The 144179-nt window shown below is 38.2% G+C and overlaps 1 protein-coding gene, 1 long non-coding RNA gene and 1 pseudogene across 12 annotated transcripts; 2 read left to right on the top strand and 1 right to left on the bottom strand.

The window, feature by feature from the left end:
• Window positions 1-44534: 44534 nt before the first annotated feature.
• On the top strand, window positions 44535-44878 carry LOC110212748 (large ribosomal subunit protein eL38 pseudogene; annotated as a pseudogene).
• Window positions 44879-46800: 1922 nt separating this feature from the next.
• LOC110212746 (colony stimulating factor 2 receptor subunit alpha) lies at window positions 46801-117162 on the top strand. Of its 11 annotated transcripts, none has more exons than XM_020992765.2 (14): window positions 46801-47273; window positions 48388-48465; window positions 55269-55333; window positions 89520-89626; window positions 92467-92603; window positions 93245-93374; window positions 93484-93610; window positions 93697-93875; window positions 96271-96404; window positions 99955-99981; window positions 102152-102284; window positions 107073-107172; window positions 109713-109794; window positions 113653-113909. In XM_020992765.2, the coding sequence occupies exons 4-14, from the start codon at window positions 89539-89541 to the stop codon at window positions 113743-113745; spliced, it is 1230 nt and encodes a 409-aa protein (XP_020848424.2). In that variant the 5' UTR covers window positions 46801-47273; window positions 48388-48465; window positions 55269-55333; window positions 89520-89538; the 3' UTR covers window positions 113746-113909. The 11 variants fall into 11 exon arrangements, with proteins under 11 accessions (XP_020848424.2, XP_020848423.2, XP_020848425.2 ...); XM_020992764.2 differs by having other exon boundaries at window positions 48388-48559; XM_020992766.2 differs by lacking the exon at window positions 48388-48465.
• On the bottom strand, window positions 99853-135613 carry LOC144454423 (uncharacterized). The gene is made up of 4 exons (XR_013482756.1): window positions 135405-135613; window positions 119598-119717; window positions 101160-101283; window positions 99853-100431 (listed from the first exon to the last, which is right to left on the bottom strand). It is a non-coding gene; the product is annotated as an uncharacterized LOC144454423 (long non-coding RNA).
• Window positions 135614-144179: the final 8566 nt, after the last annotated feature.

Here is a 144179-nt window from a genome sequence, read left to right as displayed (position 1 = left end):
TTATCATCTTGCCCTATTTCCCTGTTGGATAAGGTAGGTTTCTGCATGAGTATGTGTGTGTGTGTGTGTGTATGTGTGTGTGTGTGTGTGTGTATGTGTGTGTGTGTGTGTGTGTTGTATGTGTGTATTTTTCCCTTTTGAACTAATTCTGATGAGAGTGAGGTTTATGCATTGTCTGCAACACTCCGCCATTTCCCCCTCCACTATAAGTTCTTCTTTGTACGCTTCTTTTATGTGAGAAATTTTTTTCCCATTCTACCCTTCCTTTACTCCTTCTCCCAGTACATCCCTCTTTCTCACCTCTTCATTTTTTTTTAAATCATCCAAACCTAATTGACTCACACACATGGTTTCTATGTAGACTCCTTCTAACTGTCCTAATAATAACAAAGATCTTAGGAGTTACAAGTGTCATTCTCCCATATGGGAATATTAACAGTTTAACCTTATTGAGTCCCTTATGATTTCTCCTTCATGTTTATCTCTTTATGCTTCTCTTAAGTCTTATGTTTGAATGGCAAATTTTCTATTCAGCCCTGATCTTTTCATCAGATGCACTTAAAAGTCTTCTATTTCTTTAAACATCCTATTTTTCCCCTGAAGAATTATACTCCATTTTTCTGGGTAGGTTATTCTTGGCTAGGATTATTTATTTCAAAATGGCAGGGACCTCAGAGATCATTCAGTTCAACCCCCTTATTTAACAAATGAGGAAACTGAGGCCCAGAGAGGCTGAAAGCCCTGTCTACGGTCACATAGCTAATAAGGATATGAAGCAGGATTTGGACTTAAGTCACATTGACTGAGAGTCCAGCGCTCTTTCTGATATATCACACTGTCTCTAAGTTAACCACCAAAAACTGAGTAAGATTCTAGCTATCAGTCAAATATAGTCATTTCTAGAAACAGACTATATGACATTCCTTTCCTACAACTTCTAGTAGTCTGCTCACCATGACTCTCCTCAACCATCTCCACCCCACCAGAAACTTAGACTTCATCCCCAAGATCCCTCAGCTCTGACTGATAGGTGAGTTTTTTGCCTCATATTTTCCAGACCTCCACCCAGTAGTCTCCTCTCTATTCTCCCATCTCCACTATGCCTCCATCCCTGCTTTCAAACTTTTCAACACATCTTATGAGTTGGTTTCCCCATTCAAATGTAAGCCTATTGAGGACAGGGGCTGTTGTATTTGCTTATATTTGGTTCTCCAGAATTTACTTAGCACAGTACCTGGCACATAGTAAGTACTATACATATATATGTATGTATGTATATAGATATAGGTATATATGTATGAATGTGTATATATAGATATAGATATAGGTATATATGTATGTATATGTATGTATATATATATATAGGTATAGATATCTAAATATATATATATACACACATACATATAGGTATAGGCGTAGTTATATATGTGAATATATACATATATATGTATGTATACACACACAGTATAGGTATCATATAGATGTATCCTAAGTATAATTTCAATATAGAGCATCAAACTTCACAACTTCGCAAAATGAGACAACTATATATAGTAATGTAAAAATTAAAAGGAGAGAGAAAAAAAAAGAAGCACACGCACAAAAAAGATATTTCACTTTCCTTGCCCCATTTCATTTGTGTTCTTTCTACTTCAGTAATTAAGAATCTTTATCTACACTGACCTGACCTCCTGAAGTTCTCTTATGTAAGGTATTCATTAGGAAAAGACCATTTAACCTAAGCATTGCAATGAAAATACTCCAGAGGAAGTCATAGGAAATCAATATCTCATTTACTTAGGAGAATCTAAGTATTATGTTTCCACTTAAGTTGCGACACAGTCTGCTAACTGAGAGAGATTTAATGGAATATTGTTACAATCACAATTTCATGACAAACCTAAATAACAGTTTTTGTACATAAATAAATGTCTGACTTAATGAACCCAGTTTCCCTTTGGACTGCCTTGATGGAAGAATTTGAAGATGTCAGCTACAAGTAGGGACATCTGATCTCTTAGGGACTTTACCAAAAATATTGCCTATTAATGTAATGGAAATTTGAAAAATGGTGTCTGAAGAGTTAACAAAACTTTGTCAAAATTGGAATATTAAAACATTAGTCAAATCCCATAAATTTCACAAGAGCAAATTGGCTGGATTTAACTTATTTTACACCTTAAAATTTTACACCTAAAATATCCTTAAAATATCCTAAAAAAATTATTTACTCAAAAATATTATTTTTAATATATTATACATTTTCCTGAAATATGAATAGCACATAGCAGAAAAGATTAGGCTTTTATAGTTCAAGCTCCTCTTGATTAGTTTTTGTAAGATGTAGACCAGTAATAACAAATTCAGCTAGAAATGGCAACCAGTAAACTATATAAGGAACTACAAAAGTCAGTAGTAGCATACTGACTTAGAAAAACACATGTTAACATTATCTATGTTCCATTGTATTTGTATTTATTTTGTTTTGTTTTTTGTTTTCTTTTTTTTGGGGGGTAGGCAATGGGGTTAAGTGACTTGCCCAGGGTCACACAGCTAGTAAGTATTATGTGTCTGAGGCTGGATTAGAACTCAGGTCCTCCTGAATGCAGGGCCAGTGCTCTATCCATTGCACCACCTAGCTGCCCCTATTTGTATTTATTTTGTTAAATATTTCCCAGCTACATTTTATCTTGTCCCCAGTCAGCAATGGGTAGTATTGTGAACTATTGGCCACATGTTTGACATCTCTGATGCAAACCATTGTTTGAAGTGGGCAACTCCCACAGAGTCAGATATGTATTTTAATCCTCTTCTGAGAGAACACAGGAAAAATCCTCTGATTTGATTCCCAGTGACTGAGCTACATCAAATTTGATTGAAAGCTAAAATTGAAAGGGGGACAAATTCTTGCTGGAGGAACCTCTGCCCTCTGTTGTCAGTTGTGAAGAAGAGTGAGCTATGATAAAAGAATTTCAACCCTGAGACCCTTTTCTCCTGCTCTCTCCCTTGAACTTTGAGACTGGAGTCTATTAAGGGAAGAATTAATGAAATTTCAGGGATGCCCATCAATTGGGGAATAGCTGAACAAGTTGTGGTGTATGATTGTGATGGAAAAGCATAGGAAGACTTCCAAGAAATAATGAAGAGCAAAATGAGCAGAACCAAGAAATGGTAACAGCAATATTGTTTTAAGAATGACTGAGTGACTAAGTCAGCTTAGCAATTAAATCCTAAAAGTATTTGTTCTGTGAAGTTCGGATTCAGTCAAAGGACTGTACCTGAGGACCTAGAGGGTCACATGTGGCCTCCAAGCCACAGGTTCCCCACCCCTGGACTAAGTCATTTTGATTATTATAAGTATACACATTAAAAATAAAGGATATATAAAGATGCTATCTGTATCCAGAGAAAGTACTGATAAATAGAAGTATGTATAGAATAACTTTACCCATATATATCTATTTGTGTCTAATGGTAGCCATTTTTAGGGCAGGAGAGGGGAGGGAAGAAAAAGAGGGAAGAAAAGAAATGTATATGATAACTTTGTTGTATATTTGGAGGGAATGGCAAGTTGTACATGGTAGATTTGCAGTTTCACATGCAATCATTTACTGGAAATACTTACTTTGTTCCCTGAATTGAAAATAAAATCTTTTTTTTTTAGTTTTTAAAGGTGAAGGAAGGACATGATTTCTCTCCCCTCCTTTTGTACCTATCACATCAGCAGCAATAGTAACTTACAGCAGAAACACATGTAAATGAGATACATGTGCTTGTCCCAGTGATCTGGAAGCTAGAGTTTCTGCAGCTTCCAAATTCCTAGGTACCCTTTCTGCCTTTCTGTTTTCTCTTCTAAACAAGGGTCATCAACTGGTAATCCTGAGAAACTGATATTATAGCCTTGGAGATTACCTCATGGATATTACTGAATTTGAGATATCCTGAGTTAGAGTGTTTGATACCAAATTTTCAGAAAGAGATTTCCCTAACTTCATGAGGTTCTTATAGACGAAGGATAAAGGCAATGCCATGGATAAGCAGATTTAGACTTTGGCAACCTACTATGGTAATAATTGCTGTCAATTGCTTTGGTACTACAAGTCGCAGGTGAAGAGGAAATATGTGTTCAATATCACTTAAGAGACTGTCTAGAATGTGGGGCCTGATTTTCAATGAACCAGAAGCATTAATCCTTTTTTGAGAGCCTCACATATATTTGGGATTCATCTGAGTTTTGGGATTCACCTCTTTGTGCTACTGTGGAGTGGATCTGGACCTCCATTTGGAATTATCTATTTTACAGAGATGCACTGAAGAAAATTTAGGAGCCCTTGGGACCCGCCCTGGAGATTTTCATCCCATCTCCATTTGGAGCTTTACTCTTGCAGAAATACATGTTAGATGGGGCAGCTAGGTGGCGCTGTGGATAGAGCACCGGCCCTGAAGTCAGGAGGACCTGAGTTCAAATCCAGCCTCAGACCAAACACTTGACACTTACTAGCTGTGTTACTCTGGGCAAGTTACTTAACCCCAATTGCCTAAAATCAAAAACAAACAAACAAACAAAAAGAAATAATTTAGAAATTTACGTGATCCAATGTACTATAGGAATGAAATGGAGTAATTTTCAAATGAATAGTTTGGTTTCTCACCTAACTTCTAGTCAGTACTAAATCCCTATTAGAAATCCCCACTTGTCTTGGTTATTCATCTGAAACTAGACTTTCCCTATGAGATTAGAGCAGCTTTTTTTTGCCCTTTCTTTTTCTTCATCTTTTTTTAAATATTTGATCTATTTTAATTTTGTCCCCTGCAAAGAACTTCGAGCTCACACAGATCCTGGTCTGTCCTGGGGCCCCAGACTTTACAGGGGGTCAGTTTATTTTTCTGATTTTTGTCCCCAAAAACAGAACAAAACTTCAGTGAAATCCTTAAAATAAAGCCTAGATATGGCTTCTGTCCAATTACATAGGTAACTGAGTCTCTATCCAAACACAAAAGTTATTCAATGTACAATTTCACTATCTGTTATAAGGAAGTTTTCTATTTCTCCATCATAGAAAATAACAAAGATATAAAAGATGCATAAGAATTCATGAATATTTGCAGATGCATAAAATGTTCAAATAACCCATTATAGTCACAGAATGTAAAGACTCTTTGTGAGACACCTTTAAAAAAATTTTTTTTTATTCCTCTTAGTCCTGCACTTCCCATAGAGGGTCAGCAAGAACCACATTTTCTGCCCAGTCATATCTTTAGTCTTTCCATTATAAGACTCCACTTTGGGTGATCCTCTTCTCCTCTGTTATGTAAATTTTCTCTCTGAGCAGATAATACTTGTCTCTTTACTCTGGAGCTTCAAACTAGGGATTATTCATAAAGGGAGAAATGTCCATTTCTTGGGATCACTAATTGTTGATCTGTGCTCAGAAGAAGAAACAGAAAGACAGAAACAAATGGTATCCAAAAATTAGGAAGTCCCAGAAACTCCAGTCTCCAGATCACCTAGACAAGCCATCTCCCCACTGACATGTGTTTCTTCTATAAGTCATCACTGCTTCTGGAGGAAAGAGGGGAAAAGTAAAGGGAAATCCCCTTCTCCTCTCACCTTGATTTATTCCAGATGCAAGGAAAAATCTAAGTAAAAGTGTCCCAAGGTTGAAGCACTTTCTTCATAGCTCTGCACAAAACCACAGGTGAGTGAGATTCCTCTAGCAAGAGTTGTTTATTTATTATTGGTTTTTTTTCTCCTCTCTCAGTTGCCAATCATCTTTGAGGCCATCCAGTCACTTAGGACCAATCAGCAAGGGGGATAAAGTGTGTTTCTAGCTCTTTGGGGCAATACCCCCTTCAAAAACCCTACAAAAACATCAGATTGATCAGGGGACTCATAAGACTAAGGAGGGGTTCTTCTTATTGCCACTGCTAGAAGGTATGTTGGGGAGAAAATATGTGCTTGGAAAAGGAAGTTGGTCAATCATGCTAAAAAGGGAGTGAGGTATAACAGATGGACAGCTCAAAAGTTCCACTGGAACAATTGAATTTTTTTTTAAAAGATAAAGAAAAAAACCTCTATCATACCAGGCAGATCCTATATGAAAGACAAGGACAACAATCTTCGAAGGTGGGAAGACAGAGTTAAATTTTGATGTATACCTTCAGAGGAAACTCTTACAGAGATGAGATCACAGGTTCATTAAAGTTCAAGTTTAAAGTGGGTATTATGTTTAGTTTGGTTTGTTTTTCCCAGAGAATGTGGGGAGGGGGTTACAGGGAGGAGAGGAAGGACAGGATAGCTCTGTCTTTGGAAAGGGAAAAGCACTGAACAAAAACAAACATAAAGAATATATTTATGTAACTAATACCTTTGTTCCAATAAACTTGAGATATTAAAGCATGAAAATGTAAATGTCTATTCCCAAAAAAACAATATTCTCTTCACTGATACATTGGTGACCACAGTCAGCATTTGATTTCTAGGTACCAGCCCTCAGTATTTCTGTCAGTGCTGTTCAGAGCACTTAACAGTGTTATTAGAAGTAACAAAGACCTTTTGGCTTTCTATCTCAGTGTCTGCTGTACTGACATTTTAAGTAGAAAAAAATAGGCTATTCAACCATTCTTCCAAAAGATCATGGGACACATTTTAAAATACCTCCTAATTCTTATGTGCTATTGAAATTACAACTCAAGATTCAGGAATTGTAAAATAAGTGGTCATTATGAGTCAGTCTCCTGACATTTGAATTTTTTACCTTGAAAATTGATATTATATCCAAGGAAATTTCTCTCCTGGGAATCATCATAAATGCTAGCTTACAGAAACTTAGTTTCATAACCTTCAGAACCACATGTCGAGCTTAATCTGTTGGCTCAGAAATGGCTTTTTGAAATCCCCAAGTGCTCTTTTGAACTTTTCTTTTCCTCATTTAGAAACTGTGTGAGGTAGTGGGGTGAGCCAGGTAGTCAATGATGCCCATATCTTGTGAGCTGTACTGCTCTAAAGGAACCAGAGATGGGGGCCAGGAGGGATTCAGGGATCATGAAGGTTGCTGGACCATCACTAACTATATCCAACTCAACATACCACTAGTAGTATCTAACTTACTACCAGTTGCAAAAAGAGGATAAAATCATTCCTGTAATACCTGGACTTGGAACACTTCATAGCTGATATTATCTCAAAAATGACTTTACTCTTTGCAAAATTTAGGAAAATCACAGGCTTCCCTTTGAGGCGGGGGGGTTAACAAGTCAGGGGGAAAGTATCTTGATTGTACTTCAAGGTCATAGCTACACATTTAAAGAGAAGTGGAAAATTAGAGCAATCATCCCAGTAATTCATGCCAAAGTAATATTGCCTGAACTACTTTTAAACAAAAATAACTGTGTTTGTGCTTACATTGCTTCATTACCTAGATTATTGTCTCAATTCTCTACATTGCATGCATAGATTCTACCTAAAAAAAAATCTGAACTCTGTATAGTTAGGATGAACCAGATGAAATATATGAATCTATGTGTATTTTATAAAGTGGGATACTTAATTTTCTTTTTTTGTTTGTTTTTGTTTTTAGGCAATTGGGGTTAAGTAACTTGCCCAGGGTCACACAGATAGTAAGTGTCAAGTGTTTGGTCTGAGGCTGGATTTGAACTCAGGTCCTCCTGGCTTCAGGGCCAGTGCTCTATCCACTGTGCCATCTAGCTGCCCCACAGGATACTTAATTTTCAATCAAGTTTTCAATATCAATATTTGGAATTCCTGACACATTAACTTCCCAAATGACATGCCATTCCACAAAAGCATATTCTAATGAGAATATTCAAGGGGAATCAACTCCATGTGACTAAATAAAACCTTCCTCTCCCAGACAGCTTTCAATAATGAATAGACTCATGGAGATCTGAAAAAAAAAAGCAACAACCAAAATCCCTATATCCAAGAGACAGATATGTAGTCTGTATTTTGTCATCAGAGTATTAGACTGACTACCAAACTGAAGGTCTACAGAACCATTGTGGTGACCTCATTGCTGTATGCTTGTGAAATCTGGACAGTATACCAACGCCACGCCAGGAAAGTGTATCACTTTCATTTGGATTATCTTAGGAAGATTCTGAAGATCATATGGCATGATAAGATACCAGATGCTGAGGTCCTTTTTCAAACTAAACTGCCAAGCATTCAAACTCTACGGCATAGAGCACAACTGCAATGGGCTAGCCATGTTTTTCAAAAGCCAAATGAACACTTGCCTGAAAGACTGTTTTATGGAGAGCTCACATAGGATAAGCACTCACGTGGTGGTCAGAAGAAGAGATATAAGGACACTCTAAGGTCTCTTTTAAGAACTCTGGAATCAGTTGTGAGACATGGGGGACAATGGCATAGAACTGCCCAGCATGATGTGCCCTCATCAAAGAGCACAAGTAGCTGTGCTCTATGAGCAAAGCAGAATTGAATTAGCTCAAAAGAAACATGAGATGTTCACATTTAGAGAATCCACCCAAATGTACATATGGGCTATTGGTGCCTGATCTGTGATAGAACATTCCAAGACAGTATTGGTCTGATCAGCCATAGTCGGATGTACTATAACTTGACTCCAACATAGTGATGTCATTTTGGTCCTTTTGGAGAATCAAGGATAATAACCAACCAATCAACCAATAAGACTTAAAAGATGGTCATTACATTTTTTCTCTCTCTCCTAGGATAAGGAACAAGAGAAGGGAAGCTTTAGAGAGTAGAGATGAGTCCTAAAGGAAAGACTAGAAAGCTAAGGGTAGAAAAAAAACAAGTCACAGGAATTAAGCTCCCCCTTGCATTCCAGAATGTCCTAAGCTTTCTTCCAATTAGCTCAAGAATCACACTCCACGAAGCTGCCAATCACCATTTGTTCAATCATTTTCAGTCTGGTCTGACTCTTTGTGACCCCATTTGGAGTTTTCTTAGCAAAGGTACTTTCTCCAGCTCATTTTACAGATGAGGAAACTGAGGTAAGCATGGTTAAGTTACTTATCCGTGGTCACACAGCTAGTAAATGTCTGAGACCAGATTTGAACTCAGGAAGATGATTCTTCCTGACTCCAGGCCTGGTACTCTATCTATTGTAACACATAGCTGCCCAGTGAAATTCAGTGAGTCTAGTCCAAAGTCACCAGGAGATCAATTTTTTTCTTTTTAATCCCATCTGTCATTTGGGGCTACAATACATTTTAGTTACCAGTGATTCAAATAAGTCTTTGAAACCTGTGTATTAAGCATTTGGATAGCGACAACCTTTTCGTTATAAAAATCTAATTGTTAAAGACATCATGAGATGTGGTAGCAAGAATGCTAAATTCAGCATAGGAGGACCTGCTTTTGAATTCCTGGTCTTTGCGATTTCCTATCTCTGTGTACAAGTCTTTCCCCTTCCTGGATCTCAGTTTCCTAAAAAGGAAGGAGTTGGAAAAGATAACCTCTAAAGTTCCTTCAAGCTCTAAATCCACAATCTGTGTGTGTGTTAACAAACCATGGCTTCCAATTTCACAGTATGTCACCTGCCAAAAATTTGCTTATGGTCTTATATAGTCTCATTGATCTCACTGTTTACAATGAACTTCATGGACCAGTCCATTGATCCTGCCATTAATAGATACATCCACACAAGCTCCTTGAGGGAGCCATTTTTATCCTTGTATTACCAGTGTCTAGCACAATGCCTTGTAGATACTATGCAGTTCATATATGCTTTGTGATTTGGATTGGATTTGGAAAGTTTTGCTTTGATGGGTTAAAGTGGAAAGCTCAATCTGAGTTGCACAGTCATAGCATGACATGACAAACCACCATGTCACTGATCATGTGTGTGAATTTAGCTGCTCCAAAGCCTGAGATGTAGCCAATGAAATAGAGTTAATGTGGGGTTCAATGTATTCATAATTGTTTCCTTGAGACTTTATGTTCACTCAGTGAAAATTCAGGTAGCCTGCTAGCTAACCTGTAGATAACTATATCATTTGAATTCTAGACCTAAAGGAATTGGAGCTTTTCCATTGAAGCAACTTGGCTAAGCTCTATTGATATGTGTCTATGTCTGTTTATCTGTGATCTTGGGCAAATTAATGACAGGTGAGTAGCAACAAAATCACACACTGATGGGGGAGGGGGATATGGGCAGAAAGGCTTCATAGGAAATAAACTTTGTCTCCTATCCCATTCTGTCTTAAGGATGCCCCTGGGCCTAAAGTTTCAGAGCTGTTCCTTTTTCTTACTAGACTATTTGTTCCTGCTAGATTGCAATTATTAGCTCCTTACAGATAGGGGCTGTGTCTTATCTCAAGTTCCTATTACCCCAAGTGCCCAGGCAAGTGTTCTGTGCATAGCAGATGCTCTCTGGGAATGTCACTTAACCTCTCTTGCACTATTTTATTTTTAATTTATTGAATAAAATAAGCATTTCCATAACAGTACAATAAAAAATTATGCTTGTGCATGACACTGCAAATCTACTGTGCACAACTTGCTATTCCTTTCAAATATACAACAAAATTATCATGTAAATTTCTTGTTTTTTCTTTTTTCTTCTTCCCTCCCCCTCCTATTTCTTTACCTTTGAAGTGAAGGTAATATGTTATAGGGTCATTTTCAGCATCAGCTGAGATAATTTATATTAAGTGCTTTGAAATTCTTAAAGGATTATAGAAATGTCAGTTGATTTGCAAAGTATTGTACTATCTCCTTCACAGGGTGGATATGAAGATAATGCTTGGTAAACTTTTAAAGAAAGATAGGGACTGAAGTTGAGTTTCATTGAGATTTCATAGGGAACCTCAGGATAAGAAAATTCCCTCCCAATGCAGGTTGGCACCTTCTCTGAAACCTATAGTCTTGGAGAGTTAACTAAAGCGTTGAGGGGTTCTATGCCTTGCCCAGGGTTACACAACAGGTATGGGTCAGGAGTGGGTCTTGAATTCAGGTCTTCTGGACTCTGAGGCCAATGTTTTATCCACTATGCCATGCTACTCCTCAAGACACTATATAAATGAGAGTATCTGGAGAGTTGGGGAGGTTTTTGTGTAAGTTTTGCTTTGTTTTCCAATATGAAAATAACCTAGCAACCATAGCTGAGTAATTACTGAAGAGTGTGTGGTACAGCCAGAAACACTCCTTGGGGGTGGGAGAGTGAACTTACATAACAAGTGAAACTCTAAACTGATCCCAAATACCCCAGCATGTATAGGCATACCTGAGTTTGGTTCCAGACCACTACAATAAAGCAAATATTGCAATAAAGCACACATTTTTTGATTTCCCACTGCATATAAAAGTTATGTTTATACTATACTGTAGTCTATTGTGTGCAACAGTGTTATGTCTTTAAAAAAAAAACTATGTACATACCTTAATTTAAAAACACTTTATTGCTAAAAAAAAAAATTAACCACCATCTGAGCTTTCAGCAAGATGTAATCATTTTGCTGGTAGAGGGTTTTGTCTCAATTGTTGATGGCTGCTGACTGATCGGAATGATGGTTGATGAAGGGTGGAGAGGCTATGACAATTTCTTAAAATAAAACAACAATAAAGTATTCTGCATTGATTAATTCTTCTTTTCACTCGAATATTTAGAGGCCATTGCAGGGTTATTAACTGGCCTAATTTCAATATTGTTGTGTCTTACAGAAGCCTGAGGAGAGGGAGAGAGATAGGGGAACAACCAGTCAGTGGAGCAGTCAGAACACACACATTTTTCAATTAAGTTCTCAGTCTTGTGTGGGCACAGTTCTTGGCACCACAAAACAATTAACAATAGTAACATTAAATATCACTGGTCACAGATCATTGTTAACAGATATAATAATGATGAAAAATTCTGAAACATTGTGAGAATTACCAAAATGTGACATAGAGACATGATGTGAGCACGTGCTGTTAGAAGAATGGTGCTGATAGACCTGCTCAATGGAGGGTTGACACAAACCTTCAATTTGTAAAAAAATGCAGTATCTGTGAAGTGCAATAGAGCAAAGTGCAATAAAATGAGGTGTGCCTTACTGAATCAAGAAAATTCATATGCATAACAAGGGTGGGAAAAATTCAAGCAAATAAATGCAAATATCTTGAATTTTAATCTGTCTAGTTTTTAATCATGAATGAGTAACAATCCTACTTCAGGTTGTGATGAGTTACAGATTAGATATTGCAAGTGTCTCAAACTTTTCAAAGAAAATCATTTCGAGAATCATAACACTTTTAAACCTTTTCTCCTCTAAATAACCAAAAATTTATTCTTTGGTTATAAAGAAAGAATTTTTAGAACCAAAGATTTCTCATGGAACATATCACAAAACTGATGCACACTGTGAAAGTTTCTACTATTTCACCGATGAAGATAAACTGGAAGATAAGTACTCTGATCTCTTCTAGAAGAGAATATGGTATCCCTTAAGCCAGTTTTGAATGCCAAGATAATAAATATTCAAACAATCCAATCCAAACAAATCAGAGAGGCACCATGGCAGTCCTAGTCTTGGTTGGGTATGCCTGGTAAGAGTTTCTTTGTCAGTCCTTAAGGAATATGAGATTCATATCAGATTCTTTCATTGGAGAAATGTTATTATAAAGTAATTCTAGTACCTTCTTAAACTAATGCATGTTTGCGCAACTTTTTTTTTCCATTTTAAAAACCTGAAATAAAAACAACAACAAAGTAACTACTATGGGCAAGGTACTGGGCAAGGTAGTGGTGATACAGGCAAAAATGGAAGATAGTCCCTGTGCTCAAGAGGCATATATTCTACCTCTCCTTCACCTTCAATCCATCATAATGTGTAATGCATATAGGCTCTGACTTACTCTCTCAACCTCAACTTGCACTGGCAGGTTGGGTGCTCAGACAGTGGCTACTATGTCTGCCCACCCCCTCCCCAGAGTTCTAGAGGTCTACTTCAGAAAATGAGGGTATTATTCTAATGCTATAGTATCATGTGCCCTACTTCTATGCTCCCATTATTATAGGTTGATATTGATTAATCAAGTAGATTTAATTAGGTTTTAGAAAGAAGTAGTTACCATGGTGGGACTGTTGGTATATAACATTACCCACCAAAAGTCTACAACACACCCTCCTACCAGTCCAAAGAAAAGTGGTCACAAGCTTAGAAACTACATGTGGCAAAGGAACAACTCAATTCCTGGTTGCTACCCATCTTTTTCTGCCATTTGGGGATACTCATTGAAATTTCCTTTCTGCATGCTAAAGCTTTCAACTAAATTCCTTATGGAGTCTTGGAGCTACCTTTCCTTAGCTTCCAATTCAGACACTGCCTCAATATATTACCCTGGAGATGTTGAGAGAAGGCCAATAAAAAGCCCAAACTCTCAAATCTTAAGTCACAAAAATCTTCCTCTGGCCAAAAGGAAGTAGGTGACCAGTGCCAATGCCAGGATCTCCCCTATCCGCTACAAGTGATTCCTTCTCAAGGGCTTCGCTTCCACCAAAGACTGAAAGTCTTCCACCCTATGCTTCCAGATACTCAAACGCTCCTCTTGGTTCTAATTTAGTCAGCTATCTTACAAAGAACCTATAGGGCATAATGACCAAGTTTCCCCAACCAGTCTGTGCAACAACACTCCAGTTCATCCAACTGATTTCAAGGACATCAATATAACTAAGGATCTTTTCCATAATCAGTCTAAAGATTATGATTGATTAAACTGAGAAGGGTTCTCATCCAATTAAAATATTAAGACATAGCATCCTGCTAATATCATTAGTTACTTTAGGATGAGTAATTAATTAACTCTCATCTTTACAGTCATATAACTCTTTCCAAAATATATTTATCTTTTCCTTATAGCAGGTATTGTAATTCTCATTTTATAAGTGTGACAATGGGAGTGAAGTGGCTTGTGTATGGTCATAGGATCCTAAAATTTAGAGCTGAAAAGATGCCTAAAAAATTTATCTAGGGGGAATCTAGGTGGCTCCCTGGATAGAACACTGGTCCTGGAGTCAGGAGGAGTTGAGTTCAAATCCAGCCTCAGACACATAATATTTCCTAGCTGTGCGACTTTGGGCAAGTCACTTAACCTAAATTGCCTCACCCCCCCAAAAAAAATTATCTAGTCTAATCCTCTAACTTCACAGACAAGGAGTCTAAGGATCCAAGAGGTTGTGATAAGCCTAATGTCACAATGGCAGTGAGTCTCATAAGCAAGATTCAAGCCTAAATCATCTTAGCCTTCTCACAGTCAGTAAATAGTAGAGCTGAAACTAGAACCCAGAACTTCTGGTTCCTAATCCAGTACTTTTCTACTTCAGCACTGCATTGGAAGGGCAACAGAATGTTTGACATAAGATTATTTTTTAAAGATTTGGGTTTTTTTTTCCAGAGGCTTGCATCTTCTATCTGAAATATTATCTTTTTTCTATATGCTCAGAAAATGAGACTTTGTGACCAATTTAAACTTTTACCACTGATTAGGTTTTTTTAATTACAACACAGTGTTGGTTCTCTAATAGAAATGGAAAGCACTATCAGAGAACATCTGGTCCAAACTATCAGAGAACATCTGGTCCAAACATCTCATTTTAACACAAGAAGAAATTGAGACTAAAAGAGGTTAAGTGAGTTGTCTGAGATCACACAACTAATTAGCAGCAAAGTCATATCTGGAAATCAACGTGTCTAACATCTAGTCCAGAGTACTTTTTAAAACATCACACTGCCTCTGTTTTCTGAAACCATTCCTGGATTTTAAACCTATAGGTTAATAAATGTTTAAAGGGAAATTCTCTTTCTCTGAGAATCTCCTCTGTCTATAGTACCTTGAGAATGTGGCTGATTTCATTCTTAGTTAATAAAATCAAGGTATTGAAAACAGCGACACAGAGAATTTTCACATTTCAAATTATGTTTATGCCCAGATGTTTTCAGGAGACACATCGAAAAGATTCTTAATTCTGGAGTCAGAGAAGTGAATTCAAATCCTACCTCTGATGATGCCTACCATCTGTGTGATTTTGGGCAAATCACACTAGATGTGTTTCCTCGACTGTCAAATGAGGGGATTTGACTGGGCCACCTCTGGGGCCCTTTCTGACTGTAGAGCTAGGATCCTACGAGGTGATATACCATACACCTATTGCCTAAGTGGCAGCTCTTTATTTCCTGCTAGGATTCACTGAATGCTAGCTCACTGAATCCAAAAGGCATCAGACCTATAAAACAGACAGTATCTAGATGATTTGTTGTTATTGTTGTGTCTCCAGTGGTCAAGGATGGTCCTTCAAGGTGGCAGGTTACAAAAGAAAGTGCACTGTGAAGGGTTGTTCATGTTTTAAAGAGTGCTTACTGACACCTAGCGTCTAAAAAGAATAGTACTTGAAAGGATAGTGTTGACAATAGCTTTCTACTCATAACTCTCATACCCTGAGCCTGGGTTTATCACCTTCTCCCTAGGACTTTTCCTTTGCCACTTAGAACTGTCCAAAACAAGATACAAATTCTGTAAATGCTTTGTCATCATAATTCCCAATATCATTCCAGGATCTAGGACTCTTAATCAGTCAACAAACATCTATTAAACACTTTCTATATGCTAAACACTGTGCTAAGCACTGGAGATTCAAAGAAATGCAAAAACATGGTTTCTGCCACAGTGTACATTCTAATGAGGAAGGCGACATATAGATAACTAGATGAATATGAAACACATATCCACATATCTATGTCTATCTATCTATACATATATATAAAAGAAAGAGTAGGAGAGAGTGGGGAGAGGAAGAGAGAAGAAAGAAGGAGGAAAGGGGGAAAGGGAAAGGGGGAGAGAGAGAGAGAGAGAGAGAGAGAGAGAGAGAGAGAGAGAGAGAGAGAGAGAGAGAGAAGAAACTTGTTGAAGGTAATGTGAAAGAGGAAGGCATTACTGAAAGCACAGATAGGGCCTCCTTGTCTGAAACCCTTCTCACCCTTTCTTCACCCAATATTTATCTACATACTGCCAAAGAGTCATCCACAGGCACCAGCCATAGGCTCAGGAGTTACTCCTGTCTCACCACAAACACACACACACACACACACACACACACACACACACACACACACACATGTTTGTCAACTCTGGAGTGGAGGGCAAGGCAAACATTCCCATATACTTTACCAGAGATCTATATCTAAGCAACTTCCCACAAATATGTGCACTGACTTCTAACCCTCACACTGATAGATAATTCACACTAATTCAATACCTAGTACTGGCAATCACATTCCTGAACAGGTCACATGAAGACATATTTATTGCATGAACTCCATACTTATGAAATGACACTTTTAACACTACCAACTCTCAACACTGCTCCCTTGAGGGCCACCTAAACCAAGCAATGAAGTGCCAGGGAAAGATCCTGCTTCTCATCTAACCAGAGAGAAAGTAATCACTATGCCGCATATGCAGTACAGGTCTACTTCAACTTGCCCACTTGCATCTATCTCTAGCTACAGCTGTGTGGGAAAGGAACAGCTGCTGAATGTACTCCTGACGTAAACATCCATTGTTTTCTACTTAGCCTGCTCTCTAGATGGAGACCTTTTAAAAATAAGATTGCGCTGGTAATTTCCCTTTCTATAACCCAATTGATAAACCCAATCAGCACATCTTTCCTTCTCATAAAGGTACTAGAGCTTGTATGTTAGATAAAATTGTAAACGTGGAAGTGAATAGAGTATTGGGCTGAATTTATCTTTTTGAATGATAAGGAAAATGTTATTATGCTTCATAGGGTGGAATTTTTAACTTTTCCACCAGTTGGGGGAGGAGAGATTGGTGATTTTGGTCAGTGAAAATTCAGATCACATGGTTAGATGTGGATAAAGGGTCTGTAACCAGATGGGTATCTATAGACGCTGCTAATTAGCTGTTTTATAATTTTTTTAAACTTTTCAACATGATAAACGTAGAAATGCAAAGTTAGGGGATTCTAGTCCCACATAGAAGTGATCCTGGGATGAAGACACAAAATTTGATAGGAAGTGTGGAGGAAGAAAAGGCTCGTTAATGGCTCTCCTCATCCAAGATGTCAGATGCCCTGTGTGGTGCAGGGACTGACCCCAAACTGATATTGGGAAGGAACTAGGCAATTAAACTGACTTGGCAAGTTTGCAAGCTATCTGTAATAGCATAGACAGATTCTATGTTACAAACTTTTGATTAGGATCGGAGATCTAAAAGGGACCTTGTAGACCAATTCCCTCATTTTACAGATGAGGAAACTGGGATGTTAAATGGTTTGCCCAATGTCATACATATATACCCATTTAGAGAACATCAAAAGTGGAGTTTGAGGTCTTCTAACTCCAGAGCCATTGCTCTTTCTACTGTGCTACCCTGATGAATTAATTCTTCCCTTGTGAATAAATAAATCCCTGGACAAGGTAGGATAGGGGTGGGGGTAGGAGATTGGAATATGCTTGGACACAATAATGTACTGGTAGAAGAAAAAAGAGTAAAGGAGGGTAGATGCTAGAGTGGTGGCAGCAGTTTGCAATTGGACCACTTACTGGGCATTGTAAATTTGTAGATTCAGGGATTCTTAATTTGGGGTCTTTTATTTAAAAAATTATTTTTGATAGCTAATTTAATATAATTGGTTATCTTTGTAATCCTATTCATTTTATGCATTTATAAACATGATTTTGAGGTGTCCATAGGCTTTACCAGACTGCCAAAGGAGTCCACACAAAAAAAAAAGTTGAGGCTGTAGAGTAGAAGAATACTAATATCAGTTGTTCTGAATGATGAAACTGGAGTTTCAGATGTTTAGAAACATACAGAAGAAACCAGTAACTGAAACTGGACTTTCCCACTGGAGACAGATCTGGTTCTTGAGCTGTGCTGTGGGAAACTCAGATGCAAGTTTAGGGAGCCTACATCAGTCATAAGCAATCATAAATCTGTGCTTTTAAGGCCTTTCTCTGGTTTGCTGTTACCTGTACTCCAAAAGGCTCTGCTCCTCTAGGCAATTAGGCTTAGCTGTTGCTGAATCAAAGTAAATCCCCAGTGGGTGGCAGCAGTCTCCCAGAAACAAGCACAAAGTATAGTAGAATTAAATACTGGGATATAGTTAATAGTTAGAAAGCCAGAGAAGGGCCAACAAGGTGCTGGACCAATCTTATGACTCTTGCTAAACATACTGAATTCAAAATAATGATAGGCAATATTCTAACCTGCCTGAGCACTGAGACCTCTGTATCAAATAGGGGAAATTGTTAGATACAGATAACAAATGATTATAAAACCATAATAAGCATGAGAAATTCAATACTAGCTCAAACCCCTGGTCCAAGCAGTCTATGAAGCTATTTCTGACAGCAGCATCAAAGAACATGTCCTCCTGGATGTTACATGGGCATCTTAAATTCAACATGTCCAAAATAATACTCATCATCTCTCCTACCAAATATGGTTTAGTTCCAAATTTCCCTGTTTCTGTTGAGGGTACCACCATTCTAGTAACCTGGGTTCATAGATAGTCATGAAATCATCCTAAACTCTTCCCTGTCTCTCATATCCTATGTATAATCACTCAGCACATATTGTTTATTCTACCCGTATAACCTGTATAAACTGTAAGAGCATCTGTCCCCTTTTCTTCACTCCCATGGCCCTGATGATGTCTCATATGAAGTACTTCAATAGCTGCTTAAATGACACTTCTGCTTCCAGGATCTCTACTGTCCCAATCCTCCATTCACCATAAAGTTTTCAAAATAACCTTTGGAATGCACAGGTCTGACAATGTTACACTCCTGCTCAAAAATCTTAAGTAGCTCCCCATTGCCTCTAGGAAAAAAATACAATCTTCTTTGCCTGACATTTAAGATCTTCCACAATTTGGCTCCAGACTACCTTTCCTGTATTACTCCATCCAGTAGTAGTTCCCCTGTGCATTCTTTTTTTTTTGGGGGGGGAAGCTAGGCAATGAGGTTAAGTGAATTGCCCAGGGTCACACAGCTAGTAAGTGCTATGTGTCTGAGGCCAGATTTGAACTCAGATCCTCTGAATCCAGGGCCGGTGCTCTATCCACTGTGCCACCTAGCTGCCTCTCCCTTTGTGCATTCTATGTTCTAGCCACATTGGACTACTAGTTACAATTTTCTGCATTTGGCATTCTACCTCCTATTCTGTACATTGGAGAAAGCTGTTTTCTGTGCCTGGAATGTATGCCCTCTTCATCCTTGCCTTTCAGAATCCTTCCAGTCCTTGAAGAAAACTTCAGGGTTCAACCCAGGTGTCTCCTCCATGAAGATGGGAGGTTTTTCTTCCATTCATCTCTAGATTTCAATGGGTATTTAATTTGAGGACTCTGTGTGTATATGTGTGTGTGTGTATACACATACATGTTTTTTTTCAAGAAAGAAATGAGAGAGAAAAAGAAAAGAGAAAGAAACAGAAAGACAGAGAACATCTTTATATAAACTATGCTCATAAATAGATACGATAGATTGATTGATTTAAGCAAGTAGTTGAAATATAACTCCTGCACCCTATCTACTTCCCAGAGCTATTTATTTTTATTTAATTAATTAATTTTTTGTTGGGGGGGTGAGCAATTGGGGTTAAGTGACGTGCCCAGAGTCACACAGCTAGTGAGTGTTATGTGTCTGAGGCCAAATTTGAACTCAGGTCCTCCTGACTCCAAGGCTCATGCTCTATCCACTGTGCCACCAGCTGCTCCCCATCAAGAGCTATTTAAATACGCCACTGTATACTCCTGGAGTGGGAATGGGAACAGCTACAAAAAAACAGCAATTCCTTAAAATAAAAAAAAAAACTATAGAAAATCAGACAGTGAAAGCAGTATATTCTACTGTTTTCTAGCTTTAGGTATTATTGTTTTAAACCACAAGGGAATCTAAGCTTGCAAAATCCTCTCAGATCCACCCAATTGTTAGTATTCTCCCATTTCAAATTAACTTTGAAATATTAATTTGTATACATGTTATATCTGTCATCCCAGTACTAGTAGAATGTAACCTCCTTGAAGACAAGGACTCTTGTTTTTTGCTTTTGTATTCCATGATGCCTAGAAGGATGACTCCCTCAGACTTAAGTGCTTGAGATTTGTTTATTTGAATTAAACATCAATTCAAAAGGTCAGGAAGTGCTACAAATGCTCCTAACTTCTCCTTATAAGTTCCTTATAGATCTCTCATCCACAAAATTAAACTTTTCATGAAACCATGTTTATATGATTATTATGGTTGTTCTGCTGCTAAATGCCTCAGCTTGGGATTGATGGAGGTAACCCTGTTTTCTCGATAGCTCAAAAAGTATTTTGAAAATCAAGTGGGAGTAGAGGAAAAATTCCCAATCTTAGTGAAATGGATGAATATTAACAAAAATATAAATTGCCCAGATTAAGAGAAGAGGAAATAAAATACTTAACCCCATTTCAGAAAAAGAAATTGAACAAACCATCAATGAAAAATCTAGTAAAAAAATCTCCAGAGCCAGATGGATTTACAAGTGAATTCTATCAAACATTCAAAGAACAATTAATTCCAGTATTATATAAACTATTTGGAAAAATAGGCAAAGAAGGAGTCCTACCAAATTCTTTTTATGATACAAATATGGTACTGATACCTAAACCAGGAAAAGCCAAGACAGAGAAAGAAAATTACAGACCAATTTCCCTAATGAATATAGATGCAAAAAAAATTAAATGAAATATTAGCAAAGAGATTACAGCAACTAATCTCAAGGATAATACACAATTTATACTAGGAATGCAGGGCTGGTTCAACAATAGGAAAACTATCAGCATTGACCATATCAACAGCAAAACTAACAGAAACCACATGATTATCTCAATAGATGCAGAAGAAGCTTTTAACAAAATACAACACCCATTCGTATTAAAAACACTAGAGAACATAGGAATAAATGGAGTTTTCCTTAAAATGATAAGTAGCATCTCCCTAAAAGCATCAAGAAGCATTATATGAATGGGGATAAGCTAGGAAGATTTCGTATAAGATCAGAGGTGAAACAAGGATGTCCATTATCACTAGGGTTATTCAGTATTGTGCTAGAAATATTAGCTTTAGCAAAGAGAAGAAAAGGAAATTGAAGGAGTTAGAATAGGCAAAGAAGAAACAAAGTTATCACTCTTTGCAGATGATATGATGATATACTTAAAGAATCCTAGAGAATCAAGTGAAAAACTACCTGAAATAATAAACAACTCTGGCAAAGTTGCAGGATATAAAATAAACCCACATAAATCATCAGCATTGGGGCAGCTAGGAGGCACAGTGGATAAAGCACTGGGCTTGGAGCCAGGAGGGCCTGAGTGCAAACCTGGCTTCAGACCTGACACTTGACACTTACTAGCTGTCACACTTATCAGATTGGCTAAAATGACAAAACAGGAAAATGATAAATGTTGTAGAATATGTATGAAAATTGTGCAAAATAAATAAAATATGTTTGAAAACTAATGCATTGTTGATGGAGTTGTGAACTGATCCAACCATTCTGGAGAGCAATTTGGAACTATGCCCAAAGGGCTATAAAACTGTGCATACCCTTTGACCCAGCAATACCATTTTTAGGTCTGTATCCCAAAGCATAAAAATGAGAAAAGTACCCACATATACAAAAATATTTATAGCAGTTCTTTCTGTGGTGGCCAAGAATTAGAAATTCAGGGGATGCCTATCAGTTGGGGAATGGCTGAACAAGCTGTGGTATATGAATGCAATGGAATACTATTGTGCTATAATAAATGATGAGCAAGTGGACTTCAGAAAAACCTGGAAAGACTTATATGAACTGATGTTGAGTGAAGTGAACAGAACCAGGAGAACATCCACATTGTGTGATGACTAACTTTGATAGACTTATTTCTGCTCAGCAATGTGAGGATTTAAGACAACTCCAAGAGACTCATGATGGAAAATGCTATCTACATACAGAAAAAGAACTGTGGAGTCTGAATGCAGATCAAAGCATATTATTTGTTCTTTTCTCTCTCTCTCACTCTCTCTCTCTCCTCCTCTTCCTCTTTCTTCTTCTTCTTCTTCTTCTTCTTCTTCTTCTTCTTCTTCTTCTTCTTCTTCTTCTTTCTTCTTCTTTCTCATGGTTCCTCCCATTGGTTCTAATTCTTCTTCACAACTTGGCTAATGTGAAAATAGGTTTAATATGAATGTATATGCAGAGCCTATATCAAATTGCACACCATCTTGGGGTAGGGGAAGGAGGGAGATGGGGAGAAAATTTGGAACTTAAAATCTTATGGAAGTGAATGTTGAAAACTAAAAATAATTAATTTTTTAAAAATAAAATAAAATAAATCACAACTGGCAGAGTCAGGATTTAAATTAACGTCCTTAAGCTTACAATGGCCAGCGAAAACTAGCATATGGAAGATGCAGTGTGAAAGCAGTGAATTGCTTGAGCTCTCCCCCAAACCCCTCCAAATACCTGTAAAAAATGGCTCTGAACAAATTCTAAAGCAGCAGAACCCACAAAAAGACAGAGTAAAACAAATTTCTATCCCAAGACAGCCTGGATGGTTGATCGGAAAGGCATATCACGCCAGGCAGGGCAGAGGAGCACAGTTCAGCCTGGGTGCCCAGGCTGCAGCAAACCTGGAGCAGGCCTCAGAGGAATGAATCACAGGCAGCTGTGGCAGTTTCCAGACTCCTCAATCCACGCCTAAGACAACTTAGAAGGTCAGTGGGAAAAGTCTGTTTCTGCGGTTCTGAGAGAGGAGCTAGGTCAGAGCCAGCTCCAGAGCGCAGAGCTGCGTTCTGAGCTTCAGGCCCACAGACTGAGTGATCAGTGGCTGATCAGAGAGTGATTGGAGAGATCTCTTTGCTGGTGCTGAGGCAGGAATCTCTTGCTTTGCCCGTGCTTGGATCTGGGTCACAATTCTGGGTGGCAGTCCTGGGGTGAGGAGGAGTGCTGGCACAGTGGAACTTACAGTGGTGGTGGAGAGGGAACCCTCCTCACAGTTCCAAAAGAGAAAAGACTGCTTGTGGCTGGTCACTGAAAGACAAGAGCACAGGCCAGGAAAAGAGTACATACCTCGACCCTTATCATATCACCTTGGAAGAACTGAAAATTTACAGGTCTCTACAAGTATCTCTGAAAACAGCTATACAAACCGCTGAAGCTTGGGACAGTACATTCCCCACATTGGAAACAGACTCTTACCTTAACAAAGAGTCTAAAACTCAAGTAGTTGGCTGGGATCATGAGCAAACCTCACAAAAAGAGTCAGACCATAGAATCTTACTTAGGTGACAAAGAAGATCAAAACATACAACCAGAAAAAGACAACAAAGTCAAGCTCCAAAGCTCCCGAATCCAAAATATGAATGCATTCCAGGCCTTGGAAGAGCTTAAAAGGGAAGTTGAGAGGCAAGCTAGAGAAGTAGAGGGAAAACTGGGAAGAGAAATGAAAGTGATGCAAGAAAATCATGAAAAACAAGTCAACAGCTTGCTAAAGGAGACCCAAAAAAAAATACTGAAGAAAATAACACCTTAAAAATAGCCTAACCCAAATGGCAAAAGAGATCCAAAAAGCCAATGAGGAGAAGAATGCCCTAAAAAGAAAAATTGGCCAAATGGAAAAGGAAGTCCAAAAGATTACTGAAGAAAATACTTCCTTAAAAATTAGAATAAAGCAATTAGAAGATAGTGACTTTATAGACACAGTAGAACAAATCCAAAAGAATGAAAAATTAGAAAACAATGTGAAATATCTCATTGGAAAAACAACTGACCTGGAAAATAGATCCAGGAGAGAGAATTTAAAAATTATTGGACTATCTTAAAGCCATGATCAAAAAAAGAGCCTAGACATCATCTTTCAAGAAATTATCAAGGAAAATTGTGCTGATATTGTAGAACCAGAGGGTGAACTAGAAATGGAAAGAATCCACTGATCTCCCCCTGAAAGAGATCCCCAAAGGAAAATTTCTAGGAATATTGTAGCCAAATTCCAGAGTTTCCAGGTCAAGGAGAAAATATTGCAAGCAGCCAAAAATTCAAGCTGTGGAAACACAATCAGGATAACACAGATTCTACATTAAGGGACTGCAGGTCATGGAATATGATATTCCGGAGGGCAAAGGAGATAGGATTACAACCAAGAATCACCTACCCAGCAAAACCGAGTATAATCCTTCAGGGGAGAAAATGGTCATTCAGTGAAATAGAGGACTTTCAAGCGTTCTTGATGAAAAGACCAGAGCTGAATAGAAAATTTGACTTTCAAATACAAGACTCAAGTGGAATATGAAGAGGTAAACAGGAAAGAGAAATCATAAGAGACTTATTAAGGCTGAACTGTTTACATTCCTGCATGGAAAGATGATATTTATAACTCATGAGACCTTTGTCAGTATTAGGGTAGTGGGAGGGGAAAAAATTATATGTATGGATAGATAGATAGATAGATAGATAGATAGATAGATAGATAGATAGGGGGGTGAGTTGAAGATGAAGGGGTGATATCTGGAGAATAAAATTAAGGGTGAGAGAGGATTATGCTAGGAGAAGGAGAAAGAGAGAGGTAGAATGGGGTACATTATCTCACATAAAACAGACAAGAAAAGGTTCTTACAGTGGAGGGGAAACAGGGGAAGGTGAGAGGAAATGAGGGAATCTTATTCTCATAGGATTTGGCTTAAGGAGGGAATAACATACACACTCAATTGGATATGGAAATCTGTCTTACTTCTACAGGAAAATAGGGGAGAAAGGGGACAAGAGAGCAGGGGGATGATAAAGAGAAGGGCAGGTTGGGAAAGAGGTAGTCAGAGGGAAGTACTTCTGAGGAGGGACAGACTCAAAAGAAAGAATGGAATAAATGGGGGCAGGATAGGATTAAGGGAAATAGAGTTAGTTTTTCACAACATGTCTACTATGGAAGTGTTTTGCATAAGTGCACATGTATGGTCTGTATTGAGTTGCTTGCCTTTTCAATGAGAGTGGGTGGGATGGGAGGAAGGGAGAAAATTTGGAACCCAAACTTTTAAAAAAACACGTTTTTAAAAAAAGTGTTTCCACATACAGCTAGGAAATAAGAAATACAGGAAATGAGATACAGAAATCTATCCTGCCCTACAGGAAAATAGAAGGGGAAGGGGATAAGAGAAGAGGGTGGGGGAGAGATAGAAGGGAGGGCAGACTAGGAGAAGGGGTATTCAGAATGCATGCCATCTTGGGGTGGGAGGAGGGGGGAGATGGAGTGAAAATTTGGAGCTCAAAAATTTGTGGAAGTGAATGTTGAAAACTAAAAATAAATAAATTTATATTTAAAAAAAGCTAGCATATGTATAGTACTTTAGAGTTTCCCAAGTGCTTTACAAATATTATCTCATTTTATATGCACAACAACTCTAGAAGGTAGCTACTATTATCATCCCCATTTTACGGATGAGGCAAAATGGAATCAGTTAAACGGCTTCCAAGGGAGACAGAGTCTCTCTTCTTCCCTGATCATTCTAGAATAAAATTACTTCAAAAGAGAAACATGTAAGTTGGTGATAGACAGGAATGGAACTCTCAGTGGAAAGTGAGGAGCAGTATTAAGGTTCCAGAATGTCATAGGCTTATATATTTAGGACTTGAAGGGACCCTAATGGTCATCTAGTCCAAACCCCCAATTTTATAGATTAGAAGATTGAAGGTGAGAGGTTAAAAGATTCACTCAAATTTGAACAGTTATTAAATGTCAGAAGTGGAGCTCGAATCTAGGTCTTTTGGTTTCAAAATCTGATGTTCTTCTATTACGCAATTGATAAATGGTCAAAGAAAGTGAATAAGTAATTTTCAGAAGAGGAAGAAATCCAAGCTATCAATAACCATATAAAAAGGGGCTTTAAATCACTAATAATTAAAGAAATGTAAATTAAAATAATTCTGACCCACCACCTTACACCCATCAAATTGGCAAAATTGACTCCAAAAAATGGAAAGTGACAGACACTACAGAGGCTGTGTGAAAAGTTACTTTAATGCAATGTTGGTAGAACAAGAAACTGGTACAGCCATGCTAGAAAATAATTTGGAACTATGCCCAAAAAGCTATTAAACTATGCATACTCTGTGACTGGGTGATGCTACCACTAGGTCTATACCCTTAAAAAAATATATTAAAAAAAGAGGAAATTGACCCATATACGCAAAAATAATTATACCAGCTTTTTTGTGGTAGCAAATAATCGGAAACTGAGGAGATACCCATCAATTGGGAAATGGCTAGACAAATTACAGTATAGTATATAATGGTGTAACAGCTATATGAATGTGATGGAATACTCTTGTGATATAAGAAATGATGAAGAATGGTTTCAGAAAGACCTATCAAAGTTTGTGTGAAACGATACAGAGAAAATGAGGAGGAGAATTTATACTATAACAACAATATCATAAAGACAAACAACTTTGAAAGATTAGGGAACTGATCAACACAATGACCAGCCAGCCACAATTCCAGAAGACTCATGATGAACTAGACTACCCACTTCCAGAGAGAGAGATGATGTACTCAGAATGTAGAATAAGGGGTGTGTGTGTGCGTGTGTGTGTGTGTGTGTGTGTGTGTGTAATCTACACACATATACAGCATATATGTTACATATATTGTATGTGCATATATACATATTATATAGGATATGGACAATGAAGAAATGTCTTTCATTTGACTGTATATGTTTGTGAAGGGTTTTAGTTTTCTTGCTTTATAAATGTGGGGAGGGTGCAGGGGGAAAGAATTTGGTACTTAAAGTAAAATTGAATTTAAAAAAAATTTTTGTTGATTAGTCGTGTTGGGCTATTCAGCAAGCTTCTGCCTAGTCTCTCACTTTCACTTCCAGTTTTTAACCAGGAGTCAAAAGCCCCAGGAGAAAGAGATACTGGATTCTCACCTTCAGCTCAAGGTTGTGGGTAAAAACTAGGTCCTAGGTAAGAGCATTTAGCAGGTGGTGATCAACACCCATTACAACAAAGGAGTTTCATGAGTATGCCATTACAAGCATTTGTTTTGTATTGTTTTGTTTTATTTTTCTATGTAGGACTACCTGGGTTGCATTGTAGAAAGGCATGGGGTTACATACCACAGTTTCAGAAGTGCTGACTTGGCCTGAAGTATAAAAGGTAAATTTGACTAAAATAATAAGAAGAATGCCTTCCTTGGTATAACAATTTATCATTTCAAAATGCTTTCATATACATTTTATCATTTGATAATCATAATAACTCTGCCAAGAACTAAGGGTCTCTTTAGCACAATCAACCTAATTGTGTTCCCTCCTAGAGCTCCTCTAGGGACCCCGTCATGCCACAAAGACACCTTTGTCCCTGCTCTAGGGAATTCAGAAATTTACCTTGGCTGATCCAGCATTCTTATCATGGGCACACTATAAGGAAAGGTGTAAGAGTTTCTATAGCTCAGGCACAATGGTATTAAACTCAAATAGAAACAGCACAATTTATCTGTACATAAGAATCCCTGCAGACCACATATGGACTTAGTTTTTAAATGTGATATTATCTATGTTTTATAATATTTTATTTATGATGTAGAATGGGAGAGAAGGAACTCAAGATGGCTGTCTTCTGTTATCTCAATAAAGTCCAATATTTGTTAAATATTTCCCTGTTACATTTTAATCAGCTTTCAGTGTACTGCAGAGTGTCACAATCTGCATGCAGCTGGCAAGCTACACATTTGATAATTCTGGCCTACAGTACAGCTCAAACCCTAATCCTTCCCTCTCCTAAAAACACAAAGGTACATATAAGAAACCAAACACATACACTGGGGAATGGGAGGAGATAATATGTTACAATTGAAGAAGTCTTAATTCTGGAGTCCAAGGTCCTGGGTTCAAATTCTCCCTCTGAATCCTACCTTTGTGAATTCAGGCACATCCCTTAACCTAGCTGGACCTCAGTTTCCTCATCTGTAGGAGGAAGGGCTGAGGACTGGATGGCTTCTGAGGTCCCTTCCAGATCTATGAGCCTATGACCTCAGCCTTAATTGAATCTCTTCTTCTGACTTACACCATGAACCATCTCAACTCACTTCCTCCTCTCTCTTCCATTCACAAACACCTTTCTCCCACTCCATGCCTACACACACATTACAAGGGCTCCTAAGTCAGCTCTCCCTCGTATATAGCAAACTGATTGATTCACGATACTATTCTTTCTCTTCCTCTCATACTACTGCTCACCACACCTACTCAATCACTCTAAACGTAAGTTCTTGGTTGGCAAGCCTTCATCATACCCAAGCGTCAATTGCTGCCACTTCAACCTCTTGCAAACACTAACATAAGGGTTATGTCTGACTACAAGTGACGACTATAAACAGCTGCAGGAAGTAGTAAGGGTTACTGAGACAGCTGGATACAGCTGACTTCTCCCCAGAAAATGTTTCCTGTTCATGTCTCTTTAGTGCCAAGCTCCTTGACATTTTTTTGTGTCATGGACCTCTTTGGAATTGTGGCAAAACCTATGGAATAGGCTTCATGATAATGTTCTTAAATGCATAAAATAAAATACATAGTATTACAAAGGAAACCAATTATATTAAAATACAATTATCAAAATATTTTTAAAAATAGATAATGAACCCACATGTACAAAAATATTTATAGCGGCTCTTTCTGTGGTGGCAAAGAATTGGAAATTGAGGCGATGTCCCTCAATTGGGGAATGGCTGAACAAGTTGTAGTACATGAACATAATAGAATACTATTGTGCAGGTGATGAGGAGGTAGATTTCAGGAAAACCTAGAAAGATTTATATGAACTGATGCTGAATGAAATTAGCAGAACCAGGAGAACATTGTACACAGTAACAGCCACACCATGTGATGACTGACTTTGATATTCTTGGCTCTTCTCAGCAATGCAAGGTTCTAAGACAACTCTGAAAGACTTATGATGGAAAATGCTATCCACATCCAGAGAAAGAACTATGGAGTCTGGATTGCAGATGGAAGCATACTATTTGCTCTCTTTTTCCTTTGTTGACTTGTTTTATTGCTTCATTCTCATGGTTCCTGCCGTTAGTTCTAATTGTTCTTTATATCATGACTAATGGGAAACTATACTTAATCAGAAAAAGCTATATCATATTGCATGCCATCTTAGGCAGGGGGAAGAGAGGGGGAGAAAATTTAAAATTTGCTTATAGAAGTGAATGTTGAAAACTAAAAATAAACAAATTAATATTTTTAATTAGATAATGAGAAGAGAATCTAGTTGCCATTGATTAAATCAAGTCGTCTGGTCCTGATGAATAACATTAGTATACCCTGAAAGAATTAGAAGATAAACTAGAAAATAATAACAAAATTCATTTGGAAAAACAAAAAGTCAAGATTACAAAGGAAATAATGAAAAAAAGTGTAAAGGAAAGATGTTTAGCAGTACCAGATCTCAAGCTGTATAATAAGGCAGTAATTATCAAAACTACCTGGTTCCAGCTAAGAAATAAAGAGGCAGAACAATGGAATAGAGTAGACATACAATTTACAGAAGCAAATAGACATAATAACCATACTTTCAACAAGTGTAAAGACTTAAGTTTGAGGATAAGAATTCATTATTTGGTAAAAATTGTTGGGGAAACTACAGTGCAGTGTGGCAGGGCATAGACCAATATCTCAACCATTTACCAAGATAAGGTCAAAATGAATACATGACCTAGATAAAAAGAGAGATTTTATAAGAAAATTAGAAGAACATGGAACATACTAGTTTTCAGAATACTATTTATGAATAATTTATGAATAAAAAAGAAATAGAGAGCAAAATTAGGTGTAAAATGGATAATTTTGATTATATTAAATTAAAAAGTTTTGTAGAAATAAAACAAATATAGACAGGATTAGAAGAAAGCAGAAAATTGAGAAAAATTTATACAGTTTATCAGATAGATAAAAGTCTCATATCTAAAATACACAAAGGATTTTGTCAAATCTATAAGAGTATGAATCATTCCCCAATTGCCAAATGGTCAAAGAATATGAATAGGCAGTTTTCCAATGAAGAAATCAAAACAATTTATATTCATATTAAAAATGCTCAATCATTATTGATTAGAGAAATGCAGATTAAAACAACCTTGAAATATCATTTCATACCTACCAGGTTAGCTAAAATGATAGAAGTAGAAAATGACAAATATTGGAAAGGATGTAGAAAGATTGGGACAATAACTCATTGTTGGTGGAATTGTGAACTGATCTAACCATTTTGGAAAGCAATCTGGAATTATGCCCAAATAGTTACTAAATTACCTTTGACCCAGCAATAGCACTACTTGGTCTAATTCCAAAGATAATTAGGGGAAAAGGAAAAGAACCTATGTGTTCTAGGATGTTTAAAGCAGCCCTGTTCATGGTGGCTAAGAACTGGAAATTTCAGGGATGCCCGTCAATTGGGGAATGGCTGAAAAAGTTGTGGTAGATGATTGTGATGGAATACTACTGTACTATAAGAAATAATAAGCTCAATGATTTTAGCAAAACACGGAAAGACTTGGGTGAAATAATGAAGAATGAAATGAACAGAACCAAGAGAACATTATGTATAGTAACAGCAATGTCATCTTAAGAACAATTTTGAGTGAATGAGTTATTTTGTCTATTATAAATACCCAAATTAACTATAAAGGATATATGAAGAAAAGCGCTATCTGTATCCAGAGAAAGAACTCACATACACACACACGCGCACACACACATGCCTATTTGTGTCTAATGGTAACAATCTCTAGGGTGGGGGAAGGAAAGAAAAAAAGAAATTTACATGATAATTTTGTTGTATATTTGAAAGGAATAGCAAGCTGTTTATAGTAGATTTGCAGTTTCATGTAAAATCACCTTTTTATTGTAGTATGTTATGAAAATGCTTGTTTTATTCCATAAATTAAAGACAAAATTTTTTAAAAGAGTTAGAGGATATGATTTCTGAGCCACCATTAATGATATTTGTAAGATCATGCCACAAAGTTGCATAAAGGCAAATACCTCAATTTTCAAAAAGGGATGAGAACATCCAGCAAACTATAGGTCAGTGAACTTGATTTTGATTGCTGGAAAGCTTCTACAACAGATCATTAAAGAGATTGGAGAGATTGTGGGGCCCTCAGTATAGATAGGGAAGTTAGGAAGAGGGATATATTTTGGTGAAAAGATGATATTTCATCTCTGGGTTTCTTAAGTTTGAGATGCCTTTAGTACATCCAGGTAGAAATGTCCAATAAGCAGTTGGTGGTGTGAGACTGGAGCTGAAGAGAGAGATTAGGGCTGGGAATCATCTACATAGGGGTGATGACTGAATCTGTTATAGTTAATGAAATCACCAAGAAAGAGAATATACAGAGAGGAGAGAAAAGAGACCAGTACAGAAAGTGGGGAACACTGGTGCATAGGGTATGAAATACACACACACACACACACACACACACACACACACACACACATGCACACACACATACACACATACGTATATATACATATATATATATATATATATGTATATATATATATATATATATATATATATATATATATTCCAGCAAAGGATGCTAGAAGGATTATCATTATTAATTATTTTAGCCAGATAGGTAAATGAAGAAACAAGAGATCAGTGTCATAGAAATCAAGGGAGGAGAATATAACCTGCAGAAAAGGGTGATCAACAGTGTGAAATACTACAATGAAGTCAATTCCAATGTGGACCAAGAAAATACTATGATTTTAGTAGTTAAGGGATCATTAGTAAACTTAAAGAGAAGTTTCACTCAATTGGTCAGGTGGAAAGCTAAATTGCAGAGAACTAAGAAATGAATGGGAGAAGAGGAAGTGAGAGAAAAGAGGATAGTTAAGCTTTGAAAATAGGTCATATGAAGATCTTCTTTTAGTGATAAGGAAGGCATGGTCATGTTGTTAAGAGCAGAGAAATGAATCACTGAATAAAAATTAAAGATAAGAGGAAGGAAGGGAATAATCAAAGTTTAATCAACCTCCTGGAGGATGTAGAAAGGAATAAAGTCAAGCTCACAATTAGAGGGGTTATCCTTGGCAAGGAAAAGGCCTAGCTCCTTTTGCAAGTGTAGAGCAGAGGTGGAGGAGAGGCAACATGCCCCGGGTCTTGAAAAGCAGAATGGGAAAAAAAAAAAAAAAGAAGGATGGGTGGCTTCTTTTCTCTCAACAAACTCTCAAGCAATGATCTCTTGAAGTCGGGGTGGGAGGTGAGAAGGAGAAGGTGATTTAGGAGGTCTGAGGGAAAAGAAGTTATTGTGGCGAGATCAAGAAAGAGTTATGGTGGAGGGTTGCCAGGGCAAGGGGAGGAACAATTACCATACAATAATGAAGGCCAAAGAAAAAATCAGATAGCTACATTGGTAGTAAAGCTCATTAGTTCTATTACTTTCTCCAGGAATCTTCATTAGCACCATGACCACTGGAGTAGGAGGGCAGGTGATGGTGTTCACTAGGGTTTGTCACTTGATATGGTAAGAGTGGCAATAGGACAATGATTTCAAGGATCGCTAATAATGGATGGTTGAGATGGTCTCAACCACAGAGTCAAGACTGCAAAGGGTTGGAAGGGAGACTTGAGTAGGGGTGATGGAATGGGATGAAAGGGAGAAGTGGGGGGAGGGAAGACTGGAGGTTAAGGTGAGGACAAAGAATAGTTTTAGGAGGAGAAAATCACAAGAAGAAATGGAAAGATATGTCAAAGAGGAATTTTAGAATCTCATTTTTTTTTCTGATTTATTGCCTCCACTCAGATGATCTAGGAATCTGTTTCTTTCTCTGTGTCTCACAGCATACACACACACACACACACACACACACACACACACACACATGCACACATACACACCCCGGCTGCCATGTTGTGATCACAAACTCCCCTTACAAGCACAGAGGCTTACAAGATTGAAAGCATGGATAGTTTTATTTAGGGATTGAGGGAAACCAGCGAGACACATCAAAAGCCCATCAATGAGTAGCATATCCCTGGGAACTGTTCACTCTTGGTTACTTATAGTACTGCACAGGATAGGAATCTAACAGGGGTAAATGAGGAGTTACTCTTCCCCATAGATGTACTTCCTCTGATACTCCTGGTGGGGTTGTTTTTTTCTCAAAGCTCTTGCCTCCAGATTCAGCAAATGGCCCTTGTCTCTGCTCCATATTACAAGCCCCTTTTGTCATCCTATTTCTTGCAGTTTTTCTCAGCACCTAGCAGATGCTGTTCATTTGCTGTTATCCATAACGATCCTGTTTTGTTCCCCTCATAGTTCTCTGTAGACCCCAACAGATGGATACCAGAAGATTCTTCTGTGTGGGATCATGTCTTGCCCATTTCTCCACCTGTAATTTTCCTTATATCCCAGCAGATGGCCTTCATTTCTTTACTCAAAGAACAAGGTTTCAGGGGTTTTTTTGTTTTGTTTTACTTATCATGGCATGTAAGGGAAGAACATCTCAGCATGTCTATCTCATGAGAGTGACTTAACAGCTCAAAAAGCATCTCTAGGAGGGCAGCGAGGTGGCACAGTAGATAGAGCACCGGCCCTGGAGTCAGGAGGACCTGAGTTCAAATCCAGCCTCAGAAATATAATACTAGCTATGTGACCCTGGGCAAGTCATTTAACCCCCCCAAAAAAAAATCTTTAAAAAATGCATCTCTAGATCAAAGTAGACCCATTCCTGAAGCTTTTCTTTTATATCATGATTCCCACAGCCTCAGCCTTCACACAGCCCTGGTTTCCCAGGGGTTAGTGAAACTGTCCTCCCTTGAATCTCTCAAACAGGTCTCTCTCATTGGCTTATGGGGATTTATCAGTGTATGTCTTCTCTCCTATAGAACTCTGGCAATGTGCCACCCACTTACCTCAGCACTCCTCTAACATCTAAAAGCTCAGGGACGAGTATTATTTCATTTTCTCCCCAATTGTCTCTCTGTGTGCCTTCCAATTACCTCTGTAACTACAACTATATGCTGTGTCCTTGATTTAGAATCAGACCTTGATTTGAATTCCACCTCCAGCACTTTGCAGTAGCTATGTAACCATAATCAAGTCATTTAATCTTTCTGAGCGTCATTTTCTCATCTGTAAAACAAGGATAATGATAATTGTAGTATTTATTCAAAGAAGTGAATAAAAGTGGGATAAAATGACCTATGTAAAACACTTTGAAAAGGCCAAACAATGTAATCTGTATAAAGCACTTTAAAAATCTTAAAGTTACACAAATTTTAGATATCATTATTATTGAAATTATCCAGAGTTACTTCTCCAAACATCTAAGAGAGGGAAGGAGGAGGAGTCATGTACATCCCCAGGCATTTCTGTACACTAAAGAAAGAAAATATGTACAATACTCAGCACAAGACAGTGGTAAAAATAAATAATTTCCTTTAAAAGTAAGTCAAGGGTCATCTTCTCATACCAGGAACTAGACATCCTACATTATAGGCTAAGTATAGAAGAAAGTGAAACAAGAATGAGGAAGACAGGGAGAACATTTTGAGTCAAAGAGCCTGGATTTGAATTTCAGCTTTGAACCTACTTCTTTTGTGATTTGAGGTAGGTTATTGGACATGTGTGGGAATCAGTTTCCTTATCTTTAAAAGGAAAGATTAGAATAGATAACCTCTGAGATCTTTCTAACTCTAAATCTATATGATCTCATGATTTTGTGAATAATCTCTTAGTCATTAAGAGGCTATTTTCCTATTTTCTAGCCCACAACAGATTTAAATAGTTATGAATTAGCAAGGAAAAGGCAACAAGTTTTGAAAAATAATTTTCAAATGCCTATATTCTATCTGGGCTTTAAAACGATGAAATTCGCATAAGCAGCAAGATGGAGAAGTAGACATTTTCTTTGATCCCCATAACCTTTTAAATTTCTCCAAAACATAAATTAAAGCGTTTTCTAGGTCTAAGACACCCAGAGTCCAGAAAAAGGTTAAAAACTACCCACAGGAACTAACACTCATTGACTCTGAGCTTACTGTGCCACTTTCCCACTCCCACACTACCCATTTCACAGCAGCATGAACAGACCCAAGGACAAAACACAGATTTTTATCAAAACTTACTCTGCATATGGTCACCCCTCCTTCTTTCCAGTTCCATGGAGACTAAGCTCCAGAGTATGGAAGTTTATTTAGACCTCAACAGCCAACTTGGCCACAGCCCTTCAAGATCAAAAACTTGGTGGGGATGGCAACCCAAAAGCACTGGTGCTGCAAAGTACTTAATTGCCAGTGCCAAGGAAAACAGGTTCTGAACCACTGGTGCCAGGCCAGAGAACTGATGAACAGAGGGAGTGGGACAGAGCACCAAGACAAAACATCCTGTCGGGGGGAGGGAGAAGCTGCACAGCATTCCGAAACAACACAGTGTCTAACTGGGACCCAGGTGAATAATGAATTGCCCAGTGTGGGAGAGGACTGAGAACCTTTTAGATCTAACCCACAAGGAAACCACCATTAGTGGAAGGAAGTCAAAAAGTGAATAATAAGGAAAATAAGGAGGTAAGGGGAAGATTGAAAGTATCAAAGATTTGGAGAAAAAAAAAGTTCAAAGACCTTAACATAAACAGATAAATTAACAAGAAAAAGAATAACAACAGAAGGAAATACAGCCTCTATAGCTAGCAAACAAGTTCAAGCATTTATGAATAAACACTGGGGAAAAAAGAGGAAAATAACTCAACACTTGATAAGAAAGAAGACCTTATGGAAGTTGAGGAGAACATGAAATCACAGCATATTATCCCTGTGTGGGTTTTTTTTTAAGTGGACAAGTTATAAAGTAACTTATTTTTTGGTGAGGCAGTCAGGGTTAAGTGACATGCCCAGGGTCACACAGCTGGTAAGTGTCAAGTGTCTAAGGCTGGATTTGAACTCAGGCCCTTCTGATTCCAGGGCCTGGGCTCTATCCACTGCATCACCTAGCTGCCCCCCTATTTGTTTATTTTTAAATAGTATTTTTCCAATTACATGTGAAAGCAATTTCTAAAATTCATTTTTTTAAATTTTGCATTCCAGATTCTCTCTCTCCTTCCAATCCTCCTTTCCTTAGATAGCAAGCAATTTGATATTAGTTACATATGTCCAGTTCTGCAAAACATATTTCCATATTAGTCACATTCTGAAAGAAAAGAAAAGAAAAAAAAGACTGATTCAGTCTGAATTTAGACTCCATATTTTTTTTCCTCTGGAGCTGGACAACATTTTCATCATGAGTCCTGTGGAATTATCTTCAATTCTTGCATTGCTGAGAATAGCTAAGTCATTCATAGTTGATTATCTTACAATATTGCTGTTACTATGTACAATGTTCTCCTGGTTCTGCTCACTTCACTCAACATTGGTTCGTGTAAGTCTTTCCATGTTTTTCTGAAAACATTCTGATCATTATCTATTATTGCACAGTAGTATTCCATCACAATCATATACCACAACTTGTTCAGCCATTTCCCAATCAATGGGCAGCCCCTCAATTTCCAATTCTTTGCCACCACAAAAGGAGCTGCTATAAACACTTCTGTACCAAGAGGTATTTTACCCTTTTCAAATCTCTTTAAGATACAGACCTAGTAGTGGTATTACTGGATCAAAGGGTATGCACAGATTTATAGCCCTTTGGGCATAGTTTCAAATTGCTCTCCAAAACGATTAGATCAGTTCACAGTTCCACCAACAATGCATTAGTGTCCCAATTTTCCCACATCCTCTCCAACATTTATCATTTTCTGCCACTTTATCCAATCTGATGGGTGTGCAGTAGTAACTTAGAGTTGTTTTAATTAGCATTTCTCTAATCAATAGTGATTTAAAGCATTTTTATATGACTAGAGATAGCTTTGATTTCTTCTTCTGGAAACTGCCTGTTCATATCATTTGATCATTTACCATTTGGGGAATGAATTACATTCTTATAAATTTGACTCAGTTCTCTATATATCTGAGAAACGAGGCTTCTATCAGAGACACTTGCCGTAAAATTTTCCCCCCAGTTTTCTGCTTTCCCTTTAATTTTGGCTGCAATAGTTTTGTTTGTGCATTAGTTTTGTTTCTTCTGCAATAAGTTTAGTGCTTGGCTCATAGTATTTCTCTTCTCCCTAGCTCCTACCTTTATACTAGGGGACTTCAACATATGTATTGATAATCCCTCAAATGACCTAACTTCCCAGTCTCTTAACTTATTTCTTTCCCATTAACTATTTTTCCACTTGAATTTAGCTACACAAAGAGGAATTCATAATTATAATTTATATATTATGGAACACTTATGCCATTCCCATCTTCTTGAACTCTAAAATTCTTTTATCTGATAATAATGTATTGTCATCCTGTATCTCCCTCTGCTTATGACCCCTAACTTTGTTCATCGTTATCACCTTGACCTCCAATCCTACCACCCCTGAGTTCTTTCCCAAGCTATCACTTCTCCACTGGCTACACTCTCCTGCCCTTCTATCCTGAACCAATTCAACACTACACTATCCTCTTCTCTTAATTCATTTCTCCCTTATTCTATTGTCAGTGTTGCTCTGCCAAGCATCATCCTTGGAAAACCCCCAATATCCTCTGCCTTTCCATCTATTCAGATGCTCCTGAATGATGCTTGAGAAAATCATTAAACTATGCCAACTAGTCTACTGCAATTTTTTTGTTGCATAATCTCAACTGGATCGCTACCCTGTCAAGGCAATTATTTTAAGCCTCCCTAATTGATTCAGTATCACCCTCACCACAGTAACTTTTCCGGGCCTTCCCAAATCTCTCATGGTTTCCCTTCCCCGACCCTCTCATTTGAGAACCTTACATCATACTTCACCAAAATTTGAGGCCATTTGGCAAGAATTCTCCCTTTCCTCCTCTTCCTTATCTCATATCACTCAGATTTCTTCCCCTACTATCTCCACCTTCACCCTTATCTCACTTGAAGAGGTAGTTTTTCTCCTTGCCAAGGCAAACCCCTCTACAGGCACATATGATCACATTCTATCTGATCTCCAGAAAATTGCCCTCTCCATCTTCCCACCCTCTTATTAACCTTCAGTCTCTCTCCTCTACTGGCTGCATTCCTCTTACTACAAACAGGTCCATGTCTCCTCCCACTCTCTAAAAGATCCATCCATGCCTGCTAACTATCATCCCATATCTCTCCTCCCTTTTGTAGCTAAATACCTTGAGAATGTTATCTACAATTAGTGACTCCACTTCCTTTCTTTTCACTTGCTTCTTAACTGTCTGCGGTCTGGCCTCATCAGACTCCATGTGAGACAGGAATGAAGATGGAGATAGTACAGGAAGAAATTAGTTCCCCTTAATTCAAGTGCCTTCTCTTCAGAGATTACATTCAAACTATCCTGTCTCCACATTGTTGTTTGCACAAAGTATATTCCCTTTTAGATTGTATGCATCTTTTTTTTTAGATTGTATGCTTCTTAAGGGCAAAAACTTTTTTTGCCTTTATTTGCATCCTCAGAACTTAGCACAGTGACTATTACATAGTAGGCACTTAATAAATGACTATTGACTTGACATGCTTTTTTGTCCCAGAGATCTTGGTATCTGAAACTGAGAAAGCCTTACCATGAAAAGTCTAAGTTTGTAGCAGCTCTCTTTACTGTGCAAAAAAACTGGAAATTGCAGGAACGCCAATCAATGGGGGAATGGCTGAACAAGTTGCAGTATATAATTGTGATGGAATGCTATTGCTATAAGAAATGATGAGTTCAATGATCTTAGAAAAACGTGGAAAGACTTGTATGAAATAATGAAGAGTGAAATGAGCAAAACCAAGAGAAACTGTATATGGTAACAACAATATTGCTTTAAGAATGACTTTGAGTGAATACGTCATTTTAACTATTATAAATACCCAAATTAACTATAAAGGACATATGAAGAAAGATGCCGTCTGCATCCAGAGAAAGAACTGTTAAATGGATGTATAGGGTAATTTTACATATGTAAGTATATGTAGATTTGTGTCTGATGGTGGCCATCTTTAAGATGGGGGAGGGAAGAAAAAAGGGTAAAAAAGGAAAAAAAAGAAATTCACATGATAACTTTATTATATATTTAAAAAGAAGAGCAAGTTGTACATAACAGATTTGCAGTTTCATGTATAATCATCTTTTTTATTATACTATAAAATGGAAATGCTTGTTTTATTTCATAAAGTTAAAAAAAAATAAAAGAAAAAGTCTATGTAGCCAAGATTCTGAGGAACAAATTAAAAAAAAACTGAGAGGAAAATATGAAACTAGCAGAAACAACATGCAGATATCACTGGCAGACCCTATTGCATCTAAAGTGTGAGCTGTCCCTCAACAAGGATACTTTGAAACATCAGTGGAATTTCCCTTTGCCATGCCTGTTCCCTGTCTACGTGCCCCTCCACATATGTGCCCTAGCCACAAGTGTTTCTTATGTGCCTCTCCACTTATAAACCCTAACCATATGCATTCCTTCCTTCCATATTTGTGCTCTGGACACATTATTTCCCCTACATACATGCCTTTCCAAGTGTGTTCTTTAAACACGCACACTCTTCCCACGATGCTGTCTGTGTTTGTAGGAGAATGTGCATCAAGTTTATGGAGGAAACTTTTCACTGCTGTTTTTCTTATTATGTCATTACATTCATGTCTTTGAATCAAATGTGACCTCTGGCTGGTTATTTAAGTTAAACATATTGGTGGGAGATTGTGAACTATGGTTGAGGAGATATGGAGCCACACAGTACCTTGATTGTGAGGTGGCCATCTCCTGGGGCATCCACTCTTCAGATTGAGAGGTGGCCCCAAGTGCTACATGTACATAAGGAAGATTTTCTAGTACTGGTCCAAAGGAAAATTAAAAAGTTTGGAGACTGAAAGACTAGTTAGGAGACTTAATGTAGTGTAGTAGAGGTGGGTGATAACAAGCAAATGTTCTAGGCTGTAACATAGCAACTAAGCTTAATGCTATCTTTGACTTTGAAATTTTAGATTTTCTTCACCTGAAATAAATGTTCATAGACTTGCCAGTACTATCATTTCTTTTTATTTCCCACCAGTACCTTCTTGGCAAGAACAGAGAAATATATATATATATATATATATACATATATATATATATATATATATGTAAAGTGGGACTTTTTTTTACTGGATTTTCCATAACACTGTAAACATATTGTAAGAAATTGAGCATTATTTCCAGTATGCTTTAACTGGAAGAAGGTATAATTATGCTTCTGAAAGAGGAACTCAAGTCCTTGAACTTTCTTTTGGTGTGTGCTTGAGATGGGGGAAGGGAAAGTCTAACAAATCCATCTATTCTGAGCATGTTCCCATCATTTCAGTAGCTGGGTAATGGAAACAACTTATGTAATATGTGTAATCTACAGCTACATGCCAAAAGCAATTGTTCACCTCCATTTCCCTGTTACTATTTCCTACCATGAGTGAAACGCCCAAATGAAGTTTCAGAACAAATTTGTCTTTCATTTGAAAGTGGACTGCAATCAAGACTTTCTCATAAGTCATGTGATTTTAAAAAGAAAGATCAAGTTGAGAATAGCAGTCTTTCCACAGACTCTTACACAGGGAACAAGAAATAGTTCTTAACTGCCATAATCTGCTGTGGTGCAAGCATTTCCTGAAATAGAGTGTGTTTATTTCACTCACTCCTTTCTTCCTGCATATATGTCTAGAATCTCAGAATCCCATCCTTATCTGAGAGCTCAGATACCATATAGTCCCACCCACACATGACCAAGAATCCCTATACTACATGCCAGCAACTAAGCAACACAATGTCTAGAGAGCTGGACCTGAGGTCAGTGCTTACTGATTGTGTGATCCAAGGCAAGTTGCTTAACTTCTGTCTGCCTCATTTTCCTCATCTGTAAAATGGGATAATAATAGATCCTACCTTTCAGAATCGCTAGGAGAGTAAAATTAGATATTTATATAGTGCTTTACAAACCTTAATGCACCAGAAAAATAGTAGCAACTATTTTTTTTATTCTAACAAGCAACTAGTTCTTAACAGAGTGCCTGGCACATTGTGGATACTTAACAAATGCTTGTTAACTTGACATGACTATCTAGTCTGCTTGAAGAGACTCCAGTGATGAGGAGCCACTTACTTCCCATTAGTCCATTCAACTTTTGGATAGTTCTAATTATTATGAAGATCCTTTTTCCCCTTTCAACAATCAAAATTATATCTCAACAATTTCTATCCCTTACTCCTAATTCTGCCCTCTGCAGCAAATTCCCATTTTCCTTCCCTTAATAATCATTTCACCCCCCTAGTCACTGTTCTTTTGTCAATACCCTTTCTAAATTGTGGCATCCAGAAAAGAGTATAATTGCTTCCCCTATGTTCTGACTAGCACAGAGAACAGCACCCTGGACACTATGCTTCTATTAATAGTATCTTAGATTATGTAGTTATTTGTTGAAGCAAGTACAATAATTAAAATTGATCCTTGTTGGATTTAAAATTAATTTCATTCAAGAAACATCTGTTAAGCACTTACTATGTGCCAGGCACTGAGCTAGATGCTACTAAAAGAAAAGTCCTTACCCTCAAAAATCTTATATTCTATTGCATGAGGGACTACTTTTATCTCATTTGATTTGACCCATCCTTCTAATCTGTCAAGTTTTTAGTGGATCCTCATTTTGCAATCCAACATCTTAGACAAGCCGCCCAACTTTGAATCATATGCATCTTTTTTAAAGCTTAGATCTCCCCATCTCATCCAGGCTGGATGGGTTTTATCCCACTACTGACTGGCACAAAAACTTTGATCTGCTCCAATTCCACCCTGGATTGGTTTATTCCTCCTTAGGCAATCTAAGGGTCCCCCACTCCCAGGTGCTCATCGTGTTGATGCTAAATGTAGTGTGGACACACAATCATCATAGCTCAGTGCAGTTCAGAACTACCAAGCTCAAGAGGACCACCAGCCTCAGCCTCTCCAGCAAATGTGATTACAGGTATACAGCAACATGCCCAGGCATATCCAAATCTGATCAATATCTATAACTACATCTACATCACTGATACAAAATGTTGAGTACCCAAGTACCAAGGACAGCACCATAGAGGCCTTCACACAGTTCTCTCTAGTTTAACATTGATCTATTATTAATCTCTACTCTTTAGGTCCTTTTATTTATCAGCTGACTTGATTCTAGTATCACGGAAACCATATCTCTGCATCAACAACTTTATAAAAATGACTTACTGAAATCCAGGTATTGTTGACATTCCCCTAATCTACTTGACCAAAAATATAAGTGATTTTTGTCTAGCACACCTTACTATGTTCTAGGCACTGCACTAGAAGCTTTACAAATATTATCTGATTTGATCCTCCCAATGACCCTGGAAGGTAGGTGCTATTATTATTCTCATTTTACAGTTAAGGAAACTGAGGCAGGTAGAAGTGAAATTCCTTACCCAAGGTGATATAGTTAGGTTACAGTCAGTAGTGTTTAATGATCACCACTTCCCTTTCTAACTAATCAGCTTAATAAACGCATTTTGGAATTTTGTCAGAAAATGAAGTCAAGCTCAATGATCTATTGCTTGAACAATCTACAGCCTTCCTCTCTTTGAAAATCTTGCAACACTTCTGTTCTCTGTGACTTTTCAAAGAATAGTAACAGAAGCTCTGTAATCACATCTTTAAGTTATTTTGATATCTTGGCATATGTCTTATCAAAACCTGAGGACTGGGAGCTTGAATTCCTTGAAGTGTGTGTGTGTGTGTGTGTGTGTGTGTGTGTGTGTGTGTGTGTATTTTAGGATTATAGGATCACAAAATCTCAGATTTAGAGTTAGAAGGGGTCTTGGAGGCTATCAAGTCTAATCATCTCATTTTACAGATGAAGAAATTAAGGAATATATTAAGTGATTTGCCTAGGGTCACATAGCTAATACACATCCAAGGTAGGATTTGAGCCTAGGTCTTCCTAACTCCAAGTGTAGTACCCTCTCTATTATGACATGTGTATGTGTATATAGGCCTATGTGACAATATACCTGTAGTTTTTTGGTCAAAATGGCTTCCTGAACAGATGCAGGCTGCTCAGCTACCTTATACCCACTCTGGCAAAAACTTAAAATTTGCAATAGACCAAATCATGATCAAGAAATCCAATGAGAAACTATGAGATACAGTAAGTAGTTTTTTCCATCCGATTGCTGCCCAGAATGTCAACCTGAAGCTTCCAGCAATAGGAAAAGAGAACACAACCGAAAGTTGTTTTGTTGTTATTATTATTATTAAAAAGCCCTTATACTCCCAAAGAGACCAGAAAAGGGCCTGCAGGTCTCTTATCAAAGGGCAATGAGACAGGAGGGCTCCCTGAGAAATCCCCTGGGTGATTATAAACACAAAATTGGTCCCTTGGAAGTTCTAAGGAGCAACAGCATCTCGTGAGGGCACAATAGCATAATAGAACACCCCTGTGCTCCCTACCACCTTGTCATGAGATGCTATAGAAAGTCCTGAAGATTGAGTACTCTTCACCTCAAAGATCAAGAGGGCTTAATCCAATGAGGAGGGCATTGTGTGACCCCATTGCAGGAATTCTAGGGTGAGATCAACATAATCAACCACTTACCCAAGCAAGGGAATGGAACCGGGCCTTGGCAAAAAAGCCCCAATTCAGGAACTAAAACTGGAGATACAAATATTCCAAGGAAGACATTTATCAGTACTAAAAATTATTACAAATTTGAGACCCCCCATTTTAGGGGATGCCCTTCTTTTGAAAAAGTTACGATGTAACAACTATAAGCAGAAACTCAAAGGAAGAAATGCACTTTCACTACCTAGAAGACATGAAGCAAACAAAGTTAAATGAAAGCAATAGAAGAAAGAATTTGAAAGGGAATAAGCATATTAGAGGAAAAAGTGATAAATCTTACCCAAAGAATGGAGTCCTAGAAAATTAGAATAGACAAAATGGAAGTCAATGGCTCCATAAGGTTCCAGAAATATTAGAACACAATAAAAAAAATTAAAAGAAAATGTAAGATATTTTGGTGTCAAAACACAACTGATTTGAAAAATAAGTCAAGGAGGTAATTTAAGAATCAATAAACTACCTGAAAACCATGACTTTTAAAAATCTGTATACTATATTTCAAGAAATTATAAGTGAAAACTGCCCAAATTTATTAGAACCAAAGGGCAATGTGAAAATAGGAAGAATCCACTGATCACTCCTGAAAGAAACCCCAAAATGAAAAGTCCCAGAAATATCATAACCAAAATCCAAATATCTCACATCAAAGGAAAAAAATAATGTAAGAATACAATATAAGTACAATCAAGACTACACAAGACCTGGAAGCTTTCAACAAAAACTAGAGGAGATCTTGGTGTACAACATTCTAAAAGACAAATAATAATAATAATAATAATAGCTTACTCTAAGAATAACTTATGCTTTTCCGTCTTCCTTGGCAGCTGCGCGACCTGTCAGGCCACACGCTGCTCCTCATCCTGCCATCGCCGTCGCCGCCATGCCCCCAAAATATTGAGGAAATAAAAGATTTCCTGCTGATAGCCAGGTGAAAAGATGCCAAATCTGTCAAGATCATGAAAAACAAGGACAATGTGAAGTTTAAGGTTCACTGCAGCAGGTACCTGTACACACTGGTCATCACAGACAAATAGAAGGCAGAGAAAGTTAAACAGTCCCTGCCTCCTGGTTTGGCTGTGAAGGAGCTGAAGTGAAAGAATCATTCAATGTTCCACCTGTATTAAAATGTAAGGGAAAAAAAAGGAAAAAATAGAATAACTTACCTGCAAAACATTATATAATCTTGGGAGGATAGGGAGAGAGAGTAAGGTACCTCAAATTGATAGAAATCTTTCAAGCATTTCTACTAAAAAGACCATAAGTGTGGAGGAACTTTGAAATGCAAATATAAGAGTCAAGAGAAACGTAAAAGAGTAAATTTATTTAATCAATTTGAAGAGGACACATGACGATGTCTTGCTAACGCTAACTCTACGTCTTATACACTCAAACTAGTTGTACTTACTGAACTGCTATCAGTGATCCTTGATAAGAAAGGTAGTATAGGACTGGAGAACAAATATCTAGATTTTCATAAAATACAAAAGAATTGCACCTACAAGCTATAGGCCAATGGCTTTTATTTCAGTTCCTAGTAAAATTTTAGAACATTTCCTTAAAGGAATGGTTATGGAAATATAGAAAAGGAATTGGGGATTACAGAGGTATAGTGTTGCTTTATCAAATACAGATCATACTATCCTAACATTTTTTTAACAGGATTATCAAAATGGTAGAACAGAGAGATTTTGTGGCTATAGTTTACCTAAATTTACTAAAATGTTTCATAAAGTTACTGTCACTGATCTTGTAGAAAAGATGTGAACTAGACAGTAATACTATAAAATTAGTTAGATTTGGAACCTATTAAATGACCCAAAAAATAATCTCTAATATGAAATGTCCATTTGGAAGGAGGTTTTCAGTGAAGCATCCCAGGAGTTTATGAAAGGCACTGTGCTTTTTTCATATGTTCTATCAGTGACTTGAATAAAGGCTTAAAAAACATGCTTTCTAATTTACATGAACAGAGGCAAGAGGAATAGCTAAAATGCTGAATCACTGAGTCAGTATTTCATAAGGTTTGGACAGATTGAAATTCTGGTCCAATTTGAATAAGATAAAATTCAATGGGGGTAAATTTAAAATGTTACAGCCTAATGGGAAGATAGAGGAATGACCCAAGAATCAGAATGACCTAAAGGCTTACTTCTGACACATAGTAGCAGTGTGCTTATGGGGTAGTCATTTAAACTCTGAGTGCCCCTACACAACTCTCTAAGACAATAAGTTACCGAGGGCTAATATTGGTGGAGAGAATTTCCATACAAAGAGTTTCCTACACTAATGAAATTACAAGCTGAGGGAGAAAAACCAAATAAAACCACAATCTGAATTCAAAGAAAAATAACCTTTTATTTTACTACGTTATGGAAATGCTTGTTTCATGTCATAAATAAAAAATAAATAATTATCAAAAAATAAAAAGAATCAAGTCAGCCAACACATTCATAAGGCAACACCTCCAAGAGGCATAAGGGAGACATAAAGACCAGACTTTAAATAATTAATCATTGAAATGGAAGGATAAACAGAATAATCATTCCTTAGTTTGCTCATTGTTTTCCACTGGTACTGATTATAACAAGATCTGGCATTTAACTTGCAATTCACATATATAAATTTTATTTGATCCTTCTGCCTCCTGTGAGGCAGAAAATAGAGATGTTATTACCTCCGTTTGACAGATGAGGAAACTGAAGCCTAGAGAAATGAAGTGACTTGGCCAAAATCAGATTGCCAATAAGGACCAGAGAGGGAATTTAAACCCAAGTCCTCTGCGTCTACTTTTCTCTAGACCACTGCTGCCTCTTTCTTATCTGTAAGAAACATAAATAATACTATTTCCTTTTCCACGAAAAGAGATCCTTGGAGGAAATATAATCCTGCTTATCATTAAAAGCAAGTCATTTCCTTCAAGACTTTTTTGATGTCATTAACACCAAACGATAATAAGAATTTCCTCAAGCACAAAACCAAATGTACACGTAGGCACGCCCACAATCTAGACACAGAAAGAGGAACTTTTCCCCGAAGAGTATCTATTGGTCTTTCCTGACCCTACATTTTCTCAGTGACTAAATGACTACCTAAGAAATAGAACCTTGTGGTACCAGTGACTACTTACAGGAGTGACAGATAGGCAGAGAGAGGGAAAGGGAGAGAGACAGAGACAGAGAGATAGAAAGAGAAACAGAGACAGACAAAGAGACAGAGACAAACAGACAGACTGAGAGAGAGAGAGAGAAAGAGAAAGAGAGAGAGGACACCATCAATGTTATACAGTATAAGGAAGAGGAAATTGAATCATTTTAAGTCCTGTTATTTTGAAACTTTTCACTCAGCATGCTTCTGTTTTAGAGAAAACAGTTAAACATCAGCCTGACATTTCTCGAGCCACCCACCCTCAATCAAAGATTTCACTTTCTTTAGCCTTGAAGCACTGCAGTTGGGCTTATCTTCCACCTCTGGAGAGCACTGGAGGAAAAGGGCTTTCTACACTTTTCTTCTCCTGGCAGAAAGATAACCTAAAGAAATGGGTAAGTCTGAATGACTCCAGGGGGAAAGCATTTTATGTTGTCAGCTTCTTGGCAAAAGGGGTAGGTCAAAAGGTCATCCTATAAGTACAGGGTACTTTAATGGAACAACACAGAAAATTAAACAATACAGGAAATTCTTATTGGAAAGATCTAAATAGGATCAATGAAGCAGGTTAGTTCTATAGAAAGAATGCATTTTCAATAATGAAAGCATCATTACCTGGGGTTTGATCCTGATTTTTTCACTTCTTGCCTGTGTGACCTTAGACAACATGCCTTAATTTCCAGATCTGTAAAACGAGACAGACTAGATCTCTGGAATTCTCAGGTCTGTTCCACCTCCTAATCCATGATCCTATGATCCTATAGTTATGATGAGGCAGAATAACACAATGGAATAAGCACTGGACTTGGAGTTAGAGGGCCTGGATTCAAATCCAGATTTTGCTACTTATTCTATATGTATCAGGGGCTTGGATTTGTTGTTTACTCATTCAGTCCTGTCTAACTCTTTATGACCCCACAGACCACATTGTCCATGGGTCTTTCTTAGAAAAGATATTGGAATGGTTTGCCATTTCCTTCTCCAGTAGATGAAGACAAATAGAGGTTGAGTGACCTGCTCCTGGCCACACAGCTAGTGAGCATCTGAGGCTGCATTTGAACTCAGCTCTTTCTGACTTCAGGCCCAGTGCTCTATCCCTTGAACCACCTAGTCACCTCCGATATATGACTCTATGATTATTGTATATTCACTCCTCTTGCTACTGATGACAACATTGCTAACTGTGCTTGCAGGTGGGGTTATGCCTTTTATATTGAGAAATCCATTGGAAGAACTTGGCTATTCCTAGAAAGAGCTGGGAATATCATAGATTGATAGATCTACAGCTGGAAGGAATCTCAGAGACACAGAAAATGTCTTTTTGTGCAGAAAGTGTAGTATTTCCTGATGAGACCTCATCCAGTGCCTAAAACTTTGGCAGAACTTTGCACGGTGCCTTGCTCCTACCAGTGCCAGAGAATTAATGACAGTCTCTAAAAAGACTGAAAACTTTCTCTTGAGCTCCTGAAGGAAGACTTCCAACACTAAGAGATGTTTATCCTCCGTCAGTATTTTAGAGCAAGCAGCCTGCTCCAGTAGATGGATTACAATACGTGGCTGAGGTCTGAGGAGTCGCCAGGACTGGAGGTGCGTGAACATTTTGTAATGTCAGGAGCTGAGATCCTCTGTCTGACTGGTGAAATAATCTAGGAGAGTCACTACATGCTGCCAATAAGCTAAGGTACTGAACATGTTTACTGACCACAGGATTACAAATGCTGCAAATTCTCCTTAGAGTTTTGTGCCAATTGTTGTGATGCTGAGGTCTCTAGGAACCATGCTGTGCGGTTTGCAAGACATCAAGTGGCCTGACAACTCACACTATCTGGGCTTCAGGCATAGAAAAAGGAGATTGAAGTGCTGTCAGATAACCTGAAGGAGGCCCACGTATAACAATAATTATGGTAATTGGTAGACCTGAGGGGAAGGAAGGAAGGAAGGAAGGAAGGAAGGAAGGAAGGAAGGAAGGAAGGAAGGAAGGAAGGAAGGAAGGAAGGAAAGGAGAGAGGGAGGGAGGAAGAAAGAAAGCCTGCAATGAAAATGAAAGTGAGAGTATAAACCAGACAGACCAGGTCAAGACCCAGAATTTTTCAGAAGGAACAAATTCTAAAGAGCTCTGACAGAGGAGGAAGCCATGAACAATGCAGAGATTTCAAGCTGGGGAAGTCTTAAAAGAGATGGCATGCTCGTACTACAATGAACGTCACCAAAATTATAATTTTGTACATGCAATCTTTCTTCTGGATGGAAATGATTGTTCCCAGCCTTCCTTTGAGGCCCTGGTGTAATCAGCAGCAGTCCAGTGATGTCATAATATCAGAGAGTAGGAGGAAGGAAGTCTCAAGAAGGGGAAACTGGGGGCAGTGAGGTTTGTGGGTTTGCAGTAGCAGGCCAGTACGAGACATCTGACCAGGGCTGTGCCAGAGATTCTAAAGCGGAGGAAGGACCAAGGAAGAGGCAGAGGGAGATCTGGTGTCATAATTTTGCATAGGCCAGCTGCCTATCTGGTCTTATCAAAGGGTCTCAAAGTACTGAATAGGGGCCTCAGCTCCCTTAAGACTAATGTAACAATGACTACCTTGGTCCCCCCTACCTGAAGGCAAAGTAGGTTACATTTTATCCCTTCCACACGGTTCTCCAACATGCTTAAAAGAGATTGGGGGAGTCCATTCTTTCTGCCATTGGCTGCAGCCCCAACTGAGGGTGTTCTCCGAATTATAGGGGCCCCCTGCACCCAGTTTCATTTAACCACTTAACAGATTAGCTTCTACAAAAGAATATTTATTTAAAGTTATAGCAAGAAGAAACATGTGAATATCCTTCCCAATATAAGGCAGGGTGGGGGGAATGAATAATTTCCCCCTATATCACTTCAGTCTCTGGGAAGGGGTCCTCAGCTTAGTTCAGTTCCTATATAGCAGTCCCACTAAATTCTAAGTCCAAAACCTCCTTGGGCTCAAGTCCCAGGTACTCTGGCTTCTCCGGGCTTACTTAACGGCCTGCAACAACATCTGCCTAGAACCTGGCCTCCAAGGTCACCATGTCTTGATCCTGGTTCCAGGGATTCCCCTACCTGTGCCTAAAACTGAAAATGACAAACAAAGCAGGAGGGAAAGAAAAACCTCTAAGTCTGTTTCTCAGAGCCTGAAAAGGAGAGGAAGGAAGGCAGCCCTTCTCTTTGCAACCAGGTCAGTACATGGAGCCTACTTGTATTGTAGTTGAATTGGGTCTTTACCCTTTCTGATTTCAAAGGACAAAGAGAGCTACTCTGCCAATATCATCATTTTAAAAATGCAGCTGTGCAGTCAATAGAAAGAAGCTACTTCCACCCACATTGTAGGAGAATGCAGAATGTATTCCAGAAGCAGGTATGTAACTGCCTCCATGTCAGATGATCTGGGCATGCTCCAAAAACCTGTTATGCTAATATTAGATATAAAACTCCTAATTGTGCTGGAGGCACCACCCTGAAAACAACTACAGCTTCTGTACCAAATTTTGCTGCGAAAAATAAATAGAAAAATTTAACCAGGACTGCTGAGCAGGTTACGTATACATTTAGTGACTGTCCCAGGTACTAAAGTTGCAATAGCTCCCTAGTCTGACTGGTATTCTCTCTTCAGCAAGTCTACAGAAAAGGAAACAGAAGTATTCGTTCATTTGGTAAATGTGAACTTTGTCCACCAGGTGGCACTATTTTCAAGCCACCCACAAAGTGATTTTCTCAAAGATTATCCAGTGCACATGTGTGTGCTTTCTCACAGTATCTCTACTGTTCAACAAGAATACTCATCTACAAACTCTTAGACTCCCCGTCCTCCTACTATGAGCAAGGCTGAGCAACTTTAATTGCTCTCACTGGTCAGTTTGGAAACAGCCTAAAGAGTAAGAAATGGAATATCATTCAAATATAGAATTATGGGGAATCTCAATTTGTTCTGTTTTCACTCACCCTACATTTGGGGAATCTGCTATCAATTAACCAACCTCATTTATATGATTTAAATGTTTGAGTTTTCAGTGATTACATGGTTTATTAAGATACAGTATACTGGAAACTTGTATAGGAATTGTCACATAGCAAAAATGTGAACCAATTACTTCCCCCCAATCATATCACCTCCATGCCCCCCCCACCCCTACTCCCACATCAAACCTATAGATTAGCTCTGACAACAGAAGAAAGAGGGGAAGTAACAGGGTGTTAGGATCTGTCTCTCCCTTACCACCACTACCCCTGGGTCTCATCTCCATTCCACCAATGCAGCTCTCCAGGATCTGTTCTAACTTATCCTTTGCCATACTCAGCTTGGGCTTTAGCAGCAGCAATAACCATTTTCAAGCAGGAAATAGACAACAGCAAACTGCCAGCAGGGGCAGCCTACCCCATCAGCAGCATGGAGAGAATGGAGTGATGCCTTAGAAATAGGGATGTGCTGAAGCCAGCTCAAACATGTTCTCAAGAGGTGATTATTAAATTTTCAGGTTGAGCTTTTGTACTTCAGAAGTTGGCAAATGTTACATTTCAGGGCTTGATTGATTGATTGATTTTTATTTTATTATTTTGATGGTTTCTAATCTAAAGAAAGTGATGGAGAAAATATTAATAGTACAGATTAAGTTTTAAAATGTATTATGAATACATTCCCACTCACCCATCCCAGAGCCAGTTGTTAAATATTTACCACTACATCATTGCTTAGGAGTCCATTCAAGGGCAAAGTAACAGGAAACTTAGTGATCTGAGGGGTCTTTGTGCCCACATATAGCTTGAATCTTCTTCCCTGGAGTATGACCAATCAGTTTCCCCAACAGCACATCCAAGAGGGGAAGGGGTCACTAGAGCAAAATAACACCTACCCGTAAGGAACTTATATTCTAATGGAGAAAGACACAGCACATAAAAGAAGCTGAAGAGAAGGGGAGGGTGTGGAGGAAGGAAGATACTCATGGAGAGATATGGTAGGAAAATCCAGAGAGTGAAGAATGGCTCGTCTGGATCCTTTTCAAAATAAAGGATCTGAGAACAACTCAACAACAGAAGTAGGGGGCTGAAGGGGCAGAGGGACAAGGCATCTGCCACTTGGGGGCAAAGTGTAGAGAATGTAGCATAGCCCTTTTTTTAAATGGAGGCTCTGGGAAGACTCACCAATGGGAATCTATCATGCCAAGTGCCTCATTTTTCAGCTGTCTTCTATAACTATCTATATGGAATTTGTTAAGATGCCTACAGTTTATCTCACTGAAACATCTTAAAATTTCTGAGTCCACTACTCTATTGTTTCCTGGAGCTAAGGGGAATGTATCTAACCACCAGATGGCACTTAGAGGATCCTGTCCAGAAAACTATTCTGGGTACAAGGTCCCACACTAACCCTGATAGTTTACGCGTCTCTTGAGGGTGGAAATGCTGAGTGAATGCCAAGCTCTTGTTTTCAAAGCAAATGACCTTCTTTCACTTAATTCTACCTCTCTGTGCAAGGTAGTACCAATTCTTAGTGAAGGAGTTGTAGGGACTTGTGGAATTAGCCAATCAGAAGCAAGCACTGATGTCCATGCTCATTGGAGAACTCTTTCTTCTTTCTATCTTGGTTCATTGGTGCATAGATACGTGATCTTTGCATAATGATGTTAAATTTCCATTCGTTATTGTTGTTCAGTCATTCAGTTGTGTCCAATTCTTCATGACCTCATGAACCATAGCATGCCAATGCTGCCCATGGAGGTTTTTTTGGCAAAGATACTGGAGCGGTTTGCCATTTCCTTCTCCAGTAAAATCCAGTGAATCTCCATAGAAGCAGACAAATATGCTTAGATACCTCATATAGTTGTCTTTACCCAGCACAGGACTGTTTAGCAAATAAACAACATCGACTGTGTTTTTAAACTGCTGTTCTCCTCAGTTCTGTAAGTTTCCAACTCAAGATCCAGAATTTCTGGTCATAGCATATTGGTTATGCTATGGGCTTCCTTTCCTTCTTTTGTTTCTTTTTTTTTTAATGAGGGGTGGGGGTGGGAAGTGAGAAATAGAAAATAAATAATAATGATTTTTAATTTTTTTTAAATAAATTACTGGGATATAAAAACAAAAGAAATGAATTAAGATAAAATTTTAAGAAAAAAAGTCGGAGGATCAAGATGAACCATTTGAGTCCTCCTTTGACTGTATAAAAGAGTATGAACGATACAGTTTTCACAGAATAATTGACTCATCCTTCCAACGAGCCCAAACCTCAGATGCCCAATGCAGAAATTGGATCAGGGATTCATGGAACAGGAAGAGAACTTGGGACCTTAGTGGATGCAGGAGAAGACAAAAGCTTTTCTCAGGCTAGACTGTCCTCTTGCTGTCAATGACCTCCGATCTTTTCTAGTTACTCATTGTCCATGCAGAATGGGAGAACGCAACTTGACATAACCTACCATGTGACCATTTTCCCTCTCCCTCTCCATGAAGCCAATGTGAAAGGTATCACTTCCACTCCCCTAGCTTATTACTACCTAGAATGTAAGCAAGAATCTGTTTTGAAAAAAGAAGCAAGTATCCATTTACACATGAATTAATCAGTTCCTATCTAAAAAACTGAATAAAGAAAGAAATATAGATTCCAACTCCCTACTCATTTGTCACTTATTTGTAGTTCCCCCTCAGGTGAAGCTTATTGGGCTCTTCACCAATATCCTGCAGTCTGAGTATAGAGGAAGCACTGTAAATTTATAAACCAGTTCAGGATCAGTGGTCATCAGTAGCACATGGTAACCAGGTTTTGTCCTAGGGTGCTGAAATGGGGGGAAATGGGGCAGAGAGGGGCATGATTCCGCCTGTGGCAGTTGGGCAGGATGGCTCCAGGCCACAAGAGAACATTTTGCTCTCCCAGGTTCTGGGAGAGTGGAGGTTAGGATGGCATAAATATACTATTAGAAAAAGAATGGGAAGAGGCAATGTGTCCATATCCCTGGTGGTTGTGTTTAATTTGTCTTCGTAGGCAATTGGGGCGCGAAGTTCATATCTCTGATTTCACTGGTGTAGGGAACTCCCAGTGTGGGGGATGATTCTACCAGTTCACGTCTGTACTTGCTGTACAATTTATTGACTGACATTAGAGAGTTGCCTGGGATACACTGAGTGGTTGTGAGTTCCCAAAGATTAAATAAGAAAAATAAAATAAAATAAAATAAAATAAAATAAAATAAAATAAAATAAAATAAAATAAAATAAAATAAAATAAAACAAAACAAAACAAATAACCAATAAGAGTCCAAGATGGGACTGGAAGCCAGGTTTTACTATCTCCTGGGCTGGCTGTCTACCTGCCAAACTAAAATGCCTAACTGGACAATTAGCCATCAAGAATAATGTTGCACAGGCATAGATATGGTAAGACTCTAATATCTACAAAGTATATAGGTACATAAGCTCCTTGAAGGCAGGGATAGTTTTGCTATTTTGTATTCCCAGCACTTGGCACACAGTCTAGTGCATAGCAGCGACAGAGACTGGTCTTGTGACTTCATTGGTGTTTATGGAACTGCCAAGCAAAGAGACACCCTCCATCAATGCAAGTCAGAACCTAATCAAAATCGATTTTTGATTAATTAACTAAATGTTGCACAAGTGTCTTCATTTTACAGATGAGGATACAGAAGTCCAGAGGCCAAATTACTTCTCAAGCTCACATAGTAAATAAAGATCTGGCATATTAATTACCACATATACCATGCTGCGTCTCTGGGCTAAAGAGAAGGAAGATGCCTAAAAATGATAACATTGATGCTCTTTGCAAAGTTGTTTGCATATTGTTTCCCCCATTAAATTTTGAGGTCCTTGAGGGACAGGTCTATTTTTTGCCTTTCTTTGTATTCCAACGTTTAGTGTAGTACCTGGAACATAAGAAGCATTTAACAAATGTTTGTTGACTTAATTTGAATTTTTGACGTGATTTGACTTTAATTTCTTCTAAAAATAAAAGTTACACCATCACAAAAACTGACGTAACCCATTCGTTTTCAGAGCTGACGTGTGGAGCTGGTAGAGCTTATTTCTTCAGTATTTTCATTATTCTTCAGTGTGAGCAGACATTTTCATGAGGCAGCGAGGTGGCACAATGGATGAAATTTTAGACCTGGAGTCAGAAAGACCAGAGTTCAAATGTGACCTCAGATATTTCTTACTAGCTGTATGGCCTTGGGCAAGTCATTTAATCTCTGTCTACCCCCGTTTTCCCACCCTACCACCACCCCCCTCCCAAGGATAGTGTGAGGATCAAATGAGATAATATTTGTAAAACACTTTGCAAATCTTAAAGTATTATATAAATGTTAATAAGCTGTGACGGAAATATTCATCTTTATTGCATTTTCTTTAAATGTGTCTTCTTTTTGTCTTGTAGTGCTGCTTTCGCAAACGTGTTGCGCTTCATCCTGAGGAGCCGACAGAGAGCAATTTGCAATAAAGGTAACAAGTTAGCAGAGGATTCAGAATCCTCGGGTGTCTTATACTTGCTTGTCTCTATTGTATGGACAGAAGGGGGAAAGCAAAGGTTTCTGCTGATACGAAAGAAAGGATGTGAACCCTAACGGGAAAGTGGAAGTGGGAGAAATGTATGCCTGTTCTCTACTAGGGGTCTATCTGCATTCATTCTTCTCCCTCCTCACAAGATGTTTGAAAAACAGTGCTAGGTTAGGAGTAGCCACTAGAGGGCAGGACGTCTTCAGCTGAGGTAGGAACGAGGCTTTATTTAGTTAAAGAGGTAAAGAAGACCCTTGTTTTCTGTCACCACCTGAAACACTAAATGATGCATTTGTTATGAAAAGGCATGAGTTGGCATCAGTTTTATAAATTAGGAATTAGGAACATAATCCAAAACATTTCGGTTTACTTTAATAGCAGAGTATGGTTTTGTCATCTGTATATTTTCTAAAGATTTTAAATCTCTTTATTTTCAACATACAATTCTGTGAAGTAATCTAATTCAAGAAAAAACAAATAACTAGCTACTACCAGGTGGTAAAATGCCTTTAAATGTCTATATTAATAAAACATTACTGATATTTTATAACTTGTAGCATTATAAAAATGTATCATATATTTATATGAATATAGCACATATAATGTATTATATCATATTAATATTATCATGTAATATATACAAAATATATGTTTATGTAATATATAGTGTTGCATTAAATATAATTATAATACATATGTAATATATTATATTACAATATAAATTGTAATTTTTTACTGATTATAATACTATAGATCCAGTTTTGCCAGTATATTTCTTTTTTCCTCAAATGTTTTTATTTTTTTTATTTATTTTATGTGAATTTATTATTTCGCCCTTTCACTTCCTCTCTCTAGTTGAGCAATGGGGGAAAAATTAAATAAAATCCCCGTGACAAATATGCATAATCCAGCAAAACAAATTCTCACAATGTCCCTGGACAAAAACACGTCCAAAATTCTGTATTTTAAAGTCCATCTCCTCCTTAGCAGGAGACATGCTTCATCTTCAGTGCTTTGCTGTTATTTGCCAACCTACAGTTGAAATAGAAGTTCCCTGAAGATACTGATACTCCTCATTTGTTAAATGGGGATAATGATATTATACCATATGCCTCAAAGAGTTGTTGTGAAAAAGTGCTTCACTGACTTTAAAGAACATCTGTGTTCTAAAATGTTTATAGCAGCTCTCTTTGTGTGGCAAAGAAGTGGGAATTCCAGGGATACCCATCAACCGGGGAATGGCTGAACAAGTTACAGTATATGATTGTGATGGAATACTACTGTGCTATAAGAAATGATCGGCTCAGTGATCTTAAAAAAATATGGATAGACTTGCATAAAATAAGGAAGAGCAAAATGAGCAGAACCCAATAGAACATTGTATACAGTAACCACAATATTGTTTTAAGAACGACTTAGAGCAAATAAGTCATTTTGACTATCATAAATATAGAAATTAAATACAAAGGACATATGAAGGAAGATCCTATCTGCATCCAGAGAAGAAGAACGTATAGAATGATTTTACATATATGTGTGTGTGTGAGTGTATATATTACATATATGTATATGGGTGCATACAGACACACACATACACATATTTGTGTCTAATGATAGCCTTCTCTAGGGAGAGGGGAGGGAAGAAAAAAGAGAAAAAAAGAAATTTACGTAACTTTATTATATATTTAAAAGGAAGAGCAAGTTGTACATAACAGATTTGCAGTTTCATGTGCAATCATTTTTTTTTATTATTTTACTATGTTATGGAGTGGGGGAAATCATGTAGGTAGAAAGTATCAAAAGTAGGATTTGAACTCAGACCCTTTAACTCTAGAGCCAGTGCTCTTTCCATTGTACCAGGATGCATCTATATATGTGATATAGACAGGAAACAAAGAGCATGGTATAAATAAATTTTAAGTACAGCACAGGTCTTCCTCAACTACTTCCTGCCCAGGATTCAATGTAGAATATTTGGAGCTATCATAATTGGACATAATTAGGTGGGTAATTTGGACTGCTTCCTGAGGTAGCTTCTTGGAAACAGCACCTGACTAACCAATAGAATATTTTAGAAAGGATTTTGGATTGGAGTGGAAGGTTGGTCTAGATGCCCTTTGAGGTTTCTTAAAGGCAGTTGGGTGGCACAGCAGACAGAGCATTGGGCTGGGGTTCAGTAGACCTTGAGTTCAAATCCAGTCTCAGTCACTTGCTAGCTGTGTGATCCCCGGCAAGTCATTTAACTTCTGTCTGCTTCAGTTTCATAGACTGTAAGATGAGGATAATAATAGCACCTAATTCCCAGGGTTGTTGTGAAGATCAAATAAGATATTTGTAAAGTGCTTAGCACGGTGTCTGACACACAGTAGGAGCTTCATAAATGCTCATTTCCTTTCTTCCTTTCTCTGGACTGTCTCTATGTTCCTATGACTACATAGAAGGCACTTTCCTAGGTGCTGTGGGAATGTAAATATGGTGTCATCCCTACCTTCAAAAAGGTTACACTCTAACAGAGAGGAGGAGAGCCTCAACGAGGCAAATTCTCCAAAAATGAGCATCCAAGGCAGATGTTAGAGCCAGATGGGAGCTACAAAGAGTATCATGGAGGTAACAACTTCTCTCAGTTTATTTCTGCAACTTTTTTTTTAACTTGTCTTCGAAAAGCTCCTCTGGGCTGGTATGAGATCAAACTCTCAGGCTCCTTGGCCATCAGCCTCTGTGAAAACCCGCTTCCTCCTTTCCTCTGGATGGGAATTCCTTGACTTGAGAAAAGCATTCCCCCAGACTTCAGCCCAATCCTCACCCACCTGCAAGACATCCAGATTACTCTCACCTAAAGCCAAAGACAGACTATCTGCCTCCTCTTCTGTTTCAGAGGTTATTCCATGGCCCCCGTCTTGATCCTCCTACTAAGTTTCTGATCCTGTCCCTAGATTTCAGCTTCCCTTCAGAACTGAGATGAGGCCTCCAAACCCAGTGAATGAGTATGCCCTTGGCAAGAGTCAGGAGTTCAAGTCTTGGCCTTTTAGCTTGCTATGTGGTCTTGGGTACATTGCTTAAGGGCTCTAAGCTTCCCTTTCATTTCTATGAAAATTGAGGTAAGAAGATGAATTCTACTTCTATCTCACTTTCTCTCAGATGATCAGCTCTACTTACTTCCTCAGAGTGTGAGTTCTCCCTAAAGGTTTTTTTCATCTGATCGTCCTCTCCTCTTACCAGCTCCAAGGCTATCTCAGAATTCATCCTGGCAGGTGGGAAGACCCACCACCACTAAGACACCTTACTCCCTTTCCCTCTTCCCTCTTTCCCTTCCTTGGGCTGTTTGTCTGCTCACAGGGCTTGGAAAAGATGTGAAACAAGAAGTGTATTCCCTTTGAGGATTGGAGAAACATCAAGCATTACCAGCTACCCTCCCTCTACATTCTGCAATCCTCTGACACTCTCATGTATATACTTGTATAATCTAAGGACCTTTGGACCTCCACATGTGCCCATCATTACACCATTAGCACATGAGGGCCTTTTCATCTTCCTTGCCGCTGAATTTTCTTTTGTTTGTTGTCTCCCCAGATTAGAGCATGAGGAACTTTCTTTTTCTATTTTTTTAAATATAAATTTATTTATTTTTAGTTTTCAATATTCACTTCCACAAGTTTTTGAGTTCCAAATTTCTCACCCCTCCCCCCACCCCAATATGGCATGCATTCTGAATACCCCTTCCCCTGGTCTGCCTTCTCTTCTATCTCTCCCTCCTCCCTTCTCTTATCCCCTTCCCCTTCTATTTTCCTGTAGAGCAGGATAGACTTCTGTACCCCATTCCCTGTATTTCTTATTTCCCAGTTGCATGTGAAAACATTTTTTTAAAACATGTGTTTTTAAAACTTTGAGTTCCAAATTTTCTCCCTTCCTCCCTCCCCACCCACCCTCATTGAAAAAGCAAGCAACTCAATATAGGTTGCATATGTGCAGTTATGCAAAACACTTCCTCAGTAGACACGTTGCATAAAACTAACTCTATTTCCCTTAATCCTATCCTGCCCTCCCATTTATTCTATTCTTTCTTTTGACCCTGTCCCTCCTCAGAAGTATTTGCTTCTGATTACCCTCTTTCCCAATCTGCCCTCCTCTCTATCACCCCCTGCTCTCTTGTCCCCTTCTCCCCCTATTTTCCTGTAGGGTAAGACAGATTTCCCCCAATTGAATGTGTATGTTTTCTCCTTAAGCCAAATCCTATGAGAATAAGATTCCTCATTCCCTCTCACCTTCCCCTGTTTCCCCTCCACTGTGAGAGACTTTTCTGTTTTTTTTGTGAGATAATTTACCCCATTCTACCTCTCCCTTTCTTCTCTGAGTATCATCCTCTCTCATCCCTTAATTTTATTCTCCAGATATGACCCCTTAATCTTCAACTCACCCTGTGCCCTCTATCTCTAATATATACATACATACAATTTTTTTCCTTCAACTACCCTAATACTGACAAAGTTCTCATGAGTTACAAATATCATCTTTCCATGCAGGAATGTAAACAGTTCAATCTTAATAAGTCTCTTATGATTTCTCTTTCCTGTTTACCTCTTCATGTTCCACTGGAGTCCTGTATTTGAAAGTCAAATTTTCTGTTTAGCTCTGGTCTTTTCATCAGGAATGCTTGAAAGTCCTCTATTTCACTGAATGACCATTTTTTCCCCTGAAGGATTATACTCAGTTTTGCTGGGTAGGTGATTCTTGGTTGTAATCCTATCTCCTTTGCCCTCCGGAATATTATATTCCATGCCCTGGTCCTTTAATGTAGAAGCTGCTAAATCTTGTGTTATCCTGATTGTGTTTCCACAGTACTTGAATTGTTTCCTTCTGGCAGCTTGTAATATTTTCTCCTTGACCTGGGAACTCTGGAATTTGGCTACAATATTCCTAGGAGTTTTCCTTTGGGGATCTCTTTCAGGAGGAGATCTGTGGATTCTTTCAATTTCTATTTTGCCCTCTGGTTCTAAATATCAGGGCAGTTTTCCTTGATAATTTCTTGAAAGATGATGTCTAGGCTCTTTTTTTGATCATGGCTTTCAGATAGTCCAATAATTTTTAAATTCTCTCTCCTGGATCTATTTTCCAGGTCAGTTGTTTTTCCAATGAGATATTTCACATTGTTTTCTAATTTTTCATTCTTTTGGATTTGTTTTACAGTGTCTTGATTTCTCATAAAGTCACTGTCTTCCAATTGCTCTATTCTAATTTTTAAGGAAGTATTTTCTTCAGTAATCTTTTGGACTTCCTTTTCCATTTGGCCAATTTTCTTTTTAGGGCATTTTTCTCCTCATTGGCTTTTTGGACCTCTTTTGCCATTTGGGTTAGGCTGTTTTTAAGGTGTTATTTTCTTCAGTATTTTTTTGGGTCTCCTTTAGCAAGCTGTTGACTTGTTTTTCATGATTTTCTTGCATCACTCTCATTTCTCTTCCCAGTTTTTCCTCTACTTCCCTTACTTGCTTCTCAAAATCCCTTTTGAGCTCTTCCAAGGCCTGGGACTGATTCATATTTTTCTTGGAGGCTTTGGATGTAGGAGCTTTGACTTTGTTGTCTTCTTCTGGTTGTATATTTTGATCTTCTTTTTCACCAAAGTAAGATAATATAGTCTGACTCTTTTTGCGCTGCTTGCTCATGATCCCAGCCAATTACTTGAGTTTTAAACTCTTTGTTAAGGTAAGAGTCTGCTTCCAATGTGGAGAGTGTACTGTCCCAAGCTTCAGGGGTTTGTGTAGCTGTTTTCAGAGATACTTGTAGGGACCTGTAAATTTTCAGTTCTTCCAAGGTGGTATGATAAGGGGTGAGGTGTTTACTCCTTTCCTGGCCTGTGACCACAAGTACTCCTTTCTGTCCTGTAACTGTGAGGAGGGGTTCCTCTCCACAGCCACTACAAGCTCCACCATGCCAGCGCTCCTCCTCACCCCAGCACCACCACACCCAGAACTGTGGCCGAGATCCAAACACGGGCAAAGCAAGAGATTCCTGCCTCAGCACTGGCGAAGAGATTCCTGCAATCCCTCTCTGATCAGCCACTGGATTCCCCCTCAGTCTGTGGCTGGAAGCTTGGGAAGTAGCTGCCCTGCCCAGGGCCAGGCTCTTAGGGAATGGATCTGAGACCCTGCTTTCCTCTCAGACCACTGACAGAAACACACTTTTCCCACTGACCTTCTAAGTTGTCTTTGGCATTCATGGACTGAGGAGTCTGGAAACCTCCACAGCTGCCCGCGATTCAGTCCTCTGAGGCCTGCTCCAGGTTTGCTGAGGCCTGCGTGCCCACACTGAGCTGCGCTGCGCTCCCAGCCCTGATCAATCATCCAGGTTGTCTTGGGCTGGAAATTTGATTCACTCTGTCTTTTTGTGGGTTCTGCTGCTTCAGAATTTGTTTAGAGCCATTTTTTATGAGTATTTGGAGGGGTTTGGGGGAGAGCTCAAGCAAGTCACTGCTTTCACTCTGCCATCTTGGCTCCACCCCCCTCTTTTTCTACTTTTATCCCAAGTGCTTAGCACAGTGTTTGTCACACAGTAAGTGCTTCATAAATGCTTTTTCATTCATTTATTCATTTACACACACACACATATATATTGCCTTCCCATCATCCAGGGAGAGATTTGCCAGAATCCTATGACTGAAATTTTATAAAACCAAGAGAACACACAAAATAGAGAGCAACAATCTTTATCAATACTAAGGAAAAGACAGTTTGAGAAAAAAGTCTAAATTAAGCAATATGGCCAGGATGTGATTAACTAGGACACAGTTTCTCAAAAGAGCAGAAAAGACAGTAGATGGGTATAGGATCTATTCAGTAAAAAAAAAAAAAGGCGACCCATCAAGCCCCACGGGTAAATGCTAAGGTAATAAGAGACCCTGAAAAATACTGTGCCCTGAGTTTCCACAAGGGTTTGGTGAGAGCTGATGAAGGTCATAAGGACCCTACCTTTCTAGATCAGGCAAAAACTGGCATCCTACACTCATTCGGTTTTAAGAGCTGGAAGAGACCACTAGGACCTCTTGTTTAGTGCTTCCTAACAAAAACTATCCTAAGCATCAATAAGGTGTCTAAATCTTGTATAGGAAAGAAAGCTCTGACCCTCCACAGTCTCAGCAGCAGGGTAGAGAGCTCACTGTGGCTCAGGGGACAAGGATAGGAAGCCAGAGAGAAGGAAATAGTCAAGACAAAGGGGAAGAAAAGGGAGCCAATCAGAGGAAGAAGGAATAGAAGTCTGCTTCATAAGTTTGAAGGTGTTAAACGGGTAGCAAAATTTTACTGCAGGCTAGCAATTGGGAACTGTCTTGGACCAACCCTCTCCTATTAGAGATGGGGAAAATGACCCACAGAGCTTTTGCTCAGAGGCAGAAGGAGCATGAGCCAATGATGATTTTGCCAAATCCTCATTATCCACACCTCTCTCAGGCTTATCTTTCCTTCATCTATGGTCCATGACACAATTAGATTAGAAGCCATCGGTTATTGATGGCTTATGGATTCCTGGTGAGGTCACATTGTCTGTGTTGCCTCTTACTTATGCCACTACCCTACTATAAGTCAAAGGGGCAGCCAGGTGATGCAGTGGATAGAGAGCTGGGCTTGGAGTTAGGAAGACTTGAGTTCAAATCTGGTCTCAGACACTTACCAGCTGTGTGACTGAGGAAGTAAGTAGAGCTGATCATCTGAGAGAAAGTGAGACAGAATTTGAATTCATCTTCTTACCATAATTTTCATAGAAATAAATGGGAAGCTTAGAGAGCTTAAGCAATGTACCCAAGACCACATAGTAAGCTAAAGGGCAAAGACTTGAACTCCTGACTTTTGCCAATGGCATACTCATCCATTGGGTTTGGAGGCCTCATCTCAGTTCTGAAGGGAAGCTGAAATCTAGGGACAGGATCAGAAACTTAGTAGGAGGATCAAGACAGGGCCATGGAAAGACCTTTGAAACAGAAGAGGAGGCAGATAGTCACTTAACTATTTGCCTCAGTTTCTTCATCTGTAAAAATGAGCTGGAAAAGGAAATAGCAAACCATTCCAATATCCTTGACAAGAAAACCCCAAATGGGGTCACAGAGAGTGAGACACACCTGAAAAATGACTGAAAGGGGTTTCTGAAGCATTTGACAAATATCAATTAGTGCCTCCTGGCAGCCATCAGTAGTCCTCCTGACCTATGTCTTGCCACTGGACTCTGATGACTGGAGAAGTGAGACTGATGGCTTTACTCAGCCCTGCTTCAATAAAATCCAATTCACTTGAAAGTCAAGACATCACCCTCCTGTTGTCATTTGTCCTCTTTAAGAAGGAAAGAGGAACAATGACATTAGTGTCTCCATAACAATAGGGAGAGAGAGAGAGAGAGAGAGAGAGAGAGCCCTCAATTCCTTTGGAAGTAGTCAGACTAACAAAACACACACACACACACACACACACACACACACAGAGACAAAAGACAAAAATAAACCAAAAACAAAACAAAGGATTCATATCCATAGCAGTAAAGACAATTCTTCTTCCTGCTCAGTGATTACATGGACCTATAGAATTTTACAGACTTATAGCACTAGTCTGGGATGCATTGCCAACAAAGGGAAATCATTCAAGTTTGCTAACGTCAAGCAAACCTTTCCCCATAGTGAACTCAACCTGCTCCCAAGAAACCTATATAGTCCTTGACAGCTATAGCTTCTTACAGTTGAACTGTACCTCCTCATCTCCACCTTGGGAAAGCACTTAGGATAACTAGACTCCAACTCCCTTCTCAATCCTGCACAATCCACATAACTCAAAGTAGCAGCAAAGGCAAAGTCTAAATTTCCTCCTTCCTATCCTGGCTCAGTCCTTTGTTACTTACTCTTCAGTTTCAGCTCTTTAGTCCAGAAATTTCTCCAAAACTTTTCTCGAGAAAAACTCAGGCACTTCAATACTACTACTATACTTATATTATTCTTGCAGGTTTCAGCTTCGTCCAGAAGCTCTGTGCTGTTCAGCTACCTTTCCATCTGGTGCCATGCTTGAGACCATATGGTCCCCTAAAGATGCCTAAGGGAGCCAAGTGGCTAAACAGGTTTCCTTCCAAGGAACCAAGTCAGTACATGCCTGAAAAGTTCTTCTTTCTCTGGCCTTCCAAATTTCATGCCCCTCCTCCAAACTCCTTTTTAAAAGGCATAGCCAAAATTCCTGTCTGTGAATCAATCAATCAGTCATCCTCCAAGTGGTATAAATGGGATAACTTGGCTCAAGGCAAGAAATTCTTACCTTACTGAGAAGAAATCATCAATGCCAAGATAAAATCCTTGTTGGTGGGCAATGAGGACTTTTGTACCTTATACAAAGAAAGATCATCAGCAATGCAAAAAAATACTTAATAGAGGTAAGGAGTATGGAAAACCAATCAAAGAACTTGCCCACTACAATTAAGTTAGTGGCACATTGTGAATATTGATATGATGACTGTTACCCCACCCCATCACCAAGAAGAATTTAACAGATAACAAATTAATGAGATTTAATTAACAAATATAGTCTGGCAGTAAATGTTATGATAACAAATCTTTTGCTAACAACTATGTTCCTAGGCTCCAGTCACTTTTCTCTCACCTGGAAAGAAAGTCCTGTTGCCAAGGAATATTCAGAGACGATTTCTTATAACCAAGGAAACAAAGCATTGTTACCATGAACAAGTGCACGAAGACTTACAAATAATTTTGATCTATAAAACTGTAATTTCAGAAGTTCATGGGATTTTAGGGATAGAAAAGACCTTGACAATTATCAAATCCAACCACTTCATATTACAAAGGAAGACACTAAGGCCCATTAAGGTGAAGCGATGCCAAGAGTCACAGAGCAAACTTCCAATAGACATTCCCTGGCTCTAAGTCCAAGGCTTTTTGCATTATGACAAAATTGCCATTTTATTTGTTATAATGCAGTTGTATTTATTGCTTCTGGATAGGGTGTAGCTAGGTGCAGTGGATAGAGTTCTGGACCTAACATGAGTAAGATCTGAGTTCAAATCCTACCTCAGACACTTACTATTTGTGTGCCTTTGGGAAAGTCACTTAATCTCTGTTTGCTTCCATTTTCTTATCTGTAAAATGGTGATAATTATTGCATTTACCTCCCAGGGTTACTGTGAGGATAAAATGAGATGGTATTTGTAAAAGTGTTTTTGTAAACCATAAAGTACTACACAAATACTTGCTATCATTCATGTATGAGGGTGACCTATTTTAAGTAAAAAATATACATGAAAAATCTAGCTTTGTAAAAATTCTTAATTAGGGAATGGCTATTCACTTTATAAGATTCTTCACATTATAAAGGATTTCACCATGGTTTCCTTTAAAATAATAGACTCCCATAAATACACAATCAAATGAGTTCTACTATCTCATCAACTTGTTTGGTTTCTCCAGCTGTCTTCCCAGAAATATTATAAGCCTTTCTTTCTTTGTCTAGACATCATGATCATCCACCAGTCATCTCTCACTCTCACTCATCACCAGGCCATCTCCTCTGGCCATAGAATCCCTTGGCAACATCCTTTACTTCTGTGTTGGGAGTTCCTCGTTGGTCATAAATCACAGACTGCTTCCACCTAGCATATACTTTTACGTTGCCCTTCGTGTGGTACATAGTTCATAATTCTTTAGTTCTTCAGAAGAAATAGTGTTCCAAGTCTCACTGCCATACAGCAACATTAGTAAAAATTTTATATTGAAAAATAGTTCATTGTTATTATGGGAAGATTGGGGTCAGAAAAATAGAAAATAAAAAAGGCTTTACATTCTCCCAGTGCAATTTACTCTGTTCTCCTCTTTTCCAACTCTGGGCCCAGCTCATTTGTCCAGTCCATTTGTGTGTATGTGTGTGTGTATATATGAACTCATATAATATGAAATATATATGAATATATACTCTATGAAGTATCTATTCAAATACACATTGAAATCTGAGCAATGAACATCCTCTATCTATAAGTTCTTTGTGTGTAAACAGACCAAACTCATTTGAGTGATGACGATGATGATGATGATGATGATGATTGTGGTCCCAATGTGTTTCAACTCAACAGATACTTGTTAATGCTTGCTATGAAAGGGACTACATAGTAAACCAACAACACATGAAGGCTGGAGTACATTTTTCCACCATCTAGACCGCAAAAATCTATCTATTCATTTTTCTCACTGGACCCTATTGTTTATTTTTTCATATTCAAATGTTTCCCTTGGTTTCTGTGGACAAGGGACTGCATTGGACAATAGAGATACAGAGGAAAAACCTAACAGTCCCTGACCTCAAGTAGCTCGAATTGCACCGGGGGAATACAAAATGTACTCAGAGAAACTATAGTAGAAGAAACCTAAGGCGGGGAGGGGTTACAGTGGAAACTGGAGTAAGTAAAGAAGGTTAACCATAAGAGGTGTTACCTGAGCTGAGCCTTGAAGGGAGACAAGAATTTCCGAAATGAAAGCTTCTGCTTCTGCACCTAATTTAGAAAACTAGACAAATAAACTGTGAGAGGATCATCCTACTCTCTCTCACAGTTCTGCCATAATTGTAGTTGTCTTGCCCCAGCACACCAAATTCAGACTTTGTTCCCTCTCTGTTTCCCAGAAAAAGAGAAGAAGCAGGGAGACAAAGGACTCTGTGGGATTAAAGCAGCCACAGTTTTAATCACCAAAGTTAGTTCTTCCCAGAAAGGAAAATCCTCTGTGCTTCAGGGCCCTGTCAAACATCACCTAACCTTAACCCTAGCCCTAACCCTTCCCTTTCTAGAGGAAGACAGAACTGGAGCTTCCTTGAAGAGTCTGTGTAGAGTGAGTTCTGATAAACAGCAACACAAAAGGTTACAAACCAAACCCATCTTCCCTAAGAAAATCCCCAGCAAATATTTAAAAGAGCACCAGATGAATCAATGATTAGTAAAACAAAAGGGAAACACCAGTAAGCTTCTCCGTTCAACCCAGGACTGCACGAAAAGCTCACCAGAAGCCAAGTGCCTACAGCTAGTGCATCTAGTAAAAGGGAACTAAATAGGCAATGGGATGTGTATTCTAGCCTGTTGGAGACACATTAGGAGACACATAGTGTTTAATAAATGCATTATCTATTTATCTAGGGTGGGGCCTAGTCTTAGATCCAGATCCAGACCCCTATCCTAGGACAGGACTATGGATGGGGATCAAGGCAGGTAGGGGGACCAAATCCATCCTAACAGGTCACTGCCAAAATAGACAGATGGGTCTGCCCCAAGCAGTGCATGAAGGGGATAGAGATGTGAGGAAGGGAAGGGCCTCCAAGAGGCCTGAAGTTAGTACAATACAATCTCTGATATTCTGTGCAAGCCATTACAGGGAACAAAATCAACTCCTGCCCAAGGAGACAAGTAGATAGGACAACCCCCAGGCAGCCCATGCCCAAGGTCCTTCCACGAGGCCTGAAACCAGTGTGATCTCCAGATCAGAATCACAGCAGCAAACAGAGCCAAACCCCAGTGGTCAAGTTGAAAGAGACGAAACAGAACCAGGGTCAGCACCAGATCTGACCCACAAGGAAACAAAGGTAATTGAAGTTGGGCTCCTCCTCTTTTAATTAGTGACTGTCTCCCCAGGACCACTGTTTGGGGAGGGACCCTAGCCATGCTTCTGTCTCAACTCTCTCCAGATTGCCTTAGGATAATCCCCTGTTTTTCAGCATCCTTACATATGTTATACTCCCCCATTAAGAAATATGCTCCTAAAAGTTAGAGACTTACTTGTATTTGTATCCTCAGAACTTAGCACAATGGCTAATACATAGTGTTTAATAAATGTGCTGTCTATCTATCTATCTATCTATCTATCTATCTATCTATCTATCTATCTCTATCTCTCTGTCTAGGGCAGGGCCTAGTCCCAGATTCAGACCCAGCTCCCTATCTTAGGACAGGACTATGAATGGAGACCAAGAAGTAGCTATTCAATCTAGAACTGTGGTAGGGGAGCAGACTGATGATGAACAGAATAAATCAGGCCCTGCTTACCCTATTTAATTGAAGCCTATCTTTAGCACAAAGTTCCAAGTCAGTAACTGAGGGTGAAGATAGAATTAAGCAAAAGAAAAGTCTAAATACAATGAAGAACTACTATTGGTTAAGCAAAGCCCATTAGACTAATCTGCAATAAGTATCACCACAAATAAATCAAAGTAGAGCCCTAGGAAAAAGAAAATTAATCACTTGGCCACAAGGACTCCAAAATGAAGAGAGACAAAAAATAAAATTAGAGCTGTTAGATGATTCAAGTTTTTTCTCTCTGTTCTCCTTTCCTCAGGCTAATTTAGATATTACTGTCAATGTTATATTGAGTTCACCCCAACAATCATTTTACATTTGAACATTTTAATGACACTCTCTATTTTTAAACTATGCCAATCTTAAGTTGAACAATGAACAACCAGGACTTGATAGAATTCAATCCCCATTCCTTCACTGCTTGCTACATTCAAAGAAAGAATATATATTATATGAAAAATATGACTACAAAACAATCCCATTAGTTCTAAAAGAAAATCAATCAATTCACTCAGACCTGCCCAGGTCTATCAGGGCAGTCACCATTGCTGAACAAGATTACTCCCCAAATTCTCTAGCAAGTCTTTATATTCAAGATCATTGACCTTGATAAAAATACACCTTAACAGATTGCAAATTGCTAACTCAGATTTCTCCTTAAAAAATTTGCTTTGTATCAGACACACAAGGTTAAAATGCATGCTATTGAAGAGAAATATGAATTCCATTCTTGCTGAATATTCATATAATGAAGATTAATTTAGATTATATATCTCTCCCAAAGTTTTCATGTTTGAGGTCCGTGGACCTAGAACAACATCAAGACTGTAAACCAAAGGGGCAGAGAGGTGGCGCAGTGGAAAGAGCACCAGCCCTGGATTCAGGAGGGCCTGAGTTCAAATGTGGCCTCAGACACACAACACTTACTAGCTATGTGACCCTGGGCAAGTCACTTAACCCCATTGCCTAGCCAAAAAAAAACAAACTATAAACCAAGAGGTTAAAGGCTTGACTGGCATCTACATGCTACCAGTTGATATATATATACATATTTATTACCCCCAGCAGGGAAAAAATAGGAGGAAAAGAGTGTACCTATCTTTAAATTCTTCAATATGTGTAAAAGTAGCTCTATCAGTTTCTAGTTTATGTCAGTTTCCAGTCTATTAGTTTCCATTCTAACCCTTCATTTTATTAAAGTCATGCACACATACATACTACATTGTAATACACTACTACTCCCCTATCTTGTGATATCAACATTAACAGAATAGGGGGAAAGTATACATCTCTAACTTCATTATTTTACCTTCTGTCCCTATGGCCTGGTTATAAGGACTAGCTCCTTCTTGAGGCTATAAAGATGAGATTATATTTTGACATATTCCCATGCTATTTTTATGAACAATTTTGTATGGATCAAAACTAGCTAAGATCAAAAAGAGCCTTCTCCAGCATCCTCAAAAAGCAATCTCTTCAATTTAATCACCCTATCTGTCTAAGAATTTCTTTTCCTTAGACATCCACTCAGCCAGATACTATTATTCATAGATGGTCCAACAAGTGGGTTGAATACAAGAGGGGAAGGTTTGAGGGGAAAGATGAGTTCAATTTAAAACAAGTTGTACCTCAGATGGCTACAGAACATCTAGGTTGAGATGTCCAATAGGGAGTTGGAGATGAGACACTAGAGTTTAGGAGAGGGATTAGGGCAGAATAAATAGATCTCAGAACCACTGGCAAAGAGATTATAGTTAAGTCCATGGGCGTCAATGAGATCATCAGCTGAAATAGTATAGAGGGGGGAAAGAAAAGGGCTCATGAAAAGAGCTTTGGGGAAACACCTACATTTACTGAGAATGACCTAGAAGGAGAATGAAGAGAGAGATTTAGATAGGTGTGAGAAGAACCAGAAGAAAACAGTTTCATGAAAATGAAGAGAGAAGAGAATATCAAGTTGAAGAAGGGAATGGACAGCATAAAAGGCTATAAAGAAGGATGAAGATTGAGAAAAGGCCAATAGATTTGTAGATTAAAAGATTATTGGCAATTTAGGGGAAAGCAGTTTAAATTAAATGATGAATTTGGAAACCAGAATGTAGAGAGTTAGGAGAATGAGAGGAAAGGAAGTACTCACACTGATTGTAGATGACCTTCTCAAGGAGTTTAACCATGAAAGGTAAGAAAGATATAAGAGATAGTTAGAGGGGATTGACAGATCAAGCGAGGCTTTTTGGACATGGAAATGTTTCTAAGATGTACAGAAACAGCCAAGAAACAGAGAAATAGAAAATTAGTGGGAAAATAGGGGTCAAGAGAGGATCTGCTAGACCAAAAGATAGAATGCAATGCAATCCTTCTGTATAGATAGGAGTTTGCCTTGGTCAAAAGAAGAGCAACCTCTTCATGATAGAGAGAGATAAAAGAGGAAATAGTCAGGGTAGACATAGAAAAGGCTAGATAATCCCTGTTTTTAAGGGGTTTAACTCTAGTTAGGGAGAGAGAGCACGTAGAATAAAGTTCAGTAGGGCAAATAGAAAGGCCCAGAATTCTTTAGATTGGCTAAATAATTAAGATAACAGTACTGGGAGACTGAAAGGAAGGACACAGAGGCAAGGAAGATGGTAAAGCCTGGAGGATATTAGAGGGAGGGACAGAGCAGATGGTAAGGCATGGGCCTCCTCCATCTCATTAGAAGAAATGGAATTCTGGACTTCCATTTCATTCAAACTGTCATGAGCAGTCAAACAGCCCAGGCAAGATGGAAAGGTGTTCTTCCTGTGCAGCCATCCCAGGCAGGTTTAGGCCAGGGGAGGGGCAGAAGTAAGAAAACAGCATGACCTGGTTAAAGCTGCTTTACCCTCTCCCAGACAGCTTCCATGCATTCTGGGAGTGCTTGGGGACTGAGGGAGGGGGAGAGTGGGGACAAAAGTGGGGTTAGGACTACCTCTGGTGGTGGCACCTCTGGAAACTTCATGGCCATTCCAAATGGGTTCAGAACACTTATCATTGTCCTTACTAAATCATGGCATCCAGAACTAAACACAACTCATCAAATGTGGCCTAACAAAGGTAGGGAAAGTATAACTAACATCTTGTTCCTGAAGATTATGCCTGAGGGGGGCAATCTGCATGGCCAGAAGACAATTTAGATCAATTAGATTAGAAGATCAGTTAGCTCTCTTGATAGTCAGATCATACTGTTGACTTGTATTACATTTATAGTCCACTGAGCTCCTGGAGCTTTGTCAGATATATTGCTACATAGCTACACCTTTCTGATGTTATATTTGCGAAGTTGATTTTTTTTGAAACACAGCTGTAAGACCTTAAAAAGTGACAGGGCCAGAGGGAATAAACTGCCTGAGGTTAAGGCTGCCCTGTGTTATCTCCAACCAACACTCACACACACACACACACACACACTGCTGTACCCCTCCCCTCTCCATGAATTCTCCACCAGATACAGAACAGGAAACATGCTTAAGTTCGGCTGACACTGATTCAGATAAGGAGCATGAGACCAACTTAAATGTCAATGCTATCATCATCACTTGTTCCCGTACTAGAACAAGCTGCATGAGAATGCATGAGAAGGAATAGAGTAGGAAATTCACAAAGCCTGACTGGGATAAGGACCATGAAAACCCACACATACCACCTTGACGTCACAGGGGAATAAGGCCCAGGGAAAATGGAGGCTGACACACTATTGTACTTTGTAGAACTCACTTAACCTTCTCTTACCAGGGTTTTGCTATGTAGTCAAACCAGATCAGGGGAAAGAACTAAATGCAGGAATTTAATTCATAGCAAAAATAAGAAAGAGGTAATAATGAATACCAACAGTTGCTACACAGAGTTCAGGTTAAAGGTAATTAATTGATGGTAATTGGGTCAGAAGATTCCCTAAAAGAAACACATTTATTTACTTCTGATGTCAGAGACTTCTTTATGGCATAAAAGACTGGGCACACTTAAAGACCCCTCACTCGCATGGATTATTACCCTCAACCAGTTGTAACCTGGGAACAGTAATAGTTGGCACCTCCCAACAAGAGCCATCAGCTACCACCTTTTCCAAGAACTAAAGGCTTTACAATACTAAAACTTTTTAAAACTTAGTTTAAAATGTAACAGATATATTATTTCATATTCAGGAATGGACATAGAAAGGACTCACATGTCATCTGCTAATCAATAGATGTTCCCCTGAGTAGCCAATCCTCCCCATAAAAATAAGACTAGGACCACTTTGTGCCCTATCATTTACCTCACAGCTCTTGCCAGGAGTTACTGATTACTATTCAGCATTACCCTTTCCTTTATGCTTCCTGGAGCTCCTTGGGAAGAGGTAAATTGCTCTTTGAAGACCCTACTCATTCCACAATTCTGCCTCCTGTAGTTCTCTAGCTCTAACTCTCTCCAGTAGATGGCATTTGTCACCTTCCCCAGGGGACCAGCCTTCTAGCAGTTGTCCTGTATATCAAGGAGCTAAAAGAAATGATCACTTCTCTAGGGGTGGGGAACCTGTGTCCTCGAGGCCACATGCAGCTCTCTAGGTCCTCAAGTGCGGCCCTTTGACTAAATCCAAACTTCACAGAACAAATCCCCTTAATAAAAGGATTTGTTCTGTAAAACTTGGACTCAGTCAAAAGGCCATGCTTGAGGACCTAGAGGGCCACATAAGGCCTTGAGGCTGCAGGTTCCCCACCTCTATTAGACTATTCAAATAAATCTGTGTTTTCAAGTCTAGGTTGGATTATGGTATGTTAATATAATGCCATGGCTTGTTTAGTGGGAAAGGCAGGATATTTTAAATATGACAACATCCACTTGAACCTTAATTCTGTCATTAACTTGTGTGACTGAACAAATCATTTTTCTAGGCCTCATTTTTCTAGTACACTTTGCCAAATCTAATAAGATGAAATTTAATAAGGATAAAGTGAAGTTTTAGACTTAGGCCCCCCCAAAAAAATTCCAAAGAAAAAAAAAAGATGGGGAGAGCAGAATAGACATCAGTTTATCTGAGAAAGAGCTGGGGATTTTAATGAACAGTTAGCTTAATATGAGTCAATACTGTGATATGGTAAGCAAAAAAAGAAAAAGACTAAAGTAAGCTAGGGTACATCGAGAGACATAGTATCATCAGTAAGAAGGCAATAATCCTAAAGTACTCTGCCTCTGTCAGAATACATCAGAAGTACTTCCGGGCATATAATAGGTGTCAATTGGTGTCAGTCCAGATTCTTGTCAATCAATCAGTTGGGAAGATACCATAGTTTCAGAGAATTCAGGTAAGACAACAGCTGCACTGACCTTTATCCTGAATTTCTTCCCCAATGCTTTGCATGCATTTTCCAAATTAGCAGCCAGTTGTCCCCTTTTGACCCAACACTGTTATTCACCACCTTCATGCACATCCACATCCACACACAATAATGCACAATTGTGTAATGTTCTACGGGCTCTAGGCTCACATCAGCCTTGGCATTTGCCAGGATGCTATCCCTACTTGGCTACTGCTTAGGAAGAAAGTCTAAACTCAAAAAATAAAATAAAAAACAAATCACCAAAATAAATAAATAAATAAAACAAGCCCTCAATATGTAACCCCTGTGTCAGAGGCTCCTTCTTGATATATGTGTACATATTTGTATACATGGCTGTGTGTACTCTTTGGAGACCTCTGATGTCTAAGGCTCATTGTCTTTACTTTAATGGAAACTGTCAATATTAGTATTTGGCAGCAACTCTCTTTATAATATTTAGGTTCTGACATTTAGATTCACAAGAATAGGCACTGGAACAGGCAGCTAGATGGCACAGTAGATAGAGTTCTGGCCTTGGAGTAAGGAGGACCTGAGTTCAAATCCAGCCTCAGACACATGACACTTACTAGCTATGTGACCCTGGGCAAGTCACTTAACCCCAATTGCCTCACTAAAAAGCAAAAAAATAAAAAATAAAATAAAATGAAAAAAAGAATAGGCACTGAAAACACAAAGTCTTAGATAATGCTGGGCTTAGAGTTAGGAAGATGTGAGTTCAAATGTGACTCAGACACTCACTAGCTGTGTGACCCTGGTCAAGTCACTTAACCTCTTTTTGATCTGGTTTCCTCATCTGTGAAATGGATATAACAATAGCACCTACCTTGCAAGACTGTTGTGAAGAAAAATGAGATATTAATTCTAAATCACTTAGCATAGTGCCTGGCACATTGTAAGTGCTATATGAAAGTTGTTTATCATCATCATCATCATCATCATCATCATTATTATTATTATTATTAGACACCAACTCTCCTTATAAACATTCAAATTCACACTTAGATCACAAGTTTTAGAAAGGTCTACTGGTCTTTGGATAGGTCTACAGAACCACAAGAGCACTCAGTTGTCCAATTTGAAAGCTGGAACGCTCTTTGATGGAAAAAGTTACCTGGGGAGTGAAAAAGAGTTCAAGTCAAAGCCAAAAGATAGAAATAGAATGCTGGTGATTAAAGGGATCATCAGTTAATGTTACATAGACACAGACCTGGTAGACTTATAATAGCATCTAAGGTGATAGAGTTAAGAAAGTGAATCAATTACATATGGTGCTTTGGGAGATATTTCACCATAAGGAAAGCAAGGGGATTGGATGGCTTCTTCTACTGTAGGCTTCATTAACCTTTGCAGCAGTTAAGATTCTGGTATGACAGTCTGCCAAAGTCCTTACATGGGCAGAGAGCTTTGTATTTTTCAAAACACTTTCATGACCATTATCTCACTTGATTCATGACCATGTTTCTTCTTTGTTAAAATTATGGAAATAGACTCTGTATATATAAGTGTGTGTGTGTGTGTGTGTGTGTGTGTGTGTGTGTGTGTAGGTGTGTGTGTGTTTGGAAAAGTCAGGAGGGGAGAAAATCATTCACAAATTCATTAAATAAAAAAGAAATCATCTGCTTCATTTAGGGTTGTCATTATAACCAATGAGGAGAAGAAATAACTTAGGTTTCTTGAGCATGGATGAGGAAGTTCAGAAAGCAATCTGTTGGGGGTGGGGAGACTAAGAAAGAAGAACAGTGAGTCACTGTGGGATTAAAACACTTAAAAGAAAGCTTCTGCACAGAAACAGCCAGGAGGGAAGAAAACTGAAGCAAAAGCAAAGACAGTGCTCATGGTAAGCCAATTCCTATACAACTTGATTTCATGCTAGATGGACATGTTACAGCTGATACGGATATAATGGGTTTCTTCATCTGAAAAATGAAGGGGTTGTATTGGAGTACTTCTAAGATCTCTTTCAACATTAACATTCTTCAAAGCTATATGAAAGGTTCTTTGAGCAAAACTTCTAACTATAAACTTGGTGTTTGTGAGGAGCTGGGAATGGAGAAATCAATGTCTCAATGCAAATAGACCATGGAGAGGAGGAAAAATGTGAAATGAAAAATTGATGGTCTGGATCAGGATATCAGTAGGAAATTACTATTCTGAAAATCTTCTCTAAGAAATAGAATCTGTTTCTGAAGTGGTTTGCTGGGTAGACAGGAAGCTTTCTTCTGTGTTTAAAGATATTTCTGATTGAAATGACATCACATGCCCTTTGATTTTGTGTTTCTAATTGTGGTGACGGATTAGGGCTGATAGATTCACACTCTTACCTGTCTCTCTTGAAATCAATAGTAAATGTCTGGAAGCTGATTAGCTGTAAAGCCAAGTGGTCTAGACAAGGGTTGAACCCAGGACTACAGCCCCACAAGCTTTTCTGACAATCTGAACCCTCCAACTCTGAGACAATTAATGGTAACTGTTTACTTGGCATAGTTACACTGAGTGATTCCTGTCAGACAATATTACTGTACCCAGAGCCACGATGTTGCTGTGGTCACCCAAAAATTCCTTTAGCATCCTTGGTCATGGGGTATAGAATGCACTGCTTTTGGTAGGGTTTCCTATATTGAAATGTCATTGGGAAGTTGTTGCAAATGGAGAACAATAAAGAGAACTGGGAGTGGGGAACAGAAAACTAAAGAAAAGGGAAAGAAAACTCAGGGAAACATGAAAAGTGAAAGAAGAAGAGAAAAAAAGGTGGTTAATGAAGGTGTGGGAGTTCAGAAAAAAAAGGATCATAAAAATAGCCTAGAAGGGAAGAGGAGGCAGAGACTAAGTAAAACATTTGTTAAAAAATTTTACCATCAAAGTAAAAAAATGCAAGTGTAATGGCTAGATAATAATTTGAGAAAATATGAAGGGGTTTTAGTGAACTGAAAGACCAATATGTGTCATAATAAACACTACAAACAAACAAAAAGCAATGGGTAGAAGATTCAGACACAAATTTAGGCTCAATAGATGGGAAAATAACCCAACAGCGAGCACAATGTGCAATGCTTTGCTACAGAAGGTGGGAATTGCATTGACTCACTGGTGTTCTTCAAATGAAATGACTATTTTTAATGGACATTGCAGTAAAGATTTCCAGTCAGGTATGGGATAGATGACCCCTGGGGTCCCTTCCGACTAAGAGACGCAACGATTTTGTATAAAACTGAGGACAGAGGAAGATCTATTTAAATTCTAGCATACAAAAGGTGATAGAATTGAGTCTACTTAAAAAGTTATTTCATACCAAATCGATGGCTCCAATTCTCTGCGGAATAGAAGTGTGGGCTGTAGATTACCACCTTGAGACTTCTCCAAAACTGGCTTCTTCACACACACACACACACACACACACACACACACACACTTTTTTTTACATTTATTCTCTGTGACCCTGGCAGTTCTGACAAAGGTATTTGTTGCTATACTCATTACAGCCTACGTTCATGTAGTTATTATAACTTCCACACTTTAAGGAGATGTAATTTCAGTTGTGTGGGTAGTCTCCAAAGTCAAAAAATCAGCCAGTCCACAAGCATTTATTAAGTGTTTACTACATACCAGGCATTGTACTAAGCACAAAAGGTGCAAATAGAAAAAGAAAATTAGTTCTTGACCTCATGAAATTTACATTCCTAATAAGGGAAGACAACACATAATTGGCAGCTGAAAAGGGTGTAGGTGGGGAAGGAGGGATATTGGAAAAAGAATCCAGAGACTTTTGAATCCTCCACCCCCAACAAAGCATACTGTAGCCCAGATGCCCCTCTCCAAAAGTCATCACCCTACAGACAAGCTAACGATGATGAGCTTCTACAACTCAGTCAAGGCCATTGCCATGGCTGATATATCCAGGGCCACTGAACCTCTTCTCAAAGCTTTTCTAGCTTGTGTAAGGATAGGAGCATAAAGCACTTTTTAGACTTTGATGGGAGCATCTGCCTGTTAGAGACAAGGTCACTGACTCTGCTACTGGTTTGGTCTCATTTTAGTCCCTTCACATGCAGACGCAGCCCATTAAAGTCTACCAAAGCTTCCATTCTTCCAGTATAGTTCTTGGAATCCCAGGCTCACCTCCAGACCACAATAATCCATTTCAGCAGGATGTGAGTGGATGTTATTGTAACATACATTCAAAAAGTAGAATATTCCCCTAAAAGTCACCTACAGTAATCATATGATGCTCAGCGACAGACCTGCAAGCCTAAAAGGCCTGAACAGATAATGTCAAGCTTATGCTAGTATTTTCAGCTGGCTTGAATTATTTCTCAAGAGGACCCAATCTCCACAATGAAATCTTGAAAAAAAACCTTCCAGTGTATGTCTACTACATTGACCATGCAAGATAACAGATTTTTTTTTCCCCAGGTAGTATAGATTAATTTACTCCCATAAATCACTTTACCTTTAAAATCTTACCTTTTTGATGAAAAGAATGTTGGGTTTTTTGAGCCAGAGGACCTAGATCTGAATCTCAACTCTTCACTTACTACCTCTGTGACTCTTGCCGTCACGTTCCTTAGCTATCTCTAAATCTGTGATCCTATGATTTTCCAAATTTGGACACTAGATCAATGGATCTATTTCATCAACATGAATACTACTTGAGCAGTTAAAATCTTACCCATACTTCCTCATTCTCTGTAACTTGTCCACATTCTCCCATAAATCATCCACAGAACAGCCAATCGATGTGCTTAAAGCCTTCCTCTCAAACTTGGGACAATATTTGGGCACTAATGAAGAATTCAAACTGTCTGTTATCCCCTACACTTAGCTAATCTCCTTTTTCAATCATACATTTCCTGGTTCCTGCTTTTTATATTGCTTCTTGGGCATCATTGGTAATATGCTACAATCTATTTACACCTACTATATGTTCCTCCATTACTCTTTGAGTCTCCTGTGATTATGATTTTTTTGGATGCTGTAATATTCCATGATGTAAAAGCATAACATCACTGGAAGGGGGGAATAATATTGATATCAAGAAGATAGATTTCTATTTTTGGGGAGCAGCTTGGGATCAGAAAAGGTACTGTCAATCTATGAAATACAATCCAGACTGCTCACTTCCTATTATTTAATTCTAGGGGCAGATCATTATGTATTATATTATTTCTCTAGGAAAATATGTGCTAATGCACTAGTTCATTCAGCTATGTGCCATATCTGATATAACTCAAATGAATGACAGAAATGTAGTTCCAGACAATACCCAGTTATTATCAATCCTTTAGCTCAGAGCCCGTGTTTGGGCACTGTCTAGCTAAAGGACATTCTATAGAATCACAGAATCTCAGAGTTAGAAGGCTTCTCAGAGGCCATCCAGTTCAATCTATATGTGAAGAAGAATTCTCTCTACAATATGGCTAATGAATGCTCATCTAGCCTTTGCTTAAAGCTTTATAGTAAGGAGGAACTTGCTCCTTCCCAAGGCAGCCCATTCTACTTTTTATGAACTCTAATTGTTTAAAGTTTTTTCCTGACATCAACACCAAAAGTACCTCTTTCCACTTTGCTTTAATCAATCAACAAACATTTATTAAGTTATTTGCTATGTTTCAGGCCTCTGTACCAAGCAGAATAAATTCAACTCCTTAGCCATTAGATGCTTGAAGACAGCCAATCTTTACCCATTTCCTTGAACTAATCCCCATGTGCCATGACCTTGAGACTTTTCACCAGCCTGGACTGCTTACCACCTTAATGATTTCCCTCGTGTGACTAAGAATTGAAATGTGTTCTAATAATGACAGAGTATAGCAAGCCCCACCACATGTCTCTCTTTATGCAGCCTAAGATAGCACTAGATTATTGCAGTTTTATCGAGGGCCATATCTCACTGTTAATTCTTTTTGAATACCAATGTGTTAAAATCCTTAGATCTTTCTCAAGTGAGATTGTGCTCCAGCTCTGTCTTGATGGAGGTCTTCCCTAATTTTGCTACTTCACTCCTACAGCCATGTTTGCATCCTTTCAAACTCTAAAACTATGATTCTATGATCTTATGCAGAATCTGTTACTGGATTTGATACTTCTTGTAATTTCCTCATTTACATAAGTTTTCATTTGTGTAAATTTCATAGCAAGTGAATGACTGTGCATTTAAGAAGAAAGGAAACTAGAAATGATCAGTCTTATGAAATGCATTAATGAATAACAAGTCAGGCTGACTAACATTCAATCGAATGCACATTTCTCTGAATCATAGATTAGAAGAGCAGGAAAGAACCAGTCATAGGAGCATAGATAGGACCTTAGAGGTCTCATGCTCCAATCCCCTCATTTTACAGATGATGAAATAGAGACCCATGAGGCTAAGTGAGTTATACAAGGTCATGGTGAAATTAGTGGCAAAGCTAGGATTCGAACCCAGAATGTTAGATGGCAAGTCTAGCATTCTTTCTGTACCCTACTACCTTCTTATGAGGAGTCAGAGATCTAGAGAGAGAAAGTGATGGCCAACAATTTTATTGAGAACTTGCTCTGAAATGTTCAGAACTGTGTAGGATACGTAGGGTTTGGGAATTATCCTCAGCAAACCTTCAAAACATTTCCAGAGAAATAAAACACATAACAATTAATCAACCAATCAACAAACATTTATTAAATGCTTCCTATGTGCCAAGCACTGTGTTAAGCTCTTGGGCATACAAAGAACAGTAAAAACTGTCCTTTCCCTTGAGGATCTTGCATTATAATGGAGGAAATGTCATGTAGATATACAGATACATGCAATATTCCTAAGGGCAGCTAAGTGAGGCAATGGGTAGAGTGCCAGGCCTGGAGTCAGGAAAATTCATCTTCATGAGTTCAAATCTGACCTCAGACAATTCCTAGCTGTATGACCTTGGAAAAATCTCTTAACCCTGTTTGCCTCAGTTTCCTCATCTGTAAAATGATCTGGAGAAAGAAATCGCAAACCACTCCAGTATGTCTGTCAAGAAAACTCCCAGATGGGTCACAAAGAGTCAGATACAACTGAAACAACTGAACAACAACAATATCCATGTAAAATTGGTCAAGGTAATCACACAAGGGAAAGCCACTACTTTCTGGGAGTAGAGGAAGCAGAGTAGGAGCAGGAAAAATCTCATGCACAAGTGACCAAGCTGAGTCTTGAAAGAATCCAGGTGTTCAAAAATGGAGGTTAAGGAAAGAGCATTGCAGGCATGGTGGACACCCAGTACAAAGACTCAGAAATAAGACTTAGGATATTTTGTGGGAGATCAGTATACCAGCTAGGTGACACAGTGGATAGTGGATCTGGAGTAAGAGAAAACTTAATTCAAATTTAGCCTTAGGGGCAGCTAGGTGGCACATCGGATAGAGCACTGGTCCTGGAATCAGGATGACCTGAGTTCAAATTCAACCTCAGACACTTGACACTTAACTTCCTGTATGACCCTGGGCAAGTCACTTAACCCCAATTGCCTTGCAAAAACAAACGAACAAACAAATTTAGCCTGAGACATTTACTAGCTTTATGACCCCAGGCAAGTCAGACTTTATCCCTCCCTGTTTCCTTATCTGTAAAATGAAAAAATAGAACCTACTTCCCAGAGCTTTTATGAGGATGAAGTGAGTTAATATTTGTAAAGCATTCTGCAAAAAAACAAAAAGCAGTATATAGGTATTAGCTACTTGGAGGGGAGAGGTGTTAGAAGACTACAAAGACAGAAATGGACTAGAACACAGAACTGCAAATGACAGAAGAGTTTTTCTTTGATATTAGTCATAATAAGAAGCCACTAGATTTTATTATTTTATTTATTACTTATAATATATAAATTTTCTTGTTTATTATTTATAATATATATTATTATTTATAAGGCAGTGACATGGTCAGATCCATGCTTTAGGAAAACCGCTGGCAGCTGTTCAGAGGAGGAAGTGGAGTGAGGAAAACTAGAATCAGGAAGACCAATTAAGAAGCTATGGTAATAGTCCATAATAAGGACTCAAATTCAGGGTCTGTGAGTAGGAAAAAGAAGATATTTCCAATACGTGCTGTGGAAGGAGAATCAACAAGGCTTGGCAACTAATTGGATATGTAGGATGAAGAAGAGTGAGAAATGGAGGCTGACATAGGTTGATAGCCTGTAAGATTGGGAGAATAGTGGTACTCTAGGAAAAGAGAAAAATTGAAAAAAAAAAGTAACACTTGAAGACAAAAGATAATGAGTTCTGTTTGGGGCAGGTTGAGTTTGAGAAGCCTACAGGACATCCATTTCAAAAAGTCCAATAGGCAAGTATAACCAACATCACAAAGCATATTGAACTGAAATCTCTTCTTGGGACATTAAAAACCTTTCACAGTCTGGGCTTGACTTATCATCTCAGTTTTATTGGCATGATGGCAAGCAGAGTAGGAATAGGAAAAGTCTCTTGCATCAGTGACATAAGCTGAGTCATGAAAGAATCCAGGGGTTCTAAAAATGGAGGTAAAGAAAGAGCATTGCAGGCATGGGGGTCACCCAGTGCAAAGACTCAGGAATAAAATTTGGGACATTTTGTGTGGGATCAGTTTGTTTGATTGTTTGGCAGCTAGGTGGCACAGTGAAGAGTGGTTCAAAAGCAGGTCACATCAGCTAGGGAAAGTGCAGAACATAGAAAACAGAAAGATCAGAGCAGCAATGGGTTAGTCAGATCAAGCATGCCTGCTCCATAAGAAAGGCTTGAGGATTATATGCATTGTATGGTACCATCCAGCAGAAGTTTTACTGTCATGTTAATCTTGCATTTATATATACCTTAAGATTTATGAGGAGCTTTCCTTATAATGATCCTATTAAGAATATGAGTACTGTTGACATTACTTTACAAATAAGGAAACTGAGATTCAGAGAAAGTGAAAGTTTTGTCTAAAGTCTCAAACCTAGTAAATGGTAATGTGGTTAGAATTCAAATTCAAGGTCTTCTGACTCCAACATTTTGCTCTTTCCATTATACCAAGGGTTAGCAAACTATTATTCGTGGGATAACTCACCACCTTTTCTTTTTGCATGACCAGTGAACTGAGAATACTTTTTATACTTTTAAATACAATATTTAAAATACAATATTTGATACAATATTTTAAAATGCAAAAACAATTCTTAGCATCCTGGTCATGCAAATAGATGATGGACAGGATTTGGTCCTCCACCCACCCCATACTATCAATCAATCAAGAAACATTTATTAAGCGCCTACTATATACCAGACTCTGTCCTGAGATGGGAGACGCTAGGTGGTGCAATAGATAGAGTACCAGGCCTGGAGTCAGGAAAACTCATCTTCAAGAGTTCAAATCTGGCCTCAGACACTTAGTAGCTGTGTGATCCTGGGCAAGTCAATTAATCCTGTTTGCTTCAGTTTCCTCATCTGTAAAATGAGCTGGAGAAAGAAATTTTCTCTGCCAAGAAAACCCCAAATGGGGTCATATAGAATGAGATATAATTGAAGTGACTGAATGACAAAAAATGTACCAGGCACTGTGCTAAGTGTTGGAGATACAAAAGAGGGAAAAGTCAGTATCTGCCCTCAAGGAGCTCACAATCCAATGGAGGAAACAATAAACAAATATATTCAAACAAAACATATATAAGATAAACAGGAAATAATTAACAGAGGGAAAGCCCTAGAATTAAAAGGGGTTGGGCAAAGATTTCCTGTAGAAGATGGGATTGTAGTTGGGACTTAAAGGAAATCAGAGAAGTCAGTAGACAGAGATGAGGAACAGCCAGAGAAAATGTCCAGAGTCAAGAGATGGAGTATCATGTTCATGGAATAGTCAGAAGGCCAATGCCATTGTATCATAGTACATGTCCAGGAATAAGATATAAGAAAACTGAAAAGGTGGCAGGACATCTATTTCAAAAAGTCCAATAGGCAGGTGCAATTAACATTACAAAGCAAATTGAACTGAAATCTCTTCTTGGGACATTAAAAACCTTTCACAGTCTGGCCTTGACTTATTTTCTCAGTTTTATTGGCATGATGTCAAGCAGAGTAGGAATAAGATGGGGATTAGGTTATGGAAGGTTTTGAATGCTGAACAGAGTATTTAGTATTTGATCCTGAAAGCAATAGGATGCAACTGGAGTTTATAAAGTAGGAGGGAATAAGAGGGTGGTGACATAGACCTGTGCTTTAGGAAAATCACTTTAGTGGTTGAATGGAGGTTAAATTGAAGTAGAGAGAGACTTGAATCAGGCAGATCCACCAGCAAGATATTGTAATAATTCAAGCATGAGGTGATGAGGGCCTGCCCCTAGGATAGAGGCAATGTCAGAGGAAAGAAGGGGGTGTATTGGAGAGATGTTGCAAAGGTGAAATCAACATGCCTTGATAACAAGTTGAATATTTGGAGTCAGAAATAGTGAGGAGTTGAGGATGACTCTTAGGTTGTGAGTGTAGGGGACTGGGAAAGTGGTGATGCCTTCTGTAAGTAAGAAGGAAAGTAGGAAGGTTAGGGGGAAAGATAATGAATTCTGTTTTAGACATGTTGAGTCTACCCTCATGAACTACGCTATAATATGACTTGGTTTGTGACAGACATGTAAATGACATTTAAAATCTTTACTTATAAAAAGTAATACTTTAAAGTATCTCCCATTGTACCTTTCCTCCATTTGTATACTAGATGGCTGCCTACTATGCCTTTTCTTGGTTCCAGATCTAGTTCAAATAAGCAAACAGAAATCAAGATGATAAAAAGGCAACCTTGAGAACAGTGAAAATAACACCTACAATAATAACAAGTTACCAGGTATAGTTCAGAGAAATAGTATGGGATAGTTCATAGAGAATTAGGCCTTGAAGTCAGGAAGACCTGGTTTTAAGTCCCATCTCTAACAAAATATTGGTTACATGACCCCGAGCAAGTCACTTAACCTCTAAACGCCTCAGAATATCTGCCCTGGTAGGGAAAGTTTCATCACTTGGCATTCCCTGTACCAATAAGATTACAGGAAAGGAAGGAAAGAAAGAAAGAAGGAAGGAAGGAAGAAAGGAAGGGAGGGAAGGAGGAAAGAAAGGAGGGAAGAAGGAAGAGAGGAAGGAAGAAAGAAAGAGGGAAAGAGGAAAGAAGGAAGGAAGGAAGGAAGGAAAGAAGGAAAAAGAGAAAGAGAAAGAAAGAGGAAGGAAAGAAAGAAGGAAAGAAAAGAAAGAAAAAGAGAGAGAAAGAAAGAGAGAGAGAGAGAGAGAGAGAGAGAGAGAGAGAGAGAGAGAGAGAGAGAGAAATCAAACAGGAATAAAATCCAAAAAAGTCAGTAACAGGGAGGTCTGCTGGAATTGAAAGGATAGAGCAAGATGAGTGATTAAAGTTTCAAGGAAAAGTTAGTACCCTAGATATTCACAACATCTCAAAGAGATGAGACAAGGCAAGTAGAATAGACAGAGTGATCAGCATCAAGGAAAGGCCACTGGCATGGAGTTTGATGTTCTAGCCTCAGCTGATTTTATGCTGTTCAGCGTAATGATTCCAATCTTAAGTGAGCCTGGCCTAGAAATCTGCAGATGATTCTAAAGGACAAAAGCTGCCTGGTAGTAAGTAGGAGCAATCAACAGACATTAGATGATTCTCAATTCTTATCTCCCATTACTCTTCTAGATCCCTACTTCCCATTAACTCTCTTCCAAAAACCCTCATCGCAACCCAGGCTGTTCTACTACTTGTCCCCCAAACACATATTGTATATTCCTGCTTCCGTGTCTTTGCTCACACCATTATTCTCATCCTCTCCCTTCTTCTCCACTGATCTACATTCTACCAGTTCAAAACCACAGCCGCTTTCACGACCTAGGCATTGATGCATTCATCTCAGTTCCTAAAAAGGCAGTTCTACCTAGCAGCTTCCTATGAACAGCAGTAAATGGATAAGGCATCCTCCTAACTCTGCATTCATTCTCCCTCTTCCCCTTCCTTTTTTTCCCAGGCTTCCTCTTCCATCTCTCCTACCTCAGCCTTCTTTTTTCTTTAATTTTATTTTTAATTTATGGAATAAAACAAGCATTTCCATAACATAGTGCCAAAAAAAGATTTCGCATGAAACTGCTAATCTACTATACACAACTTACTATTCCTTTCAAATATACAACAAAATTATCATGTAAAGTTCTTTTTTTCTTCCTTCTCCCTCCCCCAGATGGCCATTGGACACAAATTTCATATATATATGTGTGTGTGTGTGTGTGTGTGTGTGTGTGTGTGTGTGTGTGTGTATGTATAAATACACATATATATATATACATACATATGTAAATTAATCTATACATACTTCTATTTCTCAGTTCTTTCTCTGGATGCAGATAGCATCTTTCTTCTTATGTCCTTTATAGTTAATTTGGGTATTTATAATAGCCAAAATAATTTTTTTGCTCAAGGTCATTCTTTTTTTGTTTTGTTTTGTCTTTTATTTTTATTTTTTTAATTAATTTATTTCATTTTAGTTTTCAACATTCATTTTTATAGGATTTTGAGTTCTAAATTTTCTATGCCTCCCTACCCTCTCCCTCCTCTCTTTCCCCCTCCCCAAGACAGCATGCAATCTGATATAGGCTATACATGCATAATAATATTAAACACATGTCTGCATTAGTCATATTGTGAAAGAAAAATCAGAACAAAAGGGGAAAACCACAAGAGAGAAAATAAAAACAAAAAAAGAGAGCAAAGAGTATGCTTTGATCTGTGTTCAGACTCCAAAATTTTTTCTCTGGATGTGGATAGGATTTTTCATCATGAGTCTTTTGGAAACTGCCTTAGATCATTGCATTGCTGAGAAGAGCTAAGTGTATCAAAGTCGGTCATTGCACAATGTTGCTGTGTACAATGTTCTCCTGGTTCTGCTCACTTCACTCAATATCAGTTCATGCAAGTCTTTCCATATTTTTTCTGAAATCTGCCTACTCATCATCTCTTATGGAACAATAGCATTCCATTACATTCATATACCACAACTTGTTCAGCCATTCCCTCAATTGATGGTCATCCCTGCAATTTCCAGTTATTTGCCAGCACAAAGAAAGCTGCTATAAACATTTTGGAACATACAGATTCTTTTCCTTTTTCTCTAGCTATCTTCAGAAATAGACCCAGTAGTGGTATTGTTAGGTCAAAGGGTATAGGCAGTTTAATAACTCTTTTGGAGTAATTCCAGATTGCTCTCCAAAATGGTTGGATCAGTCCACAATTCCACCATCAATGAATTAATGTCTCAGTTTTTCTACATCCCCTCCAATATTTGTCACTCTCCCCTTCTATCATTTTAGCCAATCTGGTAGGTATAAAATGGTATCTCAAGGTTGCTTTAATTTGCACTTCTTTAATCAATAGATTGAGAGCATTTAAAAAAATGAAAAGCAATCCAAGAAAATAATGAAAAGAAAGTTTACTAGTTAGAAAAGAAGATACAAAATCTTAAGGAAGTTAGCTTCTTGAAAACTAGAATTGAGCAAGTGGAATTTAATGATGTTATAACACACCAAGATATAATAAAACTAGAAAAATAGAAAAGAATCTGAAACATCTCATTAGAAAAACAACTGATCAAGGAGAATAGATCAAGGAGAAATAATATAAAAATTGTTGGCCTACCTGAAAGTTATGATCAAAAAAATAATCTGGATATAATATTACAAGAAATTGTTAAGGAAAATTGCCTGAAGTTCTAGAAGAAGGTAAAATAGAAATAGAATGAATCAACTCATCCCACCTGAAAGAGATCCTAGGAAGAAAACTTGCAGGAATGTCATCTCCAAGTTCCAAAATTCCCAAGTTAAAGAGAAACTATTACAAGTAACAACAACAACAAAAATTTAAATACTGCAGAAAAATAATCAGGATTTCACAAGACCTAGAAGCTTCTATCCTAAAAGACTGTAGGTCTTGGAACATTATATTTCAAAGAGCAAAGAAGCTGGGGTTGCATCCAAGAATAATTTACCCAGCAAAGTTGAGTGTAATCCTGAATTTTTTTAAAAAATGGACATCTCATGAACTGAAAGACTTTCAGGTATTTGTAACAAAAAGACCTGAATTCAAGGGCAGCTAGGTGGTGCAGTGGAGAGAGTACCAGACTGAAGTCGGACCTGAGTTCAGATCTGGCCTCAGACCAAACACTTGACACTTACTAGCTGTGTGACCCTGGGAAAGTCACTTAACCCCAATTGACTAAAAAAAAAAAAGACCTGAATTCAATGGAAAATTTGATATAAAAGATCCAGAAGACATACAAGGAAATCATTAAAGAATAATTATAATGCATGATTAAAGTCAAACCATTTACTTATGATACATGAAAATATTATTAGTAATAAGTATTAATTATTATTATTAGCAATAGTATTCTTAAAACTTTTATCATTACTAAAGTAGTTTGAAAGAAATGCTGTGGCTGAGCTGTGTATTTTTGGGGCGATTCTAAAAGACAAAATTGGGTAGGAAAAGGAAAAACAGAACAATTATCTCATAAATATGGGGCACAAAAAGAAGAACTAATAGACAGAAAACAGATGAGGGTGAGGGGCTGGTAATATTGGAACCTTACTCTCATTTGAGTTTAAGATGAAACAAAGTGTATATCTACTTGAGCCTTCTTGTACCTCATCCCTCAGTTTCCTTGTAAGAATTCTTTTGTAGCTCCCACAAATGTAGGGGCAGTTACTGCCCCTGTTTTACATTTATTAAGAGCTGAAAGAAATGGAATAGACAGTAAATGTTTTTAGAATTCTGAAAAAAGAGATATTAGTATGCACTATGCTAGTCAGGGAAGACTTCATTCATGGAGATAAAAGAAATGGAAATGGACCATCTATCTTTAGTCCTGGTCTTTGGGTTGGTGACCTTGACTCATAAACAACCTGTTGTTATACTATCTGGGAAAGGTGTCCCCACAACTAAATTCTGACTGGGTCTATGTGAGAACCTTCAGCTACAATGGAAATGTACTATGGCTTGTCTTCATGACATAACAGCAAGAACACTTTTTTTTTATCAGAATCCAGTTTTGTTTTCATGAAAACCTAACCTATGATACAACTGGAAATCCTTCTCAATTATCAATATGAAATGAGAAAATATTCAGATTCTTTTTCCCGTCTGTCAGAGTTGGATCAACCAAGTATTCAGTGTTGTCTTCCATCATAATACCTGGTTAGTGAGACTGGCATTTTCAAGCTATGGAAAACGAGTGAAGAGAACACAGCTGTTGTTTAGTCATTTCTGTTGTGTCCAACTGTTCATGACACCTTTGAGGGGTTTTATTGACAGAGATCCTGGAGTGTTTGCCATTTCTTTTGCTAGCTCATTTTATAGATGAAGAAACTAAGGAAAACGGAGTTAAGTGACTTGCCCGATGTCTTACAGCTAGTAAGTATCTGAGGCCAGATTTGGTGAGTCTTGAAGATGAGTCTTTCTGACTTCAGCCCAGCACTCTACCCACTGTGACACCTAGCTGCCTATGAAAAGAAGACTAGTTCACCACAAAATAAATGGAGTCGTTTCTCACAATGAAGACCAATGCTGGGTTTGGGGGCATGTGATCCTTAACTCTTTGTAGGGACTCACTCAAAGTTATCCTGAATTGCCTGTCTGGGGAATGTCCCCAGTACTTCTCATGGCTAGAAACGTAAGGGAGAAGATTTTCTAAAATCTCAGGGTATGCTGACAACTATTTCTTCTCTTCCAGTTCCCCAGGTCTACTCCTAATGGCCTACTCCTTGGCTGATCTTGTGGCCTTTATTTGGATATCAATATTATTGACCTCAGCATGCTGCCTGACACAGGAACAAGAGGGTGAGCACAGGATTATGATTAAGTGACTTTAGTCGAGTGTTCCTAGGGACATTAGTAAAGATCTGTGCAGTTTTCTTTATTTTCTTTAATTGTATTTATTTGATACTGTGTGCCCGTATCTATCTCAGCCAGGCTCATAAATTGGATGCCACTCATAAAACTAATTCCAATAATGATTTTTGTGTAAATGGTTTAACCTCTAGTTTTTCTAACCTGAGCCAGTTTTCCTCTCCTTAAGGCAGCCCTGTGGCTTTCTTCTCTAGGATGCTCACCATATTGGTTCTAGGCTTAGTGAGGACACCTGAGCAACTTAGCCCATGGCAGCTCAGAATTTCCAAGCTCAAACACTCCATCAGTCTTCCCAGCAGCAAGGGCTATAAATATATACCACCATGCCTAGCTGAGCACAGTTCCATTTTATTAAATTGCCTTTAACTGGCTTCACTTATTTGCTACATATATTTCAGCAAAGACATCTAGTGTGACTTATGGCATCGTAGCAACCTTACAAGTGAGATGCGCTTAATTGGGAAGCCCTATGTGGATTCTCCATCTGACACTGTAAGCAGTAGGTTAAATTCATAGCCTGTCTCTTAGAGCTTCTAACCTAAGAGAGATCCATAAAGCAGCCATGAATGAGGTCAATAATTGTGTGATTGCTGAACAAATGCCTACTTTTAATAAATAGATCACAATTACATTATGTAGAAAGAATACTTCAAGTATTTTTTTTAGTATGGTGGAAAAGAGGATAAATTTGGGAAATTAGACAAAGAATATCTTCTATATTCATAGCAATTTGTACTTATTAAAATGTCTTTTCTAATTTTGACCTTGGAGGAAGACTGCTAGATAAATAGACCAGATGTCAGTGTATCTATTTGGAAACACATAGAATTTAAGTAAATTTTTTCACACAGTGTCAGCCTTAGGATAAAACCACAAAAACCCAGTGGTTTTTATACATCACATTTATAAGTCAAAGAAGAGGGGGAAACCCCACAACCTCTTCTTTAAATTAGTTATGAAAGGTGGGATATCAAGAATCCCCTAAAGACAAAAAAAAAAAGGAGCTAGGTGAGCTAGGATGGGGAAGCTGTTTGGGGTATAGGATCTGGCTTGAACAAAGGCTAAGGAGCAGAACTGACATGATCAGCTGAAGGTAGAGGCCAGTAAGTTCGTTAGAGAGCAACAAACCAAAATTGAAGACAAATAATAATAACAGCTAACATTTATATAGCGCTTATTATCTATTAATAGTGTACTGTTGTATACTTTGCAATTATTTCATTTGAGCCTAACAACAGCCCTTCAAGGTAGATGCTATTATTATCATCACTTTACAGATGAGGAAACTGAGGCAGGGGGGTAAGTGACTTGCCCAGAGTCTCACAGTGTCTGAGGCCAGATTTGAACTCAGGTCTTCCTGACTCCAAGCCTAGTGCTTTATCCACTGAGCCACCTAGCTGCCCAGCTAATGGGAGATAAGTCAAGTAATACTGTCTATTATAGCCTAACAAAAATTTTGGAAGATGCAGATCTGTTGACCCATTGAAAACCACTATGAAAAGCTATTAATCAGAGGGTGTGACCACTTAAATAGAAGAGACCAGAGGAGAAGTAAATTTCAGAGGAAACATTTAGAACAAGGAAAAGAATAGTGTATTTGTAGTTGGTAGAACTGGATTCAAATCTTGGTTCTTTCATTTACTTCTTGTGCAAATTTAGGCAAGCCACATTAACTTTCTGGGACTCAGTTTCCTCATCTGTAACATGAAAAGGTTGGATTAGCTAACCTCTAAGGTGCCTCTAAATTCATGATTTTATAATGTTTGATAGGAACATAACGTAGCCTGTAGTTCCATAAAGAATCAGTTGTGAAAGCCTAGAGGAGCTGTCTGTGATAGAGAAAGGGAAGCATGTTTTACAGAAGATGGTGGCAAGTATTAACATGAAAAAAAAAATGAGGACAAAGAAGAGTTAATTTAGGCCACAAAGATTTTTTTTTTGCTTGAGGGTGTTCATAAAGTAGGTGGTGTTGCCAACTCTAATAGGAACATTGGGTAATGGGGGAAGGGTATAGATGAAAGAGAACTTTTATTTTGCCACATGATATTTGAAATGCTGCCCAGTTAGAGAAATCATTTAAATATAGCCTTTTCATGAGCTCGACTGAGCATAGCAACTGGGTATATGTATTGGGTGGAAAGGATGTGAGCATACCTAAATCTTACCAGAAGCAATGGTACAACGGGTTCATACTCCAGAAACTGGGAAATTAGTTAATGAGGAGTATCTGAAGGATATGGTCAATGTATGTGATCAAAAGAGTGAATTACATTGTGGAACCTCCCCTGGAAGCCAAAGTTAGAGAGGACTTTGAGATCAAATTGGTTAATAACATTAAAAGCTCAGCAAAGTTAAGCAGATTTGGAATTATGAAGGACTCCTTTTAATTTTAGCCATGTGGAAGTCACTGAAGATTTTGAAAGATACATACAGTGGAAAGGATAGAAGTCAGATTGGAGGAAAGCTAAGGGAGTGAGGAACTGGAATACTGAGAGAATGAGAGATGCTTCCCAAACTTGTAGTTGAAGAGGAGCTCATGCAATGCTACATCCGATTTTTGAGAATCAGTGAAATTGGGGTATATTTTGATCTTGGGGTAAAGAATGAAAAGTGGAGGATGAAGGAGAAAGTAATTTTAGAGAGGGAGTGAGGACTTTTGGGGAAGTAGGAGAGAATGAGATCCTAGGGCAAAGGTTAAAAAAAATTCATGAATGAAGAGGAGAAAAGAGGTGAACTTGTGACCTAAAACCTCATTGAACAATCCTTTGAAGAACTTGCAGCCAAAGTACCAGGCCTGTCAGTCACAACTCCAAAAAAAGATCTGAGGAAAATGGAGTTAACCTGGCACAACAGTGACAATACCACGACGCCCACCGATGTAAAGAAAACACACAATTCGCCAGTGATGGTAAGCAAGACTTCATGTCTATTTCCCTTTTTCATCGGTCTCATCCAATGGAAAAATGGGTGCTTGTGATACCTGTTGTTGTTGTGTTGTTGTTGTTGTTGCTGTTGTTCAGTTGTGTCCAACTCTTCATGACCCCAAGGACATAGTTTTCTTGGCAAAGATACCAGAGTGGCTTGCCATTTCTTTCTCCGGTGTGTCGTATTTTACAAATGAGGAACTGAGGCAAATTAGGGTTAAGTGAATTGCCCAGGTGCACACAACAGGTAGTAAGTATCCAAGCCTGGGTCTGAACTAGGATTTTCCTGGCTCCAGGGCCAGTGTTTTATTCAATGCGTCACCCATCCGGCCCTTTGATACAAGATATTAGAATAAAGCTATTAAAAGGGGGCTTCTATAGTTAACAGGACCTTTTCAGACATGTATAACCTACTCTCCTTGGTTTCATCATCAGCCACTCAGAAATCTGACATGTCTTTGAGAAAAATATATCTTTAACCAAGTTTCATAACATGATTTACTCATAGCAAGATACAACTTAAACAAGGCAAAATAATGCTTAGGAATAGGGAAAAGCTCCATTCCTTGATTCTACTAATGGTTACTATAAATGTACTGTTTTCATTTTTGTTTTTGTTTTTCAGGACAAGAACTATATCAAGAAATTTTGCTGTGGCTTCTCTAATTGTAATTTGAGTCATGAAGATATGTTTATATATTCTCAGACTATACATCAGAACACATCCAAAAAAGAATTCATTTTTAATGACACTGGTAAGAAATCTTGAGTTTTAATTCCTTGCTTTCGTTTCCCATCAAGAATCAGTATCAGATCTTATTTTAACTTCAAAATGCATTTTGTGTTCTTTCTGTATCTACCCAGGAGAAGATACAGCTGCAAAAAACTTCTCCTGTTATATTTACAAAGTTTATTTCATGAATTGCACTTGGACAGTAGGCAGAGCAGCTCCAAATGATGTGCAATATTACCTTTATTCACAGAATGCCAAGTAAGTTTTAAGTGGAGATGAAAGTCATTAGAATTATGTTGCAAGGTATTATATCCTACTAATCTGAAGTATTTGATCTATTGCAGGAAAGTAAAAGAAAAAGAATGTACTAGTTACATAAAAGATTCCCAGAAGAGGCATGTTGGATGTCACTTTGACAAACTTGATGGATTCGTAGGCAAAGGTTACTTCCTTGTAACTGGTACCAGCAAAAGAAGAAAAATCAAAAATTTTTGTTCTAAGACAATTTCACTACTTTCAATAGGTGAAAAGCAAATTATATGACTTTACCTATGCATTAACAGTCAAAAGATATGTTCATATTGATAATATATTGAATGACTTAAACATGTAGGATTCCTCAAATGACAACCCATTTTTTGGCCAAGGAAATACAGGACTTCATTTCAGCTTGGCAAAAATGCAGCTATGGAATCTTCCTGTGCAATTGATTTTCTCTCATCCCATATATCCAATCATTTGCCAAGCTTTGTCAATTCTAACTCCATAACATATCTCCAATCTCTCCCTGTCTCTTTACTCACACAACCACTGCTCTGATTCAGTCTCATTACCTCCTACCTAGACTATGCCAACCGAGTCCTAGTTAGGCTTTCTGTCTTATGTCTATCTCTTCTTCAAGCCAGGCTCCATACATTTACCATGTGATTTTCTTAAAGCATGGGTGTGACTATTCCACTCTCCTGATCAATAAATGCCAGTGGCTCCCTACTGACTGATGACTTGGGTATCTGAACTCCAAGGACAAATGGGAGATATTCTGGTACCAATTCCTTTCACAAGGCTTGCCATAGTTGGCACTGCTGTCAGAGCCTAGCCTTTATTCCGTCTATAATCCCTGGATGCTACCACTATTTTCTAACGTTAGGGAAGGTTGAAACAATTGATTAGGCAATCAAACCATCAACAAGTGTTTATTTAGAACTTCTTATATACCAGGAACTATGTTAACTGCTGAGGATATAAAAACAAAAATGAAATGATCCTGATCTCAAGGAACTAACATTCTCTTCGGAGAAACAACATGAATGCGTATAAGCATATGCAAAATATGTGAAAAGCAAATACGAGGTAATTTGGAGATAATGGCACCTGCCCCAGGGGGGAGAAGTGGGTCAGGAAAGGTTTAATGTAGGAAGTAGCATTTGGACTAAACTTTGAAGGAAGCTAGGAATTCTAAGAGCTAGAGGGAAGAATATTCCAGAGTATATTCCAGAGCTTGGGGAAAACCTGTGCACAAAAATGGGAGATGGAATTCTATGTGTGAGAAAGAAGCAAGAAAACCAATCTGACTGAACCATTGAGTATAGGAAGGCAATAATAAATAATAAACCTAGCAAAATATGTTGGAATCACACTGTGAAGAACTTTAAGTGTCATACAGAAGACTTTGCATTTGATCCTCAGAATCAATAAGGAACCACTGGAGTGTATTAAGCAGGAGAGTGGCATGATCATAACCATACTTTAAGAAATCCACATGGTAGATGCATGGTGACTGGAGTGAAGAGGGGAAAAACTTAAGGCAGAAAGTCCAATTAGGACACTGTTGTAATAGTCCAGAAAATGGTATCGAAACCCTGAATTACAGTAGTAGCCATATGAAAAACAGGGACAAATTTCAGATCTGTTGTGGAGTTAGAATTGACAAAATTAAACAAATGATTGGATATGTGGGATAAGAATAGGTGAGTTGCACAGGAAGATGACATGGTTGCAAACATGTGAGACTGGAAGAATGGTTGTATCCTTGAAAGAAATAATAAAGTTTTTAATAGATGTATATTTTGAGGGAAAGATGAGTTCTGTTTGATTTTGAGAGTTCACAATACCCAAGTAATAGTTTTTGATGTAGGACTAGCGCTCTGGAGAGAGACCAGGACTTAATATATAGATCTTGGAGTCATTTATGTAAAGTTAATAGTTGAACATAAGGCAGTGGATGAAGCTACTAAAAGAGGAGAGAGAGAGAGAGAGAGAGAGAGAGAGAGAGAGAGAGAGAGAGAGAGAGAGAGACAGAGAGACAGAGAGACAGAGAGAGAGAGAGAGACAGAGAGATGTCGAGATGTCCCAGGACAAAACCATGGAGTATATCTACAGGGAGGTGAAACATGATGGAAAATGTTCCAGTAAGCAGTGTCATGAAAACCCAGAGAGGAAAGAATATCCAGGAATAGAGTGTGATTACATCTCAAATGTTGGAAAGAGTCCAAGAAGGATGAGGATTGAAAAGGAATTGGTGAATAGTAATTGTATGAATAAAGAGAAAGAAGGGAAGGGGGGCAGGCAGAAAGAAGGAAGGAAGGAAGGAAGGAAGGAAGGAAAGGGAGGGAGGGAGGGAGGAGGGGGGAGGGAGGAGGAAAGAATGGAAGAAGAGAGGAAAGAAGGATTGTTGTCAGACTTTAACAGGTAGCTGGAATTAACATGACACATTCATTCATCAAACATTTACTGAAAAACCACTATGTGTAAGGCATTGTCTAGGTGCTAAGGGAAGTACAAGGATGAATCCCATTCACAAGCTTCTCACAATTGAATATGGTAGTCTAGTCAGGCTTATCAAGTGGTAAAAGCAGCAAGGAAAAGATTTTAGGGGAACTTTTCTGATTTGTATTTTATCTTGGAATTTTGGGTTGCAGAAATTTGGGTTGCACCATCTAATATCACTGTGAACTGCTCCAAGTCAAATTGTCTCATACAGTGGCAGAAACCGGAAACAAGAGATCATATTGGTCACTCTGAGTTTAAATACCAGCTCTACATACAAAAACAGGTAAGTATGAGATGCTTTGAAATGTTTCTTTGTTTATGCCATTTTTCACTTGTGACTCCATGTAAATGTGCACTGATGGTCTGAAGGAAATCCATGCTATTTTCATAGCACTGCTTTGGCAACAACCTTGAATGCTGGGGCAAACCTGGCTGGTTATAGGGAAAGGCCAGAAGCCTTGTTGACCAACATAACAAACTGACTGAGAGCTGCCTAAGATAATGTTAGCTGTGGATGCAGTGACATGAACAATGTTTCACCCATTTTTGAGGAGATTCTCTGAAGGAGAGAGAGAAAAGGGTTTGTTTTTTATTTTGGTTTTGGTTTATTTGTTGCTTTGCCTCATGGGACCCAGAAGACTTTGATTTAACTCTAGAATTAAAAAGGACAAATCATGTTATTTTGACTATTACAAATATCTAAATTAACTACAAAGGACATATGAAGGAAGACATTATCTGCATCCAGAGAAAGAACTGATAAATAGAAGTATGTATAGAATTATTTTACACATATATACATATTTGTGTCTAATGGTAGCCATCTCTAGGGTGGAGGGGGGGAGGAAAAAAGGGGGTAAAAAGAAATTTACATGATAATTCTATTATGTATTTAAATGGAATAACAAGTTATGCAAAATAGATTTGCTGTTTCTACAAAACAGATTTGCAATCATTTTTATTATACTATGTTATGGAAATGTTTGTTTTATCTCATGAAATAAAAATAAGAAATAAAATAAATAATATATGAAATAAATAATAAAAATATTAAAAATAAAATTAAAAACAACAGCTATCAATTCACACATGTTTCTGGCTTCATGGACATTCTTATGGGAGGAGGAGGACAGGATGATGTACTAAAGCCAGTTACCAACTAGCAATAGGTAGATGGCTTTTGTCATGCAAAAGTATCCCAGGGAAAGAGGCAAAGTCTTTATGAATTCAATTAAATATTCAACTTTGGAAGAAAGAGAAAAGGAGAGAGAGAAAGAAAGAAAGAAAGAAAGAAAGAAAGAAAGAAAGAAAGAAAGAAAGAAAGAAAGAAAGAAAGAAAGAAAAAGAGAAAGAGAGAAAGAGAGAAAGAGAGAGAGAGAGAGAGAGAGAGAGAGAGAGAGAAAGAGAGAAAGAAAGAAAGAAAGAAAGAAAGAAAGAAAGAAAGAAAGAAAGAAAGAAAGAAAGAAAGAGAAAGAAAGAAAGAAAGAAAGAAAGAAAGAAAGAAAGAAAGAAAGAAAGAAAGAAAGAAAAGAAAAAGAAAAGCTAGTCCCAAATGCCACTGAGGGTAACTCCACGTGCTGGAGAAGCAGCCTCTTTTATTTCTAGCCTGTCTCCTTTGCAGGAGCTCTCTTGTTACCCAATTGGAAGAAGGCTGCACCATGTGAACCCGCTGTTTCTTATTCTTTCGGCTTTTGCCATAAGCTATAATTATGCTATGTTTCAAGTAGACCCACATGTTTCTTTTGAAGATGGAAACCAGAAAACAAGTTAGGTCATAGGTAGTTTTAAGACTTGCTTCATAAGGTTACTAAAAGGATTAAATATAATTCAATCAGATTCAAAGGTAAAAAGTGGCCCAGTGCATAGAGTATTGGACTTGCTGTCAGCTCTAGTCCTGCCTCAGACACTTACTGTGTGACCCCAGCCAAATACTTAACCTCTCCCATCCTCAGTTTCTCCATTTGTAAAAAAGAGGATAGTAATAGAAACTATCTCCCAGAGTTGTGAGGATAAAATGAGATAATGTATATAAGCCACTTCTTTAAAGCCCTATATAAATGCCAGCTATCATTATTCAAAGCTCTTTGAAGGGTTAAAACACAATCTCCAAATATAATACTGAATTATTATTAGTATTTTTAAGGTGTCAAAAACACAGGTGAGAATGTTCAGAAAAGCCCCACTTTGCCCCAATAAGACTGGAGAGAGTCAATCACCAAGTATTTTTTAAGTACTTACCATGTGTTAAGACACTGTACTAAGCCATAGGCCCAGACCCAAAGGCACAAGTCCAGCATGATTTTGCTAAGGCATGTCTTGGGTTTTTTTTTTAACATGACTTTATAGGACTAGGAAGAATTTTTCTCTCTGATATTTGATATTGCTGACATTTGTATAGGGCTTTGCAAACCAGTTCACATATATTATCTGATTGGATTCTTATGACACATTTCTAAGGTAGGTATTACCAAGTGTTGTTTCCTCTGTTTTACAGATAAACAGATCTGGTCTCAGAGAGGTTAGATGATTTGCCCTTGGTCCCCCACATGGCAACTTAGGGTCAGGAACAGAATCTGACCATGACTCCTAAGCCAGCCCTCCATTCACTTTGCTGTGAATACTTCATCCAGGCACAAAGCCATAACAGAATCATATAGCCTACACACATGCCAGCATTGTAACCACCAAAAGAAGGCACAAATTTAGCAGACTGGGCTGGACAAGGTGATCATGTCAGTGGAGAACCTGCCAATAACACAGCTGGCTCTCCTTTGGGCCTTCTTACAGTGGCTCACATTTGGTCATAGAGGCAAATGGATCTTACCCCAGAGAACTAGGCAGGCTGCCAGAAGCAACCAACAGTCATACACTGTCACTACATACATTGTGTCAAGCCTCAAGTGAATAGGTGGTATACATTGCTGGCCTTGGAGTCAAGAAGACTTAAGTTGAAATCCCACTTCAGGTACTAAATGGGTATGTGAACCTAGGAAGTCACTTTGTTTCAGTTTCCCTATCTGTAGAGAAGGGCTGATAATAAAAACACTTTTTTACATAGTTATTGTAAGGATGAAATTAAATTACATGCATAAAATTATTTTGAATTACTATATGAGTATTTATTAGTATACATATACCTCCTTTTGATATATGTTCAACAAATAAAGGAAAATAAAAATCTGGGCTTTGTGAAATTGAGGAGGAGATACACCTTCACTTTCACTATGGTAAAACTGTGGAGGGACACCCTTCAGGTCTTCTGAGGATTTGACATAATGGAAAAATGGTATCCGCATAATCCTACTGAACAATAGTCAGGCTCAGATGATATGGCCTAATGCCAAGGCCCAGAGATCAAGCTCATATGAAGAGTCACAAAAAAGAGGGTAGTCAAGGAAGGAAGTAGCTGGGTCTTCCTAGGGTTGTATTGGAGCCAGCTCAAAGCAATGTGGGACAGCTCATTGTTAACTTTTCAGTGTGAGTATCTATACCTCAAAAATCAAATCAGAGCTTGATTTGTTGTTTTGTTAATTTCTAGACTTAAGAAAATGATAGAGAAAAATAATAATATAGATTGAATTTAAAGATGTCTTACTTTTTAGAAAGCCAGTTATTAAATATTTAGCAGCAAACCAATAGTCACTGTCCACAATTACAAAGCAGGCATGCTCTTGAGTTTGGGGCTGGAGAGGTAGCAGTTAGCCCTCCTACTCAAGAAGGTTTGTTGCTAGTACCAACCAGGACACAAAAGGGGAGATATAGCCAGATACTTCCTTAATGATTTTTCAAAGTAAAAGTTCTTACCAGGTTTTTTTCTTGCTATTGTTTTACAGGACTCACAGTACACTCATAAAAATCTGGTGAGTTTGGTCTTTTGTTGTGATGTGATGTCAAAGTACACTTGAAATTTTAAAAATAATCATTCAGATTTGTTACCATCTGGTTTATAAACTAGAGGGGGTGATACAATATAACGTGATTGTGAAACTTTCCCAAGATTGGATACATATTAATCAATCAACCAATCAATGAGCTTAATCACCAGTCATTGTGCTAGACGTTGGATGTACAAAAACAAAAATGAAAATAGTCCTTACCTTGAAAAAGCTTACATTCTATGAGGGAGATACAACATGTTCATAGAGAAATATGAAATGAATATATGGAAACAGGAGAGACAGACATCAACAACTGTGCAAATTAGGAAAGGATTCCTGGAGGAGGTGGCCTTTTAGTTGAGCCTTAATGGAATCCAGTGGTTCCAACAGCTGGAGGTGAAAAGTGAAAGCATTCTAGGGATGAGAGTTTACCTGTATAAAAACATGGCAGTAGAAGATGGAATGTTTAGTATAAGGAACAGTAAGTAAGGGAAGGGGAGGAAAGGAATATGCATTCATTAAACTCCAACTCTGTGCCAGGCTCTGTGCTAAGCCCTTTACAAGTATTATTAATTTGATTGAAGCAGGCTTAAGCATAGAGTACGTGCGGGAAGAGTAATGAGTAATTAACCCAGAAAGTTATGCTAGAGCCAGAAGGCAAGGAGATTTAAATGCCAAAAAGAGAAGCTTGTACTTTGACCTAAAAACAATGGGGAAGACCCAAAATATCTTGAACAGAGGAGTGGCATACATGGTCAAACAGGTACATTGGGAATATCTATTTGGCAGTTATGTGGAAAAACGGGGAAGAGAGGATAGAGACCAGGTTCTGGACAATTATGAGTCTATTGCAATTGTTCAGGCATAAAATAATGAGGGCTGGACTATGGTGGTTGAGGTGTGAGTAGAGAGAAGTAGAGGAAGTGGAATTGGTGAGACACAGTGCCTGGCACAAAGCAGGTACTTAATAAATTCCCGTTGGTTGACTGATGGCTAAAACTTGTCTTAAATAACTTTCCTAAAAATCAGCAGAAAAGGTGGTAGGTCATGTGCCTATCACTCAAGTTCTCATTTCTGTGTCCGAAAGAGATTGGCTGGAGGCATTTTCCACACTCCATATCTCTACAGTGTCACATTAGTTTTTGTTATGACAGGCTCACCTCAACCTCCAACGTCTATCTTCAAGGCCTTCACCTCTGTTAATTGTGGATGGGCAGGAATAATACATTCTTCAGGATATACTTGACTCAGAGAGGTTATAGGCTACTTCAAGCACCTAGAAGGCTAGAACAGATACAGACTTGATCAGAAATCACGGGAACACAATACGCACACTCAGAACTAGTAGAGGTCTTCCTGCAACGACCTTCCACCAAGCCCTGGTCCTACAGTCCCAGAACATGTTCTGCGTGGTAGAATGACATATTGCTCTCACAGTCTGATAGACCCTGGTGAGTAAGGAAGAGATATGGTGTGTTAGCAAACTAACAAAGGAGAGTCATGGTCAGACAGCAAAAAGTATCAACTACTAACACAGATGAAGAATGTCTTTGAGGACTTAGGTGGAGTCACACAAACACTCCGCACCTAGATACTCCCTCCAGTTTGTCTCCTATCCTCATAAAGGCTTCTTATCAAAGCATTCCGTTTTTTGACATGTCAAAGCCCCCTTTGAGTTCCTTGGGTACCATACTGACCCTGATTTTTGTATTTATGCTCATTCTTCTCCCTAGTCAGAATCCACATATCCTGCCCCAGGTTGGGATTGTTCTTCCTCTGCCCAGGGTTTTACCTAATCATCTGCACGTGCCAACCTTGTCTTAAAAAGGCTATGACACAGGGGGGCAATAAAAGGAGTGGTAAAAAATTGCAAAGTAGCAGTAAAGGATTTACTTAGATTATACCATAAATGTATAGATTTTATTTAAACAGTTTAGATGTAATAATTAACAAAGCTGTATATTTTATTTGCAACACTGTACCCTTTATTTAAACTTCAAAATACAAAATTGAGGAAATGCTCACTAAAACATTTTTCAAGATTTCAGGGTTGCCATTAAAAAAAAAACCCTGACATTTCTATAGCATCTCTCATCATACAGAATCAGTGACAACTATGTTTTTCCCCCGTTTTCTTTTTTTCTGATCCAAGTTTGAGGTACAAGGATCTGCAAAAAATGAATATGACTTCCGAAATTATGACATGGGAACAAAGTATATCTTGAAAATAAGAGCAAGTCGTCGAGATGGGAAATGGGGTGAATGGAGCAAACCTGTAGAATTTGGTAAGCATATTTCTGTTTCATTACATATATGGGAAAATAGCAGGTGATCTATTTGCCAATGCAAAGGCAACCTTACAGACACAGATGTGCTCCCATCTATTCCTGCATTGTTCCTGCAATCCAGGTAGCTCCCACCACTGACATATTTAGCATATTCCATTAGCGAGTCATCCAGTGAATAAACAATTTTAAGTGCCTACTATGTGTCAGACACTGTGCTAAGTTCTGGGGACAGAAAGAAAGGTAAAAGACAGCCCCCATGTGCACAACCTTTAAGGGGAGACAACATGCAAATAACTATACGCAAACAAGCTGGACACAGGATAAATAATTGAAAATAATCAACAGAAGGAAGCCCTCCTGAAGGTGGAATTACAGCTGAGACTCGAAGAAAGTCAGAGAAGCCAAGAGTAGGAGGCAAGGAAGGAGAGCAGGAAGGACAGCTCCTGAAAATGCCCACTGCAGGAAGATGCAGTGTCTTGTTCAAGGAGCAGCAAGGAAGCCAATGTCACTGTATCACAAAGTACGTGGTGGGGTACAAGGCCTAAGAAGAACAGAAAGATAAGATGTGCACTCAAAGAATTTTACTCTTTTATTTAAAAGAATATATTGGGGCATCTATGTGGCACAGTAGATAGAACACTAGTCCTGAAGTCAGGATGACCTGAGTTCAAATCTAGCCTCAGACACTTACTAGCTGTATGACGGTGGACAAGTCACTTAGCCCCAGTTGCCTCAAAAAAAGAGTGTATCATGCAATAAAAATAAAATGCAAAGCTACTTTTGGAGGAGATACTAAGATGTTCCAGAGCTCAACCTACACACCCTGTATACTCATTTATGGCTGCTACCATATGAACGGCGATGCTTTCCATTTTTAGGGTTGCCACAAGGTGAAAAACTGGGAGATACGAATTCAAACTTATAATTCAAACTCTCAGCCTTTTTCTAAATAAAAGAAGCCCCCTTTTTTAAAAGCAAGAACACAAATCATTCAATTAAACACCAACTGTTAATCATTATACATCAGTAAGGTAAGATAAGATATAGAGTAAGAAATACAAAAATAAGGGGCAGCTAGGTGGTACAGCCTTAAAGTCAGGAGGACCTGAGTTCAAATGCGGTTTCAGACATTTGACATTTACTAGCTGTGTGACCCTGGGCAAATCACATAACCTTGATTGCCTCAGAAAAAAAAGAAAGAAAAAAAAGAAACACAGAAATATAAGCACACCTCAAAACTATAGGCCTCTGTCACTAAGTAAGCTGTTAGGGCAGCTAGATTGAGTCTGGAGTCAGGAAGACTTGAGTTCAAATCCGGCTTCAGATGCATACTAGTTATATGACCCTTGCTAAGTCATTCAACCCTGTTTGCCTCAGTTTTCTTCATCTTTAAAATGAGCTGGAGAAGGAAATGGCAAGCCCCTTCAGTATCTTTGCCAAGAAAACCCCAAATGGGGTCAGAAACAACTGAACAGCAATGAGTAAAGCTGTTATCAGTTATTATCAAACTAGCTTCAACTTTCTGTTATCAAGAAATCTTTTATTTTCTCACAACTAAAGAAGTATCTCCCGGTCTTAGGTCTTAAAAATCTCTAAATATCTAGCCATGACATTCAGGCATGCTATATGGAGCTTGTATAATACAAGTCCTTTCTGCAAATTTCCCCTCCAGCCTTAGTTAATTTGGCATCTTGGAGAATTCAACTCCCTTAGGTCAGTGCTCTGTCTTCATTGATTAGTTCCTCTTATGAAGAAGAGCTACCTAGTATCATAGACTCACAGGCTTTTCGAAGGAATAAGGAGCTTAGAGGTCATTTAGTGCAACCTCATCATTTTACAGAAGGGAAAACTGAGGCACAGAAAAGTGAAGCTACTTATCTGTGATCATAAAGCTAGTTAGTGGGTAGAAATATAACTGGAGGGGCAGCTAGGTGGTGCAGTGGATTAGAGCACTGCCCCTGAAGTCAGGAGAACCTGAATTCAGATCTGGCCTCAGACACATAACACTAGCTGTGTGACCCTGGGCAAGTCACTTAATCCCAATTGCCTCATCAAAAAAAAAAAAGTATTACTGGAACCCAAGTTTTCTGACTCTCAGCCCACATCATATAATTATTCTTTGCTTACCTCAGGGATGGTCTCAAACTGTCTTTTCCCTATAATTACTATATTTCAACTTTGCTCATCCAAGTAAGAGAGAAAAAAAGTCAAAAAAAGATCGCCTGGCACTGATTTCTACCCAACATTCACAACATCTGCGTCAAGTTTCCCAAGTATTTCTAGAACTGCACAACTTCAGAAACACAGAGTCGAAAAGGACCTCACAGGCTACCTCTTCCAACTCATAACTCAGAAAGAATCCTCTCCACAACCATGCTCACAAAGAGTCACGTAGCCTCAATCTGAAGACCTCCAGAGACAGGCAAGACATCCCTCCCAAAGAAACCCACTCGACTTTTGGCTAGCACTAATTACTACTGAGTTTTTTCTTACATCTGGCCTTACTCGGCTTCTCTGTAGCTTTTATCAGTTGTTCTTTATCCTATCCTTTGGGGCATTCTTTCACATAGCTCTTATGCCCCCCACAGTCCTCCCTTCTCTAATCTTATCCAACAAGCATTTATTAAAGGACCTAGTATGTGCAAGACAGTGTGCTATATGCAAAGATGTCAGTCCCTGCCTTCAAGAAGTTTACATTCTCCTGTAAGGGAAGAGAGGATACAAAACATAAACAGGTAAATTTATACCTTATAATTTAAGGAAGAAAAAAACACTAACATAAAAGTCTTCTTACAGATTCAGCCGATCCTTCCAGCCTCTTGGAATCCAGTCATTATCCTCCCAGTTAGCTAACCCTCCCAGGCCTCTCTCCCTCAGGGCGAGCCTCTCCTAGATGTTTTTTGAGTTTGACAGAGTCTTATCCTAAAATAAAGTTCCCAGAGTCGAATACAATACACCAGATGTAGTCTGCTCAGGGTAGGGTACAGGAGGATTATTATATCTCATCTTTTGCACACTGTCTCCTATAATATTATATATTCTTGATCAATTTTTATAGTCCTCTACCCCCTCACCGGACTTTATCTATACACTGGCAAATTTCTGGTTTCTCAACAATATGATATCTAGTTCTCCATCTGTCTGTTTACTTGTGGGTTCCTTGAACCCTAAGGTTTCTTAAAACATTTATGTTCATGAAAACAAATTCATACATTTGGGGCATTATTGGTAACTAGGTGACACAGTGGACAGAGAGCAAAGCCTGGAGTCAGGAAAACCTGAGTTCAAATCCACCTCAGACACTAGCAGTGTGACTGTGGGCAAGTCACTTAAACTCTATCTGCCTCAGCTTCCTCAACATTAAATGGAAATAATAATAGCACCTATCTCCCAAGGTTCCCATGAGGATCAAATGAAATAATATTTGTAAAGCACTTAGCACAACTCCTGGCACATAGTAGGTGCTTGATAAATGTTTGTTTCCTTTCTTTGTTTCCTTCTCTCCCTTACAAAAGACTGCTTCTTAAAAATGGCATGGAGGCATAGGTGACACAGTGGATAGAGCACAGCCCTAGAGTCAGGAAAACCTGAGTTCAAATCCAGCCTCAGACACTTACTAGCTGTGTGACTCTAGGCAACGCAAAAAAAAAAAATGTCCAAAAGACTCATGATGGAAAACGCTGTCCACACCCAGAAAAAGAACAATGGAGTCTGAATGCAGATCAAAGCATACTATTTGCTCGCTCTCTTTTTTTTTGTTTCTTTCTATTCACGGTTTCTCTCATTGGTTCTAATTCTTATTTACAATATGACTAATGTGAAAATCAGTTTAAAATAAATGTATATGTAGATCCTATATCAAATTACATGCCCTCTTGGGTTGGTGAGAGGGGAGAGATAGGGAGAAAATTGGAACTCAAAACATTAGGGAACTGAATGTTAAAAACTACAAATAAATTTTTTTCTTAAATGGCATGCTAGAATATTGTATGATGATCAACTGTGAATAACTTAGCTATTCTCAGCGATACAATGATCCAAGATAATTCCAAAGAATTTATAATGAAAAATGCTACCCACATTCAGAGAAAAAATTGATGGAATCTGAATACAAATTGGTTCATTTGTGTGTGTGTGTGTGTGTGTGTGTGTGTGTGTGTGTGTGTGTGTGTGTGTTTCCTTTTGGTCTGTTTCTTCTTTCACAACATGACTGATATAGAAAAAAAAAACAAAGTCTGTCTCTCTTCGAAAAAAAAAAATGACATGCTACAAGTACTTCTTAAAAATATGGCTCCTAAATCCTACTTCCAGATCTGCTCTGAGGCTAAGAAAAACAAATCTAATATCTCTTCCACTTCAAGTTCCTTTCATCTGTGGAAGTAATGATTATAGCCCCCTAAGTCTCTTCTCCAAGCTAAATAAATCTCCCAAGTTCCTTCAATCGAACATTGCCTAGCATAGTTTTGAATCTCCCACAATTTTATTAGTTGTATTTTGATTACTACATAACATTTTAATATGAAGTCAAAGAAGTTAACCACCTTATAAGATCATAATAAAATTATGTCATGGAAGATGTTTATTTGTTTGTTTTAACTTTATGAATGACATCTGGCTAATGAATAGTTTTAATAGTAATAGAATTAACAGTTTTGTTCATTTTTACTGAAGAGAATTTCTCAGTAATTTGTTATAATGCTCATTAAAAAAATGAAATAGTTGATGTTAATGTTTCATTAAATTGCAGATGTATTTGGATTTTTCCTTCTATTTTCTCTTTTCCAGGAAGTTCTGAAGAACAAAAAAGAAGTTCTATATATATTTATGTATTGGTAGTATTGGGGACAGCTGTCTTTGCATTAATTATCATATTTGTCTTTAAAAGGTAACAATACTTTGAAATTAAGCTTTATTAATAAATGAGAAAAACAATGGTTTGTATTAGGCATTTTGTGAATTTTGTTGTCGTTCAGTCAATTCATACTTGTGATCCCATTTGGGGTTTTATTGGCAAAGATACTGGAGTGGTTTGCCATTTCTTTCTTACTTGTAACTCAAATGAGATCTTGGTAGTACGTGAAAGTGCTTTATGAACTATAAAGCACTATATAGATATAACATGTCATGATTTCAATATCAGACAGTTAGTTCTGCTATTGATGTTTGTTTCAAAAGTACAAAGTTATTCCCAACACAATTGATGTGTTATAGAACATTTTGAGCATATTTCAAATTTTGAGTTTGTTTCTATGTGGTATTTTCTGAGAGAAACATGAAAGAGCTCAAAAAAGTACATTACTTCCGAATAATTTGCAAACCATAATCCTTTCAGTGCTCACTTTCACAAGCAAACTTTGGGTCTTTGTCAAAGTAAAGTGCCATACATATTGTATATCTTCTGGTGGAAGAGGGAGTTGTGGGCAGCATAGGGTTGGTCTACACCACCTCTACCCCCTAGACTTGCTGCCTGCCCAACTTGTTCCTGCAGCCCAAGGCACAGCAACAGCCAGGACCCACCCCATATGGAGCCAGATTGCAGCATTTATCTGTTTCTTAACACATATAAAACTGTGCTTCCATTTCCTATTAGGTTCTTTCCTTTTTTTTTTTGATAAGTGACTTATAAAGTTTTTGAATATATTTGACTATATTTTATACAATTCATTATTTATAGGCAACTAGATAGCAAAGTGGGAACCTGAAGTCAGGAAGCCATGAGTTCAAATGTGACCTCAGACACTTAATAGCTATGTGACTTTGGAGAAATCACTTAATTTCAGTCTGCTTAATTTTCGCCAACTGTAAAATAAATAGGTCCAATAATAGCACCTATAATCCGGAGTTATTGTGAGGAAGCACTATAAATGCTAACTATTGTTGTTGTTATTTCAATGTTCCAATGCTGTCACCCAACATAAATATAATAGATCTTTCTTATTCCAAAATTCTTTAGAAGACTGATATAGCTGCAAATCTTAGAATACCACAAACTCCAAGAACCAAAATTGCAGGTTTCCCGAAAATGCAAAAGATAGATAGATAGGAGGCAGAAGTCAGTTGCAAAACTCACCAAAAGAGACATATGGAATCTCCTTGAGAATGTGTGATTAGAGAGGGAGACAGGTTAGTCACATATAAAGAGCAAGGGGAGACAGATATGGAGTCTAATTGCTTTTGCCAGGATCCATTATAATACAATATTATAATATTTGTAATATTATAATATTGATAATAACATAATGAAATATAACATTATAATAACATTATGCAATAACAATAATGATGACAATATAGCCTAATATAATAAAGACCTCTAGCATACAGGTGGATTCCCCTTTAGGGGGATTTGTAGGAGAACACAAATATGAATTACACAGTATGAATCGCTATCTTCACTGTAGAAGGGATTTATTCAGCTGGTTGGTATATTCTCTTCCTAATAAGAAATTAGAGCATAGATTCATTGAAATATTGAAGTATTCCCCATTGAGTAGATTTTCAAAGATAGATCTTCTGATTGGTTAATTTGCCCAAATCAAGCAAGTGTCATTTGTAATGTATGGATTAGGCTCAGAGAAAATGTCCCACCTAATTATCCCTTTCCTGACTTTTCCTTTCTGCCTTTTGCTATCTCACTATATACAATAAGATTAGAATGAGGGATCACACAATAGAATAGTTGAAAAAGATGCAGAAGCCATAGTGGACCACATTCTTTATGAGTATTTAGCAATACAGCACTGTTCAAAAGCTAGCATGCCATCTGGAAACATCTGCTACCTACATTTCTTCACCTCATTATTAACATAAACATTTTGAGCATTTGTTTGCACCCTGAATTATTTCTATTAATTGAACCATTTGCTTTTGACATATTACAAACCTGGGGACAGTTGAACCAACTGGCGGAATTTTGTCCCTAAATAATAAAACAAATACACATTAGAATGCAGATCAGAATGCAAATAATCTTATCTTAATCACAAAGGGGATTTTTTTTTTAGAAAAACCACAATACTTAAAATTAGTTATGAAATGTGAATAGTGTACTGAACCTGAAAATGCTTCATCACTAATATTGTTCTCTAAGACCAGATTAAAACAAAAAAGAGCTTTGGGCCGCCTAGTCCTTTAAATATAGGACACTTGTCAAATACAGTCTACATCCCCTTACCTCTCAAATATTCTCTTCTAGAATCCTAACTGAAATTCAAGTGAGTTGTTAAGTATCTAGAATGTTCAGAGCACTGTGTGGAAAGCTGGGCTGTATTTAATAGCTCAGTTGAACCCTCTCTGGCCTTTATCCCATGGGTCAGCAGAGCATTGCCATTAATGGGCTTCCTTGTCAGAACAATCTTGGCTTTGGCAGATCATAAGTGTCGTACTGAACAGTTTTCATTCATTTCTTCTTCTCTTATTTCCAAGGTACTATGTCATGCAAAGGTTATTCCCCCGGATTCCTCAGATTAAAGACAAAATAAATACCTGTAATCACTTGGATAAACAGGTAGGATATCCTTGCTATACCTTTTACTGTCTTCACTTCAAAAACTGTGACAAGTAGACATAGATATTTGTGTTGGGAAAGATGTGAGAAGGGGATAGCTCCCTATCTATAAGAGCAATCATGGGAAAGGGGGCCCTTGTTTATCATCTGACCTAACCCACAAGAGGACACAGAGTTAGTGCATTATGTGACCGAATGCCAGGGACACCAGTGAGCAGGTCTCCCTGTGTTTTGTCACTACAGGTATCATAGAATTAGAGTTGGAAGAGACCTCAGAGGTCATATAACTGACCACCCCCATTTTAGAGATGAGAAAATTGAGGCTTAGGAGATAAAGCAATGTACTCAAATTCCCGCAGATTTTAAGGGTCAAAGGCAAGGCTTGAACTCAGCTCTTCTAGCTCCAGAACCATTGCTCTTTGTACTAAACTAATATATATCACATGAGGGGGTGAGGACAGGTTTCCACATACTCAAGTGAAAAGGGGCTTCCATTTCCCCCCACTCAAACAGTCCAGTTGCAAGTCCTTCTTGCCCCAGATTATGCAAATTACGGTTCTGTTGTCATGAGAAGTAACAGCTTCTACCTGCCTAGGGAGACGTGAAGTCTAGGCTGATGTCTTCCTCTTTATTCTAAGTATGGGACCTCCAGAGTGGGATTAATTCAACTAGCTCTCATTTCTCCCTAACACACCCCCCTCAACCTTGTCCCAACCTCATTCCTCTCCCTCAACAAATCACCAAATTCAGTGTCCCCTTGAGCATCCACATCTCTGTGAGTCCCTGCATACATACTTTCATGACTCCGTTTTTGTTCCTGAAACCTGCACATATATGCCTGAGAGACACACAAAGAGGAACAGAGATGGAGATAGACAGACAGATGGAGAGGGACAAGAGACAGAACTACAGAGAAGGAAAAGAGAGGGGGAAGAAGAAAGAGAGAGAAGTGGGGAGAAGAGAGAGAGAGAAGGGGGAGAGGAATGCAAAGTAAGGCAAAGTCAAGGGATAAGATAAATAAAATGTAGGCCGTCCCTGAAGTGCACAACTTCCAAGGGTATTCATTCCCCTCATTCATTCATTCATTCATTCAACAAAGACACTTTAAAGATGGAAGTGCTAGGTAAAAATCTGGCAGCTTTAGTGCCAGCATAACTCAGCAGTCAAGAAAGGGTCAAGGACAAGGGACAGAATAGTCTCACTGTTCTATGCCCTGGTCAGACAAAAATAAGAGTATTGAGTTCACTCTGGAACACCATATTGTATGAAGGGCATTGATAAGATGGAGAGAATCTAGGAAAGACAGCCTTAATAGTGAAGATCATGCCATCTGAGGATCATTTGAGGGAAGACAATAAGTATTTATTAAGCACCTACTATGTGCTAGGCATTACGCTAAGTGCTTTGTAACTATTACCTTATTGGATCCTCCCAACAGCCCTGGGAAGCAGGTACTGTTATTATTATCCTCATTTTACCGTTGAGAGAAAACTGAGGCAACAGAGGTTAAGTGATTTGCTGAGGGTCACCACACTTAGTAAGTGTCTACGGCCATATTTGAACTCAAGTCTTCCAGGCTTCAGGCCCACAGCTCTGTCCACTATGTCACCTGGCTACCTCTAGAAAATGTTTAAACTGGATAAGAAAAGACTTGCAGGGACATTTGAAGAGAGGTCATGTGAAAACAGGGTTAGACTTGTTCAGCCTAGCCCCAGCATGACTAAAAGATATGGGAAAATTCATAGGAAGAGAGATCTATCTGAAAGAGTCATCAGAAGCCAATACAGCCCAACGTCCTTATTTTACAAATGATTTGCAAAGCTCAGTACACTTCAGGATGGATGCCAGATAAAACTTCCTAATAATTATATCTATCCAAAAGTGGAATAGGCTCCCTGAGAAAGTTGAAGGTATCTCTTCATTGGAGGAGGATCATGTATGCTCTGTCTGTATTCTCTCAGGGCCATGTCTATTTCATCTCCCCCTCAGGGTTCTCAGGTACCCAAAAGAGATTTGTGGGTTTTCCTTTTCCCTGCCACCAGCTAGACTCCCCACCAAATATGTTCTCATCATTTTAGACAGGCAGTGACTAGAACCCCCAATTCCACATTTTAACTACTTACCATCGGGTACTTTTTATACAGGAATTTTTTGGTGCAGTGGATAGAGTGGCAGATCTGGATTCAGTTAAGACCTGAAGTTAAGAGTGAGTTGAAATCTGACTTCAGACACTTACTAATTGTGTGACCCTGGACAAGTCATTTAACCCTGTTTGCCTCAGTTCCTCATCTATAAAATGAGTTGGATAAGGAAATGGCGAACTACTCTGGTATCCTTGCCAAGAATACCCCAAAATGAGGTCACAAAGAGTCAGACGTGACTAAAAAATGACTGAACGTAGAATTTTTCCTACCATCTTCATGTCCCTATGCATCACAAATGCTAGATGAAAACTTCCAGTAGGTCAGAGTCCCAAAGGTTGCTCTTTGCTCTCTGAGTCACTGATGCTGCAATGACTGTAAGACCCAGCCTTGGTCCTTGATCTCACATTCCTGCAATTTGGTTTCCCAAGATCAGAGCCTCCTCTTCCTTAAGAGAAAGCTAACTAGTCACCAAAATTCCCCAGAAGCAAATGAAGTCAAGAGAACATAACTGAAGCCCATAAGACTTTTTGAATGACAAAGATCCTCCATTTCAACATGTGGTTAGCCTAGAAGAACCATTTATAGAATGTCTACTCATGCTCCACAGTCTGTCTCTACAAGGTATTTCCCCTTAACTTGATAACAATTCTAGAAGAAACACCCTGCCCTCCTCCACGCGAAGACTCCAGCTGAAACTCTCTGGTCATGAACCATATCCCTATCACAGAGGCCTTCAAGCAAAATCCTGATGTTTTAGAATGACCATTGTCAACAACAACAACAACAACAATAATAATAATAACTAGAATTTATGCAGAGCTTTATGGTTTACAAAACACTTACAAATCTCATCTCATTTTATCTTCACAACAACCCTAGAATATCAATACTATTGTTATCCTTATTTTACAAATGGGGAAACTGAGGCAAACAGAGTGGTTTTTGGTTTTCTTTTGTTTTTTTAAGTGACTTTCCGAGAGACACACAGATAGTGCATGTCTGAGGCTGGTCTTCCTGAGATGAAGTCTAATGCCCTATCCACCATGCCATCAGGGTGCCTTTTCTTAAGGTATAGGTTAGACAGATGAGTCTCTGAGATCACTTCCAACTGACATTCTGTGATACAATGAAGCAAAAAAATAGAACCTCTGCCTTGAAGAAGTTAGCAACCTAGTTGTTTAAATCACAAGTTAAATAATAATGCAAAGCCATTCATCTCATTAGGAACCAAATGAGTGGTTTTTGTTTGGGATGAGAGAGTTGGACTTGTGATTTCATCAGTGTAGGGAACTCCTAGAGTGAAAACTCCTTCCATTAATACAGATAGGCACCTCAGAGATAGTTTTAAAGAGGCAGTGAGAAATGAAGAGACTTGCCCACGGTCACATAATTTATATAAGCCGAACAAATATTCAAAGACTGGAGAAGTCACTTGCACTTTCATTCCATAGAATCTTAGAACATCAAACCTAGAAGGATCACAGGATCATAGATTCAGAGTAAGACACAACCTTCAAAGTCACCTAGTCCAACACCTTCACTTTACAGTCGAGGAAACTGAGGTCCGTAGAGGTCGAATGTCTTGCCCCGTACCACAAAGGCAGTAAATAGTAGAGCCAGAATTAGGGACTCACATCCTATCATAACAAATCCATCCCTTTATACTATACCACACTGCGGACATTATTAATCATGTGTCCCCTTCCTTTTACAGATGTGGAAAATGAGGTCCAGAGACATTATGTTGAAGGTACACAGCTTAAGGCACACACGTGGCAGAGTTAGGACTCAAACCCAGTTCTTCTGATCCCCAATCCAGAGATCACATAAGATTATCTGCAGGGGCTATCTTCCTATATCAGCAATTCTGATCTTTTCTCTTGGTCACTAGTATTATTAACCTTTCCTGATAGAGAGAGAAAAATGACTGCCAAGTGGGAAACTACTACCCATTTATGAAGCTTGCAAAAATGTACTAAAATGTCACTCTTGCTTGTCTTCCTTTCCTTAGATCATCTGGGAAGAATTTAAATATTATCCAGAAAAATGTGAAGAAATAATGACTATAGATGTAATAGGATGATGTCAAATGGCCAGAGGAACATGTGAATTTCCCCAATACTGCTACTCATTGGAGTTGTAGGAAATTTTCTTTTTACATTTTGTTCATCTCAGCAGAAAGGTAGTTTGGCATAGGGCATAGAGAACAAGCTTCCAAGCCAAGAACCTATTCCTTCTTCAAATGTTCTTATTTCTGTTGAGGGTGCACTACCCTTCCCATTACCCATGTTTGCAACCTTGGAATCATCACTGACTTTTTCCTTTTGTACTCACCCCCATCTCCAATCAGTTGACAAATGTTGTCAATTCTGCTTCCACAACTCTTGATTCCATCCCTTTCTCTCCATTCACATGTCCACTACACCTCTGCTGGGCCTCTACTGCTTTCCTAGATTACTTCGGTTTTCCTGCTTTCAGTCTGTCCCCCATCCAATCCATCTTATGCATAGTTTTAAAATTAATATGCTTAATCCAACAGTATAAATACTACAAGGCCCAAGGGCTGCTGCACCCAATCCTCCTCCTTTAAGGGACCCCTAATTGAACCCATGCATGTAGTCCACACTGAGTTTGGTCCTGGAGGACTCATAGCTTCTGGTGAGAGAGGGCCAGACTACTTTCCTCTCACTCTTCAGCAGTTTATAACCCTACCCTGGGCAAATAGGTAGTACAGTAAGTAGAATGGCAGCCCTAGAGTCAGGAGGACCTGAGTTCAAATCCAGCCTCAGACACTTACTAGCTGTGTGACCCTGGGCAAGGCATTTAACCCTGTTTGCCTCAGTTCCTCATCTATAAAATGAGCTGGAGAAGAAATGGCAAACCACTCCAGTATCTTTGCTAAGAAAACTCTGAGTGTGGTAATGGAGAATCAGACACAACTGAAATGATTCAACAACAACACTCCTACCATGACACCTGAGAAGAAAGTTTACTTAAAACTTAGGTTTGGGTTCATGTCCAGGGTCTCCCCAAAGGCAAAAGTGGAAAGGTACCCAATATTAAATGTAATTCAGATGTGAGAGACCAATTAGGGTAGTTACTAGACCTATGATTTCATTGGTATAGTAAACTCCCAGTGTGGAAACTACCCCTTATCATGCAGGTCATCACCTATCATCAACTTATAGGGTTAGAGAATTACTTAGAACCTTGAGAAGTTAAATGACTAGCCCAGAGGCACATAGCCAGTATATGTCAAAGGCAGGACTTCAACCCAGGGCTTCCTGACTTTAAGACCAGTTTTCTATTCACTACACCAATATTTATTTCCTAGGCAAAAAAAAAAAAAACACTTTACATAAAAGGTTCTAAAGAAAAGTGTGCATTGACAAAAGTTTAACCCAACAATCAGCAGTAAAAGCTACTGAAATACTCTTCCAAGAAACTGAGAATTAAAACCATCAAAACATAAAGCATTCACCAGAACTGCTGAATAGCCATTTCAAATTTCCTCTCATCTCTGCACTGCCCTTCATCTTATGGCCAGAGGTCATTTTCTCTCCAAGAACATTAGAGTAGTTGGCAAGAACTCTTTCCCAAATCCATCTACCACTATCTGGAGAACCTCCAGACCTCTGGAATTCACAAGGTAACCTTTAAACCCGAACGTGTACACCTCGTGGTCAATGTTTGGTCACTTAGAATCAGTCAAATAAACACAAAGCAGAGGAGGCAGTCAGAGAACCTGGTCAGACTTGCCTAACTGACCCCATCACCCCTGCTTGAATTGCCAAATGGGAGAAGTTGACATGCTGTTGGAATGAAGAGAAAGGGCTTCATCTCTCCACACTTATCTCTCGTGGGACAGGCTAGGACAGTACTAATACGATCTGCAGTCAGAAAAGAAGAAAGCAACTGAGGGACAGTCACTCCCTTTTACAAATGCACTGAGTCAGTGTTTCTTTCCAAATGAGGCCGTGTGTCCTGAGATACAACATGATAACCATGAATTTCCCGTGTCATCTCCTCTCCATTGAGCTGAATTTATTTTATAAATTTGACTTGTGGACACTTTTCATGCTGCTTGTCCCAACCTTCTTTTATGGTGCTTGATGCAGACAATTACTATGTCTCTACCTTCTCTTCCAGGTATTTCAAATTACTACCCTGATGAACTTTGTATTCTAATTCAACAACTCTACTAGCTGTTTTATATACTCAACATGCCATCTCCCACTTTTGTGCCTCTGAACTAGCTGTCCTCCATTCCTACAATGCATTCTCTACCTACTCATCTCTACCTCTTAGAATCTCTAGCTCTTTCAAGGTCCAGCTCAAGTGGCCTTTAGGGTGCAAAATCTTTGCTGATTCCCCTTGATTGTTAGTACCCATTCCTTCCTGTAGTTATTTGCCTATGAGAAGGATACTGTCCTTTTAAGTTTCTGCAATTACTGAAGCAGTTACTTTAATGATAGTTTCTGAGGCAGTTGTTGGTTTTTAATGTGACAAGCTATAATATACTTTGGAGCTTTGAATACCAGAATCATTCTATGATTATGGAACAAATATAATTTATGCAACCATAAAGAGAGCTGAGAATTTGGTTACCAGCCATAAACTGAAAATGAGGATGGCATTCTCAGAACCAATAAAAATATGAGTGGTGAGAAAAAAAATGAAACAGAACAGAAAATGAAAGAACCAATCTCAGGACTACATCAGCTAACCTTGAAGCTGGAAGTGATTGCTGTTGTGTTTGAAGAATAAGTCCAGCTGATCAGAGGAACACTTAAGAAAAAAAGAAATCAATGATACCACCTAATAGATTGCCTAGTTTGGCTGATACATCATGTTTGTTAAATATTGCACGGATTAACTCAGTGTAATAATGGAAACACGTCTAACACAAAAGCTATATTCATGAAGGAACTTTTATAGACCTTCTCTGAGACACGAGAGGGATGCTGAAGTTTACGATTCCAAAGTTCTGAGTTACACCAAAGGACATGGTGGGTTTTTTTTTTTTACTCATATCCTCGTCGGCAAGAAAAAGGCACTGTGTGCCCACTCTCCCTCATAGATACAGAGTACATTGTTGGGATGATGTGACCCAGGTATGTGTATGAATTGAGATGTATTTATTATTCATGCACTTACTTTCTGTGATATAATTATTATTTCTCTTGCATCAATGTCAAGTAAATAATATGTTTACTATATAAAAGTGTTGTTTTTATTATTATGTGGCTGGTCTGTGCAAATGGATGCATATCAGTGAGGGCTTAAGAGCTAGAGTTATAATTAGGGTGGGTATTCCTCCCTCAGTAGAGTTACTTAGACCCTGGGTGAATCTGAGTGTAACAACTCTGTGACTTGTCCTTCTGAGGACAAATGAGGCCTTACGGTGTGAGAATATGTTGAGTGAGTGAGTAACCCATTCAACTCACTGGTAGATGCTCACATGCCCAGTGTAAACAGCATGAGGTACTACAGTATGACAGGCCACAATGAATGCCTGTTACATGTACATCCATTACGTTCCTCTCCCTGAGAATATGGATCATCTTTTAAAATTTTGTATTTATGTCTCCAGTGTCTAGGACATAGAAATTACTTAGGACCAGGTACCCCATCCTACCACACATCCCAATTCGAGGCTAGAAGTCAGACAGCACATGAGATAACATATTCTTCCTACCTCTGAGGGAAATCTTTCCCTGGGTTGGTGGGGATAGGGGTGAAGGAACAAGGAAGAGAAGAGTAGAGAAAGGAGGAAAGGAGAGCATCAGGAGAAGAAAGCAGGCCTCCAATACCCAGAGGAATGAGCATAAGATGGTAACTTCTTGACTTGCCTTAATGACAATTTCAAACTTCAGAAGGTGGAAGAACCAACAAAGAGAATTTCTCTACTGGATGTGATTCTCACTAACTGGGAGGAAGTGGCTGTTAAAGTAGAGATGATTAGAGCCCTGGGGTTAGGGAACAATTGTGGAGGGGGAAAAGACCTTGTTATCAAAATGTTTTATTTAGCCTAAATAATACCCACATTCTGCTGCAAACTAGATAACAAAACCTGATTAAATTGTCACACACACATTTCTTCTGTAAACTGAATAACATGATCTGACAAGCACCTTAATGCTACTTATGTTGAATATACTAACCCCTCCTGTACACAGCACTCTCTAGCTTCCTAGGACCCCACAAATGTTGCACATAACCCAAAACCATGGAATTCCCAGACCAATTTTCCCATAGGGACAGACTATCCCATTGATAAATTCAAATGCCACAGAATGCTATTGATGGCCTATGTACTCTAAGAAGGCCTGAAAAAGTTAAATAAGCCAAATCTGCACCCCAGAAAACAATCCTCCTTAACATGCTAATAAATTCTTTTTCCTTTCAACTTGGCTACTCACTTTATTTAACCCTTTGGACTGGGGGTTCTGCTGACCAGTGATTCTCTTCCTGGACTCTCAAGGAATTCCATCCCAGAAATTTTCCAACACCCAGGTCTTAGAATTTGTGATGGAGGAGAGGAAATCCATGCAAAATCAAACATATACCCTATACTTTAAGATAGCAGATTTCAAAAGGCTCAGAGGAAACATAGGCTCCCATGGAGTAAGATGCTTCAGGATGCAAAAAAAAAAAAATCTGTACTCAATGTTTAAGGCACAAGCCTTTCAGAAATAATTTTTATTAATTTGTATTATCCTAATCTAGGCATATATGCTTAGAAAGAGAGGGGAAACATAAATGCACACACTTCCCCCCATAACTAAAAAAATTTCTAACCGACTATTTTGAAGTTATAGTTATAATATTCCTATATAATATACAAATTACATAATGAGATAAAACGTAGCTATAGCATTCACTGCAAAGTTCAGTTAACATTTTACTTTAAACAGAAAAGTTACTTAACTTTCAATTAAGTTAACAGTTGGCTGACTTTCAGTTAACCATTCATTCCCTCTGTGACCACCACCTTTAAGGATTCTCTTTCAAGACAAAGATGAACTGAGGAAATATTTCTATTAACTGAAGTAATCAACTGAAAATATTAAGAGTTAATATTTTTACAACCAAGACTGTTTCAAAATTTTTTCTATTAGGAAAATGGGTAAAACAAGGACTGAGGTCCCAGGAATGAATCAAATCTAATTACCAAACTTAAATCTTGACTAAGACACTATAGAAAGACAATGAATAGGGTCCAGAAATGAGCAAAAGGAAGAGAATAGGATCATTTGAATTAGAAAAATTGTGCACTTTGTTCAATGACCCTGTTTCACACTAAAACAAAAATTTATCATTTTACCATAAATATTCTCACAGTAAATCATAGAATAATATAATCTCTAAATAACAAAATTTGTGGGTCACATAAACAGCAACAGAGTGATTGAATATGCTGCACATAAATTATAGCATATTACTCATATCTAAAGACTAATCAACAAATATCAATAAAATGAGAACATATTTTTTGCCTATTACCATTAAGTATAAATGTTAAAAGTACTTAAATGAGACCCCTTAATTCCTGTGTGGTATTCACACATTCACATTATTTGAGATCTATATTTACTAGTGATTTAAGTAATCTAGAACACCATCTCATCACCTGTTTCTTCATAAACCATTCATTACCTTAAACACATCAGGGACATCTGTAGGATTTTTCTCCTGTATGAATACATTTATGTCAAGTCAGATGGGACTGGATTGTGGAGGCAAAGTTACACTCATCACGTTTGAATGGTTTCACTCCTGTAACATATCAAGAAATACTATGAATTGGCAATGAGCTTTTTAAAAATCACTCATCTTTATAATTCAAATTTACTTGAGAAAAATGTGGCAAATAATTAAAAAGTGATTATCAACGTAAAAAATAATCTTGTCTAGATAAGAACATTGGCTCTTCATACTATGGCCCACCTTCCCTCCTGCAACTCTGTCCCCCAACCCCACCACAACCTAAGGGCAGTAGCTTCTCTTACATCGAAAGATGAAGATGTCTATCATAGCAAGGAAGACCTTTCAGTCCTTGAGGTGAGTGGTAAAGGAAGAAATCCAGTAGTTTTGGTAAAATAAGTTCATCCAAACTATATTTTAACATATTATGAACTTTTCCTTATTCAAGAGTCCTATAAATGTTGGTTGAGAGACGTATTTGAGAACAAGGGGGCAGGGAAGGAGGGGAAAGAACTATGCAGTTGGAATATGTTCTCTCTCTCTCTCTCTCTCTCTCTCTCTCTCTCTCTCTCTCTCTCTCTCTCTCTCTCTCTCTCTCTCTCTCTCTCTTCCCTCCCTTCCCCAGCTAGAAATGGTTTATGGTTTATATATTAGATTAATGTTATTAATTGTTTCTGGCAGTCTTGTGCTTTTAAATACAGAGTGGTATATTAATATTTTTTTCTTCAACAAACTTGTCTGGTTATTTACCATTCAAAAACTCCAGTGGCACTTCTATTACCTTCCAGGAACCTGTATGAAATACTCTTTTTTTTTCTTTGTGCCTCTAACATAACTAAATAAGCCCATGTTTATGTCCTTAGCATTCCTAAACAGCTTCCACTCATTCTGGTCTTTAGAGCTCCTGATAGTCTTCTCACCAAACCAGAATATTCTTTTTTTATTCAGCCTCTGTTAACTGACCTTGTTTCCTTCTTTCATGTGTGCCATTTTAAAATATCAGCCCATCTATGAGGTCCTTGTATACATATATATCAGATTCTTTTTAATAACTCTTCTTTGTCTTATTCAAAGAAATTATTTGTACAATGAGAATTTTTTTTTTAGTTTCCCATACTTCTTGCTTGAGCTGACTTCTCTCATAAAATTTTAAGCCAGAATCCTATCTATCCTTTCTCTGGACATTGAAATATTTTCCTTCAAAATCTACAATGTGTACCAGACTATGTCCAGCTTTCTTCTCCTTCCTCATCATGAATTCTAAAATAGAGTCAGCATTTTCCCCCTAAGGTCCCTATCATTTTTACTTGTGCAACAAGTTCCTCCTTATTGGTCACAATCTGACTCAGAATAGAAGTTCCCTTTAGTGTTTCTTCTACCTTTCAAAGAATTACGTTTCAATGAATACAAGCCAATTTATTAGCCGCTTTGGTTTTTTTGCAGAGAAGGTTCTAGCAGATGCCCGATTATTATATAATGCTTCATTTCCAGGTTTATGATCTGTTTACCAATTTTTTATTAATTTATTTTGATTTATCAACAATCACTTCCGTATGCTTTTGAGTTTAAAATTTTTCTCTCCCTTCCTCCCCACCTCCTGCCCTAAGATGGCACACAATCTGATATAGGCTATACATATACATTCCTATTAAATAGATTTTCACATTAGTGATGTTATAAGTAAGAATTAGAACCAATAGGAGGAACCGCCAGAAAGAAGAAACAAAACTCATCTGTTTACCAATTTTGTCATCTATTTCTTCCTTCTTTGCACTATACACTAAAGAAGGTGGTTGGTACAATACTCTCATGAGAATGTTATTTCTTTTTGTCCCTCTAATGACTAAATGGAAGGCAGTATGTTAGGTAATATCATCTATTCTGATGGTTCATCAATGTCTCCAGCTTAATGTATTGGTAAAACTTTGTTAAGTGTTTTCTGTGTACAAGGTACTATGCTAGGGAAGATAGGGCCTGTATTAAAGGCAGAAGGAGAAAAGGAGCAAATATTTATTGAGTTCTACTATGTGTCAAGCACCATGCTAAGTGCTTTACAAATATCTTACTTGATCCTTTCATCAATACTAGGAGGTAGGTACTATTATCCCCAATTTAAAGTTGAAGAAACTGAGGCAGACAAGGGTTAAGTGACATGCCCAGAGTCACACAGCTACTAAGTGTCTGAGACTGGATTTGACTTCAGATCTACATGACCCTATGACTATTGCTATAACCACAAGGCCATCCCTCTTCTTTCCACCATACTTCTTCCCACCTCTTCAATTAATTGTAACCGCAAAAGACCCCAAGATATAGATCTTGCTGTGAAGGCAAAATCTAGTAGATTCTCTCCTTGACAATTATGAATACATTCATTCATTACAACACTTGAATTATTGAATAACTGGTATAGTCCAAAGCCATAGAAGAAACTTAATATGCCAACTTTCCTAAATTGAGAAAATAATCACACATACAAATATGAATGTGCATATATAAACATCTATATAACCTAAATTATGGAATATTGTAAAAATCAATTTTTAAAAATTATCTTTATCTTCTTTGTGGAATTAAGAAATAGAGAGCAGGTATGAAAGAACAAATTGACCTTTAAGATCTACCAGTTACTAACCTTCTCTTCCTCTCCAAATTATTTTGTATTACATTGTATTTACTCAATCATGTGCAGTTATATCCCCCTGAAGAATGCAAGCTCCTTGAAGACAAGGCCTGTTTCATTTTGGTCTTTGTATCTCCAGTCAGTCATTCAATAAAAATTTACTAAGCACCTACCGGGCATGGTGCTAAGCTCTGGGCATACAAAGAAAGTGTAACCCCTGTCCCAAAGCCTATTGGCATGAAACTCTCTTATTGGTGTACATGGATGCCCTTGAAAGCCCCAGGGCTCTAGCCTCTTCAGCATTCTTTGAGTTCTCTTCAAGCTTTAAGTTGCTTTGGATGCTTCTGGATTGCAGTGTCAGAAGACGAGATGGATGAGGCCAACCCCAGTTTGGGTTGCTGAAGGAAAAGACTGGGAAGACAGAAGAGAAGCCATTAGTCTCTATCATGTCCCTATCCCCAGCTTGCTACATTAGAGACTTCAGGGAACTTCCCCTTGGGTGAGATCTAGGGTTCTCTCTCTTCCTCACTCTCAACAGAAGAGCTCCTTCATTTTGTTTTGTCTAATATACTCACATACATATATAGATATACATATATGTTTATTGTGTGTGTGTGTATATATATACATATATATGTATGTGTGTGTATATATACATATATGTATGTATGTATGTGTGTGTGTATATATATATATATATATATATATATATATATATATATATATATATATACTTTCTCTGATTTCTGCTTAGCTATTGAATTGGATAAATGGATTTCTTGGCTAAAAGCAAAGCAGGAGGTGAGAGAAAGAGGATTTTGGCAATTCAGGGTCACCTGAGGTAAATGTTTATATGGATGGGGAGGATGATTATAACCCAAATGAGTGCATAAAATCAGTCATGAATGCTGATTATGTACCTATAATAGAAAGTAACTACAGTGGTATACCACTATCCTTAATGATAGTAGAGTACCTGGTGCTTAATAAATGCTTGTTATATGGAATCAAATGGAATACTACTATCATTTGTCTATCTTCTAGGTCCCTGGGTAGCTTTTTGACTGAGTCCAAGTTTAACAGAACAAATATTTTAATTAAGGGGATTTGTTCTGTGAAGTTTGGGTTCAGTGAAAGGGCTGCATTTGAGGACCTAGAGGGCTACATATGGCCTTGAGGCCACAAGTTTCCCACTCCTGAGCTCAACCATCCTCCCCTCTCTGCAACCTAGCCAGTCATTACTCCCAACCTTCCTGACAATTTCCCCTTTCTCTTTCCCCCTCTTGACCAAACATTAACATCCATTCCTAACTCTTCCAAATGGAATCCAGTATCCCTACCTTCTCCCACCTTTAGACTTATTTCCAGTGATGATCGGCTACTTCCCTATATATTCCCTTCCATGAAGGGCAGATACCCCATGCACTCTTACAACCTCTGGGCCTTTTTATCTGGCCTATAGCTGGATTCTCCTATATTATGTATTATCTTCCCCATTAGAGGGTAAACTCCTTGAGAGCTGAAGCTTCTCACAGGCACAGTGCCTACCACATAGTGAGCACTTCATAAATGCTTGTTTCTTTCTTTTTGTCCATTTGTATCCCTAGGACTTAGCAGGACTTCTTGTAATAAAATGAGGGCCTAATACTTTTTTTTTAATTCATCCATTCAATGTGATTCTTTATACTGGTAGAGACATAAATTGTGATACTTTTTTACCTACTGGTTAAATGTTTAAATAGCATAAACACACATAGACTTGTGACTGTATGCACTGTAACATTTCTGCCATATTTCTTTTCTTTATACTTATATGTGTACATGTTGTTTCCCCCTATAAGTTGTAGGATATTCAAGGGCACAAACCGTTTCATTTTTACCTTTGTTTCCCCAGCACCTACCACAGTATCTGCCTCATAGTAGGTGCTTAATAAAGGCTTGTTTATTTATTTATTCAATTATCTGCATTCCTAAAATTGGTAAGGAGGCTTACTGAGCTAGCTAGACTTCCTCAGGCTGTGCGTATTGTGCAGATAGCTTGTGATAACCAGTTATCTGCAAAACCACTTAGAACTACTATAGGAGACTTACCACAAGTTAGCCAAACTTCCATTTCCAACCCTTCAACAAGTTTCAATACCCAAAGATCCCAAAATATAGATCTAACTGTGAAGGCGAAAGGATAGTAGCTTTTCTCCTTGCCAATTAAAATGCTGAAAAGCCCGGAAAGGCAAGAGTGAGTAGCAGGGAATTAGAAATGCCCTTTCCCAAAGCAGTTCTATATCCCTAAGGTATAGAGTCAGGAAAGCTGTGCTATCATATTCATTATCTTTCCTCACAGATGTCCACACTTTGTGTTGACACGAAACTACACAGGTCTAACAGAAGGTAGGACTGAAAAATATGCATCAGGGTGCTGAAGACAGTTGTGTTTTATTCTGAGTAAGGACCAGCCTCAAAATGGTCATGTATCCATCCTTGTTATGTTGCTGAATTAAAGTAAAATCAAGAACACATAAGTTTGTGTATTGATTTATTCTTCTTCTGAAAGGGAATTAGCTTAATGTTTTTTATTTTGTTTTGTTTTTTACTGAGGTGAAGAATTTAGAGTGAGGAAGAGACTGATTACCCTTATTTATCTTCGCAAAGGTAAGGAAGTTGCCAGCTTACAGCAGGATGGTAGCTCTACTAGTAATTCAGTAAAATGTCTTCATCCCTGATGGAACTTAAGGAATCAGAAAGCTAATTTCTTATTGTTCTAGGTTCAGAAAACCGGCATATGTCTGTTTTCAGACTGGTATCGTCTAGTTCAATAATTTTACAGATGAGGAAGCATTCACTTCCACTAGTCAGTGACAGAGAGGAAACTTGAAATTCCAGTTCTCTTTATTGTTCTTTCTTTTCATTGCTTCCAGTTGAAGATAAGGACTTCGGAAAAGAAAGATAGATTCAGGGGGCAGCTAGGTGGCACAGTGGATAGAACACCAGTCCTGCAGTCAGGAGGACCTGAGTTCAAATCCGGCCTCAGACCAGACACTTGACACTTACTAGCTGTGTGACCCTGGGCAAGTCACTTAAACCAATTGCCTTTAAAAAAAAAAAGAAAGAAAGAAAAGAAAAAAGAGAAAGGAAGATTTAAAAACAGGAAAATTGATTGAAAATATGGTGTGTGTAAGTATGAGATTTGGATTTCTGATCCACAGTTTAAAATGTAGTAATAGTGAACTCTTGGCCAGCAATGCAGTATACCTTATGAAAGCTGATTTTTTTTTTTGCCCTGGTGTCTTGTGAATCTCATCAAGAAGACTTCTAACTGAAGATAAAGAGACATCAATAGATAAGTGGTCAAAGGAAATGAACAAACAGTTCTCAAAAGAGGAAATTGCAAACTATTGACAGCCATATGGAAGATTGCTCCAAATCATTAATGCTTAAAGAGATGCAAACCAAAACAACTATGGCCTTTTCCCTCACATCCAGAAAGTTCCCAAAGATGACAAACAATGGAAATGATCAATGTAGCAAGAATTGTGGAAAGACAGGTTCACTAATGCCCTACAAGTAGAGCTGTGATTTAGGCCAACAATTCCAGAAAGCAATTGAAATTATGACAGTAAAGTGAAGGGAAAAATAAGCATTCAATAGAGCCTACTATGTTCCAGGAACTGTGTTAAACATTTTTTAAACAAATATTATCTCATTTGATCTTCACAATGATCCTGGGAGATAGGTTCTATTATTAAAAATAAAAAAAATAATAATTAATGGGGCAGCTAGGTGGCACAGTGGATAGAGCATGGCCCTGGAGTCAGGAGGACCTGAGTTCAAATCTGGCCTCAGACACTTGACATTTACTAGCTATATGACCCTGGGCAAGTCACTTAACCCCATTGCCTAGCAAAAAACAAAAACAAAAAAAATTAATACAACAATGGAAATTGAATAAATACATTAGTACAATCTGCCTTAATGGAGAGAGGGTACCTATATCACTGGAATAATGAGTCTTTTGAAAGATTGAAATTATTATTCAATAAGACAGTGGCAAATTTTTAAAAGAAGAGGTAACAGGTTTATGTTTCATGTTTCTGGCTCTACCCAATGGCACTCTTATTTTAGAGAACATAAAACAAAAACAAATGACAAATGATGCCCTTGTGATAATTTATTATAATCTTAAAATACTAATGGGATCAAAGAAGGTGAAGAAGTCACTAAATGCTTGTTTTCTATTGCTATAGAAATTACATGGTTATTGGTAGAAGTCTTTTATATAGGTTGTAATTTGTTTTTAACCAAAAGAAACTTTTCTCCAATTTTTAATAGAAAAAAGTTCTAATTTTATTTTGAGATGAATAATCCAATTATGAGCATCTTGTAACTAAGACACTTCAACTCCATTGTGATTTTTTTTGGACTTTGGTATCATTTCGATCTTTATTACAATAATTCCCTACTTTTAGTATGGTTTTTAGGTGGCAATCTGTATAAACATAATGTAATGCTTTGTAACTTCTTTGTAACAAATCTCATTTGTTTCAAGTTGTTAAAAAAGGAGACACAATATTAAAAATGTAAAGACTATTGTTTCATCATATGCTACTCCCTGGATTTGTTATTCTTGTTTATTTCATGTGCTTTCATGTCATTTAAGGATACTTTTGAGCTCTGGCCTTGGAGTTCAAATCTGGTCTCAGGCACATAACACTCACTAGTTGTGTGACTCTGGGCAAGTCACTTAGCCCCAACTGCCTCAAAAAAAAAAAAACACTTCTGTATAATGGTTTTTCATAAAATACCCAAAAAGTGTGAAAAAATGAAAAAGAAAAAAACTGATATTAAAAACTATGTAAGTATAATGGTCAAGCTTGGTCCCAGAGAGGAGATGAGAAAATGTATTCTTCTCCCTTCTTTCCAGAACTGGGAGCCTATGGGTGTAGAGCACAGCATATACTTTCAGACTTGTTTAACGTGTTGGTTAGTTTTAATGAACTGCTTCTTTTCTTTTTTTTTTAATCTATTCTTACAAGAGGTGATTTATTTGAGTACTGCATTGGGAGAAGGATATCTTTGTAAATTAAAGTGATGTAAATAAAAACAAAAAATATTAATAATTTTTAAAGGAAAAGCAAATAAATGTGGAAATTAAAATCTTGCCAAATGTACTTTTCAAGTCAGATACCACAGAGAACATCAACCCTCATTAGGGAGTCTTATCCATCTCATGGCAGCTCCCTAGATTGCTAGCATAGTACCTATGCATCACAAGGCTTGAGAAGACATTCTTCAACATCCAAAATTTCAATGATAGAGTCCTAAAACTTATTATATCAGACAGGTGGTTTTAGTGCTTTTACTTTATAACTTTAGACTGGCCTCAATTTACTCTTTGGCTAAATGTTGGAAAGAACAGCCAAAATGATGGAGTAGTCGGAAGTAGTAGAGCTAAGCTCTTATATAACTTACTCTACAAAAATTGAGAAAACATAACAAACTAAGTCCTGACTAGGAAATCCAAGAAAAAAATACCATAGTGAGTGGTGTTTTTTTTTTACTTTTATCTCAGATTGGAATAGTGAGACAGACAGATATCTTTGTGGCCACTGGAAATATAGTGCAGCCAGGAATATGATCTGAGGACTCAAGGAGGGTCTGCCGAAGGCTGTATATGAGGGCAAGAAGAGGGTCCAGACCCAGAGAAAGGAACTTGATCTTGTGCAAGGACCAGGAACAGGAGCCAACTTGCTGTTTTGTGACTTACTACCCATTGCTGGGTCACAGATTTTGTATGGGACTGAGGAAAGGACCTGTATTTAGGAGTGGTGACCCAGGGCAAGGCATGGCAAAGGCCCTAGACTATGTACTAAGCAAGGATGAAATACAGAAGCAAGCAGTAGCTATGGGGCACTGACCCCCCCAGGAGTGGATCAGGGTCTCAATTCCATTCTTCAGCCTAGTCTGAAGCCTGAAATGGAATAACTAGGGCAGAAATCCCAGACCAAAGGAAAATCTAAAGTTTTGTCATACTGAAACTGCAGATGATTGATAAATGCTGAGTCCAACAGCAGTCCAATAGTTGGAGTTCTATTGGAACTCCAAGGACAAATCCAAGGTTGGTTTGCTCAGACTCAGTCCATGTCAAAAACTTGTAGAGGTTAGACAAGAACTACAGCACTCATATTTTGCTCTGGGTTGTACTATTTTGGGAGCAATGAAAGCTTTCAGATCCCAAGGCTGAAATATCCCTAAGATCTTGAAATAACTCAAACACTGGAATGATTTTTTTACTTTCCTGTTAGCACTTCACTGGTACATGATTTTAAAGTGCCTTCAAACTAGTGCAATAAGGTACTTTGTTGTATTTAAAAAAAAAGTATCTTTAGCATATTTCAACTTCCTGGATTTTTCTTCACTTCCCTTAACCAATTGACTTAAAGAATGGTGTTAAGTTGAATTGAAATCAATGGAACTAAACTGAAGTGACCTTTATCATGAAGGCTATATTTGGATTAGGGGCTAACGTGTGTGTGTGTGTTTGTGTGTGTGTGTGTGTGTGTGTGTGTGTGTAGTTGTATCTCACTTTAAGGGAATGAAAATATAGAAGTTATTATTATTCCCTTTACCAAAGAATTATTGAGTTTACAAAATAATCCAGTCTAAAATTACTTTAAATAGCAAGTTTACCATTACATTTAAAATTTAATTTTGTTCACAGAAAAAAAAATTACTTAAACCTAACGTTTTGGGAGAACATGTACTATATAAAGTGAAGCATAGCTGTGTGCGTGTGTACATGTGCATGTGTGTGTGTGTGTGTGTATGTGTGTGTGTTTTAAAGGTAGTTATTGTAAGTACAAGCAAATAGATGAATGTGGATAAAAGGGGAAAATACCCCGGACTTAATCCTGCCTGAATGCACACTAGAAATTTTTCTAGAATATCTCTGAAGAAAAAGAACCCAAGCAGAGAAGACAGCAGCAAAATCTAGTTCTATTTGACATTATTTTCCTTTTCTCCATTTTACTTGCAAAACCTCAGAGTTGGAAAGGACTTCAAAGGCCACCTAATTCAGTGTATTAGAACACTGAACGTTTTCTACAATATTGATGAAAAATGGCCAACCAGCATCTTCTTGAAGATCTACAATGAGGGAGAGCTTACTGTATCCTAAGTCATTCCATTCCATTTTGGAACAACTCTAATTATTAGGAAACTTTTCCTTATGGTGAAGTTACTTCACTATTAATTATTGACTAGAGGCTCCCAAACTTCTCCATCATAGAATCCTTTTCTGTATGTTCATCTATCACTGCTAGTAGTCCTCACCCAAGCTCAGCATGGTTACCCACTTTGTTCTCCTTATGACACCTGATGGAGAGATAGAGTTTTTTAAAAGCAATTTATTAGCACTTAAGGAAAAAGAAATAAAACGAAGATACAGAATGTAGAATTAAGGAGTTAAAATGCATAGATATCTTTAATCAATCAGTCAACAACCATTTATTAAGTAATTACTTGCCCACCTTCATATTAATCACAAAGGACATAAAGAGAAAATTGAAACATTTCCTGTCCTCAAGGAGCTTAAATTTTAATGGGGTAGACAACATGTGTATATAAGAATATAGTATAAATATGTACATTACATCTTAAAATATCCTTTACTCAACCACTATTAGCTAATTCAGCTTTCTGGGATATTTATAGTCATTCCTGCACCCTCAACCCAGGAGCACCCAACAATAGATTTGTTCTATGGACTCACATGGACCTTGGTTCAGTCCTGAAGTGACCCTCTTTGCAGATCTTCAAATAGAAGCTAGATAATTCCTTGTCAGATATGTTAGAGGGGAGGGATTCCTTTTGTTTATGTGTTGAACTAAATGGCAATTAAAGTCTCCCCTGACTCGTAAATTCTGTGATTCTGTGATTCTGAGGAGGGAGGTCATATTTCTCCCTCCAGTTCTGCCCCTATCCCACAGGGAAATCGCTCAAACAAAGCTAGGTATGGCTCATGTATAGGGCCTTGAAAAAAATGTGGTTATTTAGAGCAGCTCTTTTTGTGATGGTAAAGAACTGGAAATTGAGGGTATGCCCAACAACTGGGGAGTAGCTGAACCCGTTGTGGTTTATGAATGTAATGGAATGCTATTGTGTTATAAGAAATGATGAGCAGGCAGATTTCAGAAAAACCTGGAAAGACTTGTATGGACTGATGCTGAGTGAAGTAAGCAGAACCAGGAGAATGTTGTGCACAGTAACAGCCACAATGTATGATGACTAACTTTCACAGACTTGGCTCCTTTCAGCAATGCAAAGATCTAAGACATCTCCAAAGGTCTCATGATGGAAAATGCTATCCACTCAAAGAAAGAACTATGGAGTTTGAATGCAGATCGAAGCATATTATTTCCTCTTTTTTTTTCTTGTTTTGTTTTGTTTTCTCTTTCTGGTGTTTCTTCCTATTGGTTCTAGTTCTTCCTTACATCATGACTAATGTGAAAATATGTTTAATGGGAATGTATATGTATAGCTTATATCAGAATGCATGCCATCTTGGGGGTGGGAAAGAAGGGGGAGAAAAATTTAAAACTCAAAAGTTTATGGAAGTAAATGTTGATAAATCAAAATAAATTAATAAAAAAAAATTTTAAAGAAAAAAAATGTGATTAATACCCCCAATAAAGGTACTTAGTATAGATAGATAGATAGATAGATAGATAGATAGATAGATAGATAGATAGATAGATGTGTGTGTGCATGTGTGTGTGTGTGTGTGTGTGTGTGTGTGTGTGTGTGTGTGTGTGTAATAGGATAGCTGCTTATTTCCTCCACCACAGGAACTTCATCAGGTGCAAAAGACTTATAAGCACACATGAACAAAAGTGGAAACATAAACCACCTGCAAAAGCCTTTTACGGTTCTTATTGTTGCCCCAGAAAGCAAAGACAGCTCTGAGGATTTTTAGACACTTCACATTCACTTTTGACTCTCATTGTTTGGGTAAACTACAATGTTCAGATTTCCCATCCAGCTAGTACATGGCTTACTTTAGTTCTTCAACAATAGGATGATCCTGGTGTTGCTCACCTTCCTTCTAAAGAAGGAGGAAATCTTCTGGACAGCCAGCACTGGATTCAGAAACTTGAGAACTTTCTAACAAATAAGGTATTCGCTTAGGCTAGAAATGTTCATGTCTCCTCTCTAGAGGTTGATTTAAGCTCAGGAAATGAAAGAGAAAGGGAGAAGATAGGTAGGGTTTCCAGGTGATTTCAGGCTCACTTAGCCAAGCAAATTCAATTCAATTCAATAAACATTTATTAAGCACCTACTATGTACCAGGCACTCTGCTAAGTGCCTAGGGATATTAAAAAAGAAAAAAGACAGTACCCGCCCTCAGAGAATTTTAAATCTAATGGAGGGGCAGCTAGGTGGCACAGTGGATAGAGCACCAGCCCTGGAGTCAGGAGGGCTTCAGACACTTGACACTTACTAGCTGTGTGCCCCTGGGCAAGTCACTTAACCCCATTGCCTAGCCAAAAAAAAAAAATCTAATGGAGAAGACAACATGAACACAAATATATACAAAGCAAGCTATAGATAGAATACATGGGAAATTATCAAGAAAGGTGAAACATGGGAATTAACAGGAATGTGGAAAGTATAGAAGTAGGGTTTTAGGTGGGATTTAAAGGAAGCCCAGGAGGTCAGTACTTGGAGCAGAGAAGGAGAAATATTTCAGGCATGGAAGACAGAGAGAATGCCTAGAGCCAAGAGAGGGACTGTCCTATTCATGTAACGGCCAAAAGGCCAGTGTCACTGGAAGGAAGAGCATGTTTTGGGGAGTAAGGAGTAAGAAGACTGAAAAGGTAAAAGGGAACTAGGTTATGAAGGGCTTTAAATGTCTAACAGAACTTTTTGCATTTGCTCCTGGAGGCAACAGAAAGCCACTGGGATTTATTGAGTGGTGGGATGGGGTGACATGATCAAATATGCATTTTAGGAAAGTCTCTCTAAGGACTGAATGGAGAATGGACTGCAGTGGGGAGAGACTTGAGGCAGGCAGACACATCAATAGTCTATTCCAATAATCAAGGCATGAGGTGATGAAAGTCTGCACCAGAATGGTGGCAGTATTGGAGGAGAGAAGAGGGACTATTCTAGAGATATTGCAAAGGTTAAATCAACAAAACTTGGCAACAGCTTGTATGTGGGTGGAGGGAATGAGAAATAGTGAGGAATCCAGTGTGACTTCTAAGTTGGGAGCATGAGGGATTGGAAGCATAGCACTGCCTTCTACAGTAAGGTGTGTGGTTTATCTTTCATTCTCAAAGAGGACCATGACATCAGGGAGATGATGACTTGACTTGCAACTGAATTTTATTTGCGTGAAGGAGGGCTGTGCAAAGTCACCAGCCTCACTTTCACCAGCCTTCTACAGCAATAAGGAAGGTTGGAGTGGGGAATGGTTTAGGAGAAAGATAATGAGTTCCATTTTGAACACACTGAGTTTGAGATGTCTACTGGACTTTCAGTTTGAAATGTCTGAAAGGCATTTGGATGTGTGAAATTAAAGGTCAGCAGAGAGATTGGGGTAGCAAAGGTAAATTTGAGAATTAACAGCATAGAGATGGTAATTAAATCCATGAAAGCTGATAAGCTCACCAAGTGAAACAGTATAGAGAGAGAAGAGAAGACGACCCAGGACAGAACTCTTAAGGAAATTTATGGTTAGAGGGCATGATCTGGAGAAGGATCCACTGAAGGAGACAGAGAAAGAGGGGTCAGGTCAGGCATTTCTGTTGTGGAGAGGAAGTAAAGAGGGAAATCCCCTCTCCCCACCAGGCCGAAAGGCCAAAAAAGAGAAGGTACTAGTCTGACACAGACAATAGCTACACAACCACCCACCTGAAGCCACAGGATCAGGAGACCTGTGCCAGTCTCTGTACTTTCCCTTCCATCTCAGTTTGACCAAAGTTCATCACTGGGGAAATCTGCCTTTTCAGTAGGGGAAGTAGATTCCTTACTTCTTGTATTCACTACCTCTTCACCTCAACCCCATATAATCCAGGAAAAGTTGCTACTTATAAAGTTGCCAATCATTTTTTAAAAGGTTATGGGCTATAGGTTCTCCCTAGCAAAGGCAAAAATATGAATATGAACATGAATCAGATATGGAACAGATAGTTTATTTTCACACATAAAAGAGGTTTAACAATATAGAAGCATAGAATGTTTAGCATAGAATCCATTAACTTACCAATTACTAATAGGGAAATTAAAATTTAAGCCTTGTTGGGACATAAATGGCTTTTGTAAGCCATTAATAATAGCTAGCATTTTTGTAGTGCTATTAAGGTTTATAAAGTGCTTTATAAATACTATTTTGTTTGATTCTCACAACAAACCTGGGAGGTAGGTGTTATTATTATCCCAGTTTTACAGATTAAGAAACCGAATTAGAGGTTAAGTGACTTTCCCAAGCTAGTAAGTATCTGAAACTAGGTTGAACTCGGGTCTTTCTGACTCCAGACCTAGCACTCTAGCCACTGCAACACCTAGCCACCAGTCCACATTTCACCATCACTGAGCACAATCTGATCAAACACTAAATGGCATTGTCTTTCTGGGAGCTTTTCTCTCCAGTGTTGATGCTTTCCTTGCCAAAAGCCTGATCCTGACCTAGCCTCAACTGCAGCCCAGCTCCAAGTTCCTTTACCCTTTCAAAATTTGATGCCTCCATAGTAAGCACCTTCAATTGCCACAAATCTTCCACACCAGCAAAGTTTCGTCTATTTTAATGAGTTGGGACTGATATATCTCTTCTCTCCCCACCCCTAAGAAAACCATTCCTCCCAAGTCCTTCTAATTTACAATACAACAAAGATACCACATACCCAGTCACATATAGCCCCTCCAGAAATTAAAAGAATGGTCCTTTCTTCATCATTTCACAGACAGCATGGTTTGAAAGAAGAAATGCTAGGCAGTGTGCCCAAAACAGCTGAAGTTTCCCTGTAGCTCTGATTTTTTCCCTATGTGCATTGCCACCCAGTCCCGTACCTCTGTACCCTGAAATTTCCATTTCTTTTTCCTCAGCAGAATAAATTCCTCTCTCCATCCTTTCAAGCCAGAGACCTGAGTCATCTTTACTGAATCTCTGACTCTTCATGGATCTTTTCTTCTCTTTTTCCTTCTCTTTCCTCTCTTCTGCCCTTTCCTCTTTCTTCCTTTGCTTTTCTTTCCTCTCTCTTCCCTTTTCTTTGCCTTTAGCTCCCCACCCCTCTCTCATTCTCTCTCACTGTCTCTCTCTTAAGTCAGATGTACTCCTTTTGTGATGGGAGTAATTAAGGAAGCCATCCCTGATCTGCTGGGCTGCAACCTTTGAAAGCATCCAATGGAGCATAAATAGAGTTGAACCTGGACCCTAGGCCCTTCTGGTATGCCCAGGCCCCTTGCTTTAAGACATGTACTACTAGAGGCTTCTGATTGGTCTCCATAGTCACCGACCCTGGAGACAATGTCAAAGATCTTGGGTGACTAAGCAGGAAGTGCTAGACATTTTAGTAGGCTTTAAAAGGAAAATCAACTTCTGTTCACCTTCATTGCTCCTCTCTTTCAAAAATGTGGATTGGGATAAAAGGATTTCTCTCCCTTTCCACTAGCAGCAGCTATGGAGGTTACATGCACATAGTGATGAGTACATTCATAAGTCTGAGACACAATCCCCAGCTACTTCTGCTTTGTGGATAATTGAACTTGACCTGCATTATCCCCTTAAAAGGGAGGTCATCACTCTGGACCATGAAAAACACTTTCTAAGTTTTCCTTTGTGCTCTATTCTGACCATCAGCATGGTGACCCTACTTATCCCCAACTTCCAGCCCCCAACACAATTTTCATTAATGGCCATAGAAGCCTCATCCCAAATGGGGCACAGCAAACCTAGAAAGTGTAGAAGAAAGTTGAGAAATGTTCTTTTAAAGGAACCTGCTCTTGAGTAACCCCAGCACTCAGTTTTTTTCTGTAGATGACCCGAAAACATGCATTTGTATCTCTGGGAAGAAAGAAACCTCAGCATCAGAATAAATAAAGAGAAAACAGGGTGGGAAATTCCTAACAAATCTGGGACTTACCTTGCAAATACTGTGGGCAAAGTGGTTGGTTAGGAAAGTCATGTAATTTCAGAGGCACACAGAAGCACCTTTCTCCATTAAAAACTTTCACAATCTCCTCTCTTGATGCACTAAATTCCTTCCACAGCAGACAAATCTTTCATTCTATATCCAAACAGGGATCCCTGGGAGAGAGAACACATTGGTCCTCTTAATAGAAATCTTCTATTCTGAAGCTCCTTCCTCAAATCCCACATCTCCTTTTATGGTTTCTCCTATTTCCCTGCCATTTCTTACCTTGTATGGTAGTTATTTTAGTAGACGTATTACTATTGTTAATGAAAAAGTATTTGTGATAATTTGCACCAGGCAACTCTTTAAAATGCTAAGTTGTAGAGGAGGAACTGACCTGCATTTGTAGAGGGAGTTTCCCTGCTGGAAGTTCTCTTTATCAATGAAATGATAAGTCCCATCAAAAAATGTACAGTATATGGAGAGAGATGTTAGTGTCACTGAGGTGTCAAGGCCTTTTTTGACAGCAGGTTTCAATTGAGAAGAGAGGCTGTAGGCCCCTAGACACCAGGAGGGCCACGGTTACAGAAAGGAGAAAGGAATACAAAGTGAAAGAAAGGGTGTAGAAAAGGGGAACACCAAAGCAAACTTCTCCTATTTCACAATTTTGACACTTCCCCTGACCAATACTCTCCTAAGCAACAAGTAAGTAGAAAAGAAACTAGTGAGTAGAAAAATTACTTCAATGTACAAATCTCATGCTATTGAATCTCTTTAGTACAGATTGCAACTTCTCTATTTTTAATATTATTTAACAATAATAATCTAATAAGATGATACTATTAAAGTGCTGCACTCAACATACCAGCAAATTTGGAAAACTTAGTTAGTAGTGGCCACTGGATTGGAAAAGTTCAGTTTACATATCAATCCTAAAGAGCGGCAATACCAAAGAACATTCAAAAATTACTGAACAATTGCACTTATTTAACATTCCAGAAAGGTTATGCTTAAGATTCTGCAAGCCAGACTTCAATAATGTTTGAACCAAGAATTACCAGAAGTGCAGGCTGGTTTTCAAAGACAAAGAGGAACTAAAGACCAAATTGTCAGCATTCACTGGAATATGAAGAAAGCTGTCTACAGCGATCTTTGAGACCAAGAATGCAAAATCTGACACTGCTTCCATTCCTTCTCCCTCTATTTGCTAGGAAGTGCAGGACCAGTTTCCATGATGTCTGGGTTTGTTTTGAGTTTTTTTAGTGTTTAAATAGATAGAGAGATAGATGCCTCTGTATACAAAGATATAGACATATAGATAGACAGAGACAGCAAGAAAGATAGCTCTAAGTATATAGCTCTATTTATATATACATACACATGCATGCATAGTGGGTGGGGAGGAAGAGAGAGATTTGACCTCAAATATAATTAGGTGGCTTTAGACCTGATTGAATGGCTAGATTCAAAGAAGAGTCATTAATGGTTCAAGGTCCAATTAGAAGGTTTCAAATAGAATCTGCATTTGGGGCCACTAGATGGCACATGGGGCAGCTAGATGCCACAGTGGAGAAAGCTTCAGCCTTGGAGTCAGGAGGACCTGAGTTCAAATGTGGCCTTACACACTTGACACTTACTAGCTGTGTGACCCTGGGCAAGTCACTTAACCCTGATTGCCTCATCAACAAAAGCAAAAACAAACAAACAAAAAAACCTCCAAATTGGGGCAGCTAGATGGCACAGTGGATAGAGCACTGACCCTGAAGTTGGGAGGACCTGAGTTCAAATCCAGCCTCAGACTAAACACTTGACACTTACTAACTGTGTGACCCTGGGCAAGTCACTTAACCCCAATTGCCTAAAAAAAAAATAGAATCTGCATTTGGCCTTTAGCTATTGAATATTTTTATCAATTATTTGGATTTAAAAAGTAGATAGCATGCTAATTAGATTTGAAGATGACACAAAATGAGGAAGGAAGCTAAAAGTTTGGAAGGAAGAATCAGAATCCAAGATCTTGACAGAGCTAGAAGACTAGGCAGAATTAATCAAGATGAAATTTAATTTAATAAACATAAAGTCTTACATTTTAATATATCAATCAATAATTAAGTGACTACTATGAGTTAGGAACTTTGCAAATACAAGCAGAAAGAATGAAATACTCTCTCCTACCTTTTGTTCTAATTCAGAACACAACAATTATGTGTATAAATATATACAACATAAATATAGAACTAATAACTTCAAAATATACAAAGTGGTTCAGTACTAGCTAGTTTGGGGTGGGCAATAGAGATTAGGAGGATCAGGAAGAGCTTCATTAGGAAGATGGAGCCTGAGCTGTCTCTTAAAGAGAAGAACTCTATGTGGCAGAACTGAGGATGGAATGCATTCCAGACAAGAGGGACAGGAAGTGCAAAGGTATAGGGATGGGAGGTGGAATGTCAGAAGAGGAAACAGAGAGAAAATGTGTTTGGCTGGATCACAGACACACAAATCACAAAGGGAAGTAATGTTCAATGAAGTCAGAAAGATAGTTTGGGACCAGGTGTAATAGGACTTTAAATGCTAAACAAAGGAGTTCATTGTTTATCTTGGAGGCAATAGGAAACTTCATAAACATAAGATGGGGGAAAGTTGCAGCTGAACAGCAGTTCAAGTGAAAAAGATCTGGGAATTTTAGTAAACTATAAACACAAAATGAGTCAACAGTTTAATATGGCAGCCAGGAAAGTCAATATTTGTCTCTGTTGTTGCTGCTCAGTCATTTCAGTTGTGTCCAACTTTCCATGACCCCATTTGGGGTTTTCTTGGCAAAGATACTGGCCTGGTTTGTCATTTCCTTCTTCAGCTCATTTTACAGATGAGGAAACTGAAACAGAGTTAACTGACTTACACAGGTTCATACAGCTAATGAGTGTCCGGAGCCTGATTTGAACTCAGGAAAATGAGTCTTCCTAACTCCAGGCCTGGCACTCTATCCACTGCACCACCTAGTTACCCCATATGCTTTTACGATTTAGGAATTTTTCAATAGATTTTGAGCTCCTTAGGAAGAGGAGCTATCTTTTCCCTGTTTTTGTCTCTCTAGTGCTTCGCACTGTGCCTGGAACATTGTAGGCATTTAATAAGCATTTATTGACTGGATATGACTGGCCTCATTTTCCATCCTTTAAACAGGAGCACCAACATCACTATGTCCTTCCTTAGGTCAGCCTACAGTATTCACCATCTACTGTCCTACAACTTATAGAACTCAGAGTTCAGCACATCAAAGCATACCTAGGAGCCAACTGGCTTTGATATTAAAAGGCATGCAGATTTGAATGATGAATTGGCTTTAAGATGGTGCCATATGAGGATCAGTGGGAGGAAATGGTGATGTTTAGCCTGGAGAAGAATTACTAGGGAAGACCTGAGTTCAAATCTTGTCTTAGACGCTTAGTAGTTTTGAAAGCTTGGACGTCACTTAGCCTCTCTCAGCTCCAGTGTCTTCATCTATAAAACTGGGAAAAATAAAAGCACCTACCTCACAGGGTTATTGTGAGGATCAAATGAGATAATATATAAAGAGCTTTGCAAACCTTAAAGCATTGTCCAAACGCTAGCTAGTATTCAAATAGATGTCCTCAAGTATTCAAAGTGGTATCATGTGGGAAAAAAAAAAGTAACTTGTTGTCTTGCTTGGCCCCAAAGGACAGAACCAAGGGCAGGAGCTTCTTGGGTTAAAAGCCTTTGACTTCAAAGAGGTATGCAAGGATTCATTTGGGCCGGAATGGAGGCTGAAACCTATGATGGAAGAGCCCTTATGTATAGAGGAGTTGGAGTGAGGAATTTGGAAAACTGAAGTGAAGGAGTACTTCTATATAGGTTTCCCATACAGAATCAAGACAGTGGAGGGTATTTCTTGGGGAATTTTAATGTCCTAACAAATGTTGACAATATAATGAAACATTTCTCCTCATTCAATCACTAAGACAGAATGTTGTAAAGATACACACTAAATTGGAACCTATGTTACTGTCAGTCACTGTTCTTTTTCCATTGGAAAATAAATTATATTCTAAGAAAAATAGAGATGATGCAGACCTTTAGTGTTTTTTTATTCAACTTTTTGTTCTCTGATATGAATGCATTTCTCATTATCAGTTCAACTGCCTTGACTCTTACTCTGGCAGAAATTTTGTACTAATATATAACAAGAGTGATTCCATCTTTTTTAAGTTAATAAAACTTTTGACCTCCCTTTTCAGAAGGCAATAAGTATACTACGACTTGCCCAAAGTCTATCTACAGATCTTTGTAGACCAGCATATTACTATTTGTGGTTAGGTTGAGCACTTTTTCTTATTTAGAAAAAAATAATAACTTTCAGTTCATATTACTCAAATTAATCATTAAAGAAAGCTATAAGAAATGCCAGCTAAATACCATAAATAATATTATAATAACATATAATTATATTAATATAACATACTAAATTATTACATAATACATAATAAAAAATAATGGTAAAATATAACAAATGCCAATTAAATACCATAAAAAAGGCAAAAGCATTCAAACTGCTCTGGACTGCTAGATAGATAATTTCCACATCACAATCAGACTTTGTAACACAGCAAAAATATATGAATGCTTTCGGAACTAGGCAACAAAAGTGATTTCTTAAAAGAAATAGAGGGAGAGAGAAGGAAGGAGGGAGAGAGGGGAAAGGGGAAGGGAGAGAGATAGAGACAGAGACAGAGAGAGAGACAGAGAGAGAGAGGCTAATCTTAGGCTAGGGGCAGCATGATATATAGGTAGCAAAATGGTTGGTGCTGGACCTGGAGTCAGAAAGACCTGAGTGCCAGTACTGCTTCAGATACCTCCTAGTTATGTAATCCTGGGTAAGTCACTTAACCTCTTTCAATATTAATTCCCTTATCAGTAAAATGGTAATAATAATATATTATTATTATTCCATCTATATTCCAGGGTTATTTTGAGGATTAAATGAGATAGCATGTGTAAAGTGCTTCTCAACCTTTAAACCCTATATAAAGGATAGCTATTGTTAGAGTAGATAGAGAGTTGCATTTAAAGTCAGGAAAAACTGGGTTCAAGTCTTTCCTCTTATGCAGATTGGAGTTCAGGGCCTTGAGTCAGGAAGACCTGAGTTCAAACCAAGCTTAGCTATTTACTACCTGGGCAAGTCATTTAACCTCTGTCTACCTCAGTTTCCTCATCTGCAAAATAAGAGTAATAATAGGACCTGCCTCCTAAGTTGCAATGAGCAACTGTGCATATTATTTCTTTGCTTCTACTTATTTATATCTCCATCAGTTCCCAAATATTATACACTGTAACAAAGGTACTATGTGGTCATTGTGCATATTACTTTTCTATTTCTACTTACTTATATCTTCATCAGTTCCCAAATATTCCCATTTTTTCTTTGAATTCCTCCTATTCATTATTTCCTGCTCCATAATAACGTCTCATTTCATTCAGATCTCATTAAGTGTTTTTTGTCAGTCATTTTCCAACCAAGAGACACTCATAATGTTTCCAGTTGTTTACAGCCATAAGTCCTGCTGTGAATATGTGGGCATGAATTAGATCTTTGTTTTTATCTTTGACTTCCTTGGGGCATATTCCCAGTAGTGAGATTTTAATTTATCTTAACAATCCTTTTATTTTTCCCTTTCCAGCTTGAAATTCATTAACCTTGATAGTGAAGATAGAGACAAATTATATTTTTTTTCTGTATACTTCCTTGCAAACATCATCTTCTGGGTTCCTATCTCTTCTTTACTTTTCTGCTTTTTGTTCTAATTCACAGGTTGTGTGTGTGTGTACATGGGTGTGTGAGAGAGACGGAGACAGAGGCAGAGACAGACAGAGAAAGAGGTGAAACCCATTGGCAGTCTAGTGAAGCCTCTGACTCCTTTCTCAGAATAATATTTTAAGTGCATAAAGTAATAATAATAATAATAGCTAGCATTATATAGGGTTTTAAGGTTTGCAAAGCACTTTTCAAATAACACCTCATTACAAATCAAACCAAAGGGTACATTCCTTCAAAGAAAAGGCATTTAATTAAACAAAATGTCAATGTTTGTTTGTTTCTTTAGCCAGACTTGTGATTTATCAGGTGTAGGGACCTCCAGATGAGAAACTTCCTATGTCAGTACAGAACACCACCCCTATGCCAGTTATGGTCTAAAAGAGTTGCCTAGAGTAATGAAAGATTAAGTGACTTGCCCAAGGTGATTCAACCAGTATGTGTCAGAGTTGGGACTTCACCAGCTCCAGCTGGCTCCAGCCCTAGCTCTCAATCCACAATGTTACATAAGGGAGTCGGGGTGGGGGAGAGAATCTCTTATCTAGAGTCAGAGAAGACCGAGAGAAAATCAGGAGGTACTGAACAAGATGGGAAGCTTCATTCAGGCAAACTGAATAAGATGTAAAATTCCCAAAGCAAGAGAAGGGATCATCAGGAAATTTCTGAGGGCAGGATCTAGGGGCCTTGGATGAGTCACCAGTTTAGAGATTCCAGTGCAGTCCTATGCAGAAATAATTTTGTGCCTTGAGAGCTGCTGTTTGTTCTTTCCCTGCAGAGCTTCTGAGGATAGGCTGTTTCCTCCATCAAGCTGCCATCAAATGCCTCTTTACTGAACTGCTACTTCCACACACTACTTCTCCACTGAATTTCTTCAGCCATTCCCTAATAGAAGGACACTCCCTTAATTTTCAATACTTTGCTATCCAAAAAGTACTGCAGTACTTCTTGTGGCAGAAAAAGATTGGAAACAAAGTGGATATCAATTGAGGAATGGTTAAGAAAACTATAGTACTAGAATGTTACTATAAGACATGATAAGTGAAATGGCAGCAGAGAAGTATGGAAAAACTAATATGAACTGATGCAAAGTGAAGTAAGCTGAGCCAAGAACATAATATATACAATGACTACAAAATAAATAGAAAGAATAATAACCACAGTGGAATAAAAAAATGACTCGGGCAAAATTATAAAGCAAACCTGGGTTGAAAGAAGAGATATAAGAAGACAGCTTCCCCTACTCCTTTGCAGAAGTGAGGGTACTGGGCATGTAATACCGCATATACTATAAGATTTTTTTCAATGTATTCATTGGTTTTATCGATTTTTTTCTTCTTCTTTTTGTTTTCTTCATTTTAACTAATAATTCTTTGTTATATGGACACCCCCCCATCAGGACAGTAAAGTAGAAAGCTAGGTGATGTAAAAACAAACATTTTCAATAACTTTTTAAGTGCTGTTATAAATATTTTTGTACATATGGATCCTTCTCCTTTTCCTAGGATTTCATTGGGTCATAAGCCTAATAGTGGTATTGTTGTTGTTTGTCCTTCATTCTCAAAGAGGACCACGACATCAGGAAGGTGATGCCATGACTTGCAAGTAAATTAGATATAAGTGAGGGAGGGCTGTGCAAAATCACCAGCCTCACTTTCTCCTCTGGAGCCATATGCATCCAGTGGCAAGATAGAGATCAGGATGACTGGAGATGGCCCCACAACAGTGATATTATTGCTAGGTCCAAGGGTATGCACAGTTTAGTGACTTTTTTGGACTTTTTATGTATATTTCTAAATGTCTTTCAAGAACTGTTGTCTGGTCTATCTTAGTCATTACTTCCTCTCACCCCCAGGTCCCAGATAAAACTGGTATGCTCACAGCTTCTCAACCTGATGATTCATCCAAATGTCTCCTAGATTCTGCCTTCAGAAATTCTCTAATTAGCTCATATCTTGGCTCTAAGAAATCTCTTACTGAAATTTCATGGGTCAAGCTTCCCACTTTGATCAACAACTGAGTTCCCTTCAGTCTTCTTGTCTAATACCCTTCCTTTTGACTTTGATGAGCTGATATCCATCAAAAAAATTGCAGGAGTGAGAAAGAGAGCACTGAGAGCAGAGGGAAGGTAGAATGGGATAAATTCTGTTACATAAAGAGGCATAAAAGGCCTAAGACATGGAGGGAAAGATGGGCATTGCTTGAATCTCCTTCTCATCAGAATTGGCTCAAAGAAGGAATAACATACCAATATCCTTCCTTTTCCCTCTCCCAATTCCTTTTTGCTTTTCAAATGTATTCCCTATCCTCTCCCCTATCAATTCTTCCTGGAGTTTTTCACTTTTGATTCATGGATTCTCTAAATGTCTTTTCTTTGGGTTTTTTTGTTGTTGTTATTGTTCACAATTCAATATCCACTTCAGTACACCAAGTGGGTGAGATTGATACATCAGCCATTGCCTATTTCTATTTTGTCTGCCCTTAGCTAGGCATAGTTTAGTTAATTTGGCAAATATTAATTAAACACTTAAGCATTAAACAGTATGAATACTGAAATAGTCTTAAAGCCAAGAATACCTGAGTTCAAATCCTGATTCTGATATATATTGGCTTTGTGACCTGAATAAATCACTCAATCTTTCTGTGCTCTCTAAATGACTCTACTAGATGATTAATTGGAGATAAGGTGCTACCTGCATTGGTAGGGGGACTTTCTTCATCTATGAGTTTCTTATATCAATAAATCCATAGGTCCAGTTACTACCACTAGTTCTAAGCATCATACACTACGCTAAGTGCTGGAGATATAAAGACAAAAACTAAACGATGCCTGCCCTCAGAGAGTCAATCTTCTATCTGAGATAATGTACACATTATAGCAAATATGAAATATGAAGTCATTGACATAAATGAGTCAGATCACTTCTCCAGATACATAGTTATAGAGATAGATAGAT

This window comes from Phascolarctos cinereus, unplaced genomic scaffold (assembly GCF_003287225.1).
Source record: "Phascolarctos cinereus isolate Bilbo 61053 unplaced genomic scaffold, phaCin_HiC Scaffold_726;HRSCAF=1367, whole genome shotgun sequence".
In the NCBI taxonomy this organism is placed as follows: Eukaryota; Metazoa; Chordata; class Mammalia; order Diprotodontia; family Phascolarctidae; genus Phascolarctos; species Phascolarctos cinereus.
The sequence above is the reverse complement of the archived record's forward strand: the minus strand, read 5'-3'. Positions and strand labels throughout refer to the sequence as shown.

What these genes read in the sequence shown, in the direction of transcription:
- LOC110212746 (XM_020992766.2), top strand. Translation starts at nt 89,539, where the DNA reads ATGGCCTACTCCTTGGCTGATCTTGTGGCCTTTATTTGGATATCAATA. An exon ending in ATCATATTTGTCTTTAAAAG is followed by an intron (nt 107,173 to 109,712) that starts GTAACAATACTT and finishes CTTATTTCCAAG; the next exon opens with GTACTATGTCATGCAAAGGT. An exon ending in GTAATCACTTGGATAAACAG is followed by an intron (nt 109,795 to 113,652) that starts GTAGGATATCCT and finishes TTCCTTTTACAG; the next exon opens with ATGTGGAAAATGAGGTCCAG.